At 47.2% G+C, this 131,142-nt stretch overlaps 15 protein-coding genes and 2 pseudogenes across 15 annotated transcripts; 8 read left to right on the top strand and 9 right to left on the bottom strand.

The window, feature by feature from the left end:
* Positions 1 to 3,284: 3,284 nt before the first annotated feature.
* Positions 3,285 to 4,127, top strand: LOC130349062 (histone H1B-like). The gene has a single exon (XM_056554811.1). The coding sequence runs from the start codon at positions 3,309 to 3,311 to the stop codon at positions 3,969 to 3,971; it is 663 nt and encodes a 220-aa protein (XP_056410786.1). The 5' UTR covers positions 3,285 to 3,308; the 3' UTR covers positions 3,972 to 4,127.
* A 1,142-nt stretch (positions 4,128 to 5,269) lies between these two features.
* LOC130349063 (histone H3) lies at positions 5,270 to 5,747 on the top strand. The gene has a single exon (XM_056554812.1). The coding sequence runs from the start codon at positions 5,276 to 5,278 to the stop codon at positions 5,684 to 5,686; it is 411 nt and encodes a 136-aa protein (XP_056410787.1). The 5' UTR covers positions 5,270 to 5,275; the 3' UTR covers positions 5,687 to 5,747.
* Positions 5,748 to 7,392: 1,645 nt separating this feature from the next.
* On the bottom strand, positions 7,393 to 7,900 carry LOC130349068 (histone H2B 1.1). The gene has a single exon (XM_056554816.1). It carries the CDS (start codon positions 7,846 to 7,848, stop codon positions 7,468 to 7,470), a length of 381 nt encoding a protein of 126 aa, XP_056410791.1. The 5' UTR covers positions 7,849 to 7,900; the 3' UTR covers positions 7,393 to 7,467.
* Positions 7,901 to 8,166: 266 nt separating this feature from the next.
* LOC130349065 (histone H2A type 1) lies at positions 8,167 to 9,502 on the top strand. The gene has a single exon (XM_056554813.1). It carries the CDS (start codon positions 8,189 to 8,191, stop codon positions 8,579 to 8,581), a length of 393 nt encoding a protein of 130 aa, XP_056410788.1. The 5' UTR covers positions 8,167 to 8,188; the 3' UTR covers positions 8,582 to 9,502.
* A 188-nt stretch (positions 9,503 to 9,690) lies between these two features.
* LOC130349074 (uncharacterized) lies at positions 9,691 to 89,711 on the bottom strand. The gene is made up of 6 exons (XM_056554821.1): positions 89,191 to 89,711; positions 73,014 to 73,026; positions 39,119 to 39,148; positions 38,535 to 38,867; positions 25,485 to 25,502; positions 9,691 to 10,328 (listed from the first exon to the last, which is right to left on the bottom strand). Exons 1-6 carry the CDS (start codon positions 89,474 to 89,476, stop codon positions 10,016 to 10,018), a joined length of 993 nt encoding a protein of 330 aa, XP_056410796.1. The 5' UTR covers positions 89,477 to 89,711; the 3' UTR covers positions 9,691 to 10,015.
* On the bottom strand, positions 15,213 to 15,311 carry LOC130349075 (U2 spliceosomal RNA; annotated as a pseudogene).
* LOC130349072 (histone H4) lies at positions 33,380 to 34,067 on the top strand. Its single transcript, XM_056554819.1, has one exon. The coding sequence runs from the start codon at positions 33,530 to 33,532 to the stop codon at positions 33,839 to 33,841; it is 312 nt and encodes a 103-aa protein (XP_056410794.1). The 5' UTR covers positions 33,380 to 33,529; the 3' UTR covers positions 33,842 to 34,067.
* Positions 35,436 to 36,074, bottom strand: LOC130349066 (histone H2A type 1). The gene has a single exon (XM_056554814.1). The coding sequence runs from the start codon at positions 35,963 to 35,965 to the stop codon at positions 35,573 to 35,575; it is 393 nt and encodes a 130-aa protein (XP_056410789.1). The 5' UTR covers positions 35,966 to 36,074; the 3' UTR covers positions 35,436 to 35,572.
* Positions 36,287 to 36,707, top strand: LOC130349067 (histone H2B 1.1). Its single transcript, XM_056554815.1, has one exon. It carries the CDS (start codon positions 36,306 to 36,308, stop codon positions 36,684 to 36,686), a length of 381 nt encoding a protein of 126 aa, XP_056410790.1. The 5' UTR covers positions 36,287 to 36,305; the 3' UTR covers positions 36,687 to 36,707.
* LOC130349061 (histone H1B-like) lies at positions 69,659 to 70,492 on the top strand. Its single transcript, XM_056554810.1, has one exon. It carries the CDS (start codon positions 69,683 to 69,685, stop codon positions 70,343 to 70,345), a length of 663 nt encoding a protein of 220 aa, XP_056410785.1. The 5' UTR covers positions 69,659 to 69,682; the 3' UTR covers positions 70,346 to 70,492.
* Positions 73,767 to 74,229, bottom strand: LOC130349070 (histone H2B 1.1). Its single transcript, XM_056554818.1, has one exon. The coding sequence runs from the start codon at positions 74,220 to 74,222 to the stop codon at positions 73,842 to 73,844; it is 381 nt and encodes a 126-aa protein (XP_056410793.1). The 5' UTR covers positions 74,223 to 74,229; the 3' UTR covers positions 73,767 to 73,841.
* On the bottom strand, positions 86,529 to 87,114 carry LOC130349069 (histone H2B 1.1). The gene has a single exon (XM_056554817.1). It carries the CDS (start codon positions 86,995 to 86,997, stop codon positions 86,617 to 86,619), a length of 381 nt encoding a protein of 126 aa, XP_056410792.1. The 5' UTR covers positions 86,998 to 87,114; the 3' UTR covers positions 86,529 to 86,616.
* A 4,649-nt stretch (positions 89,712 to 94,360) lies between the features above and the next one.
* LOC130349076 (U2 spliceosomal RNA) lies at positions 94,361 to 94,459 on the bottom strand (annotated as a pseudogene).
* An 18,168-nt stretch (positions 94,460 to 112,627) lies between these two features.
* On the top strand, positions 112,628 to 113,315 carry LOC130349073 (histone H4). The gene has a single exon (XM_056554820.1). The coding sequence runs from the start codon at positions 112,778 to 112,780 to the stop codon at positions 113,087 to 113,089; it is 312 nt and encodes a 103-aa protein (XP_056410795.1). The 5' UTR covers positions 112,628 to 112,777; the 3' UTR covers positions 113,090 to 113,315.
* A 1,426-nt stretch (positions 113,316 to 114,741) lies between these two features.
* Positions 114,742 to 115,243, bottom strand: LOC130349057 (histone H2A type 1). The gene has a single exon (XM_056554805.1). The coding sequence runs from the start codon at positions 115,132 to 115,134 to the stop codon at positions 114,742 to 114,744; it is 393 nt and encodes a 130-aa protein (XP_056410780.1). The 5' UTR covers positions 115,135 to 115,243.
* Positions 115,244 to 115,474: 231 nt separating this feature from the next.
* LOC130349058 (histone H2B 1.1-like) lies at positions 115,475 to 115,855 on the top strand. The gene has a single exon (XM_056554806.1). It carries the CDS (start codon positions 115,475 to 115,477, stop codon positions 115,853 to 115,855), a length of 381 nt encoding a protein of 126 aa, XP_056410781.1.
* Positions 115,856 to 117,618: 1,763 nt separating this feature from the next.
* LOC130349060 (histone H3) lies at positions 117,619 to 118,029 on the bottom strand. Its single transcript, XM_056554807.1, has one exon. The coding sequence runs from the start codon at positions 118,027 to 118,029 to the stop codon at positions 117,619 to 117,621; it is 411 nt and encodes a 136-aa protein (XP_056410782.1).
* Between the last annotated feature and the right edge of the window lie 13,113 nt (positions 118,030 to 131,142).

Consider the following 131,142-nt stretch of genomic DNA (forward strand, 5'->3'; position numbering starts at 1 on the left):
CATAAGTAGGGTATCATTTTAATCATAAAGATAAGGTGTCATTTTTAGCAAAAATGTACTGTGTAGAAACGGAAGCCCCCAAAAGTTACAAAATCACATTTTTTCTTCAATTTTGTCGCACAATGATTTTTTATTCTGTTTCACTGTAGATTTTTGGGTAAAATGACTGATGTCATTACAGAGTCGAATTGGTGGCGCAAAAAATAAGCCAATAAATGGATTTTTAGGAGCAAAATTGAAAGGGTTATGATTTTTAAAAGGTATGAAGGAAAAAACTAAAGGGCAAAAATGGAAAAACCCTCTGTCCCCAAGGGGTTAACTATTGCTGGATTGAATTTGGAAAATTCATGTTTTTCACATGTTGTTTGTACACCAAATAAAACCACCAAAACTATTGTCTATCAGTTGGCATTAAAATAATATAAAGACAATTTAATTCACAGTTGACATTAAATATGTGTGTTGTTTTTTCTTAAGCGCAGCCGGGTTTTGCCAAGATATATATAGATTATTATTTTTTTTTTTGGGGGGGGGGGGGGGGGGGGGGAGAAGAGGAGATTGTCCAGTGCGGGTAGGTGGTAACAAAATGCTTTTATTGAAATAACTTCAGCACATAGACGAAAAGGACATGAGTGACGCGTTTCGGCCCTAAAAATGGGCCTTGACTAAGGTCCATTTTTAGGGCCAAAACGTGTCATTCATGTCCTTGTCCTCTATGTGCTGAAGTTATTTCAATAAAAGCATTTCACTACCATCTACCTGCACTGGACAATCTCCTCTTCTGCATTCCTGTATTGAAGGTGAAGCCCACACCAATCCGGTCGCTGCGGGCAGTGGGAGTGAGCTGAACCAATCTGTTTCCTATTAAACAAACAAAAACAAAAAAATGTGTTTAGTTTTTTTCTTTTAACCCACTTGTGAGCGCCTGGGGCTGAGAGCTGATAGGAGCCCATGGGCCTAAACCGGGACCCTCAAGTATGTGTGCCCACCTGGGTAAGGGCACTTAGGTGTAGAGCTATCAATGACTGAAGATGCTGGAAGTAGGGGAACATGGGAATGGGGAAGAGGCAGCAAATAGTTCTCAGCTTCATGATAGTAGGTGACACATAAACCAGCAGAATAACATTAGTAATAAACATTTCTAGAAGACATCGCTGCCTTATAAGTGGCACATCCCGGTATAATGCCCGCTCCACTCCTGCATACATTACAGGACTCTTTTCTCTCTCTGCGGTGAGTACATGAGCGGTATAAGGGGAGGTCTGGAGCCGCATACAGTATGATGTCCCGCGGGGGGTCCTTAGGTTTGGGGCTGACCCCACAATGGATGCACATTACACAACCACCGCCTCTGCTCCCCCGTCCAGGAGAGATTTTATCCATTTCCCTTCGGCTATTTCCTGCGGGTGAAATAAAGGACAATGCGGGAGATACAGACTCCTGTTGCCTCCAGCGGCCCCCTCCTCACACAAACCTGTCTCTCTCACATCATGTGGACTTTTAACAGGAACACTATTTTATATAAAAGGTTTATTGATACTTTTTTTTCTTTATTTAGAGAGAAAAAAATGAATTATTTGTGAACCATGCGAACAGGAATGATTGGGAGATTTAACTCCCCCCAAATATTCTCAAACGTGCATTACATTTCTGGATATTTATATTTATGGAGAAATAAATAGGAAGGGAGATCCCCAATAGAGCCTGATGTTATACGGATAATGTACAAGTAATTCTTATAATGGAGATCTAGGGGGACAATAATCACAATAGATCCCAGAGATCATCACTGAATAGACGAGGGATCTGCGGATACAATACAGTCTGTGAAGGATCCTACAGAAAATCCGGATCGTCTTGTATCTGGATCAGGATTATTACTTTCCTTCTCAGAATCTTCTCCTTTGTTCTCTTCCCTTATTCTTCATCTTCAGCCCCTCTGACCCCCTCACTGCTCTCCGCTCCCTCCGCTGTCCTCGCCGGTTCCCGCTATCCCTGTCTCCTTTCTCCCGCTCTCTTCTCACCGCTGAGCAGCCCGGAGATCACCCGCCGACCCCACCATTTCCACACCCAGAGCTTCAGTCGGATGATATCTTATACCTGCGGCATCTTCCTCCTCTCTTACCGACCGAACACTCCCCGGAGCCCGATCAGCTGTGACAGCTCCTGCCCGGTAGATCCAACACCCGCCGGGGATAAAGACAATAACCACAAGTAGATCAGGATCTTGGAGACTCTATAAATCTCCCCTGATCTCCTGCACAGCCGGGATGTGAGAGAATATCCCCAGGGGTAGGAACCCCAGCTCTTTATCCAAAACCTTCTCCTCTCCTGCATCCTCCATAGAGGGGGCTACTTCTCCTCTCCTCCATAGAGGGGGCTCCTTCTCCTCTCCTCCATAAAGGGGTCTCCTTCTCCTCTCCTCCATCCTCCATAGAGGGGGCTCCTTCTCCTCTCCTCCATCCTCCATAGAGGGGACTCCTCCTTCGCCTTCATCCTCCTTGTGCTCTCTGCAGACACGAGGAGACATCTGGGGGTGTTAGGGGTCATACAGCTGTCAGGAAGCTGAAGGAGAGAACAGTTATCACTTCTACTTGTGGACAACTCCCCCTATCATCTCCGGGTCAGTAAAGTGACAGGAACCTGCACTTTTCCATTCTTCTATACCTCCGTGCACACAGGGTTATGTGGATATTTATATACGGGACATATATATTACATTATATTACAGGGAGCTGGCAGTGAGCGGAGGCGCCGCCTGTGTTACCCTCCGGGGCTCTCAGCAGCTCCAGGCCGTCTCCGCATCGTGCAATCAGCTTCCTGGACGGTAGATGTTGTAGTAAAGATCCGTGTGATGGTGACCGGTGCCGGGAATAGAAGGAACGATCCCCAGCAGCAGATTTATATTCCCGGATACACAGTGATGAGCAGATCGGGAAGACTGTGACGGAGATCCCGGGGCCTCCTCCCGGCCCCTTCCCGGCACCTCGGCCAGTGACGGTTATAAACCGATAAGTGGGGTTATGGGGAGAAGGAAGTAATGGAGACAACGAGCTCTCCTGTCCGGTTCTTGCCGGTATGGGGCTCTTATCCCGGGCAGGGAAGCACAAGAGGGGAGAGAAGCTTCACCAGGGATCAGACGGGATGGGGCGGGGCCTGTGCTCTGCGTCAGCCAATAACAGCTCAGGAATATGGAAGCACAGCAGCCAATCAGAGCGAAGCCGCTGAATATATAAGAGTCGCCAGCAGCTCCGCAATCTATATTTCTCTTCCGCAGTATTGTTTCCTATAGACGTCAGCGACAAACTATGGCAGAAACCGCACCAGCCGCTGCTCCTCCCGCCGAACCGGCCGCCAAGTCCAAGAAGCAGCCGAAGAAATCAGCCGCAGGGGGCGCTAAGAAAAGCCACAAACCCTCCGGTCCCAGCGTGTCCGAGCTGCTCGTTAAAGCCGTGTCCGCCTCTAAGGAGCGCAGTGGGGTGTCTCTGGCCGCCCTGAAGAAGGCTCTGGCTGCCGGAGGATACGATGTAGACCGAAACAACGGCCGCCTGAAGCTGGCCATCAAGGGTCTAGTGACCAAGGGAACCCTGCTCCAGGTGAAAGGCAGCGGCGCCTCCGGATCCTTCAAGATCAACAAGAAGCAGCAGGAGACTAAGGACAAGGAGGCCAAGAAGAAGCCGGCGGCTGCGGCCAAGAAACCTGCAGCAGCTAAGAAAGCAACCAAATCCCCTAAGAAGCCAAAGAAGGCTCCGAGCGCGGCCAAGAGCCCGAAGAAAGCAAAGAAGCCTGCAGCGGCCAAGAGCCCAAAGAAGCCGAAGGCTGCCCCCAAGAAGGTGACCAAGAGCCCGGCTAAGAAGGCGGCCAAACCCAAAGCTGCCAAGAGCCCTGCTAAGAAGGCGGCCAAACCCAAAGCTGCCAAAAGCCCGGCAAAGAAGGTGACTAAAGCCAAGAAGAGCGCGGCTAAGAAATAATCGGGAGCCTCGTCCTGTACTTATCCCTCAAAGGCTCTTTTCAGAGCCACCACCTCCTCCCACCAGAGCTGTGTAATCACCGCCCGTGTATTTTTCTCCAGACAGCAGAGATCCTGAAGAGAAGGAAGCGCCATCATAGTATGGTGTATTTGGGGAATCCTGTTGGGGTTTACTGGGGCAGAACAGGACAGGAGCGCAGATATACTGAGGGATTAGAGCCCAGGATGTAAGGGGAGGAGGCCGAGGGTTTACAGAAGTCTTGGGGCGCATTGCCAATCATACATATCATTAGGAGACACTTTGACCTCTAACTCCATTGATTTTACCCGAAAACCTTTTGACCCACTAATTTAAAATTTAGCTTTTATTAAATACCCTAACACACTGTAGTATAAAACAAATTGGAGTGGATGGGAAGTGTGTGTGTGTGTGTGTGTATGTATATGTATATATAATTTATATATACATATATATATATATATAAATAAAGTTTACAATGCATATGCCTTTGTCCTAGATCCTCAACAAGAGACACAAGCTCCCGGCTTGACTATATTCTCCATATTAGAGAAACTGGTATCGTGGTGTTCATATAACATCTAGTTGTATCTGTTTGCGCCTCTGTAACAATTTGTGTCAGTTCTTGAGGAAATGTAAATACTTGTTACAATTTGGCAACATGCAAAGGTTAGAATACAAAGCTCTCACCACCAGGTGTCGCTATTGTAACACTCACTGCAACTGATTTGTATATCCTGAAACTGTAAGAATTTCGTGCAGTGACTAATAGAAAATATTTATTGGAAATTATTAATATTGATTAACCAGAAACATTGTGGTAATTTTAACCATCTACTCTACTTAATAGGTTGTGCACATATGAAGTTACTAACCCATACAGAGAATTACTGGGCATTTTGTTCGATCATGGGGGCGCTCTACTGTACTGCCCCATGTAAATATATATAGAGATTGGAAATAGTGAAGCAGATAGAGCTCCGAGGAATTGTAGGCATAAAAGAGTCTGTATCCGAGGAGCGGGGAATCAGTGTGAACGCCCGAGACCCGGCATCGTGTCATACATGGGGGGCGCTATCATCGCTGAGGATGGGCCCCGCCGCTTCAGAACAAAGATCCATCACAGATGTCTCAAGTGTTTCGGCGGGCTCTAGTTTGTATGAATCAGCCAATGGGATGAAGGGGTGTGGTTAACATGAGCCAATGGTGATGAGACCAGGAGTATAAATATTCTGCTCTGCGATCTCTTCCCATCACTTCTCCACTGTGTACGTGTACAGAGGATCATGGCCAGGACCAAGCAGACCGCTCGTAAATCCACCGGAGGGAAAGCTCCCCGCAAGCAGCTGGCTACCAAGGCCGCCAGGAAGAGCGCTCCCGCCACTGGTGGGGTGAAGAAGCCTCACCGCTACCGTCCAGGTACAGTGGCTCTCCGTGAGATCCGCCGCTACCAGAAGTCCACCGAGCTGCTGATCCGGAAGCTCCCCTTCCAGCGCCTGGTGAGAGAGATCGCCCAGGACTTCAAGACCGATCTTCGCTTCCAGAGCTCGGCGGTCATGGCCCTGCAGGAGGCCAGCGAGGCTTACCTGGTGGGACTCTTTGAGGACACCAATCTGTGCGCCATCCACGCCAAGAGGGTCACCATCATGCCCAAAGACATCCAGCTGGCCCGCAGGATCCGTGGGGAGCGAGCTTAGATCTGCCCGGGACCCGCATACAACACAAAGGCTCTTTTCAGAGCCACCAAGTTCTCCATAAAATGAGCTGATATCATCATCTTTTTATGTTTTTCTGTCCAGATTGTCTGGCTGAGCTCTTCAATATAATCCCGGCCTTGTTCTCTGTAGTTTGCCCTGTACTGTGCCAGCGGCCGCTTCCATGTGTTACGGGTTATACTGTGACCCTGATCGGTAGAAGAAATATGAAGCGCTGAAAGTGAAAATTAGATTAATCGTGCGCTGGGTCCTAGTGCCGCCTTCCCCGGCCATGTGTTCCTATAATTGGAGATGGTCTGTTAGGGGATTTATGTTCACTCGGTCCTGTTATCGGTTAATATGCCGGCTGCCTGCACCCTTCTCACGGACAGAACATCTCACTGTCCAGGCTGTAATGTAATAGACCATCAGCCCCATCATCCTCACTGATGATCGCTCCCCGCATTACACAGCGGCTGTAATATCCAGGTAATGATACAACTGCTGAGCATAGAGAGCGGATGAATGATTCCCTTGTATCCATCGCTCCCCCATTATATGCATCTGTACAATCCCAAGCCTCGGGGGCCAGAAGAGCCTCTGCTGTGCACACAACCCCTACACCTGGGGCTTTATCATAAAGTCATCAATATATAGAATCTGGGCTAAGGGAGCGTTCAGTCCTGTATTCCGTTCATTGTGCAACAGCGACATCTACTGTCAGTTTACTGCAATCACATTACTAGATATCAGGTTCCCGTTAATGTTGTGGTTTTCTGTTTCTTTTGCGATCAACTAATTCTGTAAAGGATTACATTCTAATATCTGCTGATCAATAATAAATGTTAACGCTTGATCGTTTGAATATACTGCTAATAGAGATCAGTAATGATCCGGTCCCTGACTTTGAGATACTGATTCTGATGGAGGAAACTGGCATTATCCTTAATACTGTGGTGTCCTCCCTGCTGTGCATTGTGGGACTGCGTCATTATTGTAGTGCAAATTAACGCTAAAGGGTTAACAATGAGCGGTGTGCGCGGTCCCGTCCGATGCCTAATGCTCATTGGCTGATCACAGGACGTTCGGGATTTTAATTTCCCGCTTCCTCCAGACCCGATAACAATGGAGAGATCTCCCCGAGATGTAGAGGCTGATCCTGTGGCTGACTACTACCCTCATCCTCCTTGTTTATCACTTTCGCACAGATGAACATTTTTTGAGATCGTAGAGAAGAATGTGCGGACTAAACTTATTCTGGTGTCACAGCAAAGATAAAGCTGTGAGATAGGAGGACGGGAATTCTGTTCCGCGGTCCTGACCTGAGAGGGAGCGGGGATGAAGTGAGGGCTATAAAGCAGAAAACCGGCCCTGTGCGGAGGATCACATTCCTCTACAGAAACAGTGTTATTCATTGCACCGGTTATGTACAGACCATGGGGAGTATAGGAGGGATAATCGGGGACTTCGGGTGGATGAGACTTAGTTACACTGACCAAATGTCAAAAGGGAAACTATAGAGAACTGATCTACAGCGCCCCCCCCCCGCTCCACCACAGGAAAATATACACCCTGCAGTCAGTGAGAACCGCAGCCGCCGCTCTGATCTCACCCGATCCCGGAGCAGAATATATATAGTATCAATAGACTGTACTGACAGAATAGCGGCCACATATACAGAAGAGAATACGGGGAATACAGACAGGAGAAGCTCCAGCTCTATTATAGACAATGTGGGTGGCTCTTAGAAGAGCCTTTGGGGTGACAGCAGGAGGCGGAGCAGGTTACTTGGCGCTGGTGTACTTGGTGACGGCCTTGGTGCCCTCGGACACGGCGTGCTTGGCCAGCTCTCCAGGCAGCAGCAGGCGCACGGCGGTCTGGATCTCCCGGGAGGTGATGGTGGAGCGCTTGTTGTAGTGAGCCAGGCGGGAGGCTTCCCCTGCTATGCGCTCGAAGATATCATTCACAAAGGAGTTCATGATGCCCATGGCCTTGGAGGAGATGCCGGTGTCAGGGTGGACCTGCTTGAGCACCTTGTACACGTAGATGGCATAGCTTTCCTTCCTGGTCTTCCTACGCTTCTTGCCGTCCTTCTTCTGAGTCTTGGTCACGGCTTTCTTGGAGCCTTTCTTGGGCGCTGGTGCAGACTTGGCGGGATCAGGCATGATGATCAGTCACAATACTTCTTCACTAGAACAGAGAGAATAATGATGCTTCCTCCTCCCACCGCAGCCGTATTTATAGGCAGCCCATGCAAATGAGAAATGCTGTCTGCTCGCTGTTCTACTGGAGGAGCAAATCATGTGACCTGTGGGAGTGTCATAAGCCCCGCCCAGTGCAGTTTATTGGTGTCTCTTTAATTCTCGTCACAATTGGCTGGATTCAAATATACCCAATCACAGGAGCCGGAGGGCGGAGCAGGAACCTATAAAAAGCAGCAGAAAGGAAATTACGGTTACATCACAGAGAGGCTTCTTTTGAGCGTTTTAGGTTTTACTTTTCATTATGTCTGGACGCGGCAAACAAGGAGGAAAGGTTCGGGCTAAGGCAAAGACCCGCTCATCCCGGGCAGGGCTCCAGTTCCCCGTCGGTCGTGTACATAGGCTTCTCCGCAAAGGGAACTACGCCGAGAGGGTTGGCGCCGGTGCTCCGGTCTACCTGGCCGCTGTGCTGGAGTATTTAACCGCTGAGATCCTGGAATTGGCTGGTAATGCCGCCCGGGACAACAAGAAGACCCGCATCATCCCCCGTCACCTGCAGCTTGCCGTGCGCAATGACGAGGAGCTGAACAAGCTGCTGGGTGGGGTGACCATTGCCCAGGGAGGCGTCCTGCCCAACATCCAGGCCGTGCTGCTGCCCAAGAAGACCGAGAGCAGCAAAGCGGCCAAGAGCAAGTGATCGCCGCTTACCCCAGACCCATCCTGAACACCAAAGGCTCTTCTAAGAGCCGCCCACATTGTCTACTACAGAGCTGGCACCGCTGATCTCGGGTGTGATAGGGATCTGCACTTACTGGTCGGTTAGGGGGGGGGGGGGTAACAAGTAAAACAGACATCGGTGAAGTTATTCTGAGCTTTTATAAAAAGTAACAATCCTGTTAGTTGTAACAATGTAACGAACGAGACACTAGAGGGCGGCGGCTGCTGCTTTGTTACACTGAATGTCTGAATATTACAGAAAATAAACGTAATTAAACATCGTTGTATGCTCCGGATCGCGTACTGTGTGTATGCCACCAATAAAGATTCTAATCCTATGCGCAATGCTCGCACAGCTGCCGTTGGTTATAATTCATGACTATAATTAATTTGCAAAGATAAGTAAAAGTCTGGTGTAGATAACCGCACACTGATCACCCTCCCGCTGTCTCGGGTCTGGAATAGGACAGGGACGCGGCTCCACTATATACTCTGCAGGGAAAACCCGGACATAGTGTCCTCTCTCCTTCTACCGCATCAGCCTCACTAGAATCCCCCTGATCGGCCCCTAAAAGGTTTCCCCTCCGCCGCCTTTTTCTTCCTATTTACAGAAACCAGAGGAATGTAGTCACGTGTACAGGGAAGAGGACGAGACAAAGGGAGAAACGACCAGAAGAAGAGCGGGAATTTCAAAATAGTCAACTGCGGTGATCAACCAATGAGCGAACATTCGTGTCTATAACTCCGCCTAGAGTTAACCCTTCATTGCCCTCTTTGTACCAATTACGGTCACAGGTGTCGTGAGACTGAAGCCAGCAGCACCGATCACACAGGCGCATTACACTGCAGAGGACACGATCTACATCACTATAGTAACTGAACTCAGCACTGAGAGGGTTAACTGCAGAAAACAATCCAGGGATCCTGCTTATGAGAACAGGCGGAATATAAATAAATAAATGCAATTTAGTTCGGTGTGAACAGCTCCATTAACCTAAAGGTGTTATAGAGTGAAGGCACATCTATCCGGATAGTGAGACATAGATAATTCTTACCCGGATATTATCAGGAGATCTGCATCTTCTATAACACGGACTCTTTAGGAAGGGAAGTAATGTAATATGGAGGAGAGGAATGATGTAGATTGTGAGAGTAATGATAATCACGGTGGATGAGTGCAGTAGTCAGAACATTCAGGGGAGATCTCCCGGAGCAGATAGTGAAGGAGCAGGAAACACCGACAGACTGATCAAGTGCGGAGATTAAGGCAGAATTGGGAAGAACAAACACCGCAGCCTCCAGAGCACAACACCGATCGCTCAAGTTACAAGTAATTCTAGCCTTTCCATAGAACATGTGGGCGGCTCTGACAAGAGCCTTTGGGTTGATGAGATGGAGCAGAGTAGAAGCAGAATTAACCTCCGAAGCCGTAGAGAGTGCGGCCCTGGCGCTTGAGGGCGTACACCACGTCCATAGCGGTGACGGTCTTCCTCTTGGCGTGCTCGGTGTAGGTGACGGCGTCACGGATGACGTTCTCCAGGAAAACCTTCAGGACACCGCGAGTCTCTTCATAGATGAGGCCGGAGATGCGCTTCACACCTCCCCTGCGAGCTAGACGGCGGATAGCAGGCTTGGTGATGCCCTGGATGTTATCCCGGAGCACCTTCCTGTGCCGCTTGGCTCCGCCCTTACCGAGACCTTTCCCTCCTTTGCCGCGTCCTGACATCCTGTTGGTAGACAATAGAATGAACAAAGTCTGAGGCGCGGCGTCCTAGTTTATATAGCACATAAGCGGACCAGAAGGAGAACTGTAACAAGATAACGTCCTCATGGGCGTTTCCTTTAACTGAATTTACATTTCCGGCCCCTCCCCCTTTTCTTTTGATTGGCTGAACACAGAATCGTTGATGGTTTTGAATTTCCCGCTCACCCTGTAATTCTCCGCTCTGGGAGAGAAGACAATTGTCCCGTGTTATGTGATCTCATATACAGGCGGCTCATTCTGAGGCTGCGAATGCCGGCACTCTCCGTATACAGTGACCCGGAATAATCACCAGGGCCCGTCCTGACATCTCCTGTTCTTATATAGATGAAGAGGAGAGAAATCACCAAAGCTCCGCTATCAGCCAATCGATACTAAGCATCAGGACTATAGATCCGTACAGTGTTAACTCTTTAGTGTCCACATGTTCTGTTTCTTGTTTTATATCTGTACGGAGACTGCGGTGTGTAATGGCTGGGACTGTATATATTATATATAATTACACTGCAGTCACCAGAGCCGATCTCACACACTACATTATGGTCAATGTCCATTCTGATCTCTCACATATTTTCTCCGTTCTCTTTCATCCTACATCGTCAGCCGCATCACCCATTACTTTGGACTAAACTGTATTTCCTTTTAATTTCTATATTACGTCGCCACCTACTGGCTGACATATGATACTACCTCATTGACCTATTTACCGATGAAATTAGATACTAACAAACTCCTAATTAATTACCTCCTAATGTTCTCTTTGTAGCGTCAATCATCCTATTTAGTTATAATTGGTTCATTAATGTTACTTTAATGATTAATTGGTCTTTTCACTCTCATTCCTAAATGTCATCTTCTGCCGGGGCTCGTTCCTACGATCGGTCTCATATACGGTATATTGGGTTACATAGAAAACTATTTACTGCCATCTTGTGGTAGCTGAACACAGTACAGGGAAGAAAAAAACTTCTGAATAGTCTTTACATTCTGCAGCCTTACCACTAGGTGGGGACAAAGTACAGTGCAGCCTCTTCTAGGGATTCGGGCGAGAAAGGGAATGTATTGTACAGTGTATTCTGCCATCTAGTGGCCATAGAACAGATTGCAGCCAAGTTCAATATAAAGTTACTAATTTTGGTCAAGTTTTTTTCTCACCCATAATTTTAGCCATTAATTAATTTGATTGTAATAGTTTTTAATAGAAATTGATGCTTTATTTTTACTAAATTAATATTAATCTCTATTTTACATTAACCCCTTAATGATGCTGTCATTTTTTTATATTGATGTTTTCTTTTATAACCTCTCACTTTTAAAAAGCTGCATATCTTTCAATTTTTCATCCACAGACCCATATAAAAGCTTGTTATTTGCGAAACAAACTACACTTTGTAATGGCACCCTTCATTTTACAACTAAGTTTACAGAAACAAAGTGAAAATTGTAGGGTGAAATAAAAAATAATTATAATTGTGAACCTTTTTTTTTTGGTTCGGGGGGGGGGGGGCAGGTGGTCCTAGTTTTTTTTTATGTCTTGCATTCTACAGGTTAAAATTATTATATATTTAGCCATTATTTAAACGTTTAAGGGGGGGGGGGGGGGGAGGAGAGATGGCCGCATCATGACAGAGCATCCGACCCAAATCATTCTCCAGCAGAACATTAACAGGGATGTCCTCAGAGACCCCCCACCTCCCGCAAACCTTGGCCTGTACCCCAATCCAGGTACACACGGGCTATGGGCACAGCAGGCCACACACCTCCAATTCTTTTTAAAGCCATGGTTCTTCCAGGGATGATGTCCTCTGTATCCACCACTTCAGGCCGCACCAAGGTAAATGAGGCTCCAGAATCTCGCAAACCCACTGTCACCCACAGTTACACTCTGCAGGTTATACGCTCTTTTCTCCACCGCTCCGGACACCAGAAGAACGTCTGTGTCTCCTCCAGCTGCCGGTGGAGAATTATTTTTGTTGGGGCAAGTGGCACTCAGGTGTCCAATATTTTTTCCAAAGTATATGTTTATTGGAGTTTTCAAGTAAAGAAATATATAACAATACTCTATAGGATAACATGGTACAATACAAACAGGGTGAATAGAACAATAACACTATGTCAAACAGAGCATATGTCCGCTGTGCAAGACAGGCTGATCTTACCTGTGTGAGTCTCCAAATGACACCCGTAAGTGACATCTCATCATCTCATTACCCACACAGAAATGGCTGAAGGCAAATGTCTGGGGTCAATGCAACAAAATATCTTAAGACCGTGGCTCCTGGAGTTAGCGGGTAGGGAAAATAGGAGAGCCAATGAGAGTGGCATCTGTATCCTTCAGCCAGGGTAACAGCATATCATAACTGACACCCACATGAATAAACCGATAAGTATGTAGGTTAACAGGATGGAAAGGGGGGAAGCAGAGAGAGTAGGAGAGGGAAATAAAGGGTAACAAGGATAAGGTCTGTATAACAAAGACACAAATACCTCATGATGCAGAACGGGCTCTGGTTTCACCGGGCATTCCGAGCATGGCAGCATAGTCGGGAGGGGGGGGGGGGGGGAGGCCGGGCGAGGAAAGCAGACAGTGCTTACTATACATTTAGGTAAAGGGTTTCAAAGGCATTAGAGGACATAAAGTCTATCCAGGGTCCCCATACTGATAGAAATTTATCAGATTGATTCCTAGAGTCCACTATTAGCTCCTCCATTCTGTGTATATGGGACACTTCACGGAGCCAGGATGATACCGAAGGGGGTGTTGCAGACCTCCACAATCTAGGGATCACAGTCCTAGCTGCTAATAGCAGGTAATGCAACAGTCGGGCTGAGGTTTTCGGGACAGAGTCCGGTAATATAGACAAAAGGGCCATTTTAGGGGAGAGGGAAAGTGTGGTGGAGGTCAGTTTGGATATTATGTCTAAGATCTGTGTCCAAAAAGGACAGATGGTCGGGCATGTTAGCCAGATATGAGACATGGTGCATCCAGGTGCCCCACACCGCCAGCACATGTCCGACATTTTGGGGTACATTTGAGCAATCAGAGAGGGCACCCGATACTATTGTGTCAGTATTTTGTAGTTTGTTTTGTGTGCTTTGCACGATGTGGAAGACCCGTGGCACCATGAGAATGCCGTCCTCCACTCCCCCTCCGAAATAGTACATTGGAGTTCACGTTCCCAGGCCGAGCAAAAGGCCGGTGTGTCCGCTGTAGAGGCATCTAAGAGAAGAGCATATAGGGTGCTTACAGGTTTTCCAACTGGTGAGGAGGAAGTGCATACTCGTTCAAAGTGCGACAGGTTCCTGTGCAGATGAAGCTGGTCATGGTATGTCTTGTAGAAGTGTCTAAGTTGTGCGTAGTGGAAGCCGTGCATGAACAACAAGGTATCGCCTCTCAGCAGGTCCGGAAGGGGTTTTAGGCCTGATGTGTCTAAGAGGTCTCAGAACCTGGGCGCTTCATATTTATGAAAAGATAGGAAGGTGGATGATTTAACTGCAGGGGGGAAGGCCGGGTTGTTAAAGAATGGGGTCAGGGGACCTGAGGGAGCTGCAAGCGTAGAGTGAGATAGGTATGCCTTGAGTGCTCTAATCACCGACGCTGTAATTGGGGGCGTATTAGCAGGTACCTTTCTAGGAATTAGCCGTCTAGGTAACCACACACATGTCCTAACGTCCCAGTCTGAGGACAGTTGTTCAAGAGCGACCCATTGTTTCCTCGATCCATGTTGTATGCCATCGAGGACCCTCAACAGTACGGTGGCTAAGTAGTACGACAAGAAATCTGGAAGGGCAAGTCCCCCCTCTTTTTTACGTCTATGCAGCACGTGTCTGGCTAAGCGAGGATGACGTCCCGCCCAGACAAAGCCAATCTGGAGCCCAGCGACCTCCCTGAAAAAGGAGCACGGCTGGGAAATTGGTATGCCTGAAAATAGATATAACAAGCGTGGGAGCACGTTCATTTTGAACACATTTATCCTGCCAAGCCACGAGAAGTCCCTACGCTCCCACCTGGCCAAGTCCACGCACAGCGCCTGTAGTAGCGGAGGGAAGTTTAGACGGTACGCATCCTTTTTTTTTTTTTTTTTTAAAGCCGAGGAACGTGCTCTCGATTCACCCAAAGTGCAAGAAAAAGTGCAAACGTGTTACACTAAAAAAACTTGCACAAAGGATGCGGTCTATCGCAAGCCCTTCTCCGATAGGAGAGAGGTCCCCCAACACACCTTATCCTTCGCCTCCAGACCAAAAGGTACCTGCGAGGTTCCAGGTTCGATGTCCCTTTTCGCCGAAGCTACTAGGGGACCACAAATACTCCTGGCATCCCCCTTGGCGTTAGCCAAGGTATCTGCCCGCAGAGCCGATAACGGTAGGTACCCTGCCAAAGCAGGAGTACCCGGGGTGTTTGCAGGGAGGTGCGGAACCTAATGGCCACACACACCTCCCCTAGACCGCCAGGAGGGACACCCAGAAGGGCTACCGCATCCTGACAAATCCTGTGAACACACAACACGCAAAAAGTGACACAGTGAGACAAAAATAAATAAATAAGTGAATGTGTGCAGATATACTGCCCGGACATCCGGCCGAATCTATAAAAAATTTCTCTGATCCTAGCCAGAAGGCCGGGAATCAAGATGTGAGTGCCAAAAGGTGAAAAGATAATGGTGGCCGTGCTTCAACTCAGTGAGTCCATCCTCCCAGTGAGTTTCGGCACCTCAGGGTCACCACTCCCCGAGGCACAAAAGTACCTGGGCTCTAGACCCTCTCAGCCTCATGGCGAGACCCGGAGGGAACAGGTCACATCGGGGCAGCCGTCGAGCTGATTCCTCAGAACCAGCCCCGGAAAGCCCTGGTACACTTGCATCCTCCATGCAGCACCCATCCCCACCAGCATGAAAACTGATAAGAACAGATACTACACTTGATCTTAGCCAAAAGGCCGAGAAGCGGAGGGAAGTTTAGACGGTACGCATCTACTAAGTTCGCGGGGACCTGAACTCCCAAGGTAGGTAATGTAGTGCGACTGCCACTTAACCCCTTAACGACGCAGGACGTATATTTACGTCCTGCGCCGGCTCCCGCGATATGAAGCGGGATCGCGCCGCGATCCTGCATCATATCGCGTCGGTCCTGGCACTCGTCAACGGCCGGGACCCGCGGCTAATACCACACATCGCCGATCGCGGCGATCTGTGGTATTAACCCTTTAGAAGCGGCGGTCAAAGCTGATCGCCGCTTCTAAAGTGAAACTGAAAGTGACCCGGCTGCTCAGTCGGGCTGTTCGGGACCGCCGCGGTGAAATTGCGGCGTCCCGAACAGCTGACCGGACACCGGGAGGGCCCTTACCTGCCTCCTCAGTGTCCGATCGACAAATGACTGCTCCGTGCCTGAGATCCAGGCAGGAGCAGTCAAGCACCGATAATGCTGATCACAGGCGTGTTAATACACGCCAGTGATCAGCATAGGAGATCAGTGTGTGTAGTGTTATAGGTCCCTATGGGACCTATAACACTGCAAAAAAAAATGTAAAAAAAAAGTGTTAATAAAGGTCATTTAACCCCTTCCCTAATAAACGTTTGAATCCCCCCCCTTTTCCCTTAAAAAAAATCAAACAGTGTAAAAAAATTAATAAAATAAACATATGTGGTATCGCCTTGTGCGTAAATGTCCGAACTATAAAAATATATCATTAATTAAACTGCACGGTCAATGGCGTACGCGCATAAAAATTCCAAAGTCCAAAAAAGCGTATTTTGGTCACTTTTTATACCATTAAAAAAATGAATAAAAAGTGATCAAAAAGTCTGATCAAAACAAAAATCATACCGATAAAAACTTCAGATCACGGCGCAAAAAAATGAGTCCTCATACCGCACTGTACATGGAAAAATAAAAAAGTTATAGGGCTCAGAAGATGACATTTTTAAACGTATAAATTTTCCTGCATGTAGTTATGATTTTTTCCAGAAGTGCGACAAAATCAAACCTATATAAGTAGGGTATCATTTTAACCGTATGGACCTACAGAATAATGATAAGGTGTAATTTTTACCGAAATATGCACTGCGTAGAAACGGAAGCCCCCAAAAATTACAAAATGGCGTTTTTCTTTTCGATTTTGTAGCACAATGATTTTTTTATTCCGTTTTGCCGTGCATTTTTGGGTAAGATGACTAATGTCACTGCAAAGTAGAATTGGTGACGCAAAAAATAAGCAATAATATGGATTTTTAGGTGGAAAATTGAAAGGGTTATGATTTTTAAAAGGTAAGGAGGAAAAAACGAAAGTGCAAAAATGGAAAAACCCTGAGTCCTTAAGGGGTTAAAGGGATAGGCCGATTTCAGCGCTTCTATTACTTGGTGAGGGATGTTGATGTTCAGAGCCTCACATTTAGTGGGGTTGAGCTTATAGTTACTATAAGAGGAAAACTTACACAGGGTGGACATGAGCGAGTGGAGTGACGTATGAGGGGTAGAAATGAACAACAATAAGTCATCGGCGAAGGTCGAGCATTTGTAATGGCACAGTAGTGTCTGCAGGCCCCGTATGTCTGGATTCGACCGGATATCATTAAGGAGGTGCTCCATATAGCAGTGGGGAGAGTGGGCATCCCTGCCTTGTGCCATTACAAATTCCAAAGGGGGCTGAGAGTTGGCCGTTTATGCGAAGCTGAGCCGTCGGATTAGTGTATAGTGCCAGAATACGTTCCAGCATCACCCCGCCCACGCCAATCTGAGACAGAGTGGCCAATAAGAATTGCCAGTCCTCCCGATCGTCCAGTGAGAGTAAGAGCATCGGGATATTGGGAAGCCCTTAAATGTGTATTAAGAGGTGTTTTAATGACCCATGGGGCGAGACTTAAGAGGGAAAAGGCGGCTAAATATCAGGAACTTATTCGAACCCTACAGACACTGGAAACCCAACACAAACAGACCCAACTAGAGAGCACTTTTCGGGAACTGATAAAAGTACGCCATGATCTACTTTCCCACCTCAATGACAGATACCACTACTATAGACAGGTCACGGGGAAAACATTCTATGAGTGGGGTAATAGAGCGGGTCGACTATTAGCTGCTGCCCTTAAGGCGAAAAAGTCCACATTATTTATCCCAGCGATTCGCACTTCTGCGGGCTCCACCTCTTTTCTTACACCGGACATTCTTTCTGCTTTCCGTTCTTACTACTCTGCTCTTTACAACTTGCCAAAACCTCAGGTCCCGACCTCTTCTGCAGAGGCTTCTCCCTCTTTAGAGCAATACATAGCATCAACGGCACTCCCTGAACTTCCCCAAGATGTGACCCAGTCACTAGAATCTCCATTCTCCTCAGAGGAACTGATGAGGGCGATATCTTCCTTAGCGGCCGGCAAGAGCCCGGGACCTGATGGTTCCACTGCCAAGTTCTACAAAATACTAGGTACTGACCTCTCTCCCACATTACTCTCAGCTTTTAACTCCATTTGAGGTGACACCCCGCCCCCTGCCTCCTTCCTGCGCGCCTTCATTACTGTCATCCCAAAGGAGGGTATGGATCCCTAGCTCTGCCCCAGCTACCGACCTATTTCTCTAATTAACAGTGATGCTAAACTGTTTGCAAAACTTATTGCGAATAGGTTGGCAGACCACATGCAGTTTCTCGTCCACCCTGATCAAGTAGGTTTTATACGGGGGAGGGAGGCCAGAGACAATACCCTAAGGGTGTTCTCGGTTCTCCACGGTGCCCGATCACATGATATCCCATTATGCCTGCTCTCTTTGGATGCAGAAAAAGCCTTCGATCGGGTGGACTGGGGATTTCTGCATGCCACCCTCTCCCAAATTGGACTGGGTGCAGTCATGAGGTCGCGCATAATGGCACTTTACTCCCACCCTCAGGCCCAAACAAGGATAAATGGTCATCTGTCGTCTCCCTTTGACATTGGCAATGGCACGAGACAGGGGTGTCCTCTCTCCCCACTTCTATTTGTGCTTTGTATGGAGCATCTCCTTGTAGATATTAGACAGAATCCGGACATCACAGGCCTCTCACTGTCCTCGGGCCATTGCAAATGCTCGGCATACGCAGATGATCTTCTTCTCTTTCTCTCCTCACCTGTCACCTCTCTCCCTTCACTACTCGCTTCTATACACAGATTCTCTGCCTACAGCAGTTATAAATTGAATACTTCCAAAAGTGAGGCCCCTTAATGTGAACCTCCCCCCTATGACGGATAAGATGCTACGGCACTCCTATTCCTTTCAATGGCAATCAAAATACCTAAAATATCTAGGCATTCGTGTCCCAGCTAACCCTGCTGACACCTACACTCTCAACTTTCCCCCCTTTCTATGCGCCCTGAAGTCGGACCTGTTGACGTGGGATAAAACTGATGTTTCATGATTAGGTAGAATTAACATATTTAAAATGATTGTACTCCCACGACTCCTCTACCTGTTCGCGGGTATACCCACTCATATCCCTCGGACCTTCTTCCAAGCATTGTCCTCCCTACAAACTAGATATGTATGGGCGAATAAACATCCCAGGTTAGCTAGACACATACTTATTAGGCGTAAGAATGACGGAGGACTGGCTCTTCCTGACTTCCTTTCATACTACCTTGCGGCTGTCCTTTCTAGAGTGTTGGACTTGTTCCGTACAACTGATAGAAAACAATGGGTTTCCCTGGAAAGTGCTCTATCTGGCAGAGATATTAGGGCTATCTTATGGACGAGTACACACATGACCTCCCCCCTCCCTAGACCCCCCATATATGCCTCCATTATGCGTGCCCGTTTGACTTACCTGAGACGCTCCCCCTTTCTCTCTCCTGACGGACCGCTCACTCTGCTCTTTGGTAATGCAACATTCCCACCAGCTTTTCAAGCTCGTACCTTTCTGACCCTACCTCGCTCTGAAGGCACAACCTTTCATACTCTCACACGTGGTGGGGATCTGAAAACCTTTAGTGAACTTTGCCCAAGTACCCCGACTACACCATTATATCAGTTCCAATATGCCCAGCTATCTCACTTTTACCACACCAATAAACATGGCTTGGCTCTCAATCGTCCCTTGACATCGATCGAGCGCCTTGGTGCTGAATCGCACCCTTCCAAGGGTCAAATTAAGATACTATACACCCTCTTTTTAGACAGCTTTGCCTCTCCCCCACTTAGATTTAGGTCCTCATGGGAATCTGAATTGGGACACACGATTAGCGATACAGACTGGCACAGGGCGATATCAGTTTGTCACAAAATGACGATTTCCTGTAGAACGCAAGAGACCAACTACAAAGTGCTGACCAGATGGTATAGAGTCCCATCCTTATTGGCCCATATATATCCTGGGGTCTCGGAGATGTGTTGGAGATGTGGAGTCAACAGTGGTACTATGACCCATATTTGGTTCACCTGCCCATCACTTGACTCCTATTGGACGGGCACTTTGAAACTCATGTCCAAGCTAACCTCCCACACACTCCCCAAGACCCCGGAACTGACGTTATTATCCATTCTACCCCCGTCGCTTCCTAAATATTCGACCCTCCTTCTACACTATGTGTTGATGGCTGCCAGATCGGTGATCCCCAGGATATGGAGATCTCCCAGACCTCCAACCCTCTCGTCCTTGCTCCAAGAAATATCACATATTTGTAGAATGGAGGAACTGATGGCGGTCTCGGAACAGCAGATTGACAAATACCAGCATATCTGGGGTCCTTGGCTTGCCTTTATGTCATCTGGGGAATTTGAGTCCTTTCACTTGGAGGCATAATGTGATACACCTGTGCTCAGCTGCCATTCTCTTCAGTACTACCCTGGTGGCCGCGGATCTGGAGGTAGCCGGTCCTGCCAGACTCATGAGGTACGTCCTTCTCTAGCTCGCCTGCTTCCCTATTCCCTCTTCTCCTTCTAACATCCGTCTTACCTTCTTGTTCTTGTTCTACTTTGGTCCATCTGCCCTTTCCCTTCCCTCTCTTCTCTCTTGACCTGTGTGACTGTGCTTATACCCTCCATAACTTGACGGCCCTTCCCTACACCTGGCCTACGCCCTTATTGAGATTTACATTCCAGTTATTGTTTTTTTTTTTTTTTTTTTCTCATGTTCTCTCTGAATTGCATTGTTATATTGAATATAACCATTGTCATGCTGTGAGAAGCTCCTCTATTATATTGAACTGGCCGCCCCACGAGCGCATCGAAGAGAGTCACTCATACCATTCTTTTTTCCTGTAAGATGCTTTTGTTGTTTTAGTGTCTTGTATGCTATTTTTGAAAATAAAAAAATTACTTTGAAAAAAAAAAAATAATAATAATAATACTACCACACACTGCACTCTCTGAATATAATACTACCACACACTGCACCCTCTGGTAGTATTAGATTTAGAGGGCACAGTGTGTGGTAGTATTATATTCAGAGGGTGCAGTGTTTGGTAGTATTAAATTTAGAGGGCACAGTGTGTGGTAGTATTATATTCAAACACTGCACCCTCTGAATATAATACTATCACACACCGCACCCTCTAAATATAATACTATCACACACTGCACCCTCTAAATATAATACTATCATACACTGTACCCACTGAATAAAATACTACCACACACTGTGCCCTCTAAATCTAATACTACCACACAGTGCATTCTCTGAATATAACTTGCTGTGCAGTGCACCCTCTGAGTAAAATACCGTAATGTAGTGTGGCCCCTAAAAAACATACCACCCCAGAAATTCCTCATAATATACACTATACTTCTGAAAGGCAAAACACTCTGGGGGAGATTTATGAAAACTTGTGCAGAGGAAAAGTTGCCCAGTTGTCCATAGCAACCAATCAGCTCGCTTCTTTCATTTTCCAGAGGCCTTGTTAAAAATGAAAGAAGTTAGCTGATTGGTTGCCATGGGCAACTGGGCAACTTTTCCTTTGCACAGGTTTTCATAAATCTCCCCCTCTGTGCCTTCACATATAGTAATAATGCCCCATCTTGTGCCCCTACATATAATAATTATGACCGTCCTGTCCCCCCCACATAATAATGCCCTCTGTGCTGTGCCCCTCACATATAATGCTCCTGTCATATGCCCCACACATTTAATGCCCCCTGTGCTGTGCCCTTCACATATAATGCCCCCATTATTTGCCCCTCAAATATAATGCCTCCATCATGCGCCCCTCATATATAAAGCCCCCATCATGCATCCCGCACATATAATGCCCCCATCATGTGTCCCGCACATATAATGCCCCCATCATGCGTCCCACACATATAATGCCCCCTGTGCTGTGCCCCTCACATATAATGCCCCCATCATGCACCCCTCACATATAATGCCCCCCTGTGCTGTGCCCTTCACATATAAAGCCCCATGTCCTGTCCCCTCAGGGGGCATTATATGTGAGGGGCACAGCACAGGGGGCATTATATGTTTGGAGCACATGACAGGAACATTATATGTGAGGGGCATAGCACAGGGGGCATTATATGTGAGGGGCGCATGATGGGGGCATTATATGTGAGGGGCACAGCACAGGAGGCATTATATGTGAGGGGCGCATGATGGGGGCATTATATGTGAAGGGCACAGCACAGGGGGCATTATATATGAGGGGCGCATGATGGGGGCATTATATGTGAGGGGCAAATAATGGGGGCATTATATGTGAGGGGCACAGCACAGAGGGCATTATATGTGAGGGGCGCATGATGGGGGCATTATATATGAGGGGCACATGATGGGGAATTATGTGTGAGGGACACAGCACAGGGGGCATTATATGTGTGGGACACAGCACAGGGGGCAATATATGTGAGGGGAACAGCACAGGGGGCAATATATGTGAGGGGCACAGCACAGGGGGCATTATAAGTGTGGGGCACGGAACAGGGGGGCATTATATCATATAATGCCCCCCTGTGCTGTGCCCCACACATATACTTTATATGTGTGGCACAGCACAGGGGGCATTATGTGAGGGGCACAGCACAGGGGACATTATATGTGAGGGGCACAGCACAGGGAGCATTATATGTGTGGGGCACAGAACAGGGGGCTGTATATTATATAATGCCCTCCTGTGCTGTGCCCCACACATATAATGCCCCCTGTGCTGTGCCCCACACATATAATTTATATGTGTGGCACAGCACAGGGGGCATTATGTGAGGGGCACAGCACAGGGGGCATTATATGTAAAGGGCACAGGACAGGGGGCAGACCCTCATTAAATATTCCCTTTTCTCTGACCCCCCCCCCCTCCTCCTAACAGTGGCGCATATCCTGTTTCCCTAATCCCCTGGACCCTGAGCATACCCTTACTTACAGTATGCAGGCCACGGGGACGGGTCCTCCAGGCGCCGGCGCGATGATGTGACGTCATCGCGCCGGCCTTTAGTGGATCTTGTCCCCGCAGCTCACACGCTGTGTACTCACAGTGTGTGTGTAAGGTTAGTGAATGGTGGAGCCGGAGCTTACAGCTTCGGCTCCACCATACTAGGGAGCGGGGGGGGGGCAATTGACTCACATGTGGATCCGCCATCTTAGCTCTCCGATAGCCTGGAACGCTGTAAAATTGAGTTTAATGAAGCTGTTTGCGCAATAGAATTGCAGCGATATTCACATTAGTTGCAAATCAAATTGTTCATGAAATTTGTTACGAATTCGGGTTCGTCAACTTCGATTCACTGATCTCTAGAAAAAAATTAAAATTCCTCGTATGAATTCACCTGGGTTAGGTTTTGCTCTGCTTGTCCCTTTTGCACACATCATACAGAGACTCATGTGTTTCTAAGTTACAAATGAGTCTTCATAGAATTATAAATATAAAAAGCTGCTCATTCGTGGTGTCTGGTGTTCATGTGAGGGGAGCTTAGCTGCAATACCGGATGCAGTCACATGAGGGCATTGTGTCTTTTTTGTAAAGTACCGTGTACAGGGCTATATTTTTCACTAGGTAGTTGGGGGCCTGTGAAGAAAATAAATAATTATTTTCAATTCTATTATGCACTGCTGAGATGTGACGTAGCTGCCCCACTCTGTACAACACTGCACTGCTCACTGAGGGGACAGGACCCGCCGAACTGAAAAAGGAGGCCTTTCTGTCATCTGGTGTAAAGATTTTTGCTACCCTAGGCCAAATCCCCACTCCGTCTCACAGGACAGATATAGGATCAGTGGTGGAACTAGTCCCATGACAAAATAAAAAAAAATATATATATATATATATATATATATATATATATATAAATTAAATCTCTCTGTAGGGGGGGCGTGGCTTGACGCGCTCGGGACAAGTCGCATGGTCTGAGAGCTCCTGGCGGACCGCTTTATTAGAGGCCATATACACTGATATGGGAGGCAGATCGCACAGTAAAAAGCACAAGAAGAAACCTAAAAGCACCGGAGACAAACCTAGGACCATCCCGGCTTATTTTCAGCCCCTACAGACCTCAGACGCTGGACCGAGGCCTCCACCAGTGCTGCAGCCTCGATTTGGAAACGCTGCGCAGCATACAGTTTCCTCAGCTTCCGGCTCCCCGGTTAGCACGGAGCGCACAGGAGAGGAGTGCTCGCAATCGGAGACCTCAATACCCCCACTAAAGATGTCGGCAGCTACTGGAAAGCCGCACCAACCGAAGGCACCTCCTCAGACTCCACTGCCTCAACGTGATGCAGCGCGAAACCCCCCGAACACACAGCAGCACAGCATGAAGGGGTGCGTGGCCTCCTCCCAGGCCGCCATTACGCCTGCCCGGAGTGACGCCCCCCCCCTTACAAGTAAGATCTGACATGAGAGGTGAGCTGAAACTTACCCAAACTCTGTTACAAACCTCAGGAACGATCTCACAGACCCCTAAGTATACCACTATGCCAGATACTATTAACCCCATATGTACTGATCAAGCTCGGCAGTCTATCAGTACAAATATAGATGCTGCAGCTCCTCCTCAACTCTCATATCCACCCAAGTCAACCCAGACGGTGCCACAACCACCTTTAAAACCTGCTCCTCTCTCTAAGGGACTTCCATCAGCAACTACACCTAGTATCTCCGCTGAGACATATACCCACTCTAACAATATCACTAGTGATTCCCATCTACCACTATCAACCTCTCAGCAACCTGTTTCTGGTCCTCCTGCAATAAATGCTGTTGACTGGGCGGAAGCTATGGATTCAGACATCTCCCATTCTGAGGATGAGATACGAGATTCCACAGAAGATAGTGACACCCCTGAATATTGGGGCGCTAGCCCACCCGCCAAGAAGAAGTTATTCAAAACTCCACTGAAGGCGAAAACAGCCGTAGCGAAGGGTGCAGACCACTCCTCTTCAGATGAAGCTCTCATAGGCAAGAAACAAAACCTTAGAAGAGCCCGTGGAGCTGACAGACCCACCCTCACTGTTGATACGATTTCTGACTCTTCCTTACCCACCCCTGAAATGGCAACTAACACACTGAAGGACCATCCGGAACTACAGGCCTTGCTGGCTCTAATTCCGACCAAATCGGACATCCAGAATATGGCAAATGACCTGCGCCTTGCTTGGAAAAAAGACCTCAAACCGGTCAAATCAGACATCACTCAACTTAAAGACAAAGTACAATCGCTTGAGGAATTTCGTACTACTGCCTCCGCTCAGATTCAAACCCTACAGGAGGCGACTAAAAACCTCTCTCTTCACCAAGCGGCGGAAATAGATCATCTTGATGACCTAGACAATCGCAATCGGCGAAACAATATAAGAATCAAAGGACTGCCTGAATCCGTTTCCCCACAAGACATTACAACTACCTTACAAAAAATATTTAATGAAATCCTCCAGAAGCCTTTAGACACACCCCTTGAACTGGGTAGAGCTCATAGGGCTCTTAGAGCAAAAAATCCGGATCCAGCCAAACCAAGGGATATCATTTGCAGAGTGCATCACTACCTCGTGAAAGAGGACATCATGAAAAAAGCGAGATCCCTGAAGAATCTCACCTACAATAGCCATCCCATTTACTTGTTCCCGGATCTTTCCCTCCGTACCCTCAAGCTAAGAGCAGCTCTTAAACCGCTTCTGCAACTCCTGAATAACGCCCGAATTGTGTATCGTTGGGGCTTTCCCTTCTCACTAATTGCTAAGTACGATACCACTACAGCAACGCTAAGACATCCAATGGATTTACAGAACTTTCTGAATACTTTTCGTCTCCCTCCAATTTCTCTTCCGGAATGGGATAGAATGTTTCGCCTTACCTCTTATCCACCGATAGCCCAGCTTGCTCATAAACGCAATGCTCCCACCCAGCAAGACACCTAACCGATGTCACAGAAGACTTCTCTGATGAGACGCAAAACCTGATGTACATTCACCATAACCTTGTCGTCAACACTACACTAACTTTCCTTGACAACAAATACCTGTGAGGGCCATCTGGCCCAGTTTCTGTTACTTTACTATTACTTGAACGCCTTTTCCATAACCGTTGTCTGGACCCAGAAGCACCTACTGACTTGTACTTAGATATTGAGTTTGAATGTCTGTCTTCTAATGTCGCATTATTCACTAGTGTTGCTCACGAATATTCGCAATTCAAATATTATTCGCGAATATCGCATATTCGCGAATTTGCGAATTTCGCGAATATAGCGCTATATATTCGCAATTACGAATATTCGTTTTTTTTTTTTCTTTTTTTTCACAGTACACATCACAGTGATCACCCCTCTCTGCTTCCAGCTAGTGTGGTGTAAAGAAGGCTCTAATACTACTGTGTGAGACTGGCGTGCGAAAATTCGCATATGCTAATTTCCGCATATGCGAAGTTACTCGTATGTTAATTTTGTATATGCTAATATTCACATATGTTAATTTCCGCATACGCGAATTTTCGTATATGCGAAAATAAAACGAATATAACAAATATGCGAATATTCGCGAATATATGACGAATATTCGTCCATATATTCGCGAATTCGAATATGGCCTATGCCGCTCAACACTATTATTCACCTCCGCACTTAGAAAGTGGATCTTGGTCAAATCCCTGACACATATTTTTGACTCTACTTTCTTTTACTACACACTTAGAGACCAATGCAAGAAAAAAGCACAGGGCTAACTATGACCTGTTGCCTCCCATACACTCGCTACTACAAAGAGATGGCTTTGCTTTCTCTTTAATAGTTAATTGCCTCACTGTACCCTGCAGTGGTTGTCATGGCCTACACCATGACCCATGTTCTTTAAGTCCTTTTTTTTTTTTTTTTTTTTTAGCGGTTCTAATTTTTGACCTAATTTGTTATAGCCTGTAGATTTACCCTAGCGAGACTTCTACGTTACCCCCACTAGTTGCATGATTGGACTGGTTCCAGTCTTACTATTGGCCCTTATGGCCCTTTCTTGTAGACACCGTGTACTCATTCCCTTATGGGTACTTCCTTTTTCTACTACTACACTCCCTCCTAATTCATCTCTCCACTTTTTCTTCTTTTACAGGACCATCTTCCTCCAACCTAGCTTGCCGTGCAGACTGGACCGACCGGGGTGCTGTCGTGCCTGGCCCATATGGTGTCCACCTCTCCTAACCAAATATGTCGACTGATCTTAAACTTGCCTCCCTCAACATACAGGGATTTAATACGCCTGAGAAAAGAGCTCAAACACTATATTCATTCCATAGACAGAAAGTTCACATTTTGTTCCTACAAGAAACTCAATTTAAATCTGGCCATATACCTAAAATAAATAATCAATACTACACTCAATGGATTCATAGCACCAACCCGGACTCCCGCTCAAAAGGGACGTCTATAGCCTTCCATAAATCCCTCCCAATCTCTATCACATCTTCCCATACTGATCCGAAATCCCGATATATCTTTGCGAACTGTGAGATTCTGGGATCAGAGATACACATTCGCAAACATATATGCGCCCAATAGATCTCAGGTCCCCTTTCTAATTAAGACGCTAAACGCCCTGTCCGACTTTGCCACTGGCCCGATTTTCTTGGGGGGTGATTTCAACCTTCCACTCTTCCCCCACATAGACACTTCAACGGGCCATTCACTGCTCTCTCACAGCAAACTCCGAGCCTTGAGAAAGAAACTACATGATCTTCAGCTTAGTGACATATGGAGATCCCTTAACCCTCAGGACAGGGATTATACATTCTACTCTAATGCACGAGGCACATATAGTAGAATAGATTATTTACTATGCTCACATCACTTACTCCATACGATTTTACGGTCTCAAATAGGCAATATAGCTATCTCAGACCACGCTCCGGTGTTTTGCTCCATCTCGCTACCGGCTTTTGCCAGACCTCGCCCCACCTGGAGGCTTAATGAGACCCTCCTTTTGGATACACTATGTCTCCAAGACCTTAAGACGACTGTCTCCCACTTCTATGCAGACCATGCCTCTGATGCTTCCTCTCCTCTCACCAAATGGGAAGCTCTAAAGTGTGTCCTGAGGGGTGTCTTCATTAAACATGGGACGAGATTGAAGAGGGAAGCATCGGCAAAATTTCACTCCTTACAAACACAGTTACAGTCGCTTGAGTTTCTGCACAAACGTACACAACAAGATATGGTCTTCAGAGACATTATTAAAGTACGCACAGACTTACTATCGCTTATGAACAATTCACACAAACAATTGACAGGAAAGTTATTTTATGAATGGGGTAACAGATCGGGCAAGTTGCTGGCAAGAGCTCTCAAAAATAAGAAATCCTCTCTTTTTATCCCGGCAATTAAAGATCCGAATGGAATCCCCTCTTATTTGACACCTGACATTTTGGAATCCTTCCATAAATATTACTCTTCGCTATATAATCTCCCCAAGCACGGTTCTACCTCTCCCACTAACCCTGAGACTCCGTCTCTATCACAGTTTATCTCTGACACTGCACTGCCTCGATTATCTATCGATGCAATTCGGGCAATGGAGGAGCCATTCTCGCAAGTAGAGTTGTTTGATGCTATATCTACCATGCCTGCAGGTAAAAGCCCAGGCCCTGATGGCTATACAGCCAAGTTCTATAAGATCTTGCGGGAAGATGTGGCCCCCTCGTTGCTCGAGGCATTTAACTCCATGTCTAACTCCCCTAACATTTCCCCGTCCTTTTTGAGAGCATATATAACTGTGATCCTTAAAGAGGGTAGGGACCCGCTTCTATGTCCTAGTTATCGTCCCATTTCTCTACTTAATTCGGACACCAAATTGTACGCTAAATTAATCGCTAATAGATTGTCCCCGTACGTGCCTTCCCTAGTCCACCTGGATCAAGTCGGCTTTGTGCAAGGCAGAGAGGCGAGGGACAATACCCTTCGTACCTTCTCTTTGATACATCAAGCACGTGCGCAGAGATGCCCGTTCTTCCTCTTGTCTCTAGATGCCGAGAAGGCTTTTGACCGGGTGGACTGGGAATTCATGTTTGCCTCTTTATCTCAAATAGGTATAGGTCCCAACATGCTCTCCCGCATACAAGCACTATATACAAGCCCCCAGGCTCAGATTAGGATTAACGGGCATCTCTCCTCCCCGTTGCATATTGGAAATGGCACGAGGCAGGGTTGTCCCCTTTCACCGCTACTATATGTTATCTGCATGGAACACCTGTTAATAGCTATACAAAATAACCCAAATATAAAGGGGATTGCTCTGCCCTCGGGCCATCACAAGTGTGCGTCGTTTGCAGTGACTTGTTGCTCTACCTCTCTTCACCACTTACATCTCTCCCTTCTCTATTGTCCACGATCAAAACATTCTCAGCTCTCAGTAATTATAAATTAAATTCATCAAAATGCGAGGCACTCAACATTACTTTGTCCCAGACAATGGTTCGCTTACTGCAGACCTCATATCCATGCAAGTGGCAACATCACTCGATCACTTATTTAGGAATTCAAATACCATCACTTCATACGGAAACTTTTAAACTTAACTATGCACCACTCTTACAAGCGTTGCGAGCGGATCTATCCAAATGGGAAAAGAAAGACTTCTCCTGGATAGGAAGAATAAACATCCTTAAAATGAACACTCTACCTCGCCTCCTATACCTATTTTCCACAATTCCTATAGCCCTGCCCCGCACTTTTTTCAAAGAATTAATCTCCCTACAGAATAGCTTTGTATGGAATCGTGGACATACCAGACTGGCGAGACATGTGCTGGTCAGGAGAAAAGATGAAGGAGGACTAGCCCTCCCCGATTTCCACTCTTACTACTTAGCGACTGTACTCAATCGAGTTCTAGACTGTTTTCTTCATGTCTCTGATAAGCAATGGTTACAGATAGAACGGGACATTACAGGGAGTGACCTTAGATCAATCCTGTGGAGCCCCCCAATTAAATTGGCTAGGGGAACCATCAAGTATTATCCACCGGTTCTGACTTCTATTAGTCAGGCAACCAAAATGTATCTATTTCGGACACCCCTCTACACCCCAGATGGACCCTTAATGCCTTTATTCCACAACTCAATATTTCCTCCCACACAATCTCACTCCTCGTTCCTATCCTTTAAGGCCAGGGATTATGTTACATTTCGATCTCTCTTGAATGATACATCTCTGAAACCCCTCTCAGTAATCATAGACGGGACAAACCCAACCACGGCCCACCTTTTCCAATATTCTCAACTCACACATTTCTATGCCTCCGCTAAAAACATCTGGAAACTTCACAGACCTCTAACTGACTTTGAGAAACTGTGTACAAGAAGCTCTCAGCTGTCTCATGTAATAAGCTTACTTTACCCTCTCTTACTTAGGAGGACGACATCCAAACCTCTCCCATTCAAAGTGGGTTGGGAAAGGGACATGGGCCACGCAATCCCAGATTTAGCCTGGACACAGACCCTGCTACGGTGCCATAAAACCTCTGTGTCATGTAAAACCCACAAAATTAACTATAAAATCCTTTCCAGATGGTATAGGGTCCCAACGTTACTGGCTAATATGTACCCGGGAACATCGGATTTGTGCTGGAGATGCACTGGTGATAGAGGCACCATGCTGCATATATGTCTCTCATGCCCTAGACTAACTTCTTATTGGTTGAAGGTTTTAGACATTATTAAACGTATCACATCGGTGGGTCTCCAGCGCACACCTGAGACTCTTTTATTATCGATTTTTCCAACATCGCTACCCAAGAACACTTCACGTCTAATCTCATTCCTGTTGATAGCGGCCAGAGCTGTTATCCCGAGGTTGTGGAAGTCGGTCTCGGTACCTTCAATCTCCTCTTGGCTACTTGACATATCTAAATTACATAGAATGGAGGAGCTGATGGCCGACTCTCCCAGCCAGCTAGCCAGGTATACTGCGATCTGGTCACCTTGGCTAACCTTTGTATCCTCCCCGGAATATGAGACTCTGTATCTTGCCAACTGATATACAAACACCCATTAGAACCCCTGTCTATACCCAGTGTACTACCCTTTTCCTATCAACATGTATTTGGACATGTACACTTCTATTATACATACCCTTTTTTTTCCTGTGAGCACTGGGCGCGACAGTGATTCCGGTGTGGTTTGGCCTGTGCGGTAAGTTCTTGATATGTCTTCCATGGTCCCTTCTTCTTCCATGTAACTCTTCTTTTGTATCCCCTATGCCCCCCCCCTTTTTTTCTCTTCTACTTACCCCTACGTCTCTACCCACCTTTCTTTTCCTTTCCTTCTCTTTTAGTTAAGTTAAGTTTACAATGTCATTTAATTCGCCAGACTGCTTGATACCACAAGTTTTGACCTTACCTCTCATTTACCCCATTTTGATTCCGATTAGATACAATACGGGATCTCGTAGAAGCTTTTTCATTATGGTATCTAAAGATTATCACTACCTAGTTAAGAGAGGCATTCTCTGAACAGACATTAGTCCCCACCATGTATATTGTAACAATACCTAGATAGTTACATGACTGGCAGTCTGTTACAAAGAGAGTATTTTCTACACATACTATGCTATGGGCAAATTATTATGCAACTCTCCTGTTAAATGATTATTGTGTTTTTGTTATAATGCACATTATTCTAAAACTGAATAAACTTTTATTTGGAAAAAAAAAATCTCTCTGTAAGGTTAACATAGCTAAGACAGTCTTCTACAGGAATTCATATCAGTCACAAAATCGGTTCTGCGCTCTAGGCGGCTGCCTAGTTTGCCTAGTGGCAGTGCCGACCCTGCTTTATATCATCACTATCAACATTACAAAAAGTGTGAGAAGCATAGCTAGAGACTTTTATATCTGCCTTCAAAGATTCTAAAAGGGAAAGTGACCAAATCATCATCACACCCACATTCTATAGAACCTTGCGCTATAAAGGGATCTGAATTCTGCACAGTAAGGCCGGGTTCCCACCACAGAAGGAACGGACAGAATTTTTATTAGAGATCCCGAAGGTGGTACTATGACTGTGTGGACTGCAATGCATTTCTTAGCAGATACGCGGAAAACAAAATGTTTATGCACCCTGCCATGTCATTAAAAGGAGAAGTTGTTAAGTTAGGGACTCACTTGAATCAGGTGACCGTGAAGTGACGAGTTGGCTTGTACAGTTTGAGTGAAATGTATAGTAACACTTGATTGTTCTATTGCTTCTCAGCACAAGTATGGGAATTACAATGTATGACATGTGAATGTGCAGCCATCACTTCCCCTCCCCCTTAAACTTGGACCCCCCCCCAAAAAAAAAAAAAATAATAATAATAATAATAATAATAATAATAATTAAAAATAATCATTTTTAAACTTTTTTTTAACTTTTTTTGTTTATTTCACCCTATAATTTTCTCTTTTTTTTGGCTTTGCTGTAGACTTAGTAGTAAAGTGAAGGATGCCATTACAAAGTGTAGTTGGTCTCACAAATAACAAGCCTTCATATGGGTCTGTAGATGAAACATTGACAGAGATATTGATTATTATTTTTTTAGTGAAAAGTTAAAAGAGAAAACAAATATATAAAAAAAAATACAGCATCATTGAGGGGTTAATGTAAAAAGGAGATTAGAAAAATAATTATAAAAAAAAAAAATACATATTTCTATTAAACACTATTACAATCAAATTAATTAAGGGCTAAAATTATAGCAGAATGAGAAAAGAAACTTGGCCAAAATTAATAACTTTATATTGAACTTCGCTGAAATCTGCTCTGCGGCCACTAGATGGCAAAAGACACTGTTCAACACTTTTCCTTTCTCGCCTGAATCCCTAGAAGAGGCTGCACTGTACTTTGTCCCCACCTAGTGGTAAGGCTGAAGAATGTAAAGACTATTCAAAAGTTTTTTTTCTTGTACTGTGTTCAGCTACCACAACATGGCAGTAAATAGTTTTCTATGTAACCCAATATATTATACCGTGTAGGAGACCGATCGTAGGAACGAGCCCCGGCAGGAGATGACATTTAGGAATGAGAGTGAAAAGACCAATTAATCAAAGTAACATCAATGAACTTAATAGAACTAAATATGATGATTGACGCTACAAAGAGAACATTTGGATGTAATTAATTAAGAGTTCGTTAGTATCTAATTTCATAGGTAAATATAGGTCAATGACGATGTAGGATGAAAGAGAACGGAGACAATATGCGAGAGATCAGAATGGACATAGAATGGTGACTGCAGTGTAATTATATATAATATATACAGTCCCAGCCATTACACACCGCAGTCTCCGTACAGATATAAAACAAGAAACAGAACATGTGGACACTAAAGAGTTAACACGGTACGGAGCTATAGTCCTGATACATAGTATCGATTGGCTGATACCGGAGCTTTGGTGATTTCTCTCCTCTTCCTCTATATAAGAACAGGAGATGTCAGGACGGGCCCTGGTGATTATTCCCGGTCACTGTATACGGAAAGTGCCGGCATCCGCAGCCTGAGAATGAGCCGCCTGAACATGAGATCACATAACACGGGACAAGTGTCTTCTCTCCCAGAGCGGAGAATTACAGGGTGAGCGGGAAATTCAAAATCACCAACGATTCTGTGTTCAGCCAATCAAAAGAGAAGGGGGAGGGGCCGGTAATGTAAATTCAGTAAAAGGAAACGCCCATGTGGACGTCATCTTGTTACAGTTTTCCTTCTGGTCCGCACATGTGCTATATAAGCTAGGACTCCGCGCCTCAAACATTATTCATTCAATTCTCAATCAGCAGGATGTCAGGACGCGGCAAAGGAGGAAAAGGTCTCGGTAAGGGCGGAGCCAAGCGGCACAGGAAGGTGCTCCGGGATAACATCCAGGGTATCACTAAGCCTGCTATCCGCCGTCTAGCTCGCAGGGGAGGTGTGAAGCGTATTTCCGGCCTCATCTATGAAGAGACTCGCGGTGTCCTGAAGGTTTTCCTGGAGAACGTCATCCGTGACGCCGTCACCTACACCGAGCACGCCAAGAGGAAGACCGTCACCGCTATGGACGTGGTGTACGCCCTCAAGCGCCAGGGCCGCACTCTCTACGGCTTCGGAGGTTAATTCTGCTTCTACTCTGCTCCATCTCACCAACCCAAAGGCTCTTCTCAGAGCCGCCCACATGTTCTATGGAAAGGCTACAATTCCTTGTGTTTACACTGCTGTGTGTTATCGGAGATCTGTCGTAGTGTATTGTCCTTGTCTGTACAATTATCGTGGTTAAGATATAGAAGCTGCATATTGAAGAGGAAACCCGATTTTGGGATTTGCAAGGATTTTATCTCGATGGCCCGAGCTGTGGCTCCGGTATATGGTGCTCAAAGTGTTTAGTTTAGTAGCTCCGTAGTTTCCTTTGCTGTAAATATAGATCGGCCGATGTGTTCAGTGTCGGGGGAACTAGTAGCAGATCAGGTGGGAGATGTGATTCTATACAGAGCGATGAATATAATAGATGTGGAGACTCCTTCCCCTAAACATGTGGAGGGACCGTAGTATAACATTACATGGCCCAGATTATGATCGCTGCCCGGGAGTTCTGTACTAACACTACAATGCGGAGAATACATTACTAGCCGACACCCGCTTCCCTCCTCTTTCTCGCCGGATCATGTTCTATATTGCGGCATCTCTCCTCTCCTGGCGGCCCGAAGACTCCCGAAGCCCGGTCAGAGGTGACAGCTCCAACAAAGAGATATAATTCAGGATCCTGGAGATAAATATCTGTCACTCCTCACCCTAATATACAAACCTTCTACATTACATCACTTTATATGTTATATCGAGGACAATGCAGATGTATTTATTTGTTCTAGATCCCCTTAGGACACTTATATCTGGTATAGGATAAGCAGGGTGTATAAGAGCAGCTGAAATTATTGTGCTGTGTTATTATAAGTTTTAGTCACCATCCACAGTTGTATCTATTTGCGCCTCTGTAACTTGTATCAGCACCTGGGAAATACTTGTTACTATTTGGTAACATGTAAAGATTAGAATACAAAGCTCTCACCACCAGGTGTCGCTATTGTAACACAATGTATCTGATCTGTATAAACTAACGATTTATACTGCTGCGACAGACGATCTATGGATAGATATAAGGAAACAATTAATTTACCAGAGACTTGGGGGTTAATGTAACCCTTTAGTTAATAGGTTGTGCACATGGTGTTTTATCCATCTGGAGAATTATTGGGCTTATTTCTTGTAAACGTAATATAAAGCCAATGGAGACTAAATATGGGGGCGCTCTACTATAGTGCACCGTGTAAGCGTATATAGGGATTGGGACTAGTGAAGCAGAGAGCGCTCCGGGGACTGAAGGGGAAAGAGCATAAATAACGAGGGACAATGAAGGGTTAACTTTGTAGGTGGAGCAATAACCCCGATAGTTTACGCTCATTGGAGATTTTGACTTTCTCGCTTAGTCTCGTCCCTGTACACGTGATTACATTGCTGGCTGCACCTCAAAATCCATATGTAGAAACTGTACCCGTCCCCCTTAGTGAGGGTAGCGGGGATGGAGTGAGGAGGAAACGGTCCTTGTGCTGAGGGTCACAATCTGCTATAGGAAGTTTTCTGGTAGTTTTTTTTTTTTTAATAAAAGTGAAGGTGTCCAATCCCTCTCATACTGTTAATGAAAGAAACGTATCAGTTCTACTATAACCCCGTATAAAGAACATGTCAAATCTAATCCTTATCAGACAAGATCAGCGGTGCCAGCTCTGTAGTAGACAATGTGGTGGCTCTTAGAAGAGCCTTTGGTGTTCAGGATGGGTCTGGGATGAGCGGCGATCACTTGCTCTTGGCCGCTTTGCTGCTCTCGGTCTTCTTGGGCAGCAGCACGGCCTGGATGTTGGGGAGGACGCCTCCCTGGGCGATGGTCACCCCACCCAGCAGCTTGTTCAGCTCCTCGTCATTGCGCACGGCCAGCTGCAGGTGACGGGGGATGATGCGGGTCTTCTTGTTGTCCCGGGCGGCATTACCGGCCAATTCCAGAATCTCAGCGGTTAAATACTCCAGCACAGCGGCCAGGTATACGGGAGCACCGGCGCCCACCCTCTCGGCGTAGTTCCCTTTGCGGAGAAGCCTATGTACACGACCGACGGGGAACTGGAGTCCTGCCCGGGATGAGCGGGTCTTTGCCTTAGCCCGAACCTTTCCTCCTTGTTTGCCGCGTCCAGACATAATGATAAGTAAACCGTAAAACGCTCAAAAGAAGCCTCTCTGTGATGTAACCGTAATTTCCTTTCTGCTGCTTTTTATAGGTTCCTGCTCCGCCCTCCGGCTCCTGTGATTGGGTACATTTGAATCCAGCCAATTGTGACGAGAATTAAAGAGACACCAATAAACTGCACTGGGCGGGGCTTATGACACTCCCACAGGTCACATGATTTGCTCCTCCAGTAGAACAGCGAGCAGACAGCAGTTCTCATTTGCATGGGCTGCCTATAAATACGGCTGCAGTGGGAGGAGGAAGCATCATTATTCTCTCTGTTTTAGTGAAGAAGTATTGTGACTGAGCATCATGCCTGATCCCGCCAAGTCTGCACCAGCGCCCAAGAAAGGCTCCAAGAAAGCCGTGACCAAGACTCAGAAGAAGGACGGTAAGAAGCGTAGGAAGACCAGGAAGGAAAGCTATGCCATCTACGTGTACAAGGTGCTCAAGCAGGTCCACCCTGACACCGGCATCTCCTCCAAGGCCATGGGCATCATGAACTCCTTTGTGAATGATATCTTCGAGCGCATCGCAGGGGAAGCCTCCCGCCTGGCTCACTACAACAAGCGCTCCACCATCACCTCCCGGGAGATCCAGACCGCCGTGCGCCTGCTGCTGCCTGGAGAGCTGGCCAAGCACGCCGTGTCCGAGGGCACCAAGGCCGTCACCAAGTACACCAGCGCCAAGTAACCTGCTCCGCCTCCTGCTGTCACCCCAAAGGCTCTTCTAAGAGCCACCCACATTGTCTAGAATAGAGCTGGTGCTTCTCCTGTCTGTATTCCCCGTATTCTCTTCTGTATATGTGGCCGCTATTCTGTCAGTACAGTCTATTGATACTATATATATTCTGCTCCGGGATCGGGTGAGATCAGAGCGGCGGCTGCGGTTCTCACTGACTGCAGGGTGTATATTCTCCTGTGGTGGAGCGGGGGGCGCTGTAGATCAGTTCTCTATAGTTTCCCTTTTGACATTTGGTCAGTGTAACTAAATCTCATCCACCCGTAGTCTCCGATTATCCCTCCTATACTCCCCATGGTCTGTACATAACCGGTGTAATGAATAACACTTTCTGTAGAGGAATGTGATCCTCCGCACAGGGCCGGTTTTCTGCTTTATAGCCCTCACTTCATCCCCGCTCCCTCTCAGGTCAGGACCGCGGAACAGAATTCCCGTCCTCCTATCTCACAGCTTTATCTTTGTTGCGGTGACGCCAGAATAAGTTTAGTCCGCACATTCTTCTCTACGATCTCAAAAAATGTTCATCTGTGCGAAAGTGATAAACAAGGAGGATGAGGGTAGTAGTCAGCCACAGGATCAGCCTCTACATCTCGGGGAGATCTCTCCATTGTTATCGGGTCTGGAGGAAGCGGGAAATTCAAATCCTGAACGTCCTGTGATCAGCCAATGAGCATTAGGCATCGGACGGGACCGCGCACACGGCTCATTATTAACCCTTTAGCGTTAATTTGCACTACAATAATGACGCAGTCCCACAATGCACAGCAGGGAGGACACCACAGTATTAAGGATAATACCAGTTTCCTCCATCATAATCAGTATCTCAAAGTCAGGAATCGGACTATTACTGATCTTACTCTATTAGCGATATATTCACACTATCAGACGTTAAAGGGTTAACGTTTATTATTGATCAGCAGATATTAGAATGTAATCCTTTATAGAATAATGAGTTGACCGCAAAAGAAACAGAAAACCACAAAATTAACGGGAACCTGATATCTAGTAATGTGATTGCAGTAAACTGACAGTAGATGTCGCTGTTGCACAATGAACGGAATACAGGACTGAACGCTCCCTTAGCCCAGATTCTATATATTGATGACTTTGATAAAGCCCCAGGTGTAGGGGTTGTGTGCACAGCAGAGGCTCTTCTGGCCCCCGAGGCTTGGGATTGTACAGATGGATACAAGGGAATCATTCCTCCGCTCTCTATACTCAGCAGTTGTATCATTACCTGGATATTACAGCCGCTGTATAGTGCGGGGAGCGATGTGCGGTCATCAGTGAGGATGATGGGGCTGATGGTCTATTACATTACAGCCTGGACAGTGAGATGTTCTGTGCGTGAGAAGGGTGCAGGCAGCCGGCATATTAACCGATAACAGGACCGAGTGAACCGAATAAATCCCCTCTCTCCAATCAAAGGAACACATGGCCGGGAGAGGCGGCACTAGGACCCAGCGCCCGATTAATCTAATTTTCACTCAGCGCTTCATATTTCTTCTACCGATCAGGGTCACAGTATAACCCGTAACATAGAAGGGGCCGCTGGTACAGTACAGGGCAAACTACAGAGAACAATCCCGGGATTATATTTCAGAGCTCAGCAAGACAATCGGGACAGAAAAACATAAGATGGTGATATCAGCTCATTTTATGGAGAATTAGGTGGCTCTGAAAAGAGCCTTTGTGTTGTATGCGGGTCCCGGGCAGATCTAAGCTCGCTCCCCACGGATCCTGCGGGCCAGCTGGATGTCTTTGGGCATGATGGTGACCCTCTTGGCGTGGATGGCGCACAGATTGGTGTCCTCAAAGAGTCCCACCAGGTAAGCCTCGCTGGCCTCCTGCAGGGCCATGACCGCCGAGCTCTGGAAGCGAAGATCGGTCTTGAAGTCCTGGGCGATCTCTCTCACCAGGCGCTGGAAGGGGAGCTTCCGGATCAGCAGCTCAGTGGACTTCTGGTAGCGGCGGATTTCACGGAGAGCCACTGTACCTGGACGGTAGCGGTGAGGCTTCTTCACCCCACCAGTGGCGGGAGCGCTCTTCCTTGCGGCCTTGGTAGCCAGCTGCTTGCGGGGAGCTTTCCCTCCGGTGGATTTACGAGCGGTCTGCTTGGTCCTGGCCATGATCCTCTGTACACGTACACAGCGGAGAAATGATGGGAAGAGATCGCAGAGCAGAATATTTATACTCCTGGTCTCATCCCCATTGGCTCATGTTAACCACACCCCTTCATCCCATTGGCTGATTCATACAAACTAGAGCCCGCCAAAACAACATGTGACGTCTGTGATGAATCTTTGTTCTGAAGCGGCGGGGCCCATCCTCAGCGATGATAGCGCCCCCCATGTATGACACGATGCCGGGTCTCGGGCGTTCACACTGATTCCCCGCTCCTCGGATACAGACTCCTTTATGCCTACAATTCCTCGGAGCTCTATCTGCTTCACTATTTCCAATCTCTATATACATTTACATGGGGCAGTACAGTAGGGCGCCCCCATGATCGAACAAAATGCCCAGTAATTCTCTGTATGGGTTGGTAACTTCATATGTGCACAACCTATTAAGTAGAGTAGAGGGTTAAAATCAGAAAAACGTTTCTGGTTAATCAATTTTAATAATTTCCAATAAATATTTTCTATTAGTCACTGCACGAAATTCTTACAGTTTCAGGATATACAAATCAGTTAGTGTGTTACAATAGCGACACCTGGTGGTGAGAGCTTTGTATTCTAAACTTTGCATGTTGCCAAATTGTAACAAGTCTTTACATTTCCTCAAGAACTGACACTAAAATTGTTACAGAGGCGCAAACAGATACAACTAGATGTTATATGAACACCACGATACCATTTTCTCTAATATGGAGAATATAGTCAAGCCGGGAGCTTGTGTCTCTTGTTGAGGATCTAGGACAAAGGCATATGCATTGTAATGTGTGTATGTATGTGTATATATATATATATATATATATATATATATATATATATTGTATTCTAATTGTTACACATCCACACCGTTTATCTGGTGTAGGATTCTATTGTGGCACTTGTAGTTCACTGCAGGCATCCTCCATTGTATGCATTTTCTATGCTGGGGATCGCCCTTAGCAACGGACTACAAGGGCAGGATCTGCTCCCCCAGTATAAATGCACAACCGCATTTGGGGTTGAGCACCTCCAGCCATTTGAGACCACATTTTTTTGTTTTATATATATATATATATATATATATATATATATATATATATATACACACACACACACACACATACACACATTTCTCACCCACTCTTAATTTGTAGTATAACCTGCGTTTTATATAAAACAGTGTATGTAATGAGTATTTAAAAGCTACATTTTAATGATCGGTTCAAAGGTTTTGGGGTAAAATTAAGAGGTCAAAGTGTCTCCTGATGATATGTATGATTGGCAATGCGCCCCAAGACTTCTGTAAACCCTCGGCCTCCTCCCCTTAGATCCTGGGCTCTAATTCCTCAGTATATCTGCGCTCCTGTCCTGTTCTGCCCCAGTAAACCCCAACAGGATTCCCCAAATACACCAGACTATGATGGCGCTTCCTTCTCTTCAGGATCTCTGCTGTCTGGAGGAAAATACACGGGCTCCGGGGAGTGTTCGGTCGGTAAGAGAGGAGGAAGATGCCGCAGGTATAAGATATCATCCGACTGAAGCTCTGGGTGTGGAAATGGTGGGGTCGGCGGGTGATCTCCGGGCTGCTCAGCGGTGAGAAGAGAGCGGGAGAAAGGAGACAGGGATAGCGGGAACCGGCGAGGACAGCGGAGGGAGCGGAGAGCAGTGAGGGGGTCAGAGTGGCTGAAGATGAAGAATAAGGGAAGAGAACAAAGGAGAAGATTCTGAGAAGGAAAGTAATAATCCTGATCCAGATACAAGACGATCCGGACTTTCTGTAGGATCCTTAACAGACTGTATTGTATCCGCAGATCCCTCGTCTATTCAGTGATGATCTCTGGGATCTATTGTGATTATTGTCCCCCTAGATCTCCATTATAAGAATCACTTGTACATTATCCGTATAACATCAGGTTCTATTGGGCATTTCCCTTCCTATTTATTTCTCGATAACCATAAATGTCCAGAAATTCAAAGCACGTTTGAGAATATTTGGGGGGAGTTAAATCTCCCAATAATTTATGTTCGCATGGTTCACAAATAATTCATTTTTTTCTCTCTTAAAAAAAAAAAAATAAATAAAACATTATATATATATATAAAAAAAAAAAGCCTTCTGGGCATGCTAGGAGTTGTAGTTTTGTAACATCTGGAGCACCACAGTTTGCAGACCACTGTGGTCTCCAAACTGGGGTACTCCAGATGTTGCAAAACTACAACCTTCAGCATGCACTGACTGGGCATGCTGGGAGTTGTAGTTTTGCAACATATGAAGTGGCACAGTTTGGAGACCACAATAAGTAACAGATGTTTTAAAACTACAATTACCAGCATGCCCAGACGGCCAGGGAAACTGGACAGTGTAGTTCTGCAATGTCTGGCCCTTCAGATGTTGCAGAACTACAACTCCCAGCATGCCAGAACAGTCTGGGCATGCTTGGAGTTGTAGTTTTACAACATCTGGAGGGCTACAGTTTGGAGATCACTTAGCGGTCTCCAAAATGTTATTCGCCAGTTGTTGCATAACTACAACTCCTAGCATGCCTTTCGGCTGTCAGTGAATGTTGGTAGTTGTAGTTTTGCAACAGCTGTAGGCACACTGTTTGGGAAACACTGAGCTAGAGTCTGTTTCCTAACTCAACTACAACTCCCAGAATGTACAGTCTGCCAGTGCATTCTGGGAGTTGTAGTTTTGCAACAGTTGAAGGTTTGCCCCACCCAACCATGTGAAGGCTGAGTGTGATGTCAGTCTCCAGGGTCTGTCGTACAGGTCCTGTTGGTTTATAGGACAGTGTAGTCTGGTTCTATAACATTGTGATTTTTTGCCCATTGAAATTATTAGGCCCATTGTGGTCTTTGGGAATCTTGCAGCTAGCGAGGCAGAACGCTAAACAGTAAGGTCCTGGTAGTTGTGTGGGTTCAAGTCCCAGACTTCATAAGGCCGGATGAAGCGCTCTTCATAGCGTGAAACCACCAGCAGTCGCCTCCTCCCTGAGCGTCCCACGTCTCTGCCTGGTTGTCCGATGTCCACGTTTGGAGCTTGAATACGCTATCTTAGCGGTGAGTGCGGATACTTTTTGACCGAGTGTCAAGATTCTTGCATTGAGTTGGATATATAAGATGCTTTACCTATACACTGTAACCTGGACGTGAGGAAAGAGGGAGCCCCTCCGAAACATGTAGTCCACCCCTGTATGTCACTTTTTTTATGATTACTAATAAAAAGTACTGCTATTCTACACCTGACTCCTGTGTAATTATGCCGATGTATCGCTACAGTGCCGCAGTCAGATCTTCACTGGAAGAAAAAGGAAACCCCTGCTAGGATTTCCACCTCCCACATCTGTACTCTTGAATTCTTCACCGTCCTCAATGGGACCAACGGCCAGCTGTTCCCGACACACCAGTGACCAACGATCTACCCAAAGTGATTATCAGTGTTGTGCCTGTAATATAGCACAACCTATAAAGGTGAGCAGGTCCTTTACCTATCTGTTTATCTCTCTGCTAATACCGCAGATAACCAGCACTATAAAGCACCATCTCTATATTTTTCCCTATATATCCTATTACAATAGAGAAATGACTTCTTACCCCTGCTGACCGGATGGGCCATTTCTAGTTCCTGCACCTTTGGTGTCCATTTCCATCTTTACTATTTCTCTGCTCTGCGCTTAGAACATCTGAGGAGAAATGAAGGGCACAGACATGAACATTCATCAGGGGGTCCTCATCTCCACATAACGTGAGAAACAAAGAAAATCATCCAAGGTCTCCCGCTCCTTTAGTGCTAAAGCGTGTGAAGCAACAACAAGGGAGTAGTGATGGGCGGCATAGGCCATATTCGAATTTGCGATATTTTACGAATATTCATCATATATTCGCAAAATTCGCATATTTGGTATGCACATATTTGTGAATATTGAGCCCTCCCTTCTTTAATGGTATGGGGAACTATGACTAGCATTAACTGTGTTATTTTTTGCCCTTTGAAACCAATTGGCCCAATATGGTCTATGGGGATCTCACAGCATGTAAAACAGTAAAATAAACAAGACTGTCTCGGCAGCCCAATGGATGGGAGACCACCACTGGTTCGAGTCCCAGGGTGGCACATAGTGTTACAGTGTTGTGGTTAAACTTTACTTTCCTGGAAAAGTTTCTAAGTTGCCCATAGCAACCAATCAGACTGCTTCCTTCATTTTTCAGAGGCCTTTCCAAAAATAAAAGAAGCAATCTGATTGGTTGCTATGGGCAACTGCACAACTCTTCCCCTACACTGGTTTTCCGCATATGCGCATATTTGCGAATGTTGAGCCCTCCCTTCTTTAATGGTATAGGAACTGTGACTAGTGCATTCAATATGTGATTTTTTTGCCCATTGAAACCAATAGGCCTATTGTGGTCTATGGGGATCTCATGGCATGTAAAACAGTAAGATAAGCAGAACTGTCTTGGCAGCACAGTGGAATGGGAGACCACCACTGGTGTGAAAACCCGTGGTGGGACAGAGTGTTACAGTGATGTGGTTTAACTTTACTTTACTGGAAAAGCAGCTGAGTTGCCCATAGCAACCAATCAGATTGCCTCTTTCATTTTTGAAAAGGCCTCTGAAAAAGGAAGGAAGCAATCTGGTTGCTATGGGCAACTCAGAAACTTTTCCAGGAAAGTAAAGTTTAACCACAACACTGTAACACTCTGTCCCACCCCGGGACTCGCACCAGTGGTGGTCTCCCATTTCACTGTGCTGACGAGACAGTCTTGCTTATCTTATGGTGCATTCACACCACGTTTTGTACATACGGGTGTCGGCGGGGGGAGGGGCAAGCCGGGCGCTCCCGTACCCCAGCCGAATCAGCCCGTGACTCCATTTACTTTAACAATCCGAAGGGAGTCAAACGGTGACTCCGGTCGGCTCAGTTTTGACCCGTATGTGGTTTCCTGACCGGACCTAAAACCGTAGTTTACTATGTTATGTAGTTAACGGTCCACTGTACCCCACTTTAGTTACTTATACATATTTTTTTTTTTTTTTTGCATTAAAGGTTTATTTGAAAATTGTAAGATAAACAATACAAGAAAAGCAAGTCATCCATGAATGTGATATAATACAGATTATGCAAACAGCATGTAGTTATGACGGGGCTTGCACGGTAAGTAGGTAAAATCCTCAGGACACAGTATGGATGAGGCATGCCTACAGAGGCCCCTGACAAGCAGAAACGGTAAACAGAACAATATATCATATCAGAACTCTCGCCAATCCTCAGGAGGAAGGCAGGTATTGACATCTGTATTTCTGGAACACCGTAAGGCAATGTAATATCCAATATCCAACTCCTACGGATCCCCTTTCGGGGTCTGCAGCAAACTTAGGCATGTAAAGCATTAATTAAAAACAAAATAAAAAACTGTAGGATCAGTAATGCATAAATTTGGAGATGAGGGACGAGGGGGAAGGGGGGGGGAGAAGAGACATAGAAAAGGGAGAGAAAGACTGAGAGGGGGAGAGAAAGATGAGGAGAGGGAAGGAGGGTTTAAAGAAAAAGAGGGGGGGAACGAGAGAGAAGGAGGAGAATTATCTGACAAGAGGGCAAGTGCAGAGAGCTATGTCTACAAGTAGTATGCTGCAATCACATTACACGCAGGCGAACTGACCTTCAGGAGAGGCGAGCGGAGTGGGTTCCCAGGCGTAACCGATATGAGTGGTGGCAGTAACAAATCATCCGAGAGTCAGTGATTAGAGTTGCTGTTCGGGTCTGGGTGTATGGATCTAAAGTCAGCGGTGTCTGTGAAGGCAAGCCAGGGGCCCCAAATAAGGTGGTGTTTCTCTACCTGGTGTCTGGAGTCAGCAATTAATTCCTCCATTCTATGTAGGTGGGATATCTCCTGAAACCAAGATGTAATTGAGGGCGGGGAGGATGATTTCCAGAGCCTAGGTATTACCGTACGCGCCGCCTGGATCATAAATCTTGTTAGTCTTAGATGCCATCTAGGAAGACCTGGGGGGAGGACTGTCAGCAGTAGTGGAGCCAGAGTTTTGGTGAGGCGAATGTTCGTGAGCCTGTGTACCGTGTCCAGAACCTGGGACCAAAAGAGGTCTAAACTGGGGCATGACACCCATATATGTCGGGGATTCCTGGATAAAGTTTGGTCAACAGGGAGGGGACACGGTACCATCTGGAGAGCAACTTGTAGTTGGTTTCTTGCGCTCTAGTAGAGATCGAGAGTTTGTGGCACCAGCGCACCGCCATCGCCCAGTCTCCATCATCCAGTTTCCTCTCCAGTTCCCTTTCCCAGCCATCCCTATAAGGGAGGGGATCAGATCGTAGGGTATCTAGTAGTAAGCTATATACCGAACTAACCGGTCTAAAAGAAGCCGTGTTAGAGGTACACAGCTTTTCAAAGGGGGAGAGTGGGCGGTGCAGTCGCAAGGTGTCGATGTTGGCAGCGTAAAAGTGTTGCAGTTGGTGGTATTGGAACGATTGTATGAAGGTTGGTGTGTGTCCCTCCATTATGTCTGATAGCGGCTTCAGAGAGGATGCAGTCAAAAGGTTTTGAAATGTGGGACCAGTATGTTTTTGAAGTCCAAGGAAGTAGGAACCGGCAAAAGCAGGTGCAAAACGAAAATTGTGAAATATGGGGGTCAATGGGCCGTCAGGCGTGAACAGATGTAAGCCGGGCAGGTATGTACGTTTGATATGAAGCAAGGAGGCAGTCACGGGAGGATATGAACCAAGGTTCCTCATCAGGGGAGGTGGGTCTGGACTCCACAGTACCGTTTTGGGGTCATGTGAGGTAGTATCATTTTCCAACTGAATCCATAGTTTTAAGGGCTCAGTGGAGTGGCAATCCAGCACCCTGGACAGTACCGAGGCCAAATGATAGAAAAGACAATCAGGTAAGCCCAGACCACCATCCATCTTCCTCCTAACCAGAATCCTACGCGCCCAGAATCCTACGTGCCACTCTAGGGCATCTACGGGCCCAGACAAAACCAGACAGGAGCGCAGAGAGTCCCCGGAAAAAAATGTCTATTGAGTAAAGCCGGGACAGTAGAGAACAAGTACAACAGTCGAGGGAGTACATTCATCTTGATCACATTGATTCTCCCTATCCACGAGAAGTCCCTACGCTCCCATCTGGTTAAGTCCGAGCGCAACACGCTGAATAGAGGGGGGTAGTTCAAGAGGAAGACATCAGACAGATTTGCAGGGACCTGGATCCCCAAATATGTAAGGGATCTGTCACCCCATTTGAAAGGGTAAGTCGTTTTAAGCTGACATACTAAGTGTCTCGGGATGGTAATATTTAGCGCCTCACTCTTAGTCGGGTTTAGTTTGTAATTACTGTATTGGGAAAACGTCCGTATTGTCGATAGTAGAGAGGGAAGGGTCGTCAGCGGGGCTGATGGGAAGAGCAGGAGGTCGTCAGCAAAGGCCGAACATTTGCAATGGCACGAGGGTGTCTGTAGACCCCTATTGTTCTGGTTTAGTCGTATCGCATTGAGCAGGTGCTCCATGCATAGGACATAAAGGAGGGGTGACAAGGGGCAGCCTTGCCTCGTGCCATTAGAAATGCGAAAAGGACTAGACAACTGGCCGTTCACACGGATTTGGGTTTGTGGGTTAGAGTAAAGTGACATAATCCGGCCCCTCATCCTGTCACCAATTCCCAACTGGGATAATGTCTCCGCTAGGAAACTCCAGTCCCCTCGGTCAAAGGCCTTTTCAGCATCCAGAGATAATAGAAAGAGAGGAAGGTCGTTTTTACGAGCATAATGTATTGCCGAGAAGGCACGCAGGGTATTATCTCTAGCCTCCCTGCCACGTATGAAGCCCACTTGGTCTGGGTGTATCAGGGTATTCATGTGAACCGCCAGTCAGTTTGCCAACAGTTTAGCGAAGATTTTGGTGTCAACGTTCAGGAGGGAAATGGGTCTGTAATTTTGGCATAGGGACACGTCTTTACCGTCTTTGGGGATAACTGTTATATAGGCTCTAGGGAAGGAGTCAGGTATGGCCGAGGATCCCGAAATGGAGTTAAAGGTCGTCAGGAGCATGGGGGAGAGCTCTGTCCGGAGGGACCTGTAAAACTTTGCTGTGTAGACATCCGGACCCGGGGATTTCCCAGCCGGAAGACCCAAGATAACTATGTCAAGCTCCTCCGGAGAGAACGGTTCCTCCAGGGCAGACACCACATCCTCAGAAAGAGCCGGGAGCGCCGTGGAGGCAATGTAGTCCGTCAGGGAGGGCCTATTTGCAGGGGATGGAAAGGAAGGAGGAGGAAGATTATAGAGGTCAGATTAGTATTGTCTAAATGCGGAGAGGATGTCTGGGGTGAGGTGTAACTGTCTATTAGAAGAGGGGGAGACAATGGAGGAAACAAAGAGCGAGGATTTTTTCTCCCTCAACGCTCTGGCCAGCATCCGCCCCGCTTTGTTCCCCCATTCGTAATAGTTTCTGCCAGTCAGCTGTTTATAGTACTTATGTTTGCTGTTAAGCAGGGACAGGAGGTCTTGTCGTACTTTTATGAGGACTCTAAGGGTCTGCTCATGTAGTGTCCTTTTGTGTAGTGATTCTAGTGAGTGAAGCTGCGAATAGAGGGAAGAGAGTTTGGATGTGTTTTCTCTCTTCAGTCGGGCCCCATGCGAAACCAGAACACCGCGCAAGACACACTTCATGGCTTCCCACTTGATGAGCGGGGAGGTGTCGTCATGAGTATGATCTGTTTGGAAGTTATCTATTGCCAGCTTAATGTCCCGGGAGCACAATGGGTCCAACAGAAGAGAGTCATTCAACCTCCATGTTGCGTGTGGTTTAGAGAATGGGGGGAGCCTAAAAGAAAAGTGTACCGGGGCATGGTCCGAGAATGTTATGTTACCAATTGCAGCGGAGACCACTGATGGGAGCAAATGGTGTGCACAGTAAATGTAGTCGATACGGCTATACATCTGTCTGGGGTGGGAATAGAAGGTGAAATCACGGCCCTGAGGGTGCAAAGTGCGCCAGACATCAGCTAGTTGTAGTGAATGCAATTTTTGTTTGATCAATCTAAGTTGTCTATATGATAGGTGTGAGTGACCCGAGGTTGAGTCCGATAGGGGGGACATGGGGGTATTGAAGTCACCACATAATATTATCTGGCCTGTAGCAAAGGCGGACAGATTCTCTAGTGTGGAGCATATAAACGAGGTTTGCCCATGATTTGGGGCATAAATAGAGGCAATGGTAAGGTTGTGTCCCAGAAGTTCACAGTTAGCAAACAAATATCTAGCGTGTGGGTCAATTTTGAAATCTACTATTTTCAGTGGGAGGGATTTGTGGTATCCCAGTGATACCCCCTTGGTTTTCGCCTCTGGGTTGGTACCATGTACCCCGTTGTGATAGTAACGGTTCTGAAATTTAGGAGTCTGTCCCTTTCTGAAATGTGTTTCCTGTAAGGCTATGATGTGTGATCTCTGTTTGTGTAGTGAGTAGAGGATTTGATTACGCCTCTCGGGGATGTTGAATCCCTTCCCGTTAAGTGTAGTTACCTTAATGTCCGCCATCATTCGGTTAGGAGCCTGGAACTAACACTGTATCACCTGAAGACCGCAACATCCGCAATGTCTCTCTCCAGATCACGGCAACAATGTAAAGCACTTGTCTGCAAATAGATAGGAAAAGGGCAGTGAGTGAGAAGAGGGGAGTCAGAGAGGGAGTGACACAAAAGGAAAGAGGACTGACAATCAGCAGCGAGTACCTGGTGACCGCTACGGGGGGACTATCAGAAATGGTCATAAGGACCAGAAGAATGATCAGAGCCAGTCTGATCAATACCCTAATGGGGATAAGCGGTGAGGGCACCGAAGGGCATCCTGTAAGTGTCAAAACAAGTAGCATTCAAAATGGACCTATTGGGAATTATGGGAAGCTAAAGGTCAAGATTATGACCTTTATCTTGCGGTGAGTAGGGCTTAAAAGAAGTAATAGGAGGGGCCATAAGATAGCCCATGACTCGGAGTTTGGGGCGTACAACGGCAAAGGAACACTGAGTGGCAGGTGGAGTAATCCTACTCAGAGGGAAACAATCATATATAACAGTAACATAGAACACAGCAGTGGCATAAGTGTCTAATAGTAAGAGGGTGGTCACAGAGACCCAGAGTCCAACTTGCAGCCAGCACCTATGGCGACCCACACCATGGGGGGTTCAAAGAGCAATGTTAGACTGTATACTATAGGTCTGTCAAGTCTTACGCTTCTGCCTCTGGGGCAGTGGTGTGGCAGGTGTGGTATCCATGTCACTCGGCAGTATCAGTTCAGGTTGAACGGAAAGATGCGATGACTGAAGAGGTTGTGGGAAGAGCGCATCCCAATCAGGAAGGTTGACCCTTGGCAGCTTGAAGGTCGCTAAAAAGGATGGAAGATCTCTGGGGTGACGAAGTGTCGCTGTAGTGTTGCCGTATCTAGCTGTAAGCGAAAATGGAAACCCCCCTCTATAAACAATGCAGGCATTTAGCAGAATCTGTAAGAGTGGTTTCAACGTTGCTCTCAGGCGAATAGTGCGTAGGGAGAGGTCAGGGAAAAGGTGGATATTTGCTCCATTGTAGGTGAGATGTTTGAGGTCTCGAGCTTTATGCATCACCCGCTCTTTTACATTGTAGTGATGTACTCTGCAAATCACATCACGTGGTTTCTTGGGATCTGGGTCTTTTGCTTTTAGGGCTCTGTGAACCCTGTCTAGTTCGATGGGAGTGTCCAGGGGTTGTTTCAGGATTTAGTTGAAAATATTTTGGACAGTGCCAGAGAGGTCCTGAGAGCTAACCGATTCTGGAAGTCCCTTAATGCGGACGTTGTTTCACGATTGTCCATGTCATCCAAGTGGTCTATGGTAGTTGCCTGTGATATTTGAAGTTGTTTAGTCGCTGACCGCAGTTCAGCTATCTCAGAGGTCACAGCTTTGCGAAAAAGGTCAAGGTCAGCAACTTTACCAGATAGTTGTGAGACTTCCGTTTTAACAGGTTCAAAGTCCTTTCTCCAAGCAGTTTTCAGGTTATCAGCCAATGAAAGCATGTCACCCTTAGTAGGTAAGAGCGCTAGCAATGCCTGGAGCTCAGGGTGGCTCTTCAAAGTGTGCACCGCTGCTTCAGGAGATGGCAAGGATGGGTAAGCAGCGTCAGGCATATTTAGATGAGACATGGTTGGCTTGGAGGTGGGGGTGCTCATGCGGGAGCGACGACTCCCCCGGGTACCCCTCTTGTGAGAGTCTTCTGATGAGGAGTATTCCATAGGGGATCTACTCCTGGAAGAGCGTCTCTGAGGGGTTCTGAACAATTTATTTTTAGCCGGGGGGCTATCTCCCCAATAGCCTGGTGGACTTTCACACTCTGTAGATCCCCCACTGGAGGCCGATGGGTCTGAGGTGCCCTGAACAGCAGGCCCAGGGGGGTCCTCAGTATCTGCACACTGTGGCTGTGATGAGGATTCAGACTTTCTCCTCTCCTCCCTCGGCATGTCTGCAGCAGTTGTAGTAGCAGGGAGTTGGAGTACAGTGTCATGGGTCTGCTCACCCCTCCTCTCAGGTATGGAGACAGTTAATTTGTGTGGCAGAGGCTCTCTGCCATATGCAGTGCTGTGTCTGTCACTGATAACCTCCGGGGCACCTGACAGGGTCTCCGGGCGAGAGGGAGAGGGGGCCTGCACGGGAGACATGAGGAGCGTCTCTGATGGTGGCGCCGCGCTCTCCAGGACCTGCACACAAAGCGCCATTTTGCTAGGAGTCGGGCGAGGCACCAGGGGAGGGAAGCTTGAATTGTGCTCGTTTGCAGCGGGTGAGATACTTGCCGCGCTGCAGTTGGAGGTCAGCGGTGGGTCCCGGATCTCCTCCGACACCAGTACAGCAGCCCGCCCGTACGCGCGCTCCCGAGCTCCGGAGCGCTGAGACACAGGGGGAGCAGCAGCGTCTCTGACGGATCCTCGAGGTGGGGGCGCCGTCTCCAGGCCGCAGTTGGATCTCTGAGGGACCGCCGGGCAGAAGTAGGTCGCTATGCCCCTGGAGGTGATGAGGGGGTCTTTAGGTACCCCTTTCTTCTTTCTTTGCCATTGTCTACCGCCCATAACACGATTAGTTAGCCCTTTGAAGCTCCGGTCCTCAGGGAGCACTAACAAGAAGCAGCCATCTTCAAGTGCGCTCAGCCACGCCCCCCACTTTAGTTACTTAGTGCACCCCAGTTATTTACCCCATGTAATGCCCCTTGAGGGGGGGGGGGTCCCACTGTTCTGGGTATATAGGTAGCAATGCAGACGCTCAAGGACCATACTGCGCTCCTGCACCTCAGAGGACTGTGTGCACCCTCAGAGCTCCTAACGCCCAGACATGAGGTATGTCCTTACTCCAAAGAAATGTATTTACAAATTTACAGTGACATTTTCTCCTGTTTCCACTTGTGAAAATGAAAAAAAAAATGGGGTAACCCCAGCATTTTAGTGTAAAAAACTCAAATTCCAAAAGCCAAATGTGACTCCTTCTCTTCTGAGCATTGTAGTGCGCCTGCAGTGCACTTGATGCCCACACATGGGGTATTTCCATACTCAGAAGAGATGGAGTTACACATTTTCTCCTATTACCCCTTGTTAAAATGTAAAATTTTGGGGAAAACCAGCATTTTAGTGAAAAAAATAATAATTTACACATCCAACTTTAATGAAAAGTCGTCAAACACCTGTGGGGTGTTAAGGCTCACTGAACCCCTTGTTACGTTCCTTGAGGGGTGTAGTTTCCAAAATAGTATGCCATGTGTTTTTTTTTTTCTCTGCTGTTCTGGCACCATAGGGGCTTCTTAAATGTGACATGCCCCCCCAAAAACCATTTCAGAAAAACTCACTCTCCAAAATATCACTGTTGCTCCTTCCCTTCTGAGCCCTCTACTGCGCCCGCCAAACACTTGACATACACTTATGAGGTATTTTCTTACTCGAGAGAAATTGGATTTCACATTTTAGGAATATTTCTCTCCTTTTACCCCTTGTAAAAATACAATAACTGGGTCTACAAGAACATGCCAGTGTAAAAAATGAAGATTTTGAATTTTCTCCTTCCATTTGCTGCTATTCCCATGAAACACCTAAAGGGTTAACAAACATTTTGAATGCCATTTTGAATACTTGAGGGGTGCATTTTTTTTTTATAATGGGGTCATTTATGAGGTATTTATAATATGAAGGCCCTTCAAATCCACTTCAAATCTGAACTGGTCCCTGAAAAATTTCGATTTTGAAAATGTTGTGAAAAAGTGGAAAATTGCTGCTATACTTTGAAGCCCCCTGATGTCTTCCAAAAGTAAAAGCTTGTCAACTTTATGATGCCAACATAAAGTAGACATATTGTATATGTGAATCAAAATATAATTTATTTGGAATATTCATTTTCATTATTAGCAGAGAGCTTCAAAATAATATAAAAAAATCCAAAATTTTCAATTTTTTCATCAAATTTTGGATTTTCCCCCAAGAAATTATGCAAGTATAGACAAAATTTTACCACTAACATAAAGTAGAATATGTCATGAAAGAAACAATCTCAGAATCAGAATGAAAGGTAAAAGCATCCCAGATTTATTAATACTTAAAGTGACAGTGGTCAAATGTGCAAAAAATGGCCTGGTCCTACATTGAAAATTGGCTGGGTTAATTCAGATGAAAGGATTTCAGCTTCAGATTTGGAAACCTTGTATTTTTCTAATGATTTTCTTGTTTTTTCACTTAAAGGAGTGAATCAAGCCATGGCCTAAAAAAAACACAAAGGAAAAATATATGTTAAAAAAGGGAAAAAATAAAAGTTATAAATCTATTTCTCCAGTTCCAAGTTCCCCCCTCTTTCTAAGTGTCCAAAGGAGACCACATTCAGGAGAATAACAATATGGGGTGCAGACAGGGAAGAAGAATAAGGAGGGCAACTAAGGCTTTTACCACCTTAAGGACCTTGGGGGCTTCCAGCACACAATATTGGGAGTGTTGGAGTTTAGGTCCCATGGGTGAGATGGTTCCAGTAATTAATTTTTCCCCAAAGTATATCCCCCATCACAGTTTTGCCCTAGGTACAGAAACTGCAGTAACTCTTGGGCCCTGGTACCTGTGGGGGCCCAATAACCCTTGTGAAAATAAATTGACCATGGTAGGTGGGGGCCCTATTATGCATAATGGAGCTTCAACTCCCCCTCTACCAATGAGCTTTTTCTCTGGCACATACACCCTTAATTCTACTGGATCTTGACCATCCCGGTTACACAATATGGTTGTACACTTTGGTTCTGTCACAAATTTGGTCTGTTCTACCCAAAGGTAGTCAGTTTTTGGGGGACACCGGCTGCAGATGCGCAAACCTGGGATCAAAATGGAAAAGATTATGTCATGTTTGCAATGCAGTAATACATTGTAGGATTGACTGTGTTCTTCATTTCTTCTAGGCATTTTTGTATCATAAAAATTGAGAAGCTTACAATTTTGTCCTTTGGGTAAACATTATAGGGGAGATTTATCAAAAGCTGTCCAGAAGAAAAGTTGCCCAGTTGCTAGTAGCAACCAATCAGATTGCTTCTTTTAATTTTTCACAGGCCTTTTCTGAAATCTTAAAGAAGCAATAGATTGGTTGCTAAGGGCAATCAGCAACTTTTTTCATTGGCAGGTTTTGATAAATCTCCCCCAATATTTTGCGACAATGAACCCCCCCCCCCCCCTCCCCCTCCTTTGCTTACAGTCACTTCACAGCTCGCAATGACTCTGGATTTTGGGGGAAAGCGTAAGATGGACACAGAAGATTCATGGACATCCTGTTGCAGAAGAAAACCTCCAATGTCTCCTTCTTTATTGAGAGATCGGTGCACAATTCTCACAAAATCTCCTCCAGGATGAACTTCTGTGATTTCCAGGTTTCCAAGCGCACTGAAGGAGTCAAAAACACAGGAGATAACTAATTCTACCCATGTAGGTAGCAGGTAGGCCTCAAAGCCTGAAACATATAGATCCCACATATAGGTACATTGTGATATACATGATGCCATGCACCTGGTCCCAGAGGCATTAACATATAACTTTATTTACCCAACATGCCACCTACATTGGGTCAGACATTTTATTTGCAACCATGCAGATGACCAGTAATGGGTCACTTAATTATTAGCCTCTTTTATTATAAGAATGTATAAACCCAAGTGTACAGAGGGGAGAAGAACCCAATGACTTTACTAGGGTGATCATGTCTGGAGCTAGTGCCCAGCATTATAAATGCTTACTATACATTGAATTATTGAGTATATCTCGTTTACGTAACACCACTTTCTGCAGATCCTGATACACAACACTTCTGAGAAAAGCAAAAGTATGTAAAACCTGGGGCTACCGGAGACAGACATATTAATGTGTCTGCCAGCACAAGGGATCAGTCACCTGGAGGTTCAGGCATCTTCCAGACAGAGACCAGGACAGAATAATAAGAAGATAAAAAGAGAAAAAAACTAACACAATAGCGCCCCTGGTGAAGTACGTTAGGCACAGGTAGGAAGATGCTGGTAATAACACTCACCCTGTAGTGTTGCGCTCAGAGCACAACATCTGATATTGCATATATCATAAAATGGGATCCTGCAGCTTGATTCCCCCGATCCCAGGCAGCGTCTGGTCCGATAATGGTATAGGTAGCAGAAGAAACAAAAACGGAACTTATTCCAAGCGCCAGATCCCTTGAGGTAGTCAGTCTAACAAAGTAGACCAATTTCGATAAAAGATAACATTTATTCCAAGCACAGATCAACGCGTTTCAGACCCGAAACGGGCCCTTCATCAGGACAGAATGCTGATACAAAAACAGTAAAACACAGGCAATAAATAGCTGTGGAAAGGTTTAGCACACAGTAGTTATGTCAATTTAGAATTAGCATATTCTCCAAGCACTGTTAGGTAAATGACGTAACTATCACAGAGTTTAAAATACATAAAAAATAACAGTTCTTACTTGCACTGATGTTGTTTGAACAGATAAAATACAATCCTTTGAACATCTGATGAAAATGTGTTAAAATATTAAGAGTATTTGTTAAAACAAGCGTATCTCAGTCCTTGAAGGGGACTCTTGGAGTCCTAGAAGTAGTAGAGGAGTGAATGTAGCAGTTGTGATTGAGTTGATGTTGATTTGATGTTTTTTTTTTCTGATTGTTTCCTTGTCAGACTGTAAGACAGATGTTTCCACATGAGGAGTTTCTCTCCTTATCTGCTCGACTCATCAACCTGAATGCAGTATTGCTTATTAACATCTGTCCTGATTTATGGAGCAATATTCCACCTGAATGCTGATGTATAAGATATATGCCGGTCCTATTGCATATGTTGTAGCTCTTGACATGTAATGTAATGGGATATATTGTTTTTCGAGAAAGCATTCTATTGCTCTATTTCTGTCAAATGTTTAGAAAATGTCTAATAAAATTGTTATTTAAAAAAAAAAAAAACAAGCATATCTCCTCATGCACTTAGTAAAACAACATAGGTAATGCCCAAGTTTCGGTGGAAGCTAATAGAATATAGGTATGCAGCTCTTCCTTCATTCATTGAAAAAGTGTGGACAGAACATTCCATGGTTATTACAAGTAGTGTAGGATGGTTGTAATCTAAAAAGTTATGTAAGAGATCAGACTGTGGTGTGGAGCGCTATACAGCGGTGGCGGAGGGCAAAAGGGGCGGGACTAAGGCACTGCCCCGTGTTATGCTATCTGAAAGGGAAAAAAAAGGAAACGTAACTACATTAACTAAAGTCACAGTTGGTGGACCGTGACTGAACTAAGGAAATATATATATAAGGGGGATGCACTTTATTAAGGAGCATTAGGTGTTAGTGGCAAAGGGCAGGGGGGCGGAGCTATGGCACTGCTGTGAATTAAGCAGCGGGATGAAACAGGGAGATATATATGGCCGTGTGTGCTCGTCTTATGGAGCGCACATGAATATATTGGCCGGGACCATCACAGCATAAGCGCTCGATTCCCAAGCGCTATAATGCCGTGGCAGAGGTGAAAATGGGCGGGACCATTAATTCACTATGTGGTGACATCAGTGTATATAACACTGTATCCCCATATGCCTAAATGGATCCTACTGATTTGGTAGTAAGAAGAATAATGGATGTTTTATGGAGCTATTAAACAATCTAGCGAAAGTTGTCATAGGGCATATCACTAAAAGAAAGTAAAATGAAAGGGGATTGTGATGGGGGAATAATCAGGAAGAAAAAAAAAGGGGGAAGATGGGGGAAAGGAAGGAAGGAATAGGAATGAAGAGGGGGGGAAAGGTTGAGGGAAGACAAGAAAGTAAGAATGGGGGGGGGGGAGGGAGAAAGGGGAAGGGAACCAAGGTGATAAGGAAGAAAAAATAATGGATGATTACATTGCCATACATGATCAATAAAATAAAATATCTTATCAGAAATAAAAATTGAAAACTATGATTACATCAATTCTGGTGGTAACCAGAAAAATTTTATAATAATAAAGTTAATACGAAAGAGTGACAGAAATACGCACATATGAGTATTGTTATATGAAAACCAATTTAAAAAAAAAAAAAAAACAACAACAATGTATCAAATTATAATTGTCTCCGAAATTTCGTTCAAACCAAGAGGTTGTAATGTGTTAATCTTGTAGATCCAATAGACCTCCAACCTTTTAAGATTTTCAAATCTATTGGACCTACTTGGGGGAACAAAATCAATAGGAATTATGGAATAGTAATTAGAAGTGACATTGGGGTGAGTGGTAGTGATATGTCTTGAGAGACCATGGAGCATATATTTGGTTTTAATATTAAAACAATGTTTGTTTACTCGGCTCCTTAATTTTTGTGTCGTCCGACCGACATACTGGAGTCCGCAACAGCATTGAATTAGATATATAACGTATTCAGATTCACAGTTCAGATGATGTTTGATTGGGAAAGTTTCCCCAGTGGCTTTTGATTTAAAAGAACTGCATTTGGATCTGATTTCATGGCAACATAAACATTGTTTATTACCACAACAAAAGCTTCCTGGTTTTGCACTGCTATGGGGCATAGCTTCATGGGGTATTATTTGACTTGGGGCTAATATGTTTTTTAAAGTTGGAGCTCTACGGAATGTTAAGCAGGGCTTACTGGGTACTATATCTTTGAGAAAATTATCATTGGCCAGTATATGCCAGTGATTATTAAGGATCCCTCTGATTTCTTGGGCCGAAGTGTTAAAAGTGGTTATGAAATTGGTGTCCCACTGTCTGGGTTCTTTATGTTTATATTTTTCTTTAGATTTCAAACTGTCTGCTTGTGTTTGATTATGGATTTTTTTGAAAGCATCATTCAGTAATTTCTCAGGGTATTTTTTCGCCCAAAATCTTTTTTGTAAGACTCCTGCTTGAGATTTGAAGTCAATGTCATTTGTACAATTCCTCCTTATTCTTTTGTATTGAGAATATGGTACATTCTCCAACCATTTTTTTATAATGACTGCTGGCAAAGTCAATGTAACTGTTAGTATCCACACTTTAAAAAAATGTGGAGGTAATATATGCTTGATCGGTGTGTGAAATGATTAAATCCAGAAATTATATACTGTCGGGGCTGCTATTCATGTTGAATGTGATTACCCACAGAATATTAAGAAGGTCCTTTCTTGTACAGTTCAGTTATTTTAATACAGTATAATATCCCAATAGTGGACACTCCTGGAGAATAAAAAAGTGTACGCTACTGAGAAGTGTCCCCTATTTGGGAAAAAAAGACTCAAAAATATTTCTAAATGACAGATTACTGTCCTGTACTCACTCCAGAGTGTAATTACATATAAAACATGATAAAAAGCAATATTACAGTAGTATCTCCCAATGCTGTTTAAACTCCCCTTATCCCTCCCCTTCATCATTTCATCCCCCTTTAAATCTTTTGCACCTTATCCCCCCTTTGAATTGTGCCAAATTACCCCCCTTAATCCCTGAGCTACATAATTTCCCCTAGATCCCCCTATGCCATTTCATTCCCCCTTTATTACCCTGTGTGTAAATTAATCACCCTCTCTTTATCAAGTGGCACAGGGAGATACAGGGAATAAAATGGCATAGGGGGTGGTAAAGAGGGGGTGATTAATTTGCTATAAAGTTGGAATGAAATAGCACAGGGGGGGATCAAGAAGAAATAATGGGGCAAATGAGTTAATAAAGGGGGGGGGGGATTATTTGGCACAAGGGAAATAAAGTGGCACAGGGAGGGAACAGGGAAGGGGTGGATGAATGATGTGCCCGGCAGATGTACAGAAGCAGGAGAATACTGTTTAAACAGCGGTCTTCTGCTTCTGTGCTGGTGCTTCTGCACTGGGGTGCAATTGAAGCCTGGGCACCTTACTGGGGTATTGGCTGTACCCCCTGACCTGACGGAGGCCCTGTGTACAAGGTAGGGACAGCGCATAAGCCTGTTTGTCCTCTATTGGGAGTGTTTTGTCCCCTAATGGGAATGTTTTGTTCCCTTTCGGGTATGTCCCTGTCCACTCTTGGGAGTATCCCCTATTTGGGTGCAAATAGATCAAGTCTTATGGGACTCTGCCGGGGAATTAAAAACTGCCCGCCATTGGGAGATGTCCGCTAAGGGAGATTTTACTGTATTTTCTTTTTGAATGTTTTTGTACATTTGCGGTACAAATAAAAAATTGGTCATCTGGCCAGTGTTTGCCAACACCACCATTTTTTTCTGGGAACTTGTTCATCACCTTTTTTTTCTAGAAGTTGTAACCTTAGGGTAAAATCCCATTCTTCTAACCAAGACACATAAATAAAGATAGAGTTTTGATGGACAGATCTAACCATCAGACAATGGGTGTACACCTAGAAATGAGCGGACCAGAAGACCCCCTACAATGGGACAATGGGTGTACACCTAGATATGAGCGGACCAGAAGACCCCCTACAATGGGACAATGGGTGTACACCTAGATATGAGCGGACCAGAAGACCCCCTACAATGGGACAATGGGTGTACACCTAGATATGAGCAGGCCTGAAGAGCTACTACAATGGGACAATGGGGGTACAACTAGAAATGAATAGACCAGAAGACCCACTTGTGCTACAGGGCAAGGGTGAACATATTATAGAGACATCACATGTAGTTGCTATGCATGTGGTCCATGACCACAGACACCAAAGAAGGAATCAACTTGAGGGTGAACAGACAAGAGATGGAAAAGTGGTGAACAAGTTCTGGGCCCACCTATTGAGAAATGATGGTGAGGGGTGGTGTCCTTGTACCACACAAGGAAAGTGACCTAGTGTTCATATCATTGAGTCCCCTCTTCTCTACTATTCAAGGCATCATGTAAAAGACATTGATGGCTTGAATACATTGACTTAGACTATAGGCACCTCCCATGAGTATTAAAGGGGTACTCCATTGCCCCAGCATTTGGAACATTTTGTTCCGAATGCTGGTTGCGGGGTCGTGATGTGGCCAGGCCCCCTCCCATAGACTTGCATTGAGGGGGCGTGGTGTGACATCACAAAGGGCCTGGCCGTGACGCCACGACCGCTGCAGCCCGCACCCAGCATTCGGGGCAAAATGTTCAGAACGCTGGGGCAGTGGAGTACCCCTTTAAGGACACATTCTTAAAATAAAAAAAAATAACCTGGCTACAGCCGCTTTGTTGCCACGGCCAGTCAAGGACTTAGTGTTAGTGACCACTTGAGAATACGCATTGTTTTCCACCATGGAGGCAAAAGAGCTTTGTCTTTTGCTAAGGTCTGAAATGGTGGAGCTCAAGAAAGGTGCAGTGTGCGGCCTCGTCATTTGCTCTTCAATGTGTTGACTTTCTTCTTCTTCAGGAAAACGTAGATCTTAAAATTATTTTGGAACAAGAGAGGAATGTTCAGTTTAATTTTGGATAATCTGCTCACCAGGTGGCAATCTTTTATTGACAATTTTACCCATGAACTGCATTAGCATTCAATGTGCCCGGTGCTGTGCAGCATATATACAATGGACATCTAATATCTTTTAGATATGTTTTGCTCATCTTATAAGGAATGGGTCTCGAAACGTGGACCTCCAAATGTTGCAAAATTCCACTCCCAGCATGCCCGGAGTTGGAGTTTTGCAACATCTGGTGGGCCACAATATGGAGACCACCAATTTAAGACATTTAAACATATCTCCAGGTTGATATACCTTCCATGGACAGAAGTCTTACCAGGTTTTTCCTCCTTCCCATCTGACATGGTTGCGCTGCTGGATGTTCTGCTGAGATCTGATGGGGATAATTCATACACCAGATCATTGGTCTTGGTGTATCCCGGTAGAGTGTTGAAGATGGGTGACTGGAAAGAGGCTGATAATAGATGTGTGGAGGATGACAGGGGCTACAGAGGATGCAGTGAGCTGCTGGTTATCATGTATGATACAGAGACCCAGGTAGAGGAGACATTAGCTACTTCCTCCAACCTTGAACCTTCATAAACAGTTCTGTCTGACACCAGATGGACCTCTATTTGGTAACCATCTCATATCCATCTGTCCATGCATTTGTGCATCAGTATTTAAGGGGTTCTCCAACATAAGGTGACTTTAGTACTTATCTGCTAGACAGTAATGTAGATTCCTAGGAAGTATCTGTACTTGTTTTGGGGCTAAATGGCTATGTTGTGAGTTCACCATAACGCTGCTGCTTTCCTTTTGTGAAATTACTATTTCCTGTTGGAGTTCCCTCACTCCTAATACAAGTCCTAGGATCCCTTGTTTTTAAGTGTGAGGTGACTTTTTTCCCTCTCACACATAAGCCACCCTACCCATTGCAGCACAGCTGAGCTCCCTTCCATGCTGTGCTATTTTTAAAACTACAATTCCCTGCAGCCCTGCAGAGAAGGATCTCCCTCCCACCCAGGGCTCACTCCACTCATTAAAGAACAGGCATGTTCTTCTCAACACCTGACTCATGATGTAATGTCTCGGGCCGCACAGTAACCTGGGGAAAGCCCAAGACAACATTCATTTTGTATAGAAAAAAAGAATACGTTGAGTCAGCTCACCACTTGTAGAGTCCAGTATAGACACATCTGGAACATGTGCAGGGAAGCACGGAGTTGAACACTCGAGCCAGTTCTCAATTTAGGGATCTAAAAAAAAAAAATAACAGTGTGTTCCAGCTCTCCTTAACCTCTTGGGGATGCAGGGCATATATGTACGCCCTGCATCCCAGGTCCTTGAGGATGCAGATGGTACCTGTATGCCCATGGGAATTCCGGTACCCGCCGCTCACCTGGTGGGGACCAGACCGGGATGCCTGCTGAAATTTTTCAGCAGGCATCCCGTGCAAAGCCCTGGGGGGGGGGGGGGGGGGGGGGTCTTGAGACCCCCACATGTTGATGTGTCAATTCAGAACGGCAATTAGCAGTGACTCTGCATCAATCGGGTCTCCGGTGACCTGGTGACTAAGAAAAAATGGGTGATAGGTGCAGTCCAAGATGGCACCTATCACCCTTTACCAGCAGGAGTGAGGTGGCACAGGTGAATGACCGACTAATCACTCTCCTGCTGGGCGCCGGTGATCAGGGTGGCGATCGGGACCTTTCTTACCTCGGCGGAGGTTGGCGGTTGTCCCTTAAGGCTGCGGCAGGACCGATGATGGCAGGAACAGCGGCGGATGTGGCAGGATACAGGATACAGGAGGTGAGGCCTGTTCGCCTCCTGCTGTTGCTTAGCAACAACTCCCAGCATGCACAGCCAAGGGGCATGCTGTGAGTTGTAGTTCTGCAACAGCTGGAGGCACAACTAAAACTCACTGCATGCCCTTTGGCTGTCTGTGCATGCTATGAGTTATAGTTTTGCAACAGCTGGAGGCACCCTGTTTGGGAAACACTGTCATAGGGCATTTTTGGTATCGGAGGCAAGTGTAATGCTTGCATCCGGGTCTGTCCCAATATAATTCCCTTATTTAGGACTCAAATGTGCATGGAACTCTCTCACTTCGGAGCCACTGATCGCACTTCGGAGTCACTGATCGCAGTGCCGCGTGCTGTTAACCCTTTAGACGCAGCATTCAAAGTTGAACGCCACGTCTAAAGTGAAAGTAAACTAATGCAGTTTAGCTCAGGGGGCTGTTTGGGATGAAATCACGGCATCCCGAACAGCTGTAGGACAGCAGGAAGGGTCCCTTAACTTCCTCCTCGCTGTCCGATAGACAAATGACTGCTCAGTGCCTGAGATCCAGGCATGAGCAGTCAAGCGGCAGAATCATTGATCAATGGTTTCCTATGAGAAATTTAAAAGATCAGTGTGTGCAATGATATAGCCCCCTATCGGAGGTATCACATTGCAAAAAAAAAAAAGTCTGGAGCCATCTAATACTACCATCTAAAGTGATCTTAAGTGTGATATCAAGAATTATACCATAATTCATTCACTACATCTTCTCACCAGCCTATTCTTTCATTTACAGGTTTGTCATCATTCATCTCATGAACAACTACCCCCATCATTGCATTGTCATGTATACTTAGTACTGTTATTTGGTATGTGTTTCTATTTTGTTTGATCACAACTTTTCACACCTGATTGCAATCCTCTGGCAATTTTCTGGCTCAGCCTAGCACTATATATTAGAGGCTATAGGTCTGGAGCCATCTAATACTGCCATCTAAAGTGCTCTTCAGTGTGATATCAAGAATTATACCAGAATTGAACCAGAAGGGAACAAAAGGTAACTAACTCAACATTATAACTACAAAAATAAGTCACTCTTTTTCATGAAAAAAAAAAAAAAAAAAAAACATGCACACACTTATTACTTACATCATTGGAATACATTTTCTCTTCTATCCCCCACGTCATTCCATGGTACAGCACAGAAGTCGCTCCATCACTTCACCCAGCCATCTGCTCTCCCTCTTCTTTCTTCTGCTTTTAGCTGCTGGGGACATTGCTCCTGACCCTGGCCCACCTTTCTCTAATACTTCCTCTACACTACCTGCCTCTTGCGGAACCACTACAAACTTTAACTGCGCTCTCCTAAACTCTCGATCTGTGTGCAATAAGCTCACCCAGATTCATGACTTATTTCTCACTAATTCTCTTAATCTGCTGGCTCTCACAGAAACATGGATACAACCTTCTGACACTGCTTCTCTCGCTGCTTTATCTTATTGTGACCTTCACTTTTCCCATACCCCCAGATCTGACACCAGGCATGGTGGAGGTGTTGGGGTGCTCCTAGCCCCACAATGCACATTTCAAGTCATCCCCCCATTACCCTCACTCACATTTCCCTCTTTTGAGGTCCACACCCTCAGGCTCTTCCGCCCATTGTCTCTCAGAGTGGTGGTCATCTATCGTCCTCCTCGTTCTCCCCAAATGTTCCTGGATCATTTTGCCACCTGGCTCCCCCACTTTCTTTCCTCAGAAACACCTACACTCATCATGGGTGATTTTAATATCCCCATTGATACCCCAATCTCCTCTTCTGCCTCTCGGCTTCTGTCTCTAACCTCCTCCTTTGCCCTTTCACAGCTTACTGACTCTTCCACACACAAGGATGGGAATACTCTGGACTTGATCTCCTCTAGACTTTGCTCTGTCTCTAAATTCACTAATTCTCCTTTTGAGCTCTCTGACCACAACCTTCTCTCTTTCTCTATCAGTAACTCCTAGTCTCTTCCAGACACTCCAACCTTGTACACTTACAGAAACCTGCGTGCCATAAACACTTGTCAATTTATAGACATTCTACAATCTTCACTATCACCAATCTCTTCTCTCTCCTGCCCTAATCTAGCAGCCAAACATTACCATGACACCCTAAAGTCTACCCTGGATCAAATGGCACCCCCTAAAACACAAACCTCCCGACACAGACGGCAGCAACCCTGGCACATGCTAACAATCCGCTTTCTCAGGCGATGCTCTAGGTGTGCTTAACGTCTGTGGAGGAAAACCAAGACTTCTTCAGACTATCTGCACTATAAATTCATGCTTAAATCCTATTACTCCGCTCTTCATCTCGCCAAACAAACATATTTTACCTCCCTCATCTCCTCTCTGTCTAACAACCCAAAACGCCTTTTTTACACGTTCAACTCTCTCATTCGGCCTAAAATACAGACCACAATCACTTATCTCTGTGCTGAAGACCTGGCCAAATACTTCAAAACTAAAATCAATGACATTTGTGATGAAATCCTCTCCCAGTCCCCTAAAATATCTGATCCAATTCCCAGCTACGTCTCCTCTTCATCACTCTGTTTTTGAGCCTGTAACGGATGATGAGGTTTCCAAGCTCCTCTCCTCCGCCCGCCCCACTACCTGCTCTAGTGACCCCATGCCTTCACACCTCATCCAGTCTCTCTCTCCTGCTATCAGCTGTCACCTAACTAAAATCTTTAACCTCTCCCTCTCTTCAGGGGTATTTCCTTCCTCCTTCAAACACTCTATCATAACCCCACTATTGAAACAAACATCTCTGGACCAGTCCTGTGCAGCCAACTTTCGACCCGTCTCAAATCTCCCCTTTATCTCAAAACTCCTGGAACGCTTGGTCTACTCCCGCCTTATCCGCTATCTCTCCGAGAACTCTCTCCTTGACCCCTTACAGTCTGGTTTCCGCTCCCTTCACTCCACAGAAACGGCCCTAACCAAAGTCACTGACTATCTTCTGATGGCCAAATCAAATGGCAATTTCTCTTTACTGATTCTCTTGGACCTCTCTGCTGCTTTTGACACTGTGGATCCCCAACTCCTCCTCAGTAGTCTCCGCTCCATCGGTCTCAAGGACTCTTCTCTCGCCTGGTTTTCCTCCTATCTCTCTGGCTGCTTCTTTAGCGTCTTGTTTTCTGGCTCTACTTCTTCTCCTCTTTCCCTTGCTGTCGGGGTTCCCCAGGGATCGGTCCTAGGTCCTCTACTCTTTTCACTCTACACATCCCCCATTGGAAAAACAATCAATAGATTTGTTTTCCAGTACCACCTCTATGCTGATGACACCCAACTCTATACCTCTTCCTCCAACATCACCCCTGCACTCCTACAGAATACCAGTGACTGTCTCTCTGCTGTCTCAGACATCATGTCCTCTTTATATCTGAAACTAAAACTTTCGAAAACAGAATTTCTTGTTTTTTCTCCATCAACTGATACTGTACCTAACCCTGACATTTCCATCTCGGTATGTGGTACTACCATAACTCCCGGGCAGCAGGCTCGCTGTCTTGGAGTTATACTTGACTCTGATCTGTCTTTCACTCCCCATATTCAGTCCCTTTCACGTTCTTGTCACCTGCATCTCAAAAACATTTCCAGTACCGCCTGTTTCTCACTACTGAATCTGCTAAAACTCTCATTATTGCTTTGATTCACTCCCGCCTCGACTACTGTAACTCTTTACTAATAGGCCTTCTTTTCTCCAAACTCTCTCCTCTCCAGTCCATCCTTAATGCCACAGCCAGACTCATCTCCCTGTGCCAGTCACTACATCGACGCCTCCTCCCTGTGCCAGTCACTACACTGGTTACCAATTCAGTCCAGAATACAGTACAAAATCCTCAGTCTCACACACAAAGCTCTCCACAATGCTGCACCTCCCTATATCTCCTCTCTCATCTCTGTCTACCATCCTACACGTTCTCTACGATCTGCTAATTATCTCACACTAACATCTTCTATAATATTAACTTCTCACTCCCGTCTCCAAGACTTCACTCATGCTGCACCGGTTCTCTGGAATGCTATCCCTCAAAACCCTCAGACTCAACAATGACATCCATAGTTTCAAATGTGGCCTGAAAACACATCTCTTCAGACAGGCCTATAACAGTCTCTAATTGGCCTCACCATATCCTCACAATATCCTCACAATATCCTCACAATATCCCCAACATATCCCCACACCTCTTGTTTGAATAGTTATTGGGTAATATTATGTCTGATACTTGTCTTTGTTTGTACCCCATAATTGTAAGCGCTGCAGAATCTGTAGGCGCTATATAAATTATTATTATTATTATTATTATTATTATTATAAAGATCATTTAACCCCTTCCCTAATAAAAGTTTGAATCACCCCCCTTTTCCCATAAAAAAAAAAAAAAGTGTAAATAAACATATGTGATATTGCCACGTGCGGAAAAATGTCCAAATTATAAAAATATTTTGTTAAGTAAACCGCACGGTCAATGACATACACGCAAAAAAAATCCCAAAGTCCAAAATAGCGTATTTTTGTCACTTTTTATCAAATGAAAAAATGAATAAAAAGGCCATCAAAAAGTCTGATCAATACAAAAATGGAACTGCTAAAAAATTCAAATCACGGCACAAAAAATGAACCCTAATACCGCCCGTCTGCGGATTTTTATTTTTTATTTTTATTTTATAGGTGTCAGAAGATGACAATATTAAACGTATACATTTTCCTGCATGTGGTTATATAGATTTTATTTTGTCGTACTTCTGAAAAAAATCATAAGTAGGGTATCATTTTAATCATAAAGATAAGGTGTCATTTTTAGCAAAAATGTACTGTGTAGAAACGGAAGCCCCCAAAAGTTACAAAATCAAATTTTTTCTTCAATTTTGTCGCACAATGATTTTTTATTCTGTTTCACTGTAGATTTTTGGGTAAAATGACTGATGTCATTACAGAGTCGAATTGGTGGCGCAAAAAATAAGCCAATAAATGGATTTTTAGGAGCAAAATTGAAAGGGTTATGATTTTTAAAAGGTATGAAGGAAAAAACTAAAGCTCAAAAATGGAAAAACCCTCTGTCCCCAAGGGGTTAACTATTGCTGGATTGAATTTGGAAAATTCATGTTTTTCACATGTTGTTTGTACACCAAATAAAACCACCAAAACTATTGTCTATCAGTTGGCATTAAAATAATATAAAGACAATTTAATTCACAGTTGACATTAAATATGTGTGTTGTTTTTTCTTAAGCGCAGCCGGGTTTTGCCAAGATATATATAGATTATTATTTTTTTTTTTTGGGGGGGGGGGGGGGAGAAGAGGAGATTGTCCAGTGCGGGTAGGTGGTAACAAAATGCTTTTATTGAAATAACTTCAGCACATAGACGAAAAGGACATGAGTGACGCGTTTCGGCCCTAAAAATGGGCCTTGACTAAGGTCCATTTTTAGGGCCAAAACGTGTCATTCATGTCCTTGTCCTCTATGTGCTGAAGTTATTTCAATAAAAGCATTTCACTACCATCTACCTGCACTGGACAATCTCCTCTTCTGCATTCCTGTATTGAAGGTGAAGCCCACACCAATCCGGTCGCTGCGGGCAGTGGGAGTGAGCTGAACCAATCTGTTTCCTATTAAACAAACAAAAACAAAAAAATGTGTTTAGTTTTTTTCTTTTAACCCACTTGTGAGCGCCTGGGGCTGAGAGCTGATAGGAGCCCATGGGCCTAAACCGGGACCCTCAAGTATGTGTGCCCACCTGGGTAAGGGCACTTAGGTGTAGAGCTATCAATGACTGAAGATGCTGGAAGTAGGGGAACATGGGAATGGGGAAGAGGCAGCAAATAGTTCTCAGCTTCATGATAGTAGGTGACACATAAACCAGCAGAATAACATTAGTAATAAACATTTCTAGAAGACATCGCTGCCTTATAAGTGGCACATCCCGGTATAATGCCCGCTCCACTCCTGCATACATTACAGGACTCTTTTCTCTCTCTGCGGTGAGTACATGAGCGGTATAAGGGGAGGTCTGGAGCCGCATACAGTATGATGTCCCGCGGGGGGTCCTTAGGTTTGGGGCTGACCCCACAATGGATGCACATTACACAACCACCGCCTCTGCTCCCCCGTCCAGGAGAGATTTTATCCATTTCCCTTCGGCTATTTCCTGCGGGTGAAATAAAGGACAATGCGGGAGATACAGACTCCTGCTGCCTCCAGCGGCCCCCTCCTCACACAAACCTGTCTCTCTCACATCATGTGGACTTTTAACAGGAACACTATTTTATATAAAAGGTTTATTGATACTTTTTTTTCTTTATTTAGAGAGAAAAAAATGAATTATTTGTGAACCATGCGAACAGGAATGATTGGGAGATTTAACTCCCCCCAAATATTCTCAAACGTGCATTACATTTCTGGATATTTATATTTATGGAGAAATAAATAGGAAGGGAGATCCCCAATAGAGCCTGATGTTATACGGATAATGTACAAGTAATTCTTATAATGGAGATCTAGGGGGACAATAATCACAATAGATCCCAGAGATCATCACTGAATAGACGAGGGATCTGCGGATACAATACAGTCTGTGAAGGATCCTACAGAAAATCCGGATCGTCTTGTATCTGGATCAGGATTATTACTTTCCTTCTCAGAATCTTCTCCTTTGTTCTCTTCCCTTATTCTTCATCTTCAGCCCCTCTGACCCCCTCACTGCTCTCCGCTCCCTCCGCTGTCCTCGCCGGTTCCCGCTATCCCTGTCTCCTTTCTCCCGCTCTCTTCTCACCGCTGAGCAGCCCGGAGATCACCCGCCGACCCCACCATTTCCACACCCAGAGCTTCAGTCGGATGATATCTTATACCTGCGGCATCTTCCTCCTCTCTTACCGACCGAACACTCCCCGGAGCCCGATCAGCTGTGACAGCTCCTGCCCGGTAGATCCAACACCCGCCGGGGATAAAGACAATAACCACAAGTAGATCAGGATCTTGGAGACTCTATAAATCTCCCCTGATCTCCTGCACAGCCGGGATGTGAGAGAATATCCCCAGGGGTAGGAACCCCAGCTCTTTATCCAAAACCTTCTCCTCTCCTGCATCCTCCATAGAGGGGGCTACTTCTCCTCTCCTCCATAGAGGGGGCTCCTTCTCCTCTCCTCCATAAAGGGGTCTCCTTCTCCTCTCCTCCATCCTCCATAGAGGGGGCTCCTTCTCCTCTCCTCCATCCTCCATAGAGGGGACTCCTCCTTCGCCTTCATCCTCCTTGTGCTCTCTGCAGACACGAGGAGACATCTGGGGGTGTTAGGGGTCATACAGCTGTCAGGAAGCTGAAGGAGAGAACAGTCATCACTTCTACTTGTGGACAACTCCCCCTATCATCTCCGGGTCAGTAAAGTGACAGGAACCTGCACTTTTCCATTCTTCTATACCTCCGTGCACACAGGGTTATGTGGATATTTATATACGGGACATATATATTACATTATATTACAGGGAGCTGGCAGTGAGCGGAGGCGCCGCCTGTGTTACCCTCCGGGGCTCTCAGCAGCTCCAGGCCGTCTCCGCATCGTGCAATCAGCTTCCTGGACGGTAGATGTTGTAGTAAAGATCCGTGTGATGGTGACCGGTGCCGGGAATAGAAGGAACGATCCCCAGCAGCAGATTTATATTCCCGGATACACAGTGATGAGCAGATCGGGAAGACTGTGACGGAGATCCCGGGGCCTCCTCCCGGCCCCTTCCCGGCACCTCGGCCAGTGACGGTTATAAACCGATAAGTGGGGTTATGGGGAGGAGGAAGTAATGGAGACAACGAGCTCTCCTGTCCGGTTCTTGCCGGTATGGGGCTCTTATCCCGGGCAGGGAAGCACAAGAGGGGAGAGAAGCTTCACCAGGGATCAGACGGGATGGGGCGGGGCCTGTGCTCTGCGTCAGCCAATAACAGCTCAGGAATATGGAAGCACAGCAGCCAATCAGAGCGAAGCCGCTGAATATATAAGAGTCGCCAGCAGCTCCGCAATCTATATTTCTCTTCCGCAGTATTGTTTCCTATAGACGTCAGCGACAAACTATGGCAGAAACCGCACCAGCCGCTGCTCCTCCCGCCGAACCGGCCGCCAAGTCCAAGAAGCAGCCGAAGAAATCAGCCGCAGGGGGCGCTAAGAAAAGCCACAAACCCTCCGGTCCCAGCGTGTCCGAGCTGCTCGTTAAAGCCGTGTCCGCCTCTAAGGAGCGCAGTGGGGTGTCTCTGGCCGCCCTGAAGAAGGCTCTGGCTGCCGGAGGATACGATGTAGACCGAAACAACGGCCGCCTGAAGCTGGCCATCAAGGGGCTGGTGACCAAGGGAACCCTGCTCCAGGTGAAAGGCAGCGGCGCCTCCGGATCCTTCAAGATCAACAAGAAGCAGCAGGAGACTAAGGACAAGGAGGCCAAGAAGAAGCCGGCGGCTGCGGCCAAGAAACCTGCAGCAGCTAAGAAAGCAACCAAATCCCCTAAGAAGCCAAAGAAGGCTCCGAGCGCGGCCAAGAGCCCGAAGAAAGCAAAGAAGCCTGCAGCGGCCAAGAGCCCAAAGAAGCCGAAGGCTGCCCCCAAGAAGGTGACCAAGAGCCCGGCTAAGAAGGCGGCCAAACCCAAAGCTGCCAAGAGCCCTGCTAAGAAGGCGGCCAAACCCAAAGCTGCCAAAAGCCCGGCAAAGAAGGTGACTAAAGCCAAGAAGAGCGCGGCTAAGAAATAATCGGGAGCCTCGTCCTGTACTTATCCCTCAAAGGCTCTTTTCAGAGCCACCACCTCCTCCCACCAGAGCTGTGTAATCACCGCCCGTGTATTTTTCTCCAGACAGCAGAGATCCTGAAGAGAAGGAAGCGCCATCATAGTATGGTGTATTTGGGGAATCCTGTTGGGGTTTACTGGGGCAGAACAGGACAGGAGCGCAGATATACTGAGGGATTAGAGCCCAGGATGTAAGGGGAGGAGGCCGAGGGTTTACAGAAGTCTTGGGGCGCATTGCCAATCATACATATCATTAGGAGACACTTTGACCTCTAACTCCATTGATTTTACCCGAAAACCTTTTGACCCACTAATTTAAAATTTAGCTTTTATTAAATACCCTAACACACTGTAGTATAAAACAAATTGGAGTGGATGGGAAGTGTGTGTGTGTGTGTGTGTGTGTGTATGTATATGTATATATAATTTATATATACATATATATATATATAAATAAAGTTTACAATGCATATGCCTTTGTCCTAGATCCTCAACAAGAGACACAAGCTCCCGGCTTGACTATATTCTCCATATTAGAGAAACTGGTATCGTGGTGTTCATATAACATCTAGTTGTATCTGTTTGCGCCTCTGTAACAATTTGTGTCAGTTCTTGAGGAAATGTAAATACTTGTTACAATTTGGCAACATGCAAAGGTTAGAATACAAAGCTCTCACCACCAGGTGTCGCTATTGTAACACTCACTGCAACTGATTTGTATATCCTGAAACTGTAAGAATTTCGTGCAGTGACTAATAGAAAATATTTATTGGAAATTATTAATATTGATTAACCAGAAACATTGTGGTAATTTTAACCATCTACTCTACTTAATAGGTTGTGCACATATGAAGTTACTAACCCATACAGAGAATTACTGGGCATTTTGTTCGATCATGGGGGCGCTCTACTGTACTGCCCCATGTAAATATATATAGAGATTGGAAATAGTGAAGCAGATAGAGCTCCGAGGAATTGTAGGCATAAAAGAGTCTGTATCCGAGGAGCGGGGAATCAGTGTGAACGCCCGAGACCCGGCATCGTGTCATACATGGGGGGCGCTATCATCGCTGAGGATGGGCCCCGCCGCTTCAGAACAAAGATCCATCACAGATGTCTCAAGTGTTTCGGCGGGCTCTAGTTTGTATGAATCAGCCAATGGGATGAAGGGGTGTGGTTAACATGAGCCAATGGTGATGAGACCAGGAGTATAAATATTCTGCTCTGCGATCTCTTCCCATCACTTCTCCACTGTGTACGTGTACAGAGGATCATGGCCAGGACCAAGCAGACCGCTCGTAAATCCACCGGAGGGAAAGCTCCCCGCAAGCAGCTGGCTACCAAGGCCGCCAGGAAGAGCGCTCCCGCCACTGGTGGGGTGAAGAAGCCTCACCGCTACCGTCCAGGTACAGTGGCTCTCCGTGAGATCCGCCGCTACCAGAAGTCCACCGAGCTGCTGATCCGGAAGCTCCCCTTCCAGCGCCTGGTGAGAGAGATCGCCCAGGACTTCAAGACCGATCTTCGCTTCCAGAGCTCGGCGGTCATGGCCCTGCAGGAGGCCAGCGAGGCTTACCTGGTGGGACTCTTTGAGGACACCAATCTGTGCGCCATCCACGCCAAGAGGGTCACCATCATGCCCAAAGACATCCAGCTGGCCCGCAGGATCCGTGGGGAGCGAGCTTAGATCTGCCCGGGACCCGCATACAACACAAAGGCTCTTTTCAGAGCCACCAAGTTCTCCATAAAATGAGCTGATATCATCATCTTTTTATGTTTTTCTGTCCAGATTGTCTGGCTGAGCTCTTCAATATAATCCCGGCCTTGTTCTCTGTAGTTTGCCCTGTACTGTGCCAGCGGCCGCTTCCATGTGTTACGGGTTATACTGTGACCCTGATCGGTAGAAGAAATATGAAGCGCTGAAAGTGAAAATTAGATTAATCGTGCGCTGGGTCCTAGTGCCGCCTTCCCCGGCCATGTGTTCCTATAATTGGAGATGGTCTGTTAGGGGATTTATGTTCACTCGGTCCTGTTATCGGTTAATATGCCGGCTGCCTGCACCCTTCTCACGGACAGAACATCTCACTGTCCAGGCTGTAATGTAATAGACCATCAGCCCCATCATCCTCACTGATGATCGCTCCCCGCATTACACAGCGGCTGTAATATCCAGGTAATGATACAACTGCTGAGCATAGAGAGCGGAGGAATGATTCCCTTGTATCCATCGCTCCCCCATTATATGCATCTGTACAATCCCAAGCCTCGGGGGCCAGAAGAGCCTCTGCTGTGCACACAACCCCTACACCTGGGGCTTTATCATAAAGTCATCAATATATAGAATCTGGGCTAAGGGAGCGTTCAGTCCTGTATTCCGTTCATTGTGCAACAGCGACATCTACTGTCAGTTTACTGCAATCACATTACTAGATATCAGGTTCCCGTTAATGTTGTGGTTTTCTGTTTCTTTTGCGATCAACTAATTCTGTAAAGGATTACATTCTAATATCTGCTGATCAATAATAAATGTTAACGCTTGATCGTTTGAATATACTGCTAATAGAGATCAGTAATGATCCGGTCCCTGACTTTGAGATACTGATTCTGATGGAGGAAACTGGCATTATCCTTAATACTGTGGTGTCCTCCCTGCTGTGCATTGTGGGACTGCGTCATTATTGTAGTGCAAATTAACGCTAAAGGGTTAACAATGAGCGGTGTGCGCGGTCCCGTCCGATGCCTAATGCTCATTGGCTGATCACAGGACGTTCGGGATTTTAATTTCCCGCTTCCTCCAGACCCGATAACAATGGAGAGATCTCCCCGAGATGTAGAGGCTGATCCTGTGGCTGACTACTACCCTCATCCTCCTTGTTTATCACTTTCGCACAGATGAACATTTTTTGAGATCGTAGAGAAGAATGTGCGGACTAAACTTATTCTGGTGTCACAGCAAAGATAAAGCTGTGAGATAGGAGGACGGGAATTCTGTTCCGCGGTCCTGACCTGAGAGGGAGCGGGGATGAAGTGAGGGCTATAAAGCAGAAAACCGGCCCTGTGCGGAGGATCACATTCCTCTACAGAAACAGTGTTATTCATTACACCGGTTATGTACAGACCATGGGGAGTATAGGAGGGATAATCGGGGACTTCGGGTGGATGAGACTTAGTTACACTGACCAAATGTCAAAAGGGAAACTATAGAGAACTGATCTACAGCGCCCCCCGCTCCACCACAGGAAAATATACACCCTGCAGTCAGTGAGAACCGCAGCCGCCGCTCTGATCTCACCCGATCCCGGAGCAGAATATATATAGTATCAATAGACTGTACTGACAGAATAGCGGCCACATATACAGAAGAGAATACGGGGAATACAGACAGGAGAAGCTCCAGCTCTATTATAGACAATGTGGGTGGCTCTTAGAAGAGCCTTTGGGGTGACAGCAGGAGGCGGAGCAGGTTACTTGGCGCTGGTGTACTTGGTGACGGCCTTGGTGCCCTCGGACACGGCGTGCTTGGCCAGCTCTCCAGGCAGCAGCAGGCGCACGGCGGTCTGGATCTCCCGGGAGGTGATGGTGGAGCGCTTGTTGTAGTGAGCCAGGCGGGAGGCTTCCCCTGCTATGCGCTCGAAGATATCATTCACAAAGGAGTTCATGATGCCCATGGCCTTGGAGGAGATGCCGGTGTCAGGGTGGACCTGCTTGAGCACCTTGTACACGTAGATGGCATAGCTTTCCTTCCTGGTCTTCCTACGCTTCTTGCCGTCCTTCTTCTGAGTCTTGGTCACGGCTTTCTTGGAGCCTTTCTTGGGCGCTGGTGCAGACTTGGCGGGATCAGGCATGATGATCAGTCACAATTTTTTGATTGAAAGAGCTTTATTTTCCGTTCAGTCATTACAAGTCGTACAATAAATTACAGTCACACAAAGCATGATAGTACAATACACAGCAAAGGTTCCCTAAGCTATACATCGCACACCATGCTACTCTAACATTCAGCTCAATCCTGCAATATAAAGGCACAAGAGATCAAACAAAAACCAAATAATACAATCTGTGATCGGGGTAGGGGTGTGGGCGACTATGTGGGGGTAGGGAGGGGGCGGATCACAGGGCCAAACTGTTGGGCTGTATCTTCAGGGAGACATGGGAGAAGGAGAGGGGTCTTCACTCCTCTTCTTCCTCATCAACGGCCGAGCTGTCCAAGATGGAATAGTCTCTAAGCAGGTTCTTGATGAACCTGCGGCAGTCCCGGACGGACATGTTTTCCCTGTTGATCACGAGGCGGTTCCTGGCAAGCCACACTGCGTCCTTAAAACAGTTCATAAGGCACCAGGCCTCCTGGATGGCCTCCACGTCGTGGGTCCCAGGGAACAGGCCGTAAAGCACCGAATGGTACGATAGGCAGCTCCTGGGCACTGAGTCTCTGAGTTCCTGTTCTAGGGCGTCCAACAGACCCTGTGCAAAGGGGCACTGCCAAAACACGTGGAAAGATGTTTCCTCCACGTAGGGGCAACGGGGGCAGTACCGGGTCTTGCACAGGTTGCGGGCATGCATGAATGACCTGAGAGAGAGACCTCCCATGACGGCCATCCACGACAAGTCCTTGTGTCCATTGGTAAGCCGCTTTGAGGCCACATTGTTCCAAACTGTCTCTGCAGTGGCTGCGGGGAGTCCCGGAACCAGCTCGGTCGAGTCCTTAGCTCGGATGAGCTTGTGGATTGTCTTTGGCTTCCATAGGTCTGGTTTCAGTCCTTCCAGCTGGTGCTCCCTCACAAACCGGACAACATCCCCATAGAACCAGGGAGTGTTCCAGTTGTAAGGGATGGAGCTGTCCCACTTGTCCCAGCCCAGCTGTCTCCAGAGGGGCATGAGAAGCAAGCGAGACATGGACCTGCCCGCTGAGCCAGTCTTTTCTACAAGAGTCCGCTGCACCGTGACACATGCAAAGGAGGCCCTCAGCAGAGCGGGGATGTCGGGTATTCCCTTCCCACCCTTGCGGGGTTCCTTGTACATCACGGTCCTCTTGACTCTGTCCATTTTGCCCCAGACGAAGCCAAACACTGTCCGGGTGATGGCCTTGCAAACGGTGGTATGGGGAGGCCAGGCCTGTGCGGTATATTGGAGCACAGGCAAAACTTCACTCCGCAGGACAAGTGCCTTGCCTTCCATCGTGAGCTTTCTGGAGCTCCACAGTCCGATCTTCGAGTTTATCCTTCCTAGTCGCTCTTGCCAAGACTTAAGGGCCGCTCCTTCCTTCCCGAACCAGACTCCAAGAATTTGAATGAAGTCCGGCTTAATAGTAAAGGGGAAGGGGGCGGAAGAAGCCAGGTGCCATTCCCCGAAGAGCATGGCCTCCGACTTCCCGCAGTTGACTTTTGCCCCCGAAGCTCTGCCGAAGTCCTCGCAGGTCTGGACGAGCGCGGTCACCGAACGCTGGTCAGCGCAGAAGACGGTCACGTCGTCCATGTAGAGCGAGCACTTGACCTCGTGGCGATCTGGTCCTGGTGCGGTGATCCCTCTGATCTCTCCATTCTGCCGGATAGTCTCAGCGAAGAGCTCTATAACACAAACAAAAAGGAGAGGTGAAAGAGGGCAGCCTTGTCTAACCCCTGAAAGAATAGGAAAGGGGTCAGTCTTCCAGCCGTTCACCAACACCGTGCTGTAAATGTCAAAATACATAACGTTAACAAAAGAGCAAAACATCTTCCCCAGACCCAGCCTGCGCAAAACCCTGTCCATGAATGCGTGGGAGACACGGTCGAACGCCTTCTCCTGATCTAAGCTGACCAGGGCGGCGCGGCCCCCGCGGTCCTGGATGTAATGGACCGTGTCTCTCACAAGGGCAAGGCTGTCGGCAATCCTGCGGCCAGGAATGCTGCAGGTCTGGTCCGGATGGACGATCTGCCCCATGACAGGTTTCAGCCTGTTGGCCAGCACCTTGGCGAGGATCTTGTAGTCCACGTTCAGGAGAGAGATGGGACGCCAGTTTTTCAGGTCACATCTCTCCCCCTTCCGCTTATACAAGATCGTGATCATCCCTTCCCTCAACGACGGAGGCATTCTGCCCCCCACCACCATCTCCTCGTACACCTCCAACAGGTCCGGACAGATCAGGTCACCCAGCGCTACGTAGAGCTCGGCCGGGAGACCGTCACTGCCCGGGGTCCTGCCGGGCTTAAAGGATTTAGCGGCAGAGAGCAGCTCCCCCACCGTCAAGGGATCATCCATAGCCGCCGCACCTGCGGGATCAACAACGTTAGTGACACCTGACAGGAACCTCTCGGCGGCTTCGGGGTCGGATGACTTGGGGGCGTAGAGGTTGCTGTAGAAGTCGTGGACGACCCCCATCACTTCCTCCTTGCCGCTCCTCATGTGTCCGGTCTCATCTCGTAGCTCAGTCAGGGGCGTGTGGCCGGCATGGAGCTTCCTGAAAAAGAAAGAGTTACATTTCTCACCCTTCTCCAGGTTCTCCACCTTGGAACGAAAGACGATTCGCTTGGATTCCTCCTCAAAGTGCCTTTTCAAGCTCTTTTTGGTCTCCTCCAGCTCCTCCCTGACGTCCCAGCCACACTGGAGCAGGTCCTGCAGGGACCGCAGCTCGCGCTGCAGTTTCCTCAAGTCCCACTTCTTCGCACACGCCTGTTGTCTGCCTTTTGCCTGAAAGAAACAACGGAATTCGACTTTAACATATTCCCACCAATCGCTGATGCACTTGAACAGACATTTGTCATTTCGCCATACAAGGTAAGCATCCCTAAGTTCCTCCATGACCTCCCTCTGCTCCAACAGGGCACAATTCAACTTCCAGGAGCCCGGGCCAGGTGGGAATCCATGGCCCAGAGTCCCCCGGAATCGAATGGCCCTGTGGTCAGAGAAGAAGCAGGGGACCATAGAGTACGACACCTTTCTGACTGCTCTCGAAGTGAAGATGAAGTCTATCCGAGAACGGAGCGAGCCATCGGGGCGGCTCCACGTATAGTTTACGGAGCCGTTCCCGATGGACCCGACAACGTCCTGCAAGGATGCCTCCGTCACCATCTCAATCAGCAGTTTAGACGTCACGTCCAGGTTGGCGGATGTGCCAGAACTGCGCCCGTCCACCTCAATGGGGCAGTTGAAGTCACCACCCAACACTACTGCTCTAGTGGTGGCGAGTTCAGCCCGCAGGGCCTGGAGAACCTCCAGTCGGACATCCCTCTCAGGGGAGGCATACACGTTGATGAGCCGCACGGGCTCACCCGCCCAGGAACCGTCTGCGACAAGAAGTCTGCCACAGACGAGCTCCCGGACGGAATCAAGTGCAAAGTTACCTCCCCTGATCAGGATGGCCACCCCCGCAGACCTATTGTCGCCCCCACCAGACCAGTAGGAAGGGCCGTGAGGCCACTGCCTGGCCAGATGGTTGTAAGACCTAGAAGCAGACAAAGCACATTCCTGCAACATGTAAACATCACACCTCTGGGAATCTAAGAACGTAAGAACAGTCTGAAATCTAAACCAAGCTCTAATACTCCTCACATTAATGCAGAAGATGTTGAGATCAGCCATGGGAATAAAAAGAGAGGTTAGTTCTGATACTAGTTACCAGTCTGGTCGGACGGGTCCTCTTCTCTGGCGCCTGTCGGCTCCTGTGGCTTCTCGTAGCGCCCTTCCAAGAACTCGTCGTAGACCGTGTTGGACGGAGTGTCCAGGATTTTCTTAACCTCTGGGTCCTGCAGCAGCTCCTCCATAGATTGAGCTTGGACTGGCTCTGCTTGGACCTGCTCCACTTGGGCCTGCTCCATCACCTCCTCTCCTTCTGAAGCTTCAAGGCTCTCGCAGACCTGCTCCATCTCCTCCTCCTCATCTGAAGCTTGAGGGGTCTCGCAGGTCTCGATTATCTTTCTTTTGTGGGACTCTTCTGATACGTTGTCCCTTCCTTTCCTCTTCCTCTGTATGGTACCTGGGGGAGGAAGCACAGGAAAGTCCTCCGAAGGGCGGGCACCAGCAGCTGGAGGGGGGTTAGGTGCTGCTGGGCCAGGAGAGAAAGGAGGCTGGGTGGGGCGGGGGGCAGGAGAGAGTGCCCGGGCAGGGGAGGACGGGGCAGGGGTGGGCCGGGCAGGGGTGGGCCGGGCAGGGGAGGACGGGGCAGGGGTGGGCCGGGGTGGGGTACGGGGGGCAGGGGTGGGCCGGGGTGGAGTACGGGGGGCAGGGGTGGGACGGGATGGGGCAGGAGGGGCGGGGGTGGGACGGGATGGGGCAGGAGGGGCAGGGGTGGGACGGGATGGGGCAGGAGGGGCAGGGGTGGGACGGGATGGGGCAGGGGTGGGACGGGATGGGGCAGGGGTGGGGCGGGATGGGGCAGGGGTGGGGCGGGATGGGGCAGGAGATGGGGCGGGATGGGGCAGGGGATGGGGCGGGAGGGGCAGGGGATGGGGCGGGAGGGGCAGGGGAGGGGCGGGACGGGGCAGGGGTGGTGGCTTTCGCCTTCTTACCCTCCTTGGTCGGCTTGGCCATCCGTGGTGTTGGCTCCGGAGCTGGGGCTGGCTTCGGTGCTCTCGCTGCCACAGATGCCCATGTTCTCTCCCTCTGGGGGCAGTCCTTGTAGCTGTGGGCTGCCAGTCCGCAGAGGTTGCAGGTCTTGCTCTTGGGGCAGTCCTTGGTCGTGTGACCTGTCACACGGCAATACCTGCAGGCATCCTCCGTACAGTCCTTGCCCTCGTGGCCCATCTTGCCACATCTCCTGCAGGTCTGCGGCATGTCCGGGTAGAAGATAAGTCCTGTGGAGTTGCCCAAGGAAAATGTCGTTGGCAGGTGCTGTAGTCCGTCTGGAGAAGCAGGGTTCTTGTTGAGTCTGACGACCACAGACCACTTGCAGGTCCAGTATCCGAGTGAGTTCAGGATGCGGGTGGGCTCCCTCACCACGGTGCAGAAGCGCTTCAGGAAGGTCGAGATGTCCGTGCCTGGGGTGTGTGGGTTCCGCATTGAGACCGTCACCCGCCTCTCCTCTCTTTGAATAAGGCAGTTGCCCACAAAGCGAGAGAAAGGGGATTCGGGACTCGCCGCTTTCACCACCTCCCAGTATCTTCTACAGGTCCCAATGGTGGCAAAGGTGATGTAGAAGATTCCCGAAAAGAAGGTTGCTATTCCCAGGGTGTCAGCCGTGGGGAAGCCTTGATCCACCAGCATCTTCTTGCAGAACACGTCGTGGGACATGTCCGGCACCCTTCCGTCCACGGGCTTGAGCTTCAAGGCAACAGTCTGCCTCATCCAGGGCTCCAGGGTTGGAGCTTCCAGGTTAGGAATTCTGCCGCCCTTCTGCCTTGCCGTGGTGGAGGTTGAAGCTTGCTGTGGTTGGGGCTGGACCTCCAGGCCTTGCCCTGCAGCCTCCTGGGTGGACTTGCTGGTTGAGGCCATGGCTTCTTCCAGCAGGCTCTTTTCCGCTTCCTTGCTTGCTTGTGGAGAGAGGCTTCGCAAAGTCTTCTTTCCCGGGTGGGAGGAGCTATGCAGATCCGGTCCCGGTGGGAGGAGCTATGCAAATCCTTCTCCAGAGGCAGCGAGTTTCTTCGAAAAGATTCTGCGCCGCCTTCCTCTTCGCCGCTGTTCCGGAATTCACCGCCGATTCCCTTCTTCCAGGTTCTTCGTCGGCTTCTTCCGGAGCTGCAGTCTTCAAGATCTTCTCCTTCTTCAGATGTTCCGAGGCAGGCAGGAGACGATTGAAAGAGCTTTATTTTCCGTTCAGTCATTACAAGTCGTACAATAAATTACAGTCACACAAAGCATGATAGTACGATACACAGCAAAGGTTCCCTAAGCTATACATCGCACACCATGCTACTCTAACATTCAGCTCAATCCTGCAATATAAAGGCACAAGAGATCAAACAAAAACCAAATAATACAATCTGTGATCGGGGTAGGGGTGTGGGCGACTATGTGGGGGTAGGGAGGGGGCGGATCACAGGGCCAAACTGTTGGGCTGTATCTTCAGGGGGACATGGGAGAAGGAGAGGGGTCTTCACTCCTCTTCTTCCTCATCAACGGCCGAGCTGTCCAAGATGGAATAGTCTCTAAGCAGGTTCTTGATGAACCTGCGGCAGTCCCGGACGGACATGTTTTCCCTGTTGATCACGAGGCGGTTCCTGGCAAGCCACACTGCGTCCTTAAAACAGTTCATAAGGCGCCAGGCCTCCTGGATGGCCTCCACGTCGTGGGTCCCAGGGAACAGGCCGTAAAGCACCGAATGGTACGATAGGCAGCTCCTGGGCACTGAGTCTCTGAGTTCCTGTTCTAGGGCGTCCAACAGACCCTGTGCAAAGGGGCACTGCCAAAACACGTGGAAAGATGTTTCCTCCACGTAGGGGCAACGGGGGCAGTACCGGGTCTTGCACAGGTTGCGGGCATGCATGAATGACCTGAGAGAGAGACCTCCCATGACGGCCATCCACGACAAGTCCTTGTGTCCATTGGTAAGCCGCTTTGAGGCCACATTGTTCCAAACTGTCTCTGCAGTGGCTGCGGGGAGTCCCGGAACCAGCTCGGTCGAGTCCTTAGCTCGGATGAGCTTGTGGATTGTCTTCGGCTTCCATAGGTCTGGTTTCAGTCCTTCCAGCTGGTGCTCCCTCACAAACCGGACAACATCCCCATAGAACCAGGGAGTGTTCCAGTTGTAAGGGATGGAGCTGTCCCACTTGTCCCAGCCCAGCTGTCTCCAGAGGGGCATGAGAAGCAAGCGAGACATGGACCTGCCCGCTGAGCCAGTCTTTTCTACAAGAGTCCGCTGCACCGTGACACATGCAAAGGAGGCCCTCAGCAGAGCGGGGATGTCGGGTATTCCCTTCCCACCCTTGCGGGGTTCCTTGTACATCACGGTCCTCTTGACTCTGTCCATTTTGCCCCAGACGAAGCCAAACACTGTCCGGGTGATGGCCTTGCAAACGGTGGTGTGGGGAGGCCAGGCCTGTGCGGTATATTGGAGCACAGGCAAAACTTCACTCCGCAGGACAAGTGCCTTGCCTTCCATCGTGAGCTTTCTGGAGCTCCACAGTCCGATCTTCGAGTTTATCCTTCCTAGTCGGTCTTGCCAAGACTTAAGGGCCGCTCCTTCCTTCCCGAACCAGACTCCAAGAATTTGAATGAAGTCCGGCTTAACGGCAAAGGGGAAGGGGGCGGGAGAAGCCAGGTGCCATTCCCCGAAGAGCATGGCCTCCGACTTCCCGCAGTTGACTTTTGCCCCCGAAGCTCTGCCGAAGTCCTCGCAGGTCTGGACGAGTGCAGTCACCGAACGCTGGTCAGCGCAGAAGACGGTCACGTCGTCCATGTAGAGCGAGCACTTGACCTCGTGGCGATCTGGTCCTGGTGCGGTGATCCCTCTGATCTCTCCATTCTGCCGGATAGTCTCAGCGAAGAGCTCTATAACACAAACAAAAAGGAGAGGTGAAAGAGGGCAGCCTTGTCTAACCCCTGAAAGAATGGAAAAGGGGTCAGTCTTCCAGCCGTTCACCAACACCGTGCTGTAAATGTCAAAATACATAACGTTAACAAAAGAGCAAAACATCTTCCCCAGACCCAGCCTGCGCAAAACCCTGTCCATGAATGCGTGGGAGACACGGTCGAACGCCTTCTCCTGATCTAAGCTGACCAGGGCGGCGCGGCCCCCGCGGTCCTGGATGTAATGGACCGTGTCTCTCACAAGGGCAAGGCTGTCGGCAATCCTGCGGCCAGGAATGCTGCAGGTCTGGTCCGGATGGACGATCTGCCCCATGACAGGTTTCAGCCTGTTGGCCAGCACCTTGGCGAGGATCTTGTAGTCCACGTTCAGGAGAGAGATGGGACGCCAGTTTTTCAGGTCACATCTCTCCCCCTTCCGCTTATACAAGATCGTGATCATCCCTTCCCTCAACGACGGAGGCATTCTGCCCCCCACCACCATCTCCTCGTACACCTCCAACAGGTCCGGACAGATCAGGTCACCCAGCGCTACGTAGAGCTCGGCCGGGAGACCGTCACTGCCCGGGGTCCTGCCGGGCTTAAAGGATCTAGCGGCAGAGAGCAGCTCCCCCACCGTCAAGGGATCGTCCATTGCCGCCGCACCTGCGGGATCAACAACGTTAGTGACACCTGACAGGAACCTCTCGGCGGCTTCGGGGTCGGATGACTTGGGGGCGTAGAGGTTGCTGTAGAAGTCGTGGACGACCCCCATCACTTCCTCCTTGCCGCTCCTCATGTGTCCGGTCTCATCTCGTAGCTCAGTCAGGGGCGTGTGGCCGGCATGGAGCTTCCTGAAAAAGAAAGAGTTACATTTCTCACCCTTCTCCAGGTTCTCCACCTTGGAACGAAAGACGATTCGCTTGGATTCCTCCTCAAAGTGCCTTTTCAAGCTCTTTTTGGTCTCCTCCAGCTCCTCCCTGACGTCCCAGCCACACTGGAGCAGGTCCTGCAGGGACCGCAGCTCGCGCTGCAGTTTCCTCAAGTCCCACTTCTTCGCACACGCCTGTTGTCTGCCTTTTGCCTGAAAGAAACAACGGAATTCGACTTTAACATATTCCCACCAATCGCTGATGCACTTGAACAGACATTTGTCATTTCGCCATACAAGGTACGCATCCCTAAGTTCCTCCATGACCTCCCTCTGCTCCAACAGGGCACAATTCAACTTCCAGGAGCCTGGGCCAGGTGGGAATCCATGGCCCAGAGTCCCCCGGAATCGAATGGCCCTGTGGTCAGAGAAGAAGCAGGGGACCATAGAGTACGACACCTTTCTGACTGCTCTCGAAGTGAAGATGAAGTCTATCCGAGAACGGAGCGAGCCATCGGGGCGGCTCCACGTATAGTTTACGGAGCCGTTCCCGACGGACCCGACAACGTCCTGCAAGGATGCCTCCGTCACCATCTCAATCAGCAGTTTAGACGTCACGTCCAGGTTGGCGGATGTGCCAGAACTGCGCCCGTCCACCTCAATGGGGCAGTTGAAGTCACCACCCAACACTACTGCCCTAGTGGTGGCGAGTTCAGCCCGCAGGGCCTGGAGAACCTCCAGTCGGACATCCCTCTCAGGGGAGGCGTACACGTTGATGAGCCGCACGGGCTCACCCGCCCAGGAACCGTCTGCGACAAGAAGTCTGCCACAGACGAGCTCCCGGACGGAATCAAGTGCAAAGTTACCTCCCCTGATCAGGATGGCCACCCCCGCAGACCTATTGTCGCCCCCACCAGACCAGTAGGAAGGGCCGTGAGGCCACTGCCTGGCCAGATGGTTGTAAGACCTAGAAGCAGACAAAGCACATTCCTGCAACATGTAAACATCACACCTCTGGGAATCTAAGAACGTAAGAACAGTCTGGAATCTAAACCAAGCTCTAATACTCCTCACATTAATGCAGAAGATGTTGAGATCAGCCATGGGAATAAAAAAGAGAGGTTAGTTCTGATACTAGTTACCAGTCTGGTCGGACGGGTCCTCTTCTCTGGCGCCTGTCGGCTCGTGTGGCTTCTCGTAGCGCCCTTCCAAGAACTCGTCGTAGACCGTGTTGGACGGAGTGTCCAGGATTTTCTTAACCTCTGGGTCCTGCAGCAGCTCCTCCATAGATTGAGCTTGGACTGGCTCTGCTTGGACCTGCTCCACTTGGGCCTGCTCCATCACCTCCTCTCCTTCTGAAGCCTCAGGGCTCTCGCAGACCTGCTCCATCTCCTCCTCCTCATCTGAAGCTTGAGGGGTTTCGCAGGTCTCGATTATCTTTCTTTTGTGGGACTCTTCTGATACGTTGTCCCTTCCTTTCCTCTTCCTCTGTATGGTACCTGGGGGAGGAAGCACAGGAAAGTCCTCCGAAGGGCGGGCACCAGCAGCTGGAGGGGGGTTAGGTGCTGCTGGGCCAGGAGAGAAAGGAGGCTGGGTGGGGCGGGGGGCAGGAGAGAGTGCCCGGGCAGGGGAGGACGGGGCAGGGGTGGGCCGGGCAGGGGAGGACGGGGCAGGGGTGGGCCGGGCAGGGGAGGACGGGGCAGGGGTGGGCCGGGGTGGGGTACGGGGGGCAGGGGTGGGCCGGGGTGGGGTACGGGGGGCAGGGGTGGGGCGGGATGGGGCAGGAGGGGCGGGGGTGGGACGGGATGGGGCAGGAGGGGCGGGGGTGGGACGGGATGGGGCAGGAGGGGCAGGGGTGGGACGGGATGGGGCAGGGGTGGGACGGGATGGGGCAGGGGTGGGACGGGATGGGGCAGGGGTGGGGCGGGATGGGGCAGGAGATGGGGCGGGAGGGGCAGGGGATGGGGCGGGAGGGGCAGGGGAGGGGCGGGACGGGGCAGGGGTGGTGGCTTTCGCCTTCTTACCCTCCTTGGTCGGCTTGGCCATCCGTGGTGTTGGCTCCGGAGCTGGGGCTGGCTTCGGTGCTCTCGCTGCCACAGATGCCCATGTTCTCTCCCTCTGGGGGCAGTCCTTGTAGCTGTGGGCTGCCAGTCCGCAGAGGTTGCAGGTCTTGCTCTTGGGGCAGTCCTTGGTCGTGTGACCTGTCACACGGCAATACCTGCAGGCATCCTCCGTACAGTCCTTGCCCTCGTGGCCCATCTTGCCACATCTCCTGCAGGTCTGCGGCATGTCCGGGTAGAAGATAAGTCCTGTGGAGTTGCCCAAGGAAAATGTCGTTGGCAGGTGCTGTAGTCCGTCTGGAGAAGCAGGGTTCTTGTTGAGTCTGACGACCACAGACCACTTGCAGGTCCAGTATCCGAGTGAGTTCAGGATGCGGGTGGGCTCCCTCACCACGGTGCAGAAGCGCTTCAGGAAGGTCGAGATGTCCGTGCCTGGGGTGTGTGGGTTCCGCATTGAGACCGTCACCCGCCTCTCCTCTCTTTGAATAAGGCAGTTGCCCACAAAGCGAGAGAAAGGGGATTCGGGACTCGCCGCTTTCACCACCTCCCAGTATCTTCTACAGGTCCCAATGGTGGCAAAGGTGATGTAGAAGATTCCCGAAAAGAAGGTTGCTATTCCCAGGGTGTCAGCCGTGGGGAAGCCTTGATCCGCCAGCATCTTCTTGCAGAACACGTCGTGGGACATGTCCGGCACCCTTCCGTCCACGGGCTTGAGTTTCAAGGCAACAGTCTGCCTCATCCAGGGCTCCAGGGTTGGAGCTTCCAGGTTAGGAATTCTGCCGCCCTTCTGCCTTGCCGTGGTGGAGGTTGAAGCTTGCTGTGGTTGGGGCTGGACCTCCAGGCCTTGCCCTGCAGCCTCCTGGGTGGACTTGCTGGTTGAGGCCATGGCTTCTTCCAGCAGGCTCTTTTCCGCTTCCTTGCTTGCTTGTGGAGAGAGGCTTCGCAAAGTCTTCTTTCCCGGGTGGGAGGAGCTATGCAGATCCGGTCCCGGTGGGAGGAGCTATGCAAATCCTTCTCCAGAGGCAGCGAGTTTCTTCGAAAAGATTCTGCACCGCCTTCCTCTTCGCCGCTGTTCCGGAATTCACCGCCGATTCCCTTCTTCCAGGTTCTTCGTCGGCTTCTTCCGGAGCTGCAGTCTTCAAGATCTTCTCCTTCTTCAGATGTTCCGAGGCAGGCAGGAGACGATCTTCAGGTGGTATGCTCTAGAGAAATGCGGTTCTAATAAGAACGAAAAGTACTGCAATCGTACTACGCAAAATCTCTACCACACTGCTTGGAGTTCTTCAGACCGTAGCGATCATGGTATCTCCCCTGCCAGGTAAGTATGAACATTTTTTGAGATCGTAGAGAAGAATGTGCGGACTAAACTTATTCTGGTGTCACAGCAAAGATAAAGCTGTGAGATAGGAGGACGGGAATTCTGTTCCGCGGTCCTGACCTGAGAGGGAGCGGGGATGAAGTGAGGGCTATAAAGCAGAAAACCGGCCCTGTGCGGAGGATCACATTCCTCTACAGAAAGTGTTATTCATTACACCGGTTATGTACAGACCATGGGGAGTATAGGAGGGATAATCGGGGACTTCGGGTGGATGAGACTTAGTTACACTGACCAAATGTCAAAAGGGAAACTATAGAGAACTGATCTACAGCGCCCCCCCCGCTCCACCACAGGAGAATATACACCCTGCAGTCAGTGAGAACCGCAGCCGCCGCTCTGATCTCACCCGATCCCGGAGCAGAATATATATAGTATCAATAGACTGTACTGACAGAATAGCGGCCACATATACAGAAGAGAATACGGGGAATACAGACAGGAGAAGCTCCAGCTCTATTATAGACAATGTGGGTGGCTCTTAGAAGAGCCTTTGGGGTGACAGCAGGAGGCGGAGCAGGTTACTTGGCGCTGGTGTACTTGGTGACGGCCTTGGTGCCCTCGGACACGGCGTGCTTGGCCAGCTCTCCAGGCAGCAGGAGGCGCACGGCGGTCTGGATCTCCCGGGAGGTGATGGTGGAGCGCTTGTTGTAGTGAGCCAGGCGGGAGGCTTCCCCTGCGATGCGCTCGAAGATATCATTCACAAAGGAGTTCATGATGCCCATGGCCTTGGAGGAGATGCCGGTGTCAGGGTGGACCTGCTTGAGCACCTTGTACACGTAGATGGCATAGCTTTCCTTCCTGGTCTTCCTACGCTTCTTGCCGTCCTTCTTCTGAGTCTTGGTCACGGCTTTCTTGGAGCCTTTCTTGGGCGCTGGTGCAGACTTGGCGGGATCGGGCATGATGATCAGTCACAATACTTCTTCACTAGAACAGAGAGAATAATGATGCTTCCTCCTCCCACCGCAGCCGTATTTATAGGCAGCCCATGCAAATGAGAAATGCTGTCTGCTCGCTGTTCTACTGGAGGAGCAAATCATGTGACCTGTGGGAGTGTCATAAGCCCCGCCCAGTGCAGTTTATTGGTGTCTCTTTAATTCTCGTCACAATTGGCTGGATTCAAATATACCCAATCACAGGAGCCGGAGGGCGGAGCAGGAACCTATAAAAAGCAGCAGAAAGGAAATTACGGTTACATCACAGAGAGGCTTCTTTTGAGCGTTTTAGGTTTTACTTTTCATTATGTCTGGACGCGGCAAACAAGGAGGAAAGGTTCGGGCTAAGGCAAAGACCCGCTCATCCCGGGCAGGGCTCCAGTTCCCCGTCGGTCGTGTACATAGGCTTCTCCGCAAAGGGAACTACGCCGAGAGGGTTGGCGCCGGTGCTCCGGTCTACCTGGCCGCTGTGCTGGAGTATGTAACCGCTGAGATCCTGGAATTGGCCGGTAATGCCGCCCGGGACAACAAGAAGACCCGCATCATCCCCCGTCACCTGCAGCTTGCCGTGCGCAATGACGAGGAGCTGAACAAGCTGCTGGGTGGGGTGACCATTGCCCAGGGAGGCGTCCTGCCCAACATCCAGGCCGTGCTGCTGCCCAAGAAGACCGAGAGCAGCAAAGCGGCCAAGAGCAAGTGATCGCCGCTTACCCCAGACCCATCCTGAACACCAAAGGCTCTTCTAAGAGCCGCCCACATTGTCTACTACAGAGCTGGCACCGCTGATCTCGGGTGTGATAGGGATCTGCACTTACTGGTCGGTTAGGGGGGGGGGGGGTAACAAGTAAAACAGACATCGGTGAAGTTATTCTGAGCTTTTATAAAAAGTAACAATCCTGTGAGTTGTAACAATGTAACGAACGAGACACTAGAGGGCGGCGGCTGCTGCTTTGTTACACTGAATGTCTGAATATTACAGAAAATAAACGTAATTAAACATCGTTGTATGCTCCGGATCGCGTACTGTGTGTATGCCACCAATAAAGATTCTAATCCTATGCGCAATGCTCGCACAGCTGCCGTTGGTTATAATTCATGACTATAATTAATTTGCAAAGATAAGTAAAAGTCTGGTGTAGATAACCGCACACTGATCACCCTCCCGCTGTCTCGGGTCTGGAATAGGACAGGGACGCGGCTCCACTATATACTCTGCAGGGAAAACCCGGACATAGTGTCCTCTCTCCTTCTACCGCATCAGCCTCACTAGAATCCCCCTGATCGGCCCCTAAAAGGTTTCCCCTCCGCCGCCTTTTTCTTCCTATTTACAGAAACCAGAGGAATGTAGTCACGTGTACAGGGAAGAGGACGAGACAAAGGGAGAAACGACCAGAAGAAGAGCGGGAATTTCAAAATAGTCAACTGCGGTGATCAACCAATGAGCGAACATTCGTGTCTATAACTCCGCCTAGAGTTAACCCTTCATTGCCCTCTTTGTACCAATTACGGTCACAGGTGTCGTGAGACTGAAGCCAGCAGCACCGATCACACAGGCGCATTACACTGCAGAGGACACGATCTACATCACTATAGTAACTGAACTCAGCACTGAGAGGGTTAACTGCAGAAAACAATCCAGGGATCCTGCTTATGAGAACAGGCGGAATATAAATAAATAAATGCAATTTAGTTCGGTGTGAACAGCTCCATTAACCTAAAGGTGTTATAGAGTGAAGGCACATCTATCCGGATAGTGAGACATAGATAATTCTTACCCGGATATTATCAGGAGATCTGCATCTTCTATAACACTGACTCTTTAGGAAGGGAAGTAATGTAATATGGAGGAGAGGAATGATGTAGATGGTGAGAGTAATGATAATCACGGTGGATGAGTGCAGTAGTCAGAACATTCAGGGGAGATCTCCCGGAGCAGATAGTGAAGGAGCAGGAAACACCGACAGACTGATCAAGTGCGGAGATTAAGGCAGAATTGGGAAGAACAAACACCGCAGCCTCCAGAGCACAACACCGATCACTCAAGTTACAAGTAATTCTAGCCTTTCCATAGAACATGTGGGCGGCTCTGACAAGAGCCTTTGGGTTGATGAGATGGAGCAGAGTAGAAGCAGAATTAACCTCCGAAGCCGTAGAGAGTGCGGCCCTGGCGCTTGAGGGCGTACACCACGTCCATAGCAGTGACGGTCTTCCTCTTGGCGTGCTCGGTGTAGGTGACGGCGTCACGGATGACGTTCTCCAGGAAAACCTTCAGGACACCGCGAGTCTCTTCATAGATGAGGCCGGAGATGCGCTTCACACCTCCCCTGCGAGCTAGACGGCGGATAGCAGGCTTGGTGATGCCCTGGATGTTATCCCGGAGCACCTTCCTGTGCCGCTTGGCTCCGCCCTTACCGAGACCTTTCCCTCCTTTGCCGCGTCCTGACATCCTGTTGGTAGACAATAGAATGAACAAAGTCTGAGGCGCGGCGTCCTAGTTTATATAGCACATAAGCGGACCAGAAGGAGAACTGTAACAAGATAACGTCCTCATGGGCGTTTCCTTTAACTGAATTTACATTTCCGGCCCCTCCCCCTTTTCTTTTGATTGGCTGAACACAGAATCGTTGATGGTTTTGAATTTCCCGCTCACCCTGTAATTCTCCGCTCTGGGAGAGAAGACAATTGTCCCGTGTTATGTGATCTCATATACAGGCGGCTCATTCTGAGGCTGCGAATGCCGGCACTCTCCGTATACAGTGACCCGGAATAATCACCAGGGCCCGTCCTGACATCTCCTGTTCTTATATAGATGAAGAGGAGAGAAATCACCAAAGCTCCGCTATCAGCCAATCGATACTATGTATCAGGACTATAGATCCGTACAGTGTTAACTCTTTAGTGTCCACATGTTCTGTTTCTTGTTTTATATCTGTACGGAGACTGCGGTGTGTAATGGCTGGGACTGTATATATTATATATAATTACACTGCAGTCACCAGAGCCGATCTCACACACTACATTATGGTCAATGTCCATTCTGATCTCTCACATATTTTCTCCGTTCTCTTTCATCCTACATCGTCAGCCGCATCACCCATTACTTTGGACTAAACTGTATTTCCTTTTAATTTCTATATTACGTCGCCACCTACTGGCTGACATATGATACTACCTCATTGACCTATTTACCGATGAAATTAGATACTAACAAACTCCTAATTAATTACCTCCTAATGTTCTCTTTGTAGCGTCAATCATCCTATTTAGTTATAATTGGTTCATTAATGTTACTTTAATGATTAATTGGTCTTTTCACTCTCATTCCTAAATGTCATCTCCTGCCGGGGCTCGTTCCTACGATCGGTCTCATATACGGTATATTGGGTTACATAGAAAACTATTTACTGCCATCTTGTGGTAGCTGAACACAGTACAGGGAAGAAAAAAACTTCTGAATAGTCTTTACATTCTGCAGCCTTACCACTAGGTGGGGACAAAGTACAGTGCAGCCTCTTCTAGGGATTCGGGCGAGAAAGGGAATGTATTGTACAGTGTATTCTGCCATCTAGTGGCCATAGAACAGATTGCAGCCAAGTTCAATATAAAGTTACTAATTTTGGTCAAGTTTTTTTCTCACCCATAATTTTAGCCATTAATTAATTTGATTGTAATAGTTTTTAATAGAAATTGATGCTTTATTTTTACTAAATTAATATTAATCTCTATTTTACATTAACCCCTTAATGATGCTGTCATTTTTTTATATTGATGTTTTCTTTTATAACCTCTCACTTTTAAAAAGCTGCATATCTTTCAATTTTTCATCCACAGACCCATATAAAAGCTTGTTATTTGCGAAACAAACTACACTTTGTAATGGCACCCTTCATTTTACAACTAAGTTTACAGAAACAAAGTGAAAATTGTAGGGTGAAATAAAAAATAATTATAATTGTGAACCTTTTTTTTTTGGTTCGGGGGGGGGGGGGGGGGGGCAGGTGGTCCTAGTTTTTTTTTATGTCTTGCATTCTACAGGTTAAAATTATTATATATTTAGCCATTATTTAAACGTTTAAGGGGGGGGGGGGGAGGAGAGATGGCCGCATCATGACAGAGCATCCGACCCAAATCATTCTCCAGCAGAACATTAACAGGGATGTCCTCAGAGACCCCCCAACCTCCCGCAAACCTTGGCCTGTACCCCAATCCAGGTACACACGGGCTATGGGCACAGCAGGCCACACACCTCCAATTCCTTTTAAAGCCATGGTTCTTCCAGGGATGATGTCCTCTGTATCCACCACTTCAGGCCGCACCAAGGTAAATGAGGCTCCAGAATCTCGCAAACCCACTGTCACCCACAGTTACACTCTGCAGGTTATACGCTCTTTTCTCCACCGCTCCGGACACCAGAAGAACGTCTGTGTCTCCTCCAGCTGCCGGTGGAGAATTATTTTTGTTGGGGCAAGTGGCACTCAGGTGTCCAATATTTTTTCCAAAGTATATGTTTATTGGAGTTTTCAAGTAAAGAAATACATAACAATACTCTATAGGATAACATGGTACAATACAAACAGGGTGAATAGAACAATAACACTATGTCAAACAGAGCATATGTCCGCTGTGCAAGACAGGCTGATCTTACCTGTGTGAGTCTCCAAATGACACCCGTAAGTGACATCTCATCATCTCATTACCCACACAGAAATGGCTGAAGGCACATGTCTGGGGTCAATGCAACAAAATATCTTAAGACCGTGGCTCCTGGAGTTAGCGGGTAGGGAAAATAGGAGAGCCAATGAGAGTGGCATCTGTATCCTTCAGCCAGGGTAACAGCATATCATAACTGACACCCACATGAATAAACCGATAAGTATGTAGGTTAACAGGATGGAAAGGGGGGAAGCAGAGAGAGTAGGAGAGGGAAATAAAGGGTAACAAGGATAAGGTCTGTATAACAAAGACACAAATACCTCATGATGCAGAACGGGCTCTGGTTTCACCGGGCATTCCGAGCATGGCAGCATAGTCGGGAGGGGGGGGGGGGGGAGGCCGGGCGAGGAAAGCAGACAGTGCTTACTATACATTTAGGTAAAGGGTTTCAAAGGCATTAGAGGACATAAAGTCTATCCAGGGTCCCCATACTGATAGAAATTTATCAGATTGATTCCTAGAGTCCACTATTAGCTCCTCCATTCTGTGTATATGGGACACTTCACGGAGCCAGGATGATACCGAAGGGGGTGTTGCAGACCTCCACAATCTAGGGATCACAGTCCTAGCTGCTAATAGCAGGTAATGCAACAGTCGGGCTGAGGTTTTCGGGACAGAGTCCGGTAATATAGACAAAAGGGCCATTTTAGGGGAGAGGGAAAGTGTGGTGGAGGTCAGTTTGGATATTATGTCTAAGATCTGTGTCCAAAAAGGACAGATGGTCGGGCATGTTAGCCAGATATGAGACATGGTGCATCCAGGTGCCCCACACCGCCAGCACATGTCCGACATTTTGGGGTACATTTGAGCAATCAGAGAGGGCACCCGATACTATTGTGTCAGTATTTTGTAGTTTGTTTTGTGTGCTTTGCACGATGTGGAAGACCCGTGGCACCATGAGAATGCCGTCCTCCACTCCCCCTCCGAAATAGTACATTGGAGTTCACGTTCCCAGGCCGAGCAAAAGGCCGGTGTGTCCGCTGTAGAGGCATCTAAGAGAAGAGCATATAGGGTGCTTACAGGTTTTCCAACTGGTGAGGAGGAAGTGCATACTCGTTCAAAGTGCGACAGGTTCCTGTGCAGATGAAGCTGGTCATGGTATGTCTTGTAGAAGTGTCTAAGTTGTGCGTAGTGGAAGCCGTGCATGAACAACAAGGTATCGCCTCTCAGCAGGTCCGGAAGGGGTTTTAGGCCTGATGTGTCTAAGAGGTCTCAGAACCTGGGCGCTTCATATTTATGAAAAGATAGGAAGGTGGATGATTTAACTGCAGGGGGGAAGGCCGGGTTGTTAAAGAATGGGGTCAGGGGACCTGAGGGAGCTGCAAGCGTAGAGTGAGATAGGTATGCCTTGAGTGCTCTAATCACCGACGCTGTAATTGGGGGCGTATTAGCAGGTACCTTTCTAGGAATTAGCCGTCTAGGTAACCACACACATGTCCTAACGTCCCAGTCTGAGGACAGTTGTTCAAGAGCGACCCATTGTTTCCTCGATCCATGTTGTATGCCATCGAGGACCCTCAACAGTACGGTGGCTAAGTAGTACGACAAGAAATCTGGAAGGGCAAGTCCCCCCTCTTTTTTACGTCTATGCAGCACGTGTCTGGCTAAGCGAGGATGACGTCCCGCCCAGACAAAGCCAATCTGGAGCCCAGCGACCTCCCTGAAAAAGGAGCACGGCTGGGAAATTGGTATGCCTGAAAATAGATATAACAAGCGTGGGAGCACGTTCATTTTGAACACATTTATCCTGCCAAGCCACGAGAAGTCCCTACGCTCCCACCTGGCCAAGTCCACGCACAGCGCCTGTAGTAGCGGAGGGAAGTTTAGACGGTACGCATCCTTTTTTTTTTTTTTTTTTAAAGCCGAGGAACGTGCTCTCGATTCACCCAAAGTGCAAGAAAAAGTGCAAACGTGTTACACTAAAAAAACTTGCACAAAGGATGCGGTCTATCGCAAGCCCTTCTCCGATAGGAGAGAGGTCCCCCAACACACCTTATCCTTCGCCTCCAGACCAAAAGGTACCTGCGAGGTTCCAGGTTCGATGTCCCTTTTCGCCGAAGCTACTAGGGGACCACAAATACTCCTGGCATCCCCCTTGGCGTTAGCCAAGGTATCTGCCCGCAGAGCCGATAACGGTAGGTACCCTGCCAAAGCAGGAGTACCCGGGGTGTTTGCAGGGAGGTGCGGAACCTAATGGCCACACACACCTCCCCTAGACCGCCAGGAGGGACACCCAGAAGGGCTACCGCATCCTGACAAATCCTGTGAACACACAACACGCAAAAAGTGACACAGTGAGACAAAAATAAATAAGTGAATGTGTGCAGATATACTGCCCGGACATCCGGCCGAATCTATAAAAAAATTCTCTGATCCTAGCCAGAAGGCCGGGAATCAAGATGTGAGTGCCAAAAGGTGAAAAGATAATGGTGCCCGTGCTTCAACTCAGTGAGTCCATCCTCCCAGTGAGTTTCGGCACCTCAGGGTCACCACTCCCCGAGGCACAAAAGTACCTGGGCTCTAGACCCTCTCAGCCTCATGGCGAGACCCGGAGGGAACAGGTCACATCGGGGCAGCCGTCGAGCTGATTCCTCAGAACCAGCCCCGGAAAGCCCTGGTACACTTGCATCCTCCATGCAGCACCCATCCCCACCAGCATGAAAACTGATAAGAACAGATACTACACTTGATCTTAGCCAAAAGGCCGAGAAGCGGAGGGAAGTTTAGACGGTACGCATCTACTAAGTTCGCGGGGACCTGAACCCCCAAGGTAGGTAATGTAGTGCGACTGCCACTTAACCCCTTAACGACGCAGGACGTATATTTACGTCCTGCGCCGGCTCCCGCGATATGAAGCGGGATCGCGCCGCGATCCTGCAACATATCGCGTCGGTCCTGGCACTCGTCAACGGCCGGGACCCGCGGCTAATACCACACATCGCCGATCGCGGCGATCTGCGGTATTAACCCTTTAGAAGCGGCGGTCAAAGCTGATCGCCGCTTCTAAAGTGAAACTGAAAGTGACCCGGCTGCTCAGTCGGGCTGTTCGGGACCGCCGCGGTGAAATTGCGGCGTCCCGAACAGCTGACCGGACACCGGGAGGGCCCTTACCTGCCTCCTCAGTGTCCGATCGACAAATGACTGCTCCGTGCCTGAGATCCAGGCAGGAGCAGTCAAGCACCGATAATGCTGATCACAGGCGTGTTAATACACGCCAGTGATCAGCATAGGAGATCAGTGTGTGTAGTGTTATAGGTCCCTATGGGACCTATAACACTGCAAAAAAAAATGTAAAAAAAAAGTGTTAATAAAGGTCATTTAACCCCTTCCCTAATAAACGTTTGAATCCCCCCCCTTTTCCCTTAAAAAAAATCAAACAGTGTAAAAAAATTAATAAAATAAACATATGTGGTATCGCCTTGTGCGTAAATGTCCGAACTATAAAAATATATCATTAATTAAACTGCACGGTCAATGGCGTACGCGCATAAAAATTCCAAAGTCCAAAAAAGCGTATTTTGGTCACTTTTTATACCATTAAAAAAATGAATAAAAAGTGATCAAAAAGTCTGATCAAAACAAAAATCATACCGATAAAAACTTCAGATCACTGCACAAAAAAATGAGTCCTCATACCGCACTGTACATGGAAAAATAAAAAAGTTATAGGGCTCAGAAGATGACATTTTTAAACGTATAAATTTTCCTGCATGTAGTTATGATTTTTTCCAGAAGTGCGACAAAATCAAACCTATATAAGTAGGGTATCATTTTAACCGTATGGACCTACAGAATAATGATAAGGTGTAATTTTTACCGAAATATGCACTGCGTAGAAACGGAAGCCCCCAAAAATTACAAAATGGCGTTTTTCTTTTCGATTTTGTAGCACAATGATTTTTTTATTCCGTTTTGCCGTGCATTTTTTGGTAAGATGACTAATGTCACTGCAAAGTAGAATTGGTGACGCAAAAAATAAACAATAATATGGATTTTTAGGTGGAAAATTGAAAGGGTTATGATTTTTAAAAGGTAAGGAGGAAAAAACGAAAGTGCAAAAATGGAAAAACCCTGAGTCCTTAAGGGGTTGAAGGGATAGGCCGATTTCAGCGCTTCTATTACTTGGTGAGGGATGTTGATGTTCAGAGCCTCACATTTAGTGGGGTTGAGCTTATAGTTACTATAAGAGGAAAACTTACACAGGGTGGACATGAGCGAGTGGAGTGACGTATGAGGGGTAGAAATGAACAACAATAAGTCATCGGCGAAGGTCGAGCATTTGTAATGGCACAGTAGTGTCTGCAGGCCCCGTATGTCTGGATTCGACCGGATATCATTAAGGAGGTGCTCCATGCACAGTACATATAGCAGTGGGGAGAGTGGGCATCCCTGCCTTGTGCCATTACAAATTCCAAAGGGGGCTGAGAGTTGGCCGTTTATGCGAAGCTGAGCCGTCGGATTAGTGTATAGTGCCAGAATACGTTCCAGCATCACCCCGCCCACGCCAATCTGAGACAGAGTGGCCAATAAGAATTGCCAGTCCTCCCGATCGTCCAGTGAGAGTAAGAGCATCGGGATATTGGGAAGCCCTTAAATGTGTATTAAGAGGTGTTTTAATGACCCATGGGGCGAGACTTAAGAGGGAAAAGGCGGCTAAATATCAGGAACTTATTCGAACCCTACAGACACTGGAAACCCAACACAAACAGACCCAACTAGAGAGCACTTTTCGGGAACTGATAAAAGTACGCCATGATCTACTTTCCCACCTCAATGACAGATACCGCTACTATAGACAGGTCACGGGGAAAACATTCTATGAGTGGGGTAATAGAGCGGGTCGACTATTAGCTGCTGCCCTTAAGGCGAAAAAGTCCACATTATTTATCCCAGCGATTCGCACTTCTGCGGGCTCCACCTCTTTTCTTACACCGGACATTCTTTCTGCTTTCCGTTCTTACTACTCTGCTCTTTACAACTTGCCAAAACCTCAGGTCCCGACCTCTTCTGCAGAGGCTTCTCCCTCTTTAGAGCAATACATAGCATCAACGGCACTCCCTGAACTTCCCCAAGATGTGACCCAGTCACTAGAATCTCCATTCTCCTCAGAGGAACTGATGAGGGCGATATCTTCCTTAGCGGCCGGCAAGAGCCCGGGACCTGATGGTTCCACTGCCAAGTTCTACAAAATACTAGGTACTGACCTCTCTCCCACATTACTCTCAGCTTTTAACTCCATTTGAGGTGACACCCCGCCCCCTGCCTCCTTCCTGCGCGCCTTCATTACTGTCATCCCAAAGGAGGGTATGGATCCCTAGCTCTGCCCCAGCTACCGACCTATTTCTCTAATTAACAGTGATGCTAAACTTATTGCGAATAGGTTGGCAGACCACATGCAGTTTCTCGTCCACCCTGATCAAGTAGGTTTTATACGGGGGAGGGAGGCCAGAGACAATACCCTAAGGGTGTTCTCGGTTCTCCACGGTGCCCGATCACATGATATCCCATTATGCCTGCTCTCTTTGGATGCAGAAAAAGCCTTCGATCGGGTGGACTGGGGATTTCTGCATGCCACCCTCTCCCAAATTGGACTGGGTGCAGTCATGAGGTCGCGCATAATGGCACTTTACTCCCACCCTCAGGCCCAAACAAGGATAAATGGTCATCTGTCGTCTCCCTTTGACATTGGCAATGGCACGAGACAGGGGTGTCCTCTCTCCCCACTTCTATTTGTGCTTTGTATGGAGCATCTCCTTGTAGATATTAGACAGAATCCGGACATCACAGGCCTCTCACTGTCCTCGGGCCATTGCAAATGCTCGGCATACGCAGATGATCTTCTTCTCTTTCTCTCCTCACCTGTCACCTCTCTCCCTTCACTACTCGCTTCTATACACAGATTCTCTGCCTACAGCAGTTATAAATTGAATACTTCCAAAAGTGAGGCCCCTTAATGTGAACCTCCCCCCTATGATGGATAAGATGCTACGGCACTCCTATTCCTTTCAATGGCAATCAAAATCCCTAAAATATCTAGGCATTCGTGTCCCAGCTAACCCTGCTGACACCTACACTCTCAACTTTCCCCCCTTTCTATGCGCCCTGAAGTCGGACCTGTTGAGGTGGGATAAAACTGATGTTTCATGATTAGGTAGAATTAACATATTTAAAATGATTGTACTCCCACGACTCCTCTACCTGTTCGCGGGTATACCCACTCATATCCCTCGGACCTTCTTCCAAGCATTGTCCTCCCTACAAACTAGATATGTATGGGCGAATAAACATCCCAGGTTAGCTAGACACATACTTATTAGGCGTAAGAATGACGGAGGACTGGCTCTTCCTGACTTCCTTTCATACTACCTTGCGGCTGTCCTTTCTAGAGTGTTGGACTTGTTCCGTACAACTGATAGAAAACAATGGGTTTCCCTGGAAAGTGCTCTATCTGGCAGAGATATTAGGGCTATCTTATGGACGAGTACACACATGACCTCCCCCCTCCCTAGACCCCCCATATATGCCTCCATTATGCGTGCCCGTTTGACTTACCTGAGACGCTCCCCCTTTCTCTCTCCTGACGGACCGCTCACTCTGCTCTTTGGTAATGCAACATTCCCACCAGCTTTTCAAGCTCGTACCTTTCTGACCCTACCTCGCTCTGAAGGCACAACCTTTCATACTCTCACACGTGGTGGGGATCTGAAAACCTTTAGTGAACTTTGCCCAAGTACCCCGACTACACCATTATATCAGTTCCAATATGCCCAGCTATCTCACTTTTACCACACCAATAAACATGGCTTGGCTCTCAATCGTCCCTTGACATCGATCGAGCGCCTTGGTGCTGAATCGCACCCTTCCAAGGGTCAAATTAAGATACTATACACCCTCTTTTTAGACAGCTTTGCCTCTCCCCCACTTAGATTTAGGTCCTCATGGGAATCTGAATTGGGACACACGATTAGCGATACAGACTGGCACAGGGCGATATCAGTTTGTCACAAAATGACGATTTCCTGTAGAACGCAAGAGACCAACTACAAAGTGCTGACCAGATGGTATAGAGTCCCATCCTTATTGGCCCATATATATCCTGGGGTCTCGGAGATGTGTTGGAGATGTGGAGTCAACAGTGGTACTATGACCCATATTTGGTTCACCTGCCCATCACTTGACTCCTATTGGACGGGCACTTTGAAACTCATGTCCAAGCTAACCTCCCACACACTCCCCAAGACCCCGGAACTGACGTTATTATCCATTCTACCCCCGTCGCTTCCTAAATATTCGACCCTCCTTCTACACTATGTGTTGATGGCTGCCAGATCGGTGATCCCCAGGATATGGAGATCTCCCAGACCTCCAACCCTCTCGTCCTTGCTCCAAGAAATATCACATATTTGTAGAATGGAGGAACTGATGGCGGTCTCGGAACAGCAGATTGACAAATACCAGCATATCTGGGGTCCTTGGCTTGCCTTTATGTCATCTGGGGAATTTGAGTCCTTTCACTTGGAGGCATAATGTGATACACCTGTGCTCAGCTGCCATTCTCTTCAGTACTACCCTGGTGGCCGCGGATCTGGAGGTAGCCGGTCCTGCCAGACTCATGAGGTACGTCCTTCTCTAGCTCGCCTGCTTCCCTATTCCCTCTTCTCCTTCTAACATCCGTCTTACCTTCTTGTTCTTGTTCTACTTTGGTCCATCTGCCCTTTCCCTTCCCTCTCTTCTCTCTTGACCTGTGTGACTGTGCTTATACCCTCCATAACTTGACGGCCCTTCCCTACACCTGGCCTACGCCCTTATTGAGATTTACATTCCAGTTATTGTTTTTTTTTTTTCTCATGTTCTCTCTGAATTGCATTGTTATATTGAATATAACCATTGTCATGCTGTGAGAAGCTCCTCTATTATATTGAACTGGCCGCCCCACGAGCGCATCGAAGAGAGTCACTCATACCATTCTTTTTTCCTGTAAGATGCTTTTGTTGTTTTAGTGTCTTGTATGCTATTTTTGAAAATAAAAAAATTACTTTGAAAAAAAAAAAATAATAATAATAATACTACCACACACTGCACTCTCTGAATATAATACTACCACACACTGCACCCTCTGGTAGTATTAGATTTAGAGGGCACAGTGTGTGGTAGTATTATATTCAGAGGGTGCAGTGTTTGGTAGTATTAAATTTAGAGGGCACAGTGTGTGGTAGTATTATATTCAAACACTGCACCCTCTGAATATAATACTATCACACACCGCACCCTCTAAATATAATACTATCACACACTGCACCCTCTAAATATAATACTATCATACACTGTACCCACTGAATAAAATACTACCACACACTGTGCCCTCTAAATCTAATACTACCACACAGTGCATTCTCTGAATATAACTTGCTGTGCAGTGCACCCTCTGAGTAAAATACCGTAATGTAGTGTGGCCCCTAAAAAACATACCACCCCAGAAATTCCTCATAATATACACTATACTTCTGAAAGGCAAAACACTCTGGGGGAGATTTATGAAAACTTGTGCAGAGGAAAAGTTGCCCAGTTGTCCATAGCAACCAATCAGCTCGCTTCTTTCATTTTCCAGAGGCCTTGTTAAAAATGAAAGAAGTTAACTGATTGGTTGCCATGGGCAACTGGGCAACTTTTCCTTTGCACAGGTTTTCATAAATCTCCCCCTCTGTGCCTTCACATATAGTAATAATGCCCCATCTTGTGCCCCTACATATAATAATTATGACCGTCCTGTCCCCCCCACATAATAATGCCCTCTGTGCTGTGCCCCTCACATATAATGCTCCTGTCATATGCCCCACACATTTAATGCCCCCTGTGCTGTGCCCTTCACATATAATGCCCCCATTATTTGCCCCTCAAATATAATGCCTCCATCATGCGCCCCTCATATATAAAGCCCCCATCATGCATCCCGCACATATAATGCCCCCATCATGTGTCCCGCACATATAATGCCCCCATCATGCGTCCCACACATATAATGCCCCCTGTGCTGTGCCCCTCACATATAATGCCCCCATCATGCGCCCCTCACATATAATGCCCCCCTGTGCTGTGCCCTTCACATATAAAGCCCCATGTCCTGTCCCCTCAGGGGGCATTATATGTGAGGGGCACAGCACAGGGGGCATTATATGTTTGGAGCACATGACAGGAACATTATATGTGAGGGGCATAGCACAGGGGGCATTATATGTGAGGGGCGCATGATGGGGGCATTATATGTGAGGGGCACAGCACAGGAGGCATTATATGTGAGGGGCGCATGATGGGGGCATTATATGTGAAGGGCACAGCACAGGGGGCATTATATATGAGGGGCGCATGATGGGGGCATTATATGTGAGGGGCAAATAATGGGGGCATTATATGTGAGGGGCACATGGCAGGGGCATTATATGTGAGGGGCACAGCACAGAGGGCATTATATGTGAGGGGCGCATGATGGGGGCATTATATATGAGGGGCACATGATGGGGAATTATGTGTGAGGGACACAGCACAGGGGGCATTATATGTGTGAGACACAGCACAGGGGGCAATATATGTGAGGGGAACAGCACAGGGGGCAATATATGTGAGGGGCACAGCACAGGGGGCATTATAAGTGTGGGGCACGGAACAGGGGGGCATTATATCATATAATGCCCCCCTGTGCTGTGCCCCACACATATACTTTATATGTGTGGCACAGCACAGGGGGCATTATGTGAGGGGCGCAGCACAGGGGACATTATATGTGAGGGGCACAGCACAGGGAGCATTATATGTGTGGGGCACAGAACAGGGGGCTGTATATTATATAATGCCCTCCTGTGCTGTGCCCCACACATATAATGCCCCCTGTGCTGTGCCCCACACATATAATTTATATGTGTGGCACAGCACAGGGGGCATTATGTGAGGGGCACAGCACAGGGGGCATTATATGTAAAGGGCACAGGACAGGGGGCCCCCCTGTCATGTGCTCTTCACATATAATGCCCCCTGTGCTTTGCACTGCAGACCCTCATTAAATATTCCCTTTTCTCTGACCCCCCCCCCCTCCTCCTAACAGTGGCGCATATCCTGTTTCCCTAATCCCCTGGACCCTGAGCATACCCTTACTTACAGTATGCAGGCCACGGGGACGGGTCCTCCAGGCGCCGGCGCGATGATGTGACGTCATCGCGCCGGCCTTTAGTGGATCTTGTCCCCGCAGCTCACACGCTGTGTACTCACAGTGTGTGTGTAAGGTTAGTGAATGGTGGAGCCGGAGCTTACAGCTTCGGCTCCACCATACTAGGGAGCGGGGGGGGGCAATTGACTCACATGTGGATCCGCCATCTTAGCTCTCCGATAGCCTGGAACGCTGTAAAATTGAGTTTAATGAAGCTGTTTGCGCAATAGAATTGCAGCGATATTCACATTAGTTGCAAATCAAATTGTTCATGAAATTTGTTACGAATTCGGGTTCGTCAACTTCGATTCACTGATCTCTAGAAAAAAATTAAAATTCCTCGTATGAATTCACCTGGGTTAGGTTTTGCTCTGCTTGTCCCTTTTGCACACATCATACAGAGACTCATGTGTTTCTAAGTTACAAATGAGTCTTCATAGAATTATAAATATAAAAAGCTGCTCATTCATGGTGTCTGGTGTTCATGTGAGGGGAGCTTAGCTGCAATACCGGATGCAGTCACATGAGGGCATTGTGTCTTTTTTGTAAAGTACCGTGTACAGGGCTATATTTTTCACTAGGTAGTTGGGGGCCTGTGAAGAAAATAAATAATTATTTTCAATTCTATTATGCACTGCTGAGATGTGACGTAGCTGCCCCACTCTGTACAACACTGCGCTGCTCACTGAGGGGACAGGACCCGCCGAACTGAAAAAGGAGGCCTTTCTGTCATCTGGTGTAAAGATTTTTGCTACCCTAGGCCAAATCCCCACTCCGTCTCACAGGACAGATATAGGATCAGTGGTGGAACTAGTCCCATGACAAAAAAAAAAAAAAAAAAAAAAAAATTATATATATATATATATATATACATTATATATATATATATATATATATATATAAAAATTAAATCTCTCTGTAGGGGGGGCGTGGCTTGACGCGCTCGGGACAAGTCGCATGGTCTGAGAGCTCCTGGCGGACCGCTTTATTAGAGGCCATATACACTGATATGGGAGGCAGATCGCACAGTAAAAAGCACAAGAAGAAACCTAAAAGCACCGGAGACAAACCTAGGACCATCCCGGCTTATTTTCAGCCCCTACAGACCTCAGACGCTGGACCGAGGCCTCCACCAGTGCTGCAGCCTCGATTTGGAAACGCTGCGCAGCATACAGTTTCCTCAGCTTCCGGCTCCCCGGTTAGCACGGAGCGCACAGGAGAGGAGTGCTCGCAATCGGAGACCTCAATACCCCCACTAAAGATGTCGGCAGCTACTGGAAAGCCGCACCAACCGAAGGCACCTCCTCAGACTCCACTGCCTCAACGTGATGCAGCGCGAAACCCCCCGAACACACAGCAGCACAGCATGAAGGGGTGCGTGGCCTCCTCCCAGGCCGCCATTACGCCTGCCCGGAGTGACGGCCCCCCCCTTACAAGTAAGATCTGACATGAGAGGTGAGCTGAAACTTACCCAAACTCTGTTACAAACCTCAGGAACGATCTCACAGACCCCTAAGTATACCACTATGCCAGATACTATTAACCCCATATGTACTGATCAAGCTCGGCAGTCTATCAGTACAAATATAGATGCTGCAGCTCCTCCTCAACTCTCATATCCACCCAAGTCAACCCAGACGGTGCCACAACCACCTTTAAAACCTGCTCCTCTCTCTAAGGGACTTCCATCAGCAACTACACCTAGTATCTCCGCTGAGACATATACCCACTCTAACAATATCACTAGTGATTCCCATCTACCACTATCAACCTCTCAGCAACCTGTTTCTGGTCCTCCTGCAATAAATGCTGTTGACTGGGCGGAAGCTATGGATTCAGACATCTCCCATTCTGAGGATGAGATACGAGATTCCACAGAAGATAGTGACACCCCTGAATATTGGGGCGCTAGCCCACCCGCCAAGAAGAAGTTATTCAAAACTCCACTGAAGGCGAAAACAGCCGTAGCGAAGGGTGCAGACCACTCCTCTTCAGATGAAGCTCTCATAGGCAAGAAACAAAACCTTAGAAGAGCCTGTGGAGCTGACAGACCCACCCTCACTGTTGATACGATTTCTGACTCTTCCTTACCCACCCCTGAAATGGCAACTAACACACTGAAGGACCATCCGGAACTACAGGCCTTGCTGGCTCTAATTCCGACCAAATCGGACATCCAGAATATGGCAAATGACCTGCGCCTTGCTTGGAAAAAAGACCTCAAACCGGTCAAATCAGACATCACTCAACTTAAAGTCAAAGTACAATCGCTTGAGGAATTTCGTACTACTGCCTCCGCTCAGATTCAAACCCTACAGGAGGCGACTAAAAACCTCTCTCTTCACCAAGCGGCGGAAATAGATCATCTTGATGACCTAGACAATCGCAATCGGCGAAACAATATAAGAATCAAAGGACTGCCTGAATCCGTTTCCCCACAAGACATTACAACTACCTTACAAAAAATATTTAATGAAATCCTCCAGAAGCCTTTAGACACACCCCTTGAACTGGATAGAGCTCATAGGGCTCTTAGAGCAAAAAATCCGGATCCAGCCAAACCAAGGGATATCATTTGCAGAGTGCATCACTACCTCGTGAAAGAGGACATCATGAAAAAAGCGAGATCCCTGAAGAATCTCACCTACAATAGCCATCCCATTTACTTGTTCCCGGATCTTTCCCTCCGTACCCTCAAGCTAAGAGCAGCTCTTAAACCGCTTCTGCAACTCCTGAATAACGCCCGAATTGTGTATCGTTGGGGCTTTCCCTTCTCACTAATTGCTAAGTACGATACCACTACAGCAACGCTAAGACATCCAATGGATTTACAGAACTTTCTGAATACTTTTCGTCTCCCTCCAATTTCTCTTCCGGAATGGGATAGAATGTTTCGCCTTACCTCTTATCCACCGATAGCCCAGCTTGCTCATAAACGCAATGCTCCCACCCAGCAAGACACCTAACCGATGTCACAGAAGACTTCTCTGATGAAACGCAAAACCTGATGTACATTCACCATAACCTTGTCGTCAACACTACACTAACTTTCCTTGACAACAAATACCTGTGAGGGCCATCTGGCCCAGTTTCTGTTACTTTACTATTACTTGAACGCCTTTTCCATAACCGTTGTCTGGACCCAGAAGCACCTACTGACTTGTACTTAGATATTGAGTTTGAATGTCTGTCTTCTAATGTCGCATTATTCACTAGTGTTGCTCACGAATATTCGCAATTCAAATATTATTCGCGAATATCGCATATTCGCGAATTTGCGAATTTCGCGAATATAGCGCTATATATTCGCAATTACGAATATTCGTTTTTTTTTTTTCTTTTTTTTCACAGTACACATCACAGTGATCACCCCTCTCTGCTTCCAGCTAGTGTGGTGTAAAGAAGGCTCTAATACTACTGTGTGAGACTGGCGTGCGAAAATTCGCATATGCTAATTTCCGCATATGCGAAGTTACTCGTATGTTAATTTTGTATATGCTAATATTCACATATGTTAATTTCCGCATACGCGAATTTTCGTATATGCGAAAATAAAACGAATATAACAAATATGCGAATATTCGCGAATATATGACGAATATTCGTCCATATATTCGCGAATTCGAATATGGCCTATGCCGCTCAACACTATTATTCACCTCCGCACTTAGAAAGTGGATCTTGGTCAAATCCCTGACACATATTTTTGACTCTACTTTCTTTTACTACACACTTAGAGACCAATGCAAGAAAAAAGCACAGGGCTAACTATGACCTGTTGCCTCCCATACACTCGCTACTACAAAGAGATGGCTTTGCTTTCTCTTTAATAGTTAATTGCCTCACTGTACCCTGCAGTGGTTGTCATGGCCTACACCATGACCCATGTTCTTTAAGTCCTTTTTTTTTTTTTTTTTTTTTTAGCGGTTCTAATTTTTGACCTAATTTGTTATAGCCTGTAGATTTACCCTAGCGAGACTTCTACGTTACCCCCACTAGTTGCATGATTGGACTGGTTCCAGTCTTACTATTGGCCCTTATGGCCCTTTCTTGTAGACACCGTGTACTCATTCCCTTATGGGTACTTCCTTTTTCTACTACTACACTCCCTCCTAATTCATCTCTCCACTTTTTCTTCTTTTACAGGACCATCTTCCTCCAACCTAGCTTGCCGTGCAGACTGGACCGACCGGGGTGCTGTCGTGCCTGGCCCATATGGTGTCCACCTCTCCTAACCAAATATGTCGACTGATCTTAAACTTGCCTCCCTCAACATACAGGGATTTAATACGCCTGAGAAAAGAGCTCAAACACTATATTCATTCCATAGACAGAAAGTTCACATTTTGTTCCTACAAGAAACTCAATTTAAATCTGGCCATATACCTAAAATAAATAATCAATACTACACTCAATGGATTCATAGCACCAACCCGGACTCCCGCTCAAAAGGGACGTCTATAGCCTTCCATAAATCCCTCCCAATCTCTATCACATCTTCCCATACTGATCCGAAATCCCGATATATCTTTGCGAACTGTGAGATTCTGGGATCAGAGATACACATTCGCAAACATATATGCGCCCAATAGATCTCAGGTCCCCTTTCTAATTAAGACGCTAAACACCCTGTCCGACTTTGCCACTGGCCCGATTTTCTTGGGGGGTGATTTCAACCTTCCACTCTTCCCCCACATAGACACTTCAACGGGCCATTCACTGCTCTCTCACAGCAAACTCCGAGCCTTGAGAAAGAAACTACATGATCTTCAGCTTAGTGACATATGGAGATCCCTTAACCCTCAGGACAGGGATTATACATTCTACTCTAATGCACGAGGCACATATAGTAGAATAGATTATTTACTATGCTCACATCACTTACTCCATACGATTTTACGGTCTCAAATAGGCAATATAGCTATCTCAGACCACGCTCCGGTGTTTTGCTCCATCTCGCTACCGGCTTTTGCCAGACCTCGCCCCACCTGGAGGCTTAATGAGACCCTCCTTTTGGATACACTATGTCTCCAAGACCTTAAGACGACTGTCTCCCACTTCTATGCAGACCATGCCTCTGATGCTTCCTCTCCTCTCACCAAATGGGAAGCTCTAAAGTGTGTCCTGAGGGGTGTCTTCATTAAACATGGGACGAGATTGAAGAGGGAAGCATCGGCAAAATTTCACTCCTTACAAACACAGTTACAGTCGCTTGAGTTTCTGCACAAACGTACACAACAAGATATGGTCTTCAGAGACATTATTAAAGTACGCACAGACTTACTATCGCTTATGAACAATTCACACAAACAATTGACAGGAAAGTTATTTTATGAATGGGGTAACAGATCGGGCAAGTTGCTGGCAAGAGCTCTCAAAAATAAGAAATCCTCTCTTTTTATCCCGGCAATTAAAGATCCGAATGGAATCCCCTCTTATTTGACACCTGACATTTTGGAATCCTTCCATAAATATTACTCTTCGCTATATAATCTCCCCAAGCACGGTTCTACCTCTCCCACTAACCCTGAGACTCCGTCTCTATCACAGTTTATCTCTGACACTGCACTGCCTCGATTATCTATCGATGCAATTCGGGCAATGGAGGAGCCATTCTCGCAAGTAGAGTTGTTTGATGCTATATCTACCATGCCTGCAGGTAAAAGCCCAGGCCCTGATGGCTATACAGCCAAGTTCTATAAGATCTTGCGGGAAGATGTGGCCCCCTCGTTGCTCGAGGCATTTAACTCCATGTCTAACTCCCCTAACATTTCCCCGTCCTTTTTGAGAGCATATATAACTGTGATCCCTAAAGAGGGTAGGGACCCGCTTCTATGTCCTAGTTATCGTCCCATTTCTCTACTTAATTCGGACACCAAATTGTACGCTAAATTAATCGCTAATAGATTGTCCCCGTACGTGCCTTCCCTAGTCCACCTGGATCAAGTCGGCTTTGTGCAAGGCAGAGAGGCGAGGGACAATACCCTTCGTACCTTCTCTTTGATACATCAAGCACGTGCGCAGAGATGCCCGTTCTTCCTCTTGTCTCTAGATGCCGAGAAGGCTTTTGACCGGGTGGACTGGGAATTCATGTTTGCCTCTTTATCTCAAATAGGTATAGGTCCCAACATGCTCTCCCGCATACAAGCACTATATACAAGCCCCCAGGCTCAGATTAGGATTAACGGGCATCTCTCCTTCCCGTTGCATATTGGAAATGGCACGAGGCAGGGTTGTCCCCTTTCACCGCTACTATATGTTATCTGCATGGAACACCTGTTAATAGCTATACAAAATAACCCAAATATAAAGGGGATTGCTCTGCCCTCGGGCCATCACAAGTGTGCGTCGTTTGCAGTGACTTGTTGCTCTACCTCTCTTCACCACTTACATCTCTCCCTTCTCTATTGTCCACGATCAAAACATTCTCAGCTCTCAGTAATTATAAATTAAATTCATCAAAATGCGAGGCACTCAACATTACTTTGTCCCAGACAATGGTTCGCTTACTGCAGACCTCATATCCATGCAAGTGGCAACATCACTCGATCACTTATTTAGGAATTCAAATACCATCACTTCATACGGAAACTTTTAAACTTAACTATGCACCACTCTTACAAGCGTTGCGAGCGGATCTATCCAAATGGGAAAAGAAAGACTTCTCCTGGATAGGAAGAATAAACATCCTTAAAATGAACACTCTACCTCGCCTCCTATACCTATTTTCCACAATTCCTATAGCCCTGCCCCGCACTTTTTTCAAAGAATTAATCTCCCTATAGAATAGCTTTGTATGGAATCGTGGACATACCAGACTGGCGAGACATGTGCTGGTCAGGAGAAAAGATGAAGGAGGACTAGCCCTCCCCGATTTCCACTCTTACTACTTAGCGACTGTACTCAATCGAGTTCTAGACTGTTTTCATCATGTCTCTGATAAGCAATGGTTACAGATAGAACGGGACATTACAGGGAGTGACCTTAGATCAATCCTGTGGAGCCCCCCAATTAAATTGGCTAGGGGAACCATCAAGTATTATCCACCGGTTCTGACTTCTATTAGTCAGGCAACCAAAATGTATCTATTTCGGACACCCCTCTACACCCCAGATGGACCCTTAATGCCTTTATTCCACAACTCAATATTTCCTCCCACACAATCTCACTCCTCGTTCCTATCCTTTAAGGCCAGGGATTATGTTACATTTCGATCTCTCTTGAATGATACATCTCTGAAACCCCTCTCAGTAATCATAGACGGGACAAACCCAACCACGGCCCACCTTTTCCAATATTCTCAACTCACACATTTCTATGCCTCCGCTAAAAACATCTGGAAACGTCACAGACCTCTAACTGACTTTGAGAAACTGTGTACAAGAAGCTCTCAGCTGTCTCATGTAATAAGCTTACTTTACCCTCTCTTACTTAGGAGGACGACATCCAAACCTCTCCCATTCAAAGTGGGTTGGGAAAGGGACATGGGCCACGCAATCCCAGATTTAGCCTGGACACAGACCCTGCTACGGTGCCATAAAACCTCTGTGTCATGTAAAACCCACAAAATTAACTATAAAATCCTTTCCAGATGGTATAGGGTCCCAACGTTACTGGCTAATATGTACCCGGGAACATCGGATTTGTGCTGGAGATGCACTGGTGATAGAGGCACCATGCTGCATATATGTCTCTCATGCCCTAGACTAACTTCTTATTGGTTGAAGGTTTTAGACATTATTAAACGTATCACATCGGTGGGTCTCCAGCGCACACCTGAGACTCTTTTATTATCGATTTTTCCAACATCGCTACCCAAGAACACTTCACGTCTAATCTCATTCCTGTTGATAGCGGCCAGAGCTGTTATCCCGAGGTTGTGGAAGTCGGTCTCGGTACCTTCAATCTCCTCTTGGCTACTTGACATATCTAAATTACATAGAATGGAGGAGCTGATGGCCGACTCTCCCAGCCAGCTAGCCAGGTATACTGCGATCTGGTCACCTTGGCTAACCTTTGTATCCTCCCCGGAATATGAGACTCTGTATCTTGCCAACTGATATACAAACACCCATTAGAACCCCTGTCTATACCCAGTGTACTACCCTTTTCCTATCAACATGTATTTGGACATGTACACTTCTATTATACATACCCTTTTTTTTCCTGTGAGCACTGGGCGCGACAGTGATTCCGGTGTGGTTTGGCCTGTGCGGTAAGTTCTTGATATGTCTTCCATGGTCCCTTCTTCTTCCATGTAACTCTTCTTTTGTATCCCCTATGCCCCCCCCCCCTTTTTTTCTCTTCTACTTACCCCTACGTCTCTACCCACCTTTCTTTTCCTTTCCTTCTCTTTTAGTTAAGTTAAGTTTACAATGTCATTTAATTCGCCAGACTGCTTGATACCACAAGTTTTGACCTTACCTCTCATTTACCCCATTTTGATTCCGATTAGATACAATACGGGATCTCGTAGAAGCTTTTTCATTATGGTATCTAAAGATTATCACTACCTAGTTAAGAGAGGCATTCTCTGAACAGACATTAGTCCCCACCATGTATATTGTAACAATACCTAGATAGTTACATGACTGGCAGTCTGTTACAAAGAGAGTATTTTCTACACATACTATGCTATGGGCAAATTATTATGCAACTCTCCTGTTAAATGATTATTGTGTTTTTGTTATAATGCACATTATTCTAAAACTGAATAAACTTTTATTTGGAAAAAAAAAATCTCTCTGTAAGGTTAACATAGCTAAGACAGTCTTCTACAGGAATTCATATCAGTCACAAAATCGGTTCTGCGCTCTAGGCGGCTGCCTAGTTTGCCTAGTGGCAGTGCCGACCCTGCTTTATATCATCACTATCAACATTACAAAAAGTGTGAGAAGCATAGCTAGAGACTTTTATATCTGCCTTCAAAGATTCTAAAAGGGAAAGTGACCAAATCATCATCACACCCACATTCTATAGAACCTTGCGCTATAAAGGGATCTGAATTCTGCACAGTAAGGCCGGGTTCCCACCACAGAAGGAACGGACAGAATTTTTATTAGAGATCCCGAAGGTGGTACTATGACTGTGTGGACTGCAATGCATTTCTTAGCAGATACGCGGAAAACAAAATGTTTATGCACCCTGCCATGTCATTAAAAGGAGAAGTTGTTAAGTTAGGGACTCACTTGAATCAGGTGACCGTGAAGTGACGAGTTGGCTTGTACAGTTTGAGTGAAATGTATAGTAACACTTGATTGTTCTATTGCTTCTCAGCACAAGTATGGGAATTACAATGTATGACATGTGAATGTGCAGCCATCACTTCCCCTCCCCCTTAAACTTGGACCCCCCCCCCAAAAAAAATAATAATAATAATAATAATAATAATAATAATTAAAAATAATCATTTTAAAACTTTTTTTTAACTTTTTTTGTTTATTTCACCCTATAATTTTCTCTTTTTTTTTGGCTTTGCTGTAGACTTAGTAGTAAAGTGAAGGATGCCATTACAAAGTGTAGTTGGTCTCACAAATAACAAGCCTTCATATGGGTCTGTAGATGAAACATTGACAGAGATATTGATTATTATTTTTTTAGTGAAAAGTTAAAAGAGAAAACAAATATATAAAAAAAAATACAGCATCATTGAGGGGTTAATGTAAAAAGGAGATTAGAAAAATAATTATAAAAAAAAAAAATACATATTTCTATTAAACACTATTACAATCAAATTAATTAAGGGCTAAAATTATAGCAGAATGAGAAAAGAAACTTGGCCAAAATTAATAACTTTATATTGAACTTCGCTGAAATCTGCTCTGCGGCCACTAGATGGCAAAAGACACTGTTCAACACTTTTCCTTTCTCGCCTGAATCCCTAGAAGAGGCTGCACTGTACTTTGTCCCCACCTAGTGGTAAGGCTGAAGAATGTAAAGACTATTCAAAAGTTTTTTTTCTTGTACTGTGTTCAGCTACCACAACATGGCAGTAAATAGTTTTCTATGTAACCCAATATATTATACCGTATAGGAGACCGATCGTAGGAACGAGCCCCGGCAGGAGATGACATTTAGGAATGAGAGTGAAAAGACCAATTAATCAAAGTAACATCAATGAACTTAATAGAACTAAATATGATGATTGACGCTACAAAGAGAACATTTGGATGTAATTAATTAAGAGTTCGTTAGTATCTAATTTCATGGGTAAATATAGGTCAATGACGATGTAGGATGAAAGAGAACGGAGACAATATGCGAGAGATCAGAATGGACATAGAATGGTGACTGCAGTGTAATTATATATAATATATACAGTCCCAGCCATTACACACCGCAGTCTCCGTACAGATATAAAACAAGAAACAGAACATGTGGACACTAAAGAGTTAACACTGTACGGAGCTATAGTCCTGATACATAGTATCGATTGGCTGATACCGGAGCTTTGGTGATTTCTCTCCTCTTCCTCTATATAAGAACAGGAGATGTCAGGACGGGCCCTGGTGATTATTCCCGGTCACTGTATACGGAAAGTGCCGGCATCCGCAGCCTGAGAATGAGCCGCCTGAACATGAGATCACATAACACGGGACAAGTGTCTTCTCTCCCAGAGCGGAGAATTACAGGGTGAGCGGGAAATTCAAAATCACCAACGATTCTGTGTTCAGCCAATCAAAAGAGAAGGGGGAGGGGCCGGTAATGTAAATTCAGTAAAAGGAAACGCCCATGTGGACGTCATCTTGTTACAGTTTTCCTTCTGGTCCGCACATGTGCTATATAAGCTAGGACTCCGCGCCTCAAACGTTATTCATTCAATTCTCAACCAGCAGGATGTCAGGACGCGGCAAAGGAGGAAAAGGTCTCGGTAAGGGCGGAGCCAAGCGGCACAGGAAGGTGCTCCGGGATAACATCCAGGGTATCACTAAGCCTGCTATCCGCCGTCTAGCTCGCAGGGGAGGTGTGAAGCGTATTTCCGGCCTCATCTATGAAGAGACTCGCGGTGTCCTGAAGGTTTTCCTGGAGAACGTCATCCGTGACGCCGTCACCTACACCGAGCACGCCAAGAGGAAGACCGTCACCGCTATGGACGTGGTGTACGCCCTCAAGCGCCAGGGCCGCACTCTCTACGGCTTCGGAGGTTAATTCTGCTTCTACTCTGCTCCATCTCACCAACCCAAAGGCTCTTCTCAGAGCCGCCCACATGTTCTATGGAAAGGCTACAATTCCTTGTGTTTACACTGCTGTGTGTTATCGGAGATCTGTCGTAGTGTATTGTCCTTGTCTGTACAATTATCGTGGTTAAGATATAGAAGCTGCATATTGAAGAGGAAACCCGATTTTGGGATTTGCAAGGATTTTATCTCGATGGCCCGAGCTGTGGCTCCGGTATATGGTGCTCAAAGTGTTTAGTTTAGTAGCTCCGTAGTTTCCTTTGCTGTAAATATAGATCGGCCGATGTGTTCAGTGTCGGGGGAACTAGTAGCAGATCAGGTGGGAGATGTGATTCTATACAGAGCGATGAATATAATAGATGTGGAGACTCCTTCCCCTAAACATGTGGAGGGACCGTAGTATAACATTACATGGCCCAGATTATGATCGCTGCCCGGGAGTTCTGTACTAACACTACAATGCGGAGAATACATTACTAGCCGACACCCGCTTCCCTCCTCTTTCTCGCCGGATCATGTTCTATAATCTATGATCCTGGAGATAAATATCTGTCACTCCTCACCCTAATATACAAACCTTCTACATTACATCACTTTATATGTTATATCGAGGACAATGCAGATGTATTTATTTGTTCTAGATCCCCTTAGGACACTTATATCTGGTATAGGATAAGCAGGGTGTATAAGAGCAGCTGAAATTATTGTGCTGTGTTATTATAAGTTTTAGTCACCATCCACAGTTGTATCTATTTGCGCCTCTGTAACTTGTATCAGCACCTGGGAAATACTTGTTACTATTTGGTAACATGTAAAGATTAGAATACAAAGCTCTCACCACCAGGTGTCGCTATTGTAACACAATGTATCTGATCTGTATAAACTAACGATTTATACTGCTGCGACAGACGATCTATGGATAGATATAAGGAAACAATTAATTTACCAGAGACTTGGGGGTTAATGTAACCCTTTAGTTAATAGGTTGTGCACATGGTGTTTTATCCATCTGGAGAATTATTGGGCTTATTTCTTGTAAACGTAATATAAAGCCAATGGAGACTAAATATGGGGGCGCTCTACTATAGTGCACCGTGTAAGCGTATATAGGGATTGGGACTAGTGAAGCAGAGAGCGCTCCGGGGACTGAAGGGGAAAGAGCATAAATAACGAGGGACAATGAAGGGTTAACTTTGTAGGTGGAGCAATAACCCCGATAGTTTACGCTCATTGGAGATTTTGACTTTCTCGCTTAGTCTCGTCCCTGTACACGTGATTACATTGCTGGCTGCACCTCAAAATCCATATGTAGAAACTGTACCCGTCCCCCTTAGTGAGGGTAGCGGGGATGGAGTGAGGAGGAAACTGTCCTTGTGCTGAGGGTCACAATCTGCTATAGGAAGTTTTCTGGTAGTTTTTTTTTTTTTAATAAAAGTGAAGGTGTCCAATCCCTCTCATACTGTTAATGAAAGAAACGTATCAGTTCTACTATAACCCCGTATAAAGAACATGTCAAATCTAATCCTTATCAGACAAGATCAGCGGTGCCAGCTCTGTAGTAGACAATGTGGTGGCTCTTAGAAGAGCCTTTGGTGTTCAGGATGGGTCTGGGATAAGCGGTGATCACTTGCTCTTGGCCGCTTTGCTGCTCTCGGTCTTCTTGGGCAGCAGCACGGCCTGGATGTTGGGGAGGACGCCTCCCTGGGCGATGGTCACCCCACCCAGCAGTTTGTTCAGCTCCTCGTCATTGCGCACGGCCAGCTGCAGGTGACGGGGGATGATGCGGGTCTTCTTGTTGTCCCGGGCGGCATTACCGGCCAATTCCAGGATCTCAGCGGTTAAATACTCCAGCACAGCGGCCAGGTATACGGGAGCACCGGCGCCCACCCTCTCGGCGTAGTTCCCTTTGCGGAGAAGCCTATGTACACGACCGACGGGGAACTGGAGTCCTGCCCGGGATGAGCGGGTCTTTGCCTTAGCCCGAACCTTTCCTCCTTGTTTGCCGCGTCCAGACATAATGATAAGTAAACCGTAAAACGCTCAAAAGAAGCCTCTCTGTGATGTAACCGTAATTTCCTTTCTGCTGCTTTTTATAGGTTCCTGCTCCGCCCTCCGGCTCCTGTGATTGGGTACATTTGAATCCAGCCAATTGTGACGAGAATTAAAGAGACACCAATAAACTGCACTGGGCGGGGCTTATGACACTCCCACAGGTCACATGATTTGCTCCTCCAGTAGAACAGCGAGCAGACAGCATTTCTCATTTGCATGGGCTGCCTATAAATACGGCTGCAGTGGGAGGAGGAAGCATCATTTTTCTCTCTGTTTTAGTGGAGAAGTTTTGTGACTGATCATCATGCCTGATCCCGCCAAGTCTGCTCCAGCGCCCAAGAAAGGCTCCAAGAAAGCCGTGACCAAGACTCAGAAGAATGACGGCAAGAAGCGAAGGAAGACCAGGAAGGAAAGCTATGCCATCTACGTGTACAAGGTGCTCAAGCAGGTCCACCCTGACACCGGCATCTCCTCCAAGGCCATGGGCATCATGAACTCCTTTGTGAATGATATCTTCGAGCGCATCGCAGGGGAAGCCTCCCGCCTGGCTCACTACAACAAGCGCTCCACCATCACCTCCCGGGAGATCCAGACCGCCGTGCGCCTGCTGCTGCCTGGAGAGCTGGCCAAGCACGCCGTGTCCGAGGGCACCAAGGCCGTCACCAAGTACACCAGCGCTAAGTAACCTGCTCCCCCTTCTGCTGTCACCCCAAAGGCTCTTCTAAGAGCCACCCACATTGTCTAGAATAGAGCTGGTGCTTCTCCTGTCTGTATTCCCCGTATTCTCTTCTGTATATGTGGCCGCTATTCTGTCAGTACAGTCTATTGATACTATATATATTCTGCTCCGGGATCGGGTGAGATCAGAGCGGCGGCTGCGGTTCTCACTGACTGCAGGGTGTATATTCTCCTGTGGTGGAGCGGGGGGCGCTGTAGATCAGTTCTCTATAGTTTCCCTTTTGACATTTGGTCAGTGTAACTAAATCTCATCCACCCGTAGTCTCCGATTATCCCTCCTATACTCCCCATGGTCTGTACATAACCGGTGTAATGAATAACACTTTCTGTAGAGGAATGTGATCCTCCGCACAGGGCCGGTTTTCTGCTTTATAGCCCTCACTTCATCCCCGCTCCCTCTCAGGTCAGGACCGCGGAACAGAATTCCCGTCCTCCTATCTCACAGCTTTATCTTTGCTGTGACGCCAGAATAAGTTTAGTCCGCACATTCTTCTCTACGATCTCAAAAAATGTTCATCTGTGCGAAAGTGATAAACAAGGAGGATGAGGGTAGTAGTCAGCCACAGGATCAGCCTCTACATCTCGGGGAGATCTCTCCATTGTTATCGGGTCTGGAGGAAGCGGGAAATTCAAATCCTGAACGTCCTGTGATCAGCCAATGAGCATTAGGCATCGGACGGGACCGCGCACACGGCTCATTATTAACCCTTTAGCGTTAATTTGCACTACAATAATGACGCAGTCCCACAATGCACAGCAGGGAGGACACCACAGTATTAAGGATAATACCAGTTTCCTCCATCATAATCAGTATCTCAAAGTCAGGAATCGGACTATTACTGATCTTACTCTATTAGCGATATATTCACACTATCAGACGTTAAAGGGTTAACGTTTATTATTGATCAGCAGATATTAGAATGTAATCCTTTATAGAATAATGAGTTGACCGCAAAAGAAACAGAAAACCACAAAATTAACGGGAACCTGATATCTAGTAATGTGATTGCAGTAAACTGACAGTAGATGTCGCTGTTGCACAATGAACGGAATACAGGACTGAACGCTCCCTTAGCCCAGATTCTATATATTGATGACTTTGATAAAGCCCCAGGTGTAGGGGTTGTGTGCACAGCAGAGGCTCTTCTGGCCCCCGAGGCTTGGGATTGTACAGATGGATACAAGGGAATCATTCCTCCGCTCTCTATACTCAGCAGTTGTATCATTACCTGGATATTACAGCCGCTGTATAGTGCGTGGAGCGATGTGCGGTCATCAGTGAGGATGATGGGGCTGATGGTCTATTACATTACAGCCTGGACAGTGAGATGTTCTGTGCGTGAGAAGGGTGCAGGCAGCCGGCATATTAACCGATAACAGGACCGAGTGAACCGAATAAATCCCCTCTCTCCAATTAAAGGAACACATGGCCGGGAGAGGCGGCACTAGGACCCAGCGCCCGATTAATCTAATTATCACTCAGCGCTTCATATTTCTTCTACCGATCAGGGTCACAGTATAACCCGTAACATAGAAGGGGCCGCTGGTACAGTACAGGGCAAACTACAGAGAACAATCCCGGGATTATATTTCAGAGCTCAGCAAGACAATCGGGACAGAAAAACATAAGATGGTGATATCAGCTCATTTTATGGAGAACTTGGTGGCTCTGAAAAGAGCCTTTGTGTTGTATGCGGGTCCCGGGCAGATCTAAGCTCGCTCCCCACGGATCCTGCGGGCCAGCTGGATGTCTTTGGGCATGATGGTGACCCTCTTGGCGTGGATGGCGCACAGATTGGTGTCCTCAAAGAGTCCCACCAGGTAAGCCTCGCTGGCCTCCTGCAGGGCCATGACCGCCGAGCTCTGGAAGCGAAGATCGGTCTTGAAGTCCTGGGCGATCTCTCTCACCAGGCGCTGGAAGGGGAGCTTCCGGATCAGCAGCTCAGTGGACTTCTGGTAGCGGCGGATTTCACGGAGAGCCACTGTACCTGGACGGTAGCGGTGAGGCTTCTTCACCCCACCAGTGGCGGGAGCGCTCTTCCTTGCGGCCTTGGTAGCCAGCTGCTTGCGGGGAGCTTTCCCTCCGGTGGATTTACGAGCGGTCTGCTTGGTCCTGGCCATGATCCTCTGTACACGTACACAGCGGAGAAATGATGGGAAGAGATCGCAGAGCAGAATATTTATACTCCTGGTCTCATCCCCATTGGCTCATGTTAACCACACCCCTTCATCCCATTGGCTGATTCATACAAACTAGAGCCCGCCAAAACAACATGTGACGTCTGTGATGAATCTTTGTTCTGAAGCGGCGGGGCCCATCCTCAGCGATGATAGCGCCCCCCATGTATGACACGATGCCGGGTCTCGGGCGTTCACACTGATTCCCCGCTCCTCGGATACAGACTCCTTTATGCCTACAATTCCTCGGAGCTCTATCTGCTTCACTATTTCCAATCTCTATATACATTTACATGGGGCAGTACAGTAGGGCGCCCCCATGATCGAACAAAATGCCCAGTAATTCTCTGTATGGGTTGGTAACTTCATATGTGCACAACCTATTAAGTAGAGTAGAGGGTTAAAATCAGAAAAACGTTTCTGGTTAATCAATTTTAATAATTTCCAATAAATATTTTCTATTAGTCACTGCACGAAATTCTTACAGTTTCAGGATATACAAATCAGTTAGTGTGTTACAATAGCGACACCTGGTGGTGAGAGCTTTGTATTCTAAACTTTGCATGTTGCCAAATTGTAACAAGTCTTTACATTTCCTCAAGAACTGACACTAAAATTGTTACAGAGGCGCAAACAGATACAACTAGATGTTATATGAACACCACGATACCATTTTCTCTAATATGGAGAATATAGTCAAGCCGGGAGCTTATGTCTCTTGTTGAGGATCTAGGACAAAGGCATATGCATTTTAATGTGTGTATGTATGTGTATATATATATATATATATATATATATATATATATATATATATATATATATATATTGTATTCTAATTGTTACACATCCACACCGTTTATCTGGTGTAGGATTCTATTGTGGCACTTGTAGTTCACTGCAGGCATCCTCCATTGTATGCATTTTCTATGCTGGGGATCGCCCTTAGCAACGGACTACAAGGGCAGGATCTGCTCCCCCAGTATAAATGCACAACCGCATTTGGGGTTGAGCACCTCCAGCCATTTGAGACCACATTTTTTTGTTTTATATATATATATATATATATATATATATATATATATATATATATATATATATACACACACACACATACACACATTTCTCACCCACTCTTAATTTGTTTTATATAAAACGCAGGTTATACTACAGTGTATGTAATGAGTATTTAAAAGCTACATTTTAATGATCGGTTCAAAGGTTTTGGGGTAAAATTAAGAGGTCAAAGTGTCTCCTGATGATATGTATGATTGGCAATGCGCCCCAAGACTTCTGTAAACCCTCGGCCTCCTCCCCTTAGATCCTGGGCTCTAATTCCTCAGTATATCTGCGCTCCTGTCCTGTTCTGCCCCAGTAAACCCCAACAGGATTCCCCAAATACACCAGACTATGATGGCGCTTCCTTCTCTTCAGGATCTCTGCTGTCTGGAGGAAAATACACGGGCTCCGGGGAGTGTTCGGTCGGTAAGAGAGGAGGAAGATGCCGCAGGTATAAGATATCATCCGACTGAAGCTCTGGGTGTGGAAATGGTGGGGTCGGCGGGTGATCTCCGGGCTGCTCAGCGGTGAGAAGAGAGCGGGAGAAAGGAGACAGGGATAGCGGGAACCGGCGAGGACAGCGGAGGGAGCGGAGAGCAGTGAGGGGGTCAGAGTGGCTGAAGATGAAGAATAAGGGAAGAGAACAAAGGAGAAGATTCTGAGAAGGAAAGTAATAATCCTGATCCAGATACAAGACGATCCGGACTTTCTGTAGGATCCTTAACAGACTGTATTGTATCCGCAGATCCCTCGTCTATTCAGTGATGATCTCTGGGATCTATTGTGATTATTGTCCCCCTAGATCTCCATTATAAGAATCACTTGTACATTATCCGTATAACATCAGGTTCTATTGGGCATTTCCCTTCCTATTTATTTCTCGATAACCATAAATGTCCAGAAATTCAAAGCACGTTTGAGAATATTTGGGGGGAGTTAAATCTCCCAATAATTTATGTTCGCATGGTTCACAAATAATTCATTTTTTTCTCTCTTAAAAAAAAATAAATAAATAAAACATTATATATATATATATATAAAAAAAAAAAGCCTTCTGGGCATGCTAGGAGTTGTAGTTTTGTAACATCTGGAGCACCACAGTTTGCAGACCACTGTGGTCTCCAAACTGGGGTACTCCAGATGTTGCAAAACTACAACCTTCAGCATGCACTGACTGGGCATGCTGGGAGTTGTAGTTTTGCAACATATGAAGTGGCACAGTTTGGAGACCACAATAAGTAACAGATGTTTTAAAACTACAATTACCAGCATGCCCAGACGGCCAGGGAAACTGGACAGTGTAGTTCTGCAATGTCTGGCCCTTCAGATGTTGCAGAACTACAACTCCCAGCATGCCAGAACAGTCTGGGCATGCTTGGAGTTGTAGTTTTACAACATCTGGAGGGCTACAGTTTGGAGATCACTTAGCGGTCTCCAAAATGTTATTCGCCAGTTGTTGCATAACTACAACTCCTAGCATGCCTTTCGGCTGTCAGTGAATGTTGGTAGTTGTAGTTTTGCAACAGCTGTAGGCACACTGTTTGGGAAACACTGAGCTAGAGTCTGTTTCCTAACTCAACTACAACTCCCAGAATGTACAGTCTGCCAGTGCATTCTGGGAGTTGTAGTTTTGCAACAGTTGAAGGTTTGCCCCACCCAACCATGTGAAGGCTGAGTGTGATGTCAGTCTCCAGGGTCTGTCGTACAGGTCCTGTTGGTTTATAGGACAGTGTAGTCTGGTTCTATAACATTGTGATTTTTTGCCCATTGAAATTATTAGGCCCATTGTGGTCTTTGGGAATCTTGCAGCTAGCGAGGCAGAACGCTAAACAGTAAGGTCCTGGTAGTTGTGTGGGTTCAAGTCCCAGACTTCATAAGGCCGGATGAAGCGCTCTTCATAGCGTGAAACCACCAGCAGTCGCCTCCTCCCTGAGCGTCCCACGTCTCTGCCTGGTTGTCCGATGTCCACGTTTGGAGCTTGAATACGCTATCTTAGCGGTGAGTGCGGATACTTTTTGACCGAGTGTCAAGATTCTTGCATTGAGTTGGATATATAAGATGCTTTACCTATACACTGTAACCTGGACGTGAGGAAAGAGGGAGCCCCTCCGAAACATGTAGTCCACCCCTGTATGTCACTTTTTTTATGATTACTAATAAAAAGTACTGCTATTCTACACCTGACTCCTGTGTAATTATGCCGATGTATCGCTACAGTGCCGCAGTCAGATCTTCACTGGAAGAAAAAGGAAACCCCTGCTAGGATTTCCACCTCCCACATCTGTACTCTTGAATTCTTCACCGTCCTCAATGGGACCAACGGCCAGCTGTTCCCGACACACCAGTGACCAACGATCTACCCAAAGTGATTATCAGTGTTGTGCCTGTAATATAGCACAACCTATAAAGGTGAGCAGGTCCTTTACCTATCTGTTTATCTCTCTGCTAATACCGCAGATAACCAGCACTATAAAGCACCATCTCTATATTTTTCCCTATATATCCTATTACAATAGAGAAATGACTTCTTACCCCTGCTGACCGGATGGGCCATTTCTAGTTCCTGCACCTTTGGTGTCCATTTCCATCTTTACTATTTCTCTGCTCTGCGCTTAGAACATCTGAGGAGAAATGAAGGGCACAGACATGAACATTCATCAGGGGGTCCTCATCTCCACATAACGTGAGAAACAAAGAAAATCATCCAAGGTCTCCCGCTCCTTTAGTGCTAAAGCGTGTGAAGCAACAACAAGGGAGTAGTGATGGGCGGCATAGGCCATATTCGAATTTGCGATATTTTACGAATATTCATCATATATTCGCAAAATTCGCATATTTGGTATGCACATATTTGTGAATATTGAGCCCTCCCTTCTTTAATGGTATGGGGAACTATGACTAGCATTAACTGTGTTATTTTTTGCCCTTTGAAACCAATTGGCCCAATATGGTCTATGGGGATCTCACAGCATGTAAAACAGTAAAATAAACAAGACTGTCTCGGCAGCCCAATGGATGGGAGACCACCACTGGTTCGAGTCCCAGGGTGGCACATAGTGTTACAGTGTTGTGGTTAAACTTTACTTTCCTGGAAAAGTTTCTAAGTTGCCCATAGCAACCAATCAGACTGCTTCCTTCATTTTTCAGAGGCCTTTCCAAAAATAAAAGAAGCAATCTGATTGGTTGCTATGGGCAACTGCACAACTCTTCCCCTACACTGGTTTTCCGCATATGCGCATATTTGCGAATGTTGAGCCCTCCCTTCTTTAATGGTATAGGAACTGTGACTAGTGCATTCAATATGTGATTTTTTTGCCCATTGAAACCAATAGGCCTATTGTGGTCTATGGGGATCTCATGGCATGTAAAACAGTAAGATAAGCAGAACTGTCTTGGCAGCACAGTGGAATGGGAGACCACCACTGGTGTGAAAACCCGTGGTGGGACAGAGTGTTACAGTGATGTGGTTTAACTTTACTTTACTGGAAAAGCAGCTGAGTTGCCCATAGCAACCAATCAGATTGCCTCTTTCATTTTTGAAAAGGCCTCTGAAAAAGGAAGGAAGCAATCTGGTTGCTATGGGCAACTCAGAAACTTTTCCAGGAAAGTAAAGTTTAACCACAACACTGTAACACTCTGTCCCACCCCGGGACTCGCACCAGTGGTGGTCTCCCATTTCACTGTGCTGACGAGACAGTCTTGCTTATCTTATGGTGCATTCACACCACGTTTTGTACATACGGGTGTCGGCGGGGGGAGGGGCAAGCCGGGCGCTCCCGTACCCCAGCCGAATCAGCCCGTGACTCCATTTACTTTAACAATCCGAAGGGAGTCAAACGGTGACTCCGGTCGGCTCAGTTTTGACCCGTATGTGGTTTCCTGACCGGACCTAAAACCGTAGTTTACTATGTTATGTAGTTAACGGTCCACTGTACCCCACTTTAGTTACTTATACATATTTTTTTTTTTTTTTGCATTAAAGGTTTATTTGAAAATTGTAAGATAAACAATACAAGAAAAGCAAGTCATCCATGAATGTGATATAATACAGATTATGCAAACAGCATGTAGTTATGACGGGGCTTGCACGGTAAGTAGGTAAAATCCTCAGGACACAGTATGGATGAGGCATGCCTACAGAGGCCCCTGACAAGCAGAAACGGTAAACAGAACAATATATCATATCAGAACTCTCGCCAATCCTCAGGAGGAAGGCAGGTATTGACATCTGTATTTCTGGAACACCGTAAGGCAATGTAATATCCAATATCCAACTCCTACGGATCCCCTTTCGGGGTCTGCAGCAAACTTAGGCATGTAAAGCATTAATTAAAAACAAAATAAAAAACTGTAGGATCAGTAATGCATAAATTTGGAGATGAGGGACGAGGGGGAAGGGGGGGGGGAGAAGAGACATAGAAAAGGGAGAGAAAGACTGAGAGGGGGAGAGAAAGATGAGGAGAGGGAAGGAGGGTTTAAAGAAAAAGAGGGGGGGAACGAGAGAGAAGGAGGAGAATTATCTGACAAGAGGGCAAGTGCAGAGAGCTATGTCTACAAGTAGTATGCTGCAATCACATTACACGCAGGCGAACTGACCTTCAGGAGAGGCGAGCGGAGTGGGTTCCCAGGCGTAACCGATATGAGTGGTGGCAGTAACAAATCATCCGAGAGTCAGTGATTAGAGTTGCTGTTCGGGTCTGGGTGTATGGATCTAAAGTCAGCGGTGTCTGTGAAGGCAAGCCAGGGGCCCCAAATAAGGTGGTGTTTCTCTACCTGGTGTCTGGAGTCAGCAATTAATTCCTCCATTCTATGTAGGTGGGATATCTCCTGAAACCAAGATGTAATTGAGGGCGGGGAGGATGATTTCCAGAGCCTAGGTATTACCGTACGCGCCGCCTGGATCATAAATCTTGTTAGTCTTAGATGCCATCTAGGAAGACCTGGGGGGAGGACTGTCAGCAGTAGTGGAGCCAGAGTTTTGGTGAGGCGAATGTTCGTGAGCCTGTGTACCGTGTCCAGAACCTGGGACCAAAAGAGGTCTAAACTGGGGCATGACACCCATATATGTCGGGGATTCCTGGATAAAGTTTGGTCAACAGGGAGGGGACACGGTACCATCTGGAGAGCAACTTGTAGTTGGTTTCTTGCGCTCTAGTAGAGATCGAGAGTTTGTGGCACCAGCGCACCGCCATCGCCCAGTCTCCATCATCCAGTTTCCTCTCCAGTTCCCTTTCCCAGCCATCCCTATAAGGGAGGGGATCAGATCGTAGGGTATCTAGTAGTAAGCTATATACCGAACTAACCGGTCTAAAAGAAGCCGTGTTAGAGGTACACAGCTTTTCAAAGGGGGAGAGTGGGCGGTGCAGTCGCAAGGTGTCGATGTTGGCAGCGTAAAAGTGTTGCAGTTGGTGGTATTGGAACGATTGTATGAAGGTTGGTGTGTGTCCCTCCATTATGTCTGATAGCGGCTTCAGAGAGGATGCAGTCAAAAGGTTTTGAAATGTGGGACCAGTATGTTTTTGAAGTCCAAGGAAGTAGGAACCGGCAAAAGCAGGTGCAAAACGAAAATTGTGAAATATGGGGGTCAATGGGCCGTCAGGCGTGAACAGATGTAAGCCGGGCAGGTATGTACGTTTGATATGAAGCAAGGAGGCAGTCACGGGAGGATATGAACCAAGGTTCCTCATCAGGGGAGGTGGGTCTGGACTCCACAGTACCGTTTTGGGGTCATGTGAGGTAGTATCATTTTCCAACTGAATCCATAGTTTTAAGGGCTCAGTGGAGTGGCAATCCAGCACCCTGGACAGTACCGAGGCCAAATGATAGAAAAGACAATCAGGTAAGCCCAGACCACCATCCATCTTCCTCCTAACCAGAATCCTACGCGCCCAGAATCCTACGTGCCACTCTAGGGCATCTACGGGCCCAGACAAAACCAGACAGGAGCGCAGAGAGTCCCCGGAAAAAAATGTCTATTGAGTAAAGCCGGGACAGTAGAGAACAAGTACAACAGTCGAGGGAGTACATTCATCTTGATCACATTGATTCTCCCTATCCACGAGAAGTCCCTACGCTCCCATCTGGTTAAGTCCGAGCGCAACACGCTGAATAGAGGGGGGTAGTTCAAGAGGAAGACATCAGACAGATTTGCAGGGACCTGGATCCCCAAATATGTAAGGGATCTGTCACCCCATTTGAAAGGGTAAGTCGTTTTAAGCTGACATACTAAGTGTCTCGGGATGGTAATATTTAGCGCCTCACTCTTAGTCGGGTTTAGTTTGTAATTACTGTATTGGGAAAACGTCCGTATTGTCGATAGTAGAGAGGGAAGGGTCGTCAGCGGGGCTGATGGGAAGAGCAGGAGGTCGTCAGCAAAGGCCGAACATTTGCAATGGCACGAGGGTGTCTGTAGACCCCTATTGTTCTGGTTTAGTCGTATCGCATTGAGCAGGTGCTCCATGCATAGGACATAAAGGAGGGGTGACAAGGGGCAGCCTTGCCTCGTGCCATTAGAAATGCGAAAAGGACTAGACAACTGGCCGTTCACACGGATTTGGGTTTGTGGGTTAGAGTAAAGTGACATAATCCGGCCCCTCATCCTGTCACCAATTCCCAACTGGGATAATGTCTCCGCTAGGAAACTCCAGTCCCCTCGGTCAAAGGCCTTTTCAGCATCCAGAGATAATAGAAAGAGAGGAAGGTCGTTTTTACGAGCATAATGTATTGCCGAGAAGGCACGCAGGGTATTATCTCTAGCCTCCCTGCCACGTATGAAGCCCACTTGGTCTGGGTGTATCAGGGTATTCATGTGAACCGCCAGTCAGTTTGCCAACAGTTTAGCGAAGATTTTGGTGTCAACGTTCAGGAGGGAAATGGGTCTGTAATTTTGGCATAGGGACACGTCTTTACCGTCTTTGGGGATAACTGTTATATAGGCTCTAGGGAAGGAGTCAGGTATGGCCGAGGATCCCGAAATGGAGTTAAAGGTCGTCAGGAGCATGGGGGAGAGCTCTGTCCGGAGGGACCTGTAAAACTTTGCTGTGTAGACATCCGGACCCGGGGATTTCCCAGCCGGAAGACCCAAGATAACTATGTCAAGCTCCTCCGGAGAGAACGGTTCCTCCAGGGCAGACACCACATCCTCAGAAAGAGCCGGGAGCGCCGTGGAGGCAATGTAGTCCGTCAGGGAGGGCCTATTTGCAGGGGATGGAAAGGAAGGAGGAGGAAGATTATAGAGGTCAGATTAGTATTGTCTAAATGCGGAGAGGATGTCTGGGGTGAGGTGTAACTGTCTATTAGAAGAGGGGGAGACAATGGAGGAAACAAAGAGCGAGGATTTTTTCTCCCTCAACGCTCTGGCCAGCATCCGCCCCGCTTTGTTCCCCCATTCGTAATAGTTTCTGCCAGTCAGCTGTTTATAGTACTTATGTTTGCTGTTAAGCAGGGACAGGAGGTCTTGTCGTACTTTTATGAGGACTCTAAGGGTCTGCTCATGTAGTGTCCTTTTGTGTAGTGATTCTAGTGAGTGAAGCTGCGAATAGAGGGAAGAGAGTTTGGATGTGTTTTCTCTCTTCAGTCGGGCCCCATGCGAAACCAGAACACCGCGCAAGACACACTTCATGGCTTCCCACTTGATGAGCGGGGAGGTGTCGTCATGAGTATGATCTGTTTGGAAGTTATCTATTGCCAGCTTAATGTCCCGGGAGCACAATGGGTCCAACAGAAGAGAGTCATTCAACCTCCATGTTGCGTGTGGTTTAGAGAATGGGGGGAGCCTAAAAGAAAAGTGTACCGGGGCATGGTCCGAGAATGTTATGTTACCAATTGCAGCGGAGACCACTGATGGGAGCAAATGGTGTGCACAGTAAATGTAGTCGATACGGCTATACATCTGTCTGGGGTGGGAATAGAAGGTGAAATCACGGCCCTGAGGGTGCAAAGTGCGCCAGACATCAGCTAGTTGTAGTGAATGCAATTTTTGTTTGATCAATCTAAGTTGTCTATATGATAGGTGTGAGTGACCCAAGGTTGAGTCCGATAGGGGGGACATGGGGGTATTGAAGTCACCACATAATATTATCTGGCCTGTAGCAAAGGCGGACAGATTCTCTAGTGTGGAGCATATAAACGAGGTTTGCCCATGATTTGGGGCATAAATAGAGGCAATGGTAAGGTTGTGTCCCAGAAGTTCACAGTTAGCAAACAAATATCTAGCGTGTGGGTCAATTTTGAAATCTACTATTTTCAGTGGGAGGGATTTGTGGTATCCCAGTGATACCCCCTTGGTTTTCGCCTCTGGGTTGGTACCATGTACCCCGTTGTGATAGTAACGGTTCTGAAATTTAGGAGTCTGTCCCTTTCTGAAATGTGTTTCCTGTAAGGCTATGATGTGTGATCTCTGTTTGTGTAGTGAGTAGAGGATTTGATTACGCCTCTCGGGGATGTTGAATCCCTTCCCGTTAAGTGTAGTTACCTTAATGTCCGCCATCATTCGGTTAGGAGCCTGGAACTAACACTGTATCACCTGAAGACCGCAACATCCGCAATGTCTCTCTCCAGATCACGGCAACGATGTAAAGCACTTGTCTGCAAATAGATAGGAAAAGGGCAGTGAGTGAGAAGAGGGGAGTCAGAGAGGGAGTGACACAAAAGGAAAGAGGACTGACAATCAGCAGCGAGTACCTGGTGACCGCTACGGGGGGACTATCAGAAATGGTCATAAGGACCAGAAGAATGATCAGAGCCAGTCTGATCAATACCCTAATGGGGATAAGCGGTGAGGGCACCGAAGGGCATCCTGTAAGTGTCAAAACAAGTAGCATTCAAAATGGACCTATTGGGAATTATGGGAAGCTAAAGGTCAAGATTATGACCTTTATCTTGCGGTGAGTAGGGCTTAAAAGAAGTAATAGGAGGGGCCATAAGATAGCCCATGACTCGGAGTTTGGGGCGTACAACGGCAAAGGAACACTGAGTGGCAGGTGGAGTAATCCTACTCAGAGGGAAACAATCATATATAACAGTAACATAGAACACAGCAGTGGCATAAGTGTCTAATAGTAAGAGGGTGGTCACAGAGACCCAGAGTCCAACTTGCAGCCAGCACCTATGGCGACCCACACCATGGGGGGTTCAAAGAGCAATGTTAGACTGTATACTATAGGTCTGTCAAGTCTTACGCTTCTGCCTCTGGGGCAGTGGTGTGGCAGGTGTGGTATCCATGTCACTCGGCAGTATCAGTTCAGGTTGAACGGAAAGATGCGATGACTGAAGAGGTTGTGGGAAGAGCGCATCCCAATCAGGAAGGTTGACCCTTGGCAGCTTGAAGGTCGCTAAAAAGGATGGAAGATCTCTGGGGTGACGAAGTGTCGCTGTAGTGTTGCCGTATCTAGCTGTAAGCGAAAATGGAAACCCCCCTCTATAAACAATGCAGGCATTTAGCAGAATCTGTAAGAGTGGTTTCAACGTTGCTCTCAGGCGAATAGTGCGTAGGGAGAGGTCAGGGAAAAGGTGGATATTTGCTCCATTGTAGGTGAGATGTTTGAGGTCTCGAGCTTTATGCATCACCCGCTCTTTTACATTGTAGTGATGTACTCTGCAAATCACATCACGTGGTTTCTTGGGATCTGGGTCTTTTGCTTTTAGGGCTCTGTGAACCCTGTCTAGTTCGATGGGAGTGTCCAGGGGTTGTTTCAGGATTTAGTTGAAAATATTTTGGACAGTGCCAGAGAGGTCCTGAGAGCTAACCGATTCTGGAAGTCCCTTAATGCGGACGTTGTTTCACGATTGTCCATGTCATCCAAGTGGTCTATGGTAGTTGCCTGTGATATTTGAAGTTGTTTAGTCGCTGACCGCAGTTCAGCTATCTCAGAGGTCACAGCTTTGCGAAAAAGGTCAAGGTCAGCAACTTTACCAGATAGTTGTGAGACTTCCGTTTTAACAGGTTCAAAGTCCTTTCTCCAAGCAGTTTTCAGGTTATCAGCCAATGAAAGCATGTCACCCTTAGTAGGTAAGAGCGCTAGCAATGCCTGGAGCTCAGGGTGGCTCTTCAAAGTGTGCACCGCTGCTTCAGGAGATGGCAAGGATGGGTAAGCAGCGTCAGGCATATTTAGATGAGACATGGTTGGCTTGGAGGTGGGGGTGCTCATGCGGGAGCGACGACTCCCCCGGGTACCCCTCTTGTGAGAGTCTTCTGATGAGGAGTATTCCATAGGGGATCTACTCCTGGAAGAGCGTCTCTGAGGGGTTCTGAACAATTTATTTTTAGCCGGGGGGCTATCTCCCCAATAGCCTGGTGGACTTTCACACTCTGTAGATCCCCCACTGGAGGCCGATGGGTCTGAGGTGCCCTGAACAGCAGGCCCAGGGGGGTCCTCAGTATCTGCACACTGTGGCTGTGATGAGGATTCAGACTTTCTCCTCTCCTCCCTCGGCATGTCTGCAGCAGTTGTAGTAGCAGGGAGTTGGAGTACAGTGTCATGGGTCTGCTCACCCCTCCTCTCAGGTATGGAGACAGTTAATTTGTGTGGCAGAGGCTCTCTGCCATATGCAGTGCTGTGTCTGTCACTGATAACCTCCGGGGCACCTGACAGGGTCTCCGGGCGAGAGGGAGAGGGGGCCTGCACGGGAGACATGAGGAGCGTCTCTGATGGTGGCGCCGCGCTCTCCAGGACCTGCACACAAAGCGCCATTTTGCTAGGAGTCGGGCGAGGCACCAGGGGAGGGAAGCTTGAATTGTGCTCGTTTGCAGCGGGTGAGATACTTGCCGCGCTGCAGTTGGAGGTCAGCGGTGGGTCCCGGATCTCCTCCGACACCAGTACAGCAGCCCGCCCGTACGCGCGCTCCCGAGCTCCGGAGCGCTGAGACACAGGGGGAGCAGCAGCGTCTCTGACGGATCCTCGAGGTGGGGGCGCCGTCTCCAGGCCGCAGTTGGATCTCTGAGGGACCGCCGGGCAGAAGTAGGTCGCTATGCCCCTGGAGGTGATGAGGGGGTCTTTAGGTACCCCTTTCTTCTTTCTTTGCCATTGTCTACCGCCCATAACACGATTAGTTAGCCCTTTGAAGCTCCGGTCCTCAGGGAGCACTAACAAGAAGCAGCCATCTTCAAGTGCGCTCAGCCACGCCCCCCACTTTAGTTACTTAGTGCACCCCAGTTATTTACCCCATGTAATGCCCCTTGAGGGGGGGGGGGTCCCACTGTTCTGGGTATATAGGTAGCAATGCAGACGCTCAAGGACCATACTGCGCTCCTGCACCTCAGAGGACTGTGTGCACCCTCAGAGCTCCTAACGCCCAGACATGAGGTATGTCCTTACTCCAAAGAAATGTATTTACAAATTTACAGTGACATTTTCTCCTGTTTCCACTTGTGAAAATGAAAAAAAAAATGGGGTAACCCCAGCATTTTAGTGTAAAAAACTCAAATTCCAAAAGCCAAATGTGACTCCTTCTCTTCTGAGCATTGTAGTGCGCCTGCAGTGCACTTGATGCCCACACATGGGGTATTTCCATACTCAGAAGAGATGGAGTTACACATTTTCTCCTATTACCCCTTGTTAAAATGTAAAATTTTGGGGAAAACCAGCATTTTAGTGAAAAAAATAATAATTTACACATCCAACTTTAATGAAAAGTCGTCAAACACCTGTGGGGTGTTAAGGCTCACTGAACCCCTTGTTACGTTCCTTGAGGGGTGTAGTTTCCAAAATAGTATGCCATGTGTTTTTTTTTTTCTCTGCTGTTCTGGCACCATAGGGGCTTCTTAAATGTGACATGCCCCCCCAAAAACCATTTCAGAAAAACTCACTCTCCAAAATATCACTGTTGCTCCTTCCCTTCTGAGCCCTCTACTGCGCCCGCCAAACACTTGACATACACTTATGAGGTATTTTCTTACTCGAGAGAAATTGGATTTCACATTTTAGGAATATTTCTCTCCTTTTACCCCTTGTAAAAATACAATAACTGGGTCTACAAGAACATGCCAGTGTAAAAAATGAA

This window comes from Hyla sarda, unplaced genomic scaffold (assembly GCF_029499605.1).
Source record: "Hyla sarda isolate aHylSar1 unplaced genomic scaffold, aHylSar1.hap1 scaffold_909, whole genome shotgun sequence".
In the NCBI taxonomy this organism is placed as follows: Eukaryota; Metazoa; Chordata; class Amphibia; order Anura; family Hylidae; genus Hyla; species Hyla sarda.

Coding starts and splice junctions, on each gene's coding strand:
- LOC130349062 (XM_056554811.1), top strand. CDS start 3,309: ATGGCAGAAACCGCACCAGCCGCTGCTCCTCCCGCCGAACCGGCCGCC.
- LOC130349063 (XM_056554812.1), top strand. CDS start 5,276: ATGGCCAGGACCAAGCAGACCGCTCGTAAATCCACCGGAGGGAAAGCT.
- LOC130349068 (XM_056554816.1), bottom strand. CDS start 7,848: ATGCCTGATCCCGCCAAGTCTGCACCAGCGCCCAAGAAAGGCTCCAAG.
- LOC130349065 (XM_056554813.1), top strand. CDS start 8,189: ATGTCTGGACGCGGCAAACAAGGAGGAAAGGTTCGGGCTAAGGCAAAG.
- LOC130349072 (XM_056554819.1), top strand. CDS start 33,530: ATGTCAGGACGCGGCAAAGGAGGAAAAGGTCTCGGTAAGGGCGGAGCC.
- LOC130349066 (XM_056554814.1), bottom strand. CDS start 35,965: ATGTCTGGACGCGGCAAACAAGGAGGAAAGGTTCGGGCTAAGGCAAAG.
- LOC130349067 (XM_056554815.1), top strand. CDS start 36,306: ATGCCTGATCCCGCCAAGTCTGCACCAGCGCCCAAGAAAGGCTCCAAG.
- LOC130349061 (XM_056554810.1), top strand. CDS start 69,683: ATGGCAGAAACCGCACCAGCCGCTGCTCCTCCCGCCGAACCGGCCGCC.
- LOC130349070 (XM_056554818.1), bottom strand. CDS start 74,222: ATGCCTGATCCCGCCAAGTCTGCACCAGCGCCCAAGAAAGGCTCCAAG.
- LOC130349069 (XM_056554817.1), bottom strand. CDS start 86,997: ATGCCCGATCCCGCCAAGTCTGCACCAGCGCCCAAGAAAGGCTCCAAG.
- LOC130349074 (XM_056554821.1), bottom strand. CDS start 89,476: ATGTCAGGACGCGGCAAAGGAGGGAAAGGTCTCGGTAAGGGCGGAGCC. Junction 38,868..39,118: donor CCGAGGAGCGGGGAATCAGT/GTGAACGCCCGA, acceptor ACGTGTACAGAG/GATCATGGCCAGGACCAAGC.
- LOC130349073 (XM_056554820.1), top strand. CDS start 112,778: ATGTCAGGACGCGGCAAAGGAGGAAAAGGTCTCGGTAAGGGCGGAGCC.
- LOC130349057 (XM_056554805.1), bottom strand. CDS start 115,134: ATGTCTGGACGCGGCAAACAAGGAGGAAAGGTTCGGGCTAAGGCAAAG.
- LOC130349058 (XM_056554806.1), top strand. CDS start 115,475: ATGCCTGATCCCGCCAAGTCTGCTCCAGCGCCCAAGAAAGGCTCCAAG.
- LOC130349060 (XM_056554807.1), bottom strand. CDS start 118,029: ATGGCCAGGACCAAGCAGACCGCTCGTAAATCCACCGGAGGGAAAGCT.